Source organism: Salvelinus namaycush, unplaced genomic scaffold (assembly GCF_016432855.1).
Source record: "Salvelinus namaycush isolate Seneca unplaced genomic scaffold, SaNama_1.0 Scaffold60, whole genome shotgun sequence".
Classification (NCBI taxonomy): domain Eukaryota; kingdom Metazoa; phylum Chordata; class Actinopteri; order Salmoniformes; family Salmonidae; genus Salvelinus; species Salvelinus namaycush.
The window spans coordinates 111,604-246,111 of NW_024061309.1; the positions used below are offsets into that span (position 1 = coordinate 111,604).

The 134,508-nt window shown below is 44.9% G+C and overlaps 2 protein-coding genes across 2 annotated transcripts; one reads left to right on the forward strand and one right to left on the reverse strand.

Moving 5' to 3' along the window:
- The first annotated feature begins 11,341 nt into the window (after positions 1–11,341).
- LOC120042027 (pyroglutamylated RF-amide peptide receptor-like) lies at positions 11,342–17,277 on the forward strand. The gene is made up of 6 exons (XM_038986918.1): positions 11,342–11,681; positions 12,679–12,837; positions 14,034–14,095; positions 14,379–14,614; positions 15,409–15,506; positions 16,859–17,277. The coding sequence occupies exons 1-6, from the start codon at positions 11,342–11,344 to the stop codon at positions 17,275–17,277; spliced, it is 1,314 nt and encodes a 437-aa protein (XP_038842846.1).
- Positions 17,278–24,532: 7,255 nt separating this feature from the next.
- On the reverse strand, positions 24,533–112,677 carry LOC120042024 (DNA-directed RNA polymerase III subunit RPC1). The gene is made up of 31 exons (XM_038986915.1): positions 112,477–112,677; positions 111,787–111,922; positions 111,268–111,405; positions 109,037–109,208; positions 108,707–108,861; positions 107,359–107,598; positions 106,864–107,026; positions 106,409–106,545; positions 105,635–105,738; positions 104,427–104,568; positions 101,147–101,287; positions 98,535–98,604; positions 93,888–94,015; positions 89,482–89,620; positions 88,174–88,338; positions 86,338–86,510; positions 84,492–84,603; positions 79,816–79,934; positions 62,503–62,640; positions 60,683–60,853; positions 58,809–58,922; positions 50,776–50,862; positions 49,042–49,124; positions 48,465–48,635; positions 45,592–45,685; positions 38,497–38,589; positions 34,768–34,932; positions 33,824–33,988; positions 33,279–33,410; positions 27,755–27,887; positions 24,533–25,503 (listed from the first exon to the last, which is right to left on the reverse strand). Exons 1-31 carry the CDS (start codon positions 112,518–112,520, stop codon positions 25,355–25,357), a joined length of 4,173 nt encoding a protein of 1,390 aa, XP_038842843.1. The 5' UTR covers positions 112,521–112,677; the 3' UTR covers positions 24,533–25,354.
- Between the last annotated feature and the right edge of the window lie 21,831 nt (positions 112,678–134,508).

The window sequence follows — 134,508 nt, forward strand, 5'->3', positions numbered from 1 at the left end:
ATCCGCTCAATAACAAAATCGTCCCCACAGTCAACAGTATGTTTCTGCCCCCCGACCATCCGCTCAAGGACAAAATCGTCCCCACAGTCTACAGTATGTTTCTGCCCCCCGACCATCCGCTAAATAACAAAATCGTCCCCACAGTCTACAGTATGTTTCTGCCCCCCGACCATCCGCTCAATAACAAAATCATCCCCACAGTCTACAGTATGTTTCTGCCCCCCGACCATCCGCTCAAGGACAAAATCGTCCCCACAGTCTACAGTATGTTTCTGCCCCCCGACCATCCGCTCAAGGACAAAATCGTCCCCACAGTCTACAGTATGTTTCTGCCCCCCGACCATCCGCTCAAGGACAAAATCGTCCCCACAGTCTACAGTATGTTTCTGCCCCCCGACCATCCGCTCAAGGACAAAATCGTCCCCACAGTCTACAGTATGTTTCTGCCCCCCGACCATCCGCTCAAGAACAAAATCGTCCCCACAGTCTACAGTATGTTTCTGCCCCCCGACCATCCGCTCAAGAACAAAATCGTCCCCACAGTCTACAGTATGTTTCTGCCCCCCGACCATCCGCTCAAGAACAAAATCGTCCCCACAGTCTACAGTATGTTTCTGCCCCCCGACCATCCGCTCAATAACAAAATCGTCCCCACAGTCTACAGTATGTTTCTGCCCCCCGACCATCCGCTCAAGGACAAAATCGTCCCAACAGTCTACAGTATGTTTCTGCCCCCCGACCATCCGCTCAAGGACAAAATCGTCCCCACAGTCTACAGTATGTTTCTGCCCCCCGACCATCCGCTCAAGGACAAAATCGTCCCCACAGTCTACAGTATGTTTCTGCCCCCCGACCATCCGCTCAATAACAAAATCGTCCCCACAGTCTACAGTATGTTTCTGCCCCCCGACCATCCGCTCAAGGACAAAATCGTCCCCACAGTCTACAGTATGTTTCTGCCCCCCGACCATCCGCTCAAGGACAAAATCGTCCCCACAGTCTACAGTATGTTTCTGCCCCCCGACCATCCACTCAATAACAAAATCATCCCCACAGTCTACAGTATGTTTCTGCCCCCGACCATCCGCTCAATAACAAAATTATCCCCACAGTCTACAGTATGTTTCTGCCCCCCGACCATCCGCTCAAGGACAAAATCGTCCCCACAGTCTACAGTATGTTTCTGCCCCCCGACCATCCGCTCAATGACAAAATCGTCCCCACAGTCTACAGTATGTTTCTGCCCCCCGGCCATCCGCTCAAGAACAAAAATCGTCCCCACAGTCTACAGTATGTTTCTGCCCCCCGACCATCCGCTCAAGAACAAAATCGTCCCCACAGTCTACAGTATGTTTCTGCCCCCCGACCATCCGCTCAAGGACAAAATCGTCCCCACAGTCTACAGTATGTTTCTGCCCCCCGACCATCCGCTCAAGGACAAAATCGTCCCCACAGTCTACAGTATGTTTCTGCCCCCCGACCATCCGCTCAAGGACAAAATCGTCCCCACAGTCTACAGTATGTTTCTGCCCCCCGACCATCCGCTCAAGGACAAAATCGTCCCCACAGTCTACAGTATGTTTCTGCCCCCCGACCATCCGCTCAAGAACAAAATCATCCCCACAGTCTACAGTATGTTTCTGCCCCCCGACCATCCGCTCAAGGACAAAATCGTCCCTACAGTCTACAGTATGTTTCTGCCCCCCGACCATCCGCTCAAGGACAAAATCATCCCCACAGTCTACAGTATGTTTCTGCCCCCCGACCATCCGCTCAAGGACAAAATCGTCCCCACAGTCAACAGTATGTTTCTGCCCCCCGACCATCCGCTCAAGGACAAAATCGTCCCCACAGTCTACAGTATGTTTCTGCCCCCCGACCATCCGCTAAATAACAAAATCGTCCCCACAGTCTACAGTATGTTTCTGCCCCCCGACCATCCGCTCAAGGACAAAATCGTCCCCACAGTCTACAGTATGTTTCTGCCCCCCGACCATCCGCTCAAGGACAAAATCGTCCCCACAGTCTACAGTATGTTTCTGCCCCCCGACCATCCGCTCAAGGACAAAATCGTCCCCACAGTCTACAGTATGTTTCTGCCCCCCGACCATCCGCTAAATAACAAAATCGTCCCCACAGTCTACAGTATGTTTCTGCCCCCCGACCATCCGCTCAAGGACAAAATCGTCCCCACAGTCTACAGTATGTTTCTGCCCCCCGACCATCCGCTCAAGGACAAAATCGTCCCCACAGTCTACAGTATGTTTCTGCCCCCCGACCATCCGCTCAATAACAAAATCATCCCCACAGTCTACAGTATGTTTCTGCCCCCCGACCATCCGCTCAATAACAAAATCGTCCCCACAGTCTACAGTATGTTTCTGCCCCCCGACCATCCGCTCAAGGACAAAATCGTCCCCACAGTCTACAGTATGTTTCTGCCCCCCGACCATCCGCTCAAGGACAAAATCGTCCCCACAGTCTACAGTATGTTTCTGCCCCCCGACCATCCGCTAAATAACAAAATCGTCCCCACAGTCTACAGTATGTTTCTGCCCCCCGACCATCCGCTCAAGGACAAAATCGTCCCCACAGTCTACAGTATGTTTCTGCCCCCCGACCATCCGCTCAATAACAAAATCGTCCCCACAGTCTACAGTATGTTTCTGCCCCCCCGACCATCCGCTCAAGGACAAAATCGTCCCCACAGTCTACAGTATGTTTCTGCCCCCCGACCATCCGCTCAATAACAAAATCGTCCCCACAGTCTACAGTATGTTTCTGCCCCCCGACCATCCGCTCAAGGACAAAATCGTCCCCACAGTCTACAGTATGTTTCTGCCCCCCGACCATCCGCTCAAGGACAAAATCGTCCCCACAGTCTACAGTATGTTTCTGCCCCCCGACCATCCGCTCAAGGACAAAATCGTCCCCACAGTCTACAGTATGTTTCTGCCCCCAGACCATCCGCTAAATAACAAAATCGTCCCCACAGTCTACAGTATGTTTCTGCCCCCCGACCATCCGCTCAATAACAAAATCATCCCCACAGTCTACAGTATGTTTCTGCCCCCCGACCATCCGCTCAAGGACAAAATCGTCCCCACAGTCTACAGTATGTTTCTGCCCCCCGACCATCCGCTCAAGGACAAAATCGTCCCCACAGTCTACAGTATGTTTCTGCCCCCCGACCATCCGCTCAAGGACAAAATCGTCCCCACAGTCTACAGTATGTTTCTGCCCCCCGACCATCCGCTCAAGGACAAAATCGTCCCCACAGTCTACAGTATGTTTCTGCCCCCCGACCATCCGCTCAAGAACAAAATCGTCCCCACAGTCTACAGTATGTTTCTGCCCCCCGACCATCCGCTCAAGAACAAAATCGTCCCCACAGTCTACAGTATGTTTCTGCCCCCCGACCATCCGCTCAAGAACAAAATCGTCCCCACAGTCTACAGTATGTTTCTGCCCCCCGACCATCCGCTCAATAACAAAATCGTCCCCACAGTCTACAGTATGTTTCTGCCCCCCGACCATCCGCTCAAGGACAAAATCGTCCCAACAGTCTACAGTATGTTTCTGCCCCCCGACCATCCGCTCAAGGACAAAATCGTCCCCACAGTCTACAGTATGTTTCTGCCCCCCGACCATCCGCTCAAGGACAAAATCGTCCCCACAGTCTACAGTATGTTTCTGCCCCCCGACCATCCGCTCAATAACAAAATCGTCCCCACAGTCTACAGTATGTTTCTGCCCCCCGACCATCCGCTCAAGGACAAAATCGTCCCCACAGTCTACAGTATGTTTCTGCCCCCCGACCATCCGCTCAAGGACAAAATCGTCCCCACAGTCTACAGTATGTTTCTGCCCCCCGACCATCCACTCAATAACAAAATCATCCCCACAGTCTACAGTATGTTTCTGCCCCCGACCATCCGCTCAATAACAAAATTATCCCCACAGTCTACAGTATGTTTCTGCCCCCCGACCATCCGCTCAAGGACAAAATCGTCCCCACAGTCTACAGTATGTTTCTGCCCCCCGACCATCCGCTCAATGACAAAATCGTCCCCACAGTCTACAGTATGTTTCTGCCCCCCGGCCATCCGCTCAAGAACAAAAATCGTCCCCACAGTCTACAGTATGTTTCTGCCCCCCGACCATCCGCTCAAGAACAAAATCGTCCCCACAGTCTACAGTATGTTTCTGCCCCCGACCATCCGCTCAAGGACAAAATCGTCCCCACAGTCTACAGTATGTTTCTGCCCCCCGACCATCCGCTCAAGGACAAAATCGTCCCCACAGTCTACAGTATGTTTCTGCCCCCCGACCATCCGCTCAAGGACAAAATCGTCCCCACAGTCTACAGTATGTTTCTGCCCCCGACCATCCGCTCAAGGACAAAATCGTCCCCACAGTCTACAGTATGTTTCTGCCCCCCGACCATCCGCTCAAGAACAAAATCATCCCCACAGTCTACAGTATGTTTCTGCCCCCCGACCATCCGCTCAAGGACAAAATCGTCCCTACAGTCTACAGTATGTTTCTGCCCCCCGACCATCCGCTCAAGGACAAAATCATCCCCACAGTCTACAGTATGTTTCTGCCCCCCGACCATCCGCTCAAGGACAAAATCGTCCCCACAGTCAACAGTATGTTTCTGCCCCCCGACCATCCGCTCAAGGACAAAATCGTCCCCACAGTCTACAGTATGTTTCTGCCCCCCGACCATCCGCTAAATAACAAAATCGTCCCCACAGTCTACAGTATGTTTCTGCCCCCCGACCATCCGCTCAAGGACAAAATCGTCCCCACAGTCTACAGTATGTTTCTGCCCCCCGACCATCCGCTCAAGGACAAAATCGTCCCCACAGTCTACAGTATGTTTCTGCCCCCCGACCATCCGCTCAAGGACAAAATCGTCCCCACAGTCTACAGTATGTTTCTGCCCCCCGACCATCCGCTAAATAACAAAATCGTCCCCACAGTCTACAGTATGTTTCTGCCCCCCGACCATCCGCTCAAGGACAAAATCGTCCCCACAGTCTACAGTATGTTTCTGCCCCCCGACCATCCGCTCAAGGACAAAATCGTCCCCACAGTCTACAGTATGTTTCTGCCCCCCGACCATCCGCTCAAGGACAAAATCGTCCCCACAGTCTACAGTATGTTTCTGCCCCCCGACCATCCGCTCAAGGACAAAATCGTCCCCACAGTCTACAGTATGTTTCTGCCCCCCGACCATCCGCTCAATAACAAAATCGTCCCCACAGTCTACAGTATGTTTCTGCCCCCCCGACCATCCGCTCAAGGACAAAATCGTCCCCACAGTCTACAGTATGTTTCTGCCCCCCGACCATCCGCTCAAGAACAAAATCGTCCCCACAGTCTACAGTATGTTTCTGCACCCCGACCATCCGCTCAATAACAAAATCGTCCCCACAGTCTACAGTATGTTTCTGCCCCCCGACCATCCGCTCAATAACAAAATCGTCCCCACAGTCTACAGTATGTTTCTGCCCCCCGACCATCCGCTCAAGGACAAAATCGTCCCCACAGTCTACAGTATGTTTCTGCCCCCCGACCATCCGCTCAAGGACAAAATCGTCCCCACAGTCTACAGTATGTTTCTGCCCCCCGACCATCCGCTAAATAACAAAATCGTCCCCACAGTCTACAGTATGTTTCTGCCCCCCGACCATCCGCTCAAGGACAAAATCGTCCCCACAGTCTACAGTATGTTTCTGCCCCCCGACCATCCGCTCAATAACAAAATCGTCCCCACAGTCTACAGTATGTTTCTGCCCCCCCGACCATCCGCTCAAGGACAAAATCGTCCCCACAGTCTACAGTATGTTTCTGCCCCCCGACCATCCGCTCAATAACAAAATCGTCCCCACAGTCTACAGTATGTTTCTGCCCCCCGACCATCCGCTCAAGGACAAAATCGTCCCCACAGTCTACAGTATGTTTCTGCCCCCCGACCATCCGCTCAAGGACAAAATCGTCCCCACAGTCTACAGTATGTTTCTGCCCCCCGACCATCCGCTCAAGGACAAAATCGTCCCCACAGTCTACAGTATGTTTCTGCCCCCCGACCATCCGCTCAAGGACAAAATCGTCCCCACAGTCTACAGTATGTTTCTGCCCCCCGACCATCCGCTCAAGGACAAAATCGTCCCCACAGTCTACAGTATGTTTCTGCCCCCCGACCATCCGCTCAAGGACAAAATCGTCCCCACAGTCTACAGTATGTTTCTGCCCCCCGACCATCCGCTCAAGGACAAAATCGTCCCCACAGTCTACAGTATGTTTCTGCCCCCCGACCATCCGCTCAAGAACAAAATCGTCCCCACAGTCTACAGTATGTTTCTGCCCCCCGACCATCCGCTAAATAACAAAATCGTCCCCACAGTCTACAGTATGTTTCTGCCCCCCGACCATCCGCTCAATAACAAAATCATCCCCACAGTCTACAGTATGTTTCTGCCCCCCGACCATCCGCTCAAGGACAAAATCGTCCCCACAGTCTACAGTATGTTTCTGCCCCCCGACCATCCGCTCAAGGACAAAATCGTCCCCACAGTCTACAGTATGTTTCTGCCCCCCGACCATCCGCTCAAGGACAAAATCGTCCCCACAGTCTACAGTATGTTTCTGCCCCCCGACCATCCGCTCAAGGACAAAATCGTCCCCACAGTCTACAGTATGTTTCTGCCCCCCGACCATCCGCTCAAGGACAAAATCGTCCCCACAGTCTACAGTATGTTTCTGCCCCCCGACCATCCGCTCAAGGACAAAATCGTCCCCACAGTCTACAGTATGTTTCTGCCCCCCGACCATCCGCTCAAGGACAAAATCGTCCCCACAGTCTACAGTATGTTTCTGCCCCCCGACCATCCGCTCAAGGACAAAATCGTCCCCACAGTCTACAGTATGTTTCTGCCCCCCGACCATCCGCTCAAGGACAAAATCGTCCCCACAGTGTACAGTATGTTTCTGCCCCCCGACCATCCGCTCAATAACAAAATCGTCCCCACAGTCTACAGTATGTTTCTGCCCCCCGGCCATCCGCTCAAGAACAAAATCGTCCCCACAGTCTACAGTATGTTTCTGCCCCCCGACCATCCGCTCAAGAACAAAATCATCCCCACAGTCTACAGTATGTTTCTGCCCCCCGACCATCCGCTCAAGGACAAAATCATCCCCACAGTCTACAGTATGTTTCTGCCCCCCGACCATCCGCTAAATAACAAAATCGTCCCCACAGTCTACAGTATGTTTCTGCCCCCCGACCATCCGCTCAAGGACAAAATCGTCCCCACAGTCTACAGTATGTTTCTGCCCCCCGACCATCCGCTCAAGGACAAAATCATCCCCACAGTCTACAGTATGTTTCTGCCCCCCGACCATCCGCTCAAGGACAAAATCGTCCCCACAGTCTACAGTATGTTTCTGCCCCCCGACCATCCGCTAAATAACAAAATCGTCCCCACAGTCTACAGTATGTTTCTGCCCCCCGACCATCCGCTCAAGGACAAAATCGTCCCCACAGTCTACAGTATGTTTCTGCCCCCCGACCATCCGCTCAAGGACAAAATCGTCCCCACAGTCTACAGTATGTTTCTGCCCCCCGACCATCCGCTCAAGGACAAAATCGTCCCCACAGTCTACAGTATGTTTCTGCCCCCCCGACCATCCGCTCAAGGACAAAATCGTCCCCACAGTCTACAGTATGTTTCTGCCCCCGACCATCCGCTCAAGGACAAAATCGTCCCCACAGTCTACAGTATGTTTCTGCCCCCCGACCATCCGCTCAAGAACAAAATCGTCCCCACAGTCTACAGTATGTTTCTGCCCCCCGACCATCCGCTCAAGAACAAAATCGTCCCCACAGTCTACAGTATGTTTCTGCCCCCCGACCATCCGCTCAAGAACAAAATCGTCCCCACAGTCTACAGTATGTTTCTGCCCCCCGACCATCCGCTCAAGGACAAAATCGTCCCCACAGTCTACAGTATGTTTCTGCCCCCCAACCATCCGCTCAAGGACAAAATCGTCCCCACAGTCTACAGTATGTTTCTGCCCCCCGACCATCCGCTCAAGGACAAAATCATCCCCACAGTCTACAGTATGTTTCTGCCCCCCGACCATCCGCTCAAGGACAAAATCGTCCAGCAGCTGAATCTAGTTGATGATCACTGGTCTACAGCCTCTCAAGGGTCTTCAGCCTCCTACAGTCTACAGCCTCTCAAGAGTCTTCAGCTTCCCCGCAATCTACAGCCTCCCAACAATATTCAGCTTCCCCACAATCTATAGCCTCCCAACAATCTTCAGCTTCCCCACAATCTATAGCCTCCCAACAATCTACAGCCTCCCCACAGTCTACAGTCTCCCCACAGTCTTCAGCTTCCCCGCAATCTACAGCCTCCCCACAGTCTACAGCCTCTCGACTGTCTACAGCCTCTCGACTGTCTACAGCCTCTCCACAATCTACAGCCTCCCCACAGTCTACAGCCTCCCCACAATCTACAGCCTCCCCACAGTCTACAGTCTCCCTACATTCTACAGCCTCCCCACAATTTTCAGCTTCCCCACAGTCTACAGCCTCTCACTTAGGGTCCAATGTTTCCCATGTTGCTAGGAGACTCATCTCTCAACACAGCCTCTCACTTAGGGTCCAATGTTTCCCATGTTGCTAGGAGACTCAGCTCTCAACACAGCCTCTCACTTAGGGTCCAATGTTTTCCATGTTGCTAGGAGACTTAGCTCTCAACACAGCCTCTCACTTAGCGTCCAATGTTTCCCATGTTGCTAGGAGACTCAGCTCTCAACACAGCCTCTCACTTAGGGTCCAATGTTTTCCATGTTGCTAGGAGACTCATCTCTCAACACAGCCTCTCACTTAGGGTCCAATGTTTCCCATGTTGCTAGGAGACTCAGCTCTCAACACAGCCTCTCACTTAGCGTCCAATGTTTCCCATGTTGCTAGGAGACTCATCTCTCAACACAGCCTCTCACTTAGCGTCCAATGTTTCCCATGTTGCTAGGAGACTCATCTCTCAACACAGCCTCTCACTTAGGGTCCAATGTTTCCCATGTTGCTAGGAGACTCAGCTCTCAACACAGCCTCTCACTTAGGGTCCAATGTTTCCCATGTTGCTAGGAGACTCAGCTCTCAACACAGCCTCTCACTTAGGGTCCAATGTTTCCCATGTTGCTAGGAGACTCAGCTTGCAACACAGCCTCTCACTTAGGGTCCAATGTTTTCCATGTTGCTAGGTGACTCATCTCTCAACACAGCCTCTCACTTAGGGTCCAATGTTTCCCATGTTGCTAGGAGACTCAGCTCTCAACACAGCCTCTCACTTAGGGTCCAATGTTTCCCATGTTGCTAGGAGACTCATCTCTCAACACAGCCTCTCACTTAGGGTCCAATGTTTCCCATGTTGCTAGGAGACTCAGCTCTCAACACAGCCTCTCACTTAGGGTCCAATGTTTCCCATGTTGCTAGGAGACTCAGCTCTCAACACAGCCTTTCACTTAGCGTCCAATGTTTCCCATGTTGCTAGGAGACTCATCTCTCAACACAGCCTCTCACTTAGGGTCCAATGTTTCCCATGTTGCTAGGAGACTCAGCTCTCAACACAGCCTCTCACTTAGGGTCCAATGTTTCCCATGTTGCTAGGAGACTCATCTCTCAACACAGCCTCTCACTTAGGGTCCAATGTTTCCCATGTTGCTAGGAGACTCAGCTCTCAACACAGCCTCTCACTTAGGGTCCAATGTTTTCCATGTTGCTAGGAGACTCAGCTCTCAACACAGCCTCTCACTTAGGGTCCACTGTTTCCCATGTTGCTAGGAGACTCATCTCTCAACACAGCCTCTCACTTAGGGTCCAATGTTTTCCATGTTGCTAGGAGACTCATCTCTCAACACAGCCTCTCACTTAGGGTCCAATGTTTCCCATGTTGCTAGGAGACTCAGCTCTCAACACAGCCTCTCACGTAGGGTCCAATGTTTCCCATGTTGCTAGGAGACTCATCTCTCAACACAGCCTCTCACTTAGGGTCCAATGTTTCCCATGTTGCTAGGAGACTCAGCTCTCAACACAGCCTCTCACTTAGGGTCCAATGTTTCCCATGTTGCTAGGAGACTCATCTCTCAACACAGCCTCTCACTTAGGGTCCAATGTTTCCCATGTTGCTAGGAGACTCAGCTCTCAACACAGCCTCTCACTTAGGGTCCAATGTTTCCCATGTTGCTAGGAGACTCAGCTCTCAACACAGCCTCTCACTTAGGGTCCAATGTTTCCCATGTTGCTAGGAGACTCATCTCTCAACACAGCCTCTCACTTAGGGTCCAATGTTTCCCATGTTGCTAGGAGACTCATCTCTCAACACAGCCTCTCACTTAGGGTCCAATGTTTCCCATGTTGCTAGGAGACTCATCTCTCAACACAGCCTCTCACTTAGGGTCCAATGTTTCCCATGTTGCTAGGAGACTCAACACAATATAGAAAATCATCCTTAATAAACAATGGGTAACTTGCACCCAATACATAAATCCATATATATGTTGAGTCCAAGTATAATGTTCATGCAGGCTGTACTTGAAAAGTACTATATATACACAAAGCATTTGACTGAAAGACGGGACCCTTGTCAGAATCCACAGTTCTGAGAGAGGACTGTATAATAGAATCACAGACATCTGTTTGCAAAGGAAGTGTGTTGTTGTCGAACAGCACATATCTGAAGAGCACTGTGCACAAAAACAAATGACTACGTAACTAACTCGAGTAGACGCAATGATAGACACGTTGATTGACTCCTCCTCTGTATGAGTTCAGCAAATTGAACACACGGATCAAAACCAGACATGACCTTTTCATGAGACCTCAATCTTGTATAGGCTATGATGAAAAGCACAAAAGCACACAAACAAAAATATGAATCTGTTTCCATAAAGCTGTGTGTGTGTGTGCGTTCGTTCTGTCGTTTTGAGGACTGGAATGACAGCTAACTGGGTGTTCCACCCCTTGACGGACAGAGGTTATTAGCCCACAGCAATAACAGCAGACTAACAACGTGCGGTATAAGCTAGAAGTGTCACTCAGACACTTTCCTCTTGCCTCTGGACGCGGGAGAAATGCACTATCTAGCCGCAGCACAGTGGAAATATGTTTTCTGGAGGAGCGCACCAGCGCGCACAGCTTGGAAAAGCCTAATCAGCTACACGTGTACAAAACACCATTTTCGGGCGGGAAAATACATCTGTCTGTAGTGGCTGTACTACTGGAATTTAAATAAACTCCTAGGAAATGACAACGTCAACAGAAATGGGGTCCAGGAAAATAACACCCGAGGTTCTGCAAGAGATGCTACAACATTACAACTTAACGCGACAAGAGTTCATCGAGTCTTACAACATTCAGCCGCTTGTCTACGTCCCTGAGCTACCGTTGGGCGCTAAGACTACTTTCGTCATTATGTATGCTATCATTTTCGTCCTGGCTCTGGTTGGGAACAGTTTGGTTGTCTACATAGTGGTGCGTAAAAGAGCAATACAGACCTCCACTAATATCTTCATCTGTTCTCTGGCGGTGAGCGATCTTCTTATCACATTCTTCTGTATCCCGTTCACCTTGTTGCAGAACATCTCCTCGGAATGGCTCGGAGGTGAGTTCCTATGTTCCATGATTCCATCAACACCTGTCTGCTCTGCACCGAATGCCTACTGGTTGAATTAACATCGTTTCAGCGTCATTTCGATGAAATTACATTGAACTAAAGTGGAATTAGACGTTGAATTGATGTATGTGCCCAGCGGGGTGCCTACTGTCATTGATAGTTTGAATAAACTTTAGAAGCCTATATGTAACAGTTTTTTTTCCCCATCCGAAAATAATATGGATGCGCATTACATTTGGTAGTAGTTTTAAGAATATTATATAATCTGAGCCTTGACACGGGTTGTGTTTTCAGAGCGCTTTTTATAATTTCAAGAGAATCTCCGTGTATTACTGCCTTCTGGTGCCTTCTACAGTTTAATGACATTGATGGATGTGGGTCACTCAACCATCAGTCAAAATGTTGACGTTAAAAACCAACCAACATGGGAAGTAATAGGCTACAGAGCAGTGCCTTACAGAGTACATTTTATTTCCATAGTTGTAGTCTAAGTAAGCCGTTTTTAAACGATGTTCTGGTTTGCCGGACACCTCTTAATTTTAACATTAGGGTTTATAGGTGGCTTGAGAGTTATTTCACACAAGATTTAGAGCAAGCAATATCACATTTGTTTTGTGATATAGGTTATACTGTGAATTGTCACAAAATAGCCTATTTTGTTTGAATGGGTGAGGATCAGCCTTCTGGGGGACTATACATCGAAGCCAGGTGATTTAGGAGTGAAGGTTACCTACACACGAATTTCCTTCCCCATGCAGTTATATAACGAGGGCCATACCGGCTGCACTACACAGACAGCTCAATTATGATATATTGCCCACTTCTTGACAAAAGAGCTGATTTGATTGGTCAAAAGACCAATTAGTGAAAAAAGATCAGAATTGGTCTGTGTAAACGCAGCCAATGAGAGAACGTATGGAGAAACACTGATTGTTCGGTGTACAGTGTGTTTTTGAGTGACACGTCTAACCCCTTCTCTTCCTAGGTGTTCTCATCTGCAAGACGATTCCTTTTGTTCAGACTATGGCCATAGTGACAGGGATTCTCACAATGACCTGCATCGCCGTGGAGAGGTACCAGGGAATTGTCTACCCCTTGAAAATGAGGAGGCAGTACACTCCGAAAAGAGCATACAAGATGCTAGGTATGCTTTTAAAAATAAACACTCTTTCAGCTTTTGTGTTAATGGTGTATGGCAGTGAGAACAGAGAAGGAAGGGTGGGGAAGAGGAGAAATGAGAGAGGAGAGTGGGAGCAGAAGAGAGAGGAGAGGACTAAAGGTCACTAGGTACAGACATTGGGAGAGGATAGTAGCCTAAGAGTTCTTCAGTTATGGTTTAATTTCTTTCATAATATAAAAAAAAGTGGAGTATGGTGTGTAGATAAGTGAAAAAAAATGCATAAAGCTCCGAGGCACTGACAACAAAAAGAGAAGGAAAATCTTTATTTAAACACATTACGCTCTGAGGCACTGACAACAAAAATATAAAAAAATGGCTTAGGTGGCTTATGATAGAGAAATTAACATTAAATTCTCTGGCAACAGCTTTGGTGTACATTTCTGCAGTCAGCATGCCAATGGCACGCTCCTCGACTTGATACATCTGTGGCATTGTGTTGTGTGACAAAGCTCCACATTTTAGAGTGGCCTTTTATTATCCTCAGCACAAGGTGCACCTGTGTAGTGATCAAGCTGTTTAATCAGCTTCTTGATATGCCACACCTGTCAGGTGGATGGATTATCTTGGCAAAGGAGAAATGCTAACTAACAGGGATGTAAACAAATGTGTACACAATGAGAGAAATTCGCTTTTTGTGTGTATGGAACATTTCTGGGATCTTTGTTTGTATTTTTGTTCAGTGTATATAGGAGATAGGGTGCCATTTGGTACGAGACCTAACTCTAACCAAACACTATAGCATGATGCTAGACTTATGTGTTGAATTCATATGTTAAACATACAGGATAGGAACATTCTATTCCAGCTACCCAATAGATATACAGGATAGGAACATTCTATTCCAGCTACCCAATAGATATACAGGATAGGAACATTCCATTCCAGCTACCCAATAGATATACAGGATAGGAACATTCCATTCCAGCTACCCAACAGATATACAGTATAGCGTATTGCAACAAACTCATTGTAATACACAGCTAAAATCTTTGAATTAAAAATCTGAGAACATTAATATTTTACACACATGAAGGTACAAATGTGAAACATTGTGGATACAGCGTTTTGGAAAGAAACTCTTCATATGTGTACAGTATATGATGTTTTACTTGTGGTACTGTGAAGAAGTCATTGTATTGAGACATGTCTTCGTTGTGTAGGACTTGTATGGAGTGCATCAGTGGTTGTGGGATCCCCAATGCTGTTCGTACAGCAACTAGAGGTATGTCAATCCCCTCCCACCACAGCTACTGTAGCTTCAAATCAAATCCAAACGCTTACAGTCAACATCCTGGCACCAAAGAAGCTGACCTGACCTGACCTGACTTAACCTAACCAAACCTGACCTAATTTAACCTGACCTAATTTAACCTGACCTGACTTAACCTGACCTGACTTAACCTGACCTGACTTAACCTGACCAAATCGGTCGCTTTCAGAATCACTCCAGAAAACCAACAGCTGTGATTGAATGATTCATTGATGTGTTTCCCCTCCATTCCCAGGTGAAGTATGACTTCCTGTACGACCACCACCACGTGTGTTGTCAGGAGCGTTGGCGTTCCCTGACTCACAGACAAGTGTACACCACCTTCATCATGGTAGCTCTGTTCCTGATGCCCATGGCAGCCATGTTGTTTCTCTACACACGGATAGGGATAGAGCTGTGGATCAGGAAGAGGGTGGGGGACTCCTCTGTCCTGAACACCATGAACCACAGAGAGGTCAACAAAATATCCAGGTACTGTACATACACACAGACATCTTTCATTGTTTTTATTGTGATAGATATAGGGAAGAATGAGAGAGGGGAGAGATAAGTTAGGAGAGGACTGGCCACCCCTCAGAGCCTGGTTCCTCTAGAATGAGAGAGAGGAGAGATGAGCCAGGAGAGGACTGGCCACCCCTCAGAGCCTGGTTCCTCTCTACCCAGAACAGCCAGGAGAGGACTGGCCACCCCTCTGAGCCTAGTTCCTCTCTACCCAGTACAGCCAGGAGAGGACTGGCCACCCCTCAGAGCCTGGTCCCTCTCTACCCAGTACTGCCAGGAGAGACCTGGCCACCTCCCAGAGCCTGGTTCCTCTCCACCAGGTACAGCCAGGAAGGGACTGGCCACCCCTCAGAGCCTGGTTCCTCTCTAACAGGTACAGCCAGGAAGGGACTGGCCACCCCTCAGAGCCTGGTTCCTCTCTACCCAGTACAGACAGGAGAGGACTGGCCACCCTTCAGAGCCTGGTTCCTCTCTAGGTATCTGCTGATGTAAAAGGGCTTTATAAAATGCACTATATTTATTGATTGAGATGAACGGGATATGAAAAGTTGAAAGCACCTGGGTATTGAACCGCAGTCTGAGTTGACTGGAGTTGGCAGCACTACTGCTAGACCATTCAGGCACACAGAGAGCTCTTCTAAAATACCTGTTTATTGTGTTGAAATGCATTGTGCATGATGACACCTGCACGTCTCAGTATGGGAAGAATAAAAGAAAGGAAATCGGCGTGAGAACGTTCGAACATGTTTTATTGATTTTCACAGGAAGAAGAAGCGAGCTGTAAAAATGATGATTACCATCGTTCTGCTGTTCACAATCTGTTGGGCTCCGTTTCACACCGTTCACATGCTGTTTGAGTACAGTAAGTATATGATCTATCGCACAACAACAACGACAACAGGGCTAGGTCTAACAATTTGAAATGGGGTGTAGTACATATAGCATAAACAATCACTGTCACATAGGTTAACCTTGACATTCAGGTTTAACTGCAACTCAGAGGCAGGTGTAAATCTGACGGTTCAGCATGTGTTTTTTTAACTCTCACTAACCATGTTTCCATTAAACCATTTCATGCGGATGAATTACCTGATGCATGAAAAAAAAAGTCACGACCAGTCTGATGGAAACACGAAATGTCGGTCGGTACAAGACTGTGCTGACAAAACTATTTGTTCGTTCGACATGGTGGGATCTTTTTGTGTCGGTAAAATTCAATATGCGAGAAATCGCGGTGGAAACGCAGCGATGCGCAAATATTAATATAATAACCATCATATCTAAGTAAATTTGGAGTCACGTGATGATATGTTGTGTGGTCCTCTCACTACGACTCGGCAAAACATGCAGTTTATTAGGCTACAGATTAAATAAATTATGATCAACTTCACAGGGTGGTGAATGTGCAATAAGCTTGATGCTCCTTACCAATGAATGTCAGGGTCTTATTCTGGTGACGTGGTGATCGATGCTTGGCTGCCGTTTCACAAATACACATCATTTTGCTCTTATTCATAATTATCTCATAATGTAGGTAGCCTACCCGCTCTGTATCTGCAGAGCTGTTGGCTAGCGCGCATGTACCAAGACCAGAGTGAGCACATCGGCTTTATAATGCAACATTTGTTTATGATACAAGTATCAGTAGAGTTGGAAATGCGATGGAAACCCATTTAACTTGTATTTTTCCATTCGGTACATGAAAATGTAACAGTAAAAGTTATGTTTATATGCACTACATCACGCACAGCATCTCAGTGCAAAAGGTGTTACTATTGTACCTGGTTCGAATCCAAGCTGTATCACATCTGGTTGTTCTTGAGAGTCCCGTAGGGCGGCGCACAATTGGCCCAGCGTCGTCCAAGGTAGGTTGTCACTGTAAATAAGAATATGTTCTTAACTGACTTGCCTAGTTAACATTTAAAAACGTTTAAATCAGCAAACAGTATGTTTTTATTTAATGTTATTTAATGTTTCTTAAGAGAATAAAATATTGTAGTGATGTCCTATGTTTGTTACTGTATTGTAACTTCCCCAAAATTATAATGAAAAAATCAGTTTGATGGAAACATCTCTGGTGGGAAAATGCAATATTGTTATATGGAGATTTTAGAATATTCAAATGAAAATCTGTTGCAATTTGGATGGAAGCCTAGCTACAAATATTCTCTAAATGCAGCTAAACTAATCCCTAAAAACCTTCCTTTCATCTAGACAACCTGGAGAAGAACTCTGACGAGGTGACGGTGAACATGATCATCGCCATCGTCCAGGCCATCGGCTTCTCCAACTCCTTCAACAACCCGATCATCTACGCCTTCATGAACGAGAACTTCAAGAAGAGCTGTGTGGCTACCTTGTCGCGCTGCCTCAGGAAGCCCTTCGACCACCGGGGCGGCGCTGTGGAGACGCCCAACAACCCCACTGTACTGTTTATTAGACCACTGAAGAGGGAGGCCTTCTCAGAGACTGGAGGTGGGGCTAATGGGGGCTTGGCGCAGGGTGTGCTGGAGAACGGTCCGTCCGTCTCCTCTCAGACCTCCTCAGCCTTAGCAGGGGAGAAGATGACGGTGAACACTGAGCTACCCAGTGAGCAGCGGAGATCTGTTGAAATAGTCTCGTTACAGACTTAAAAAAGAAGCACTCCAGTCTCCTTTTCACCTCATTTATCCAAGTGTACATTAGGGGACAAATTAGTACAGGTTCAGAAGCGTACCTTTTGGAAAAGGTACACATTATCCTATTCAGGCTACCACCACAGTGACAAAGCAGTCTGTTCCTTTAAGTGGCAAAAATGTACCACTAAAACGTTTTTGGGGTGTTGTTTTAGAACTGTAGGGTGCCTTTCAACGTTATTTTCATATTTCCCAGGGTGCCTTTCAAGGGAAATTTAGAGTTACCAGTACCATCAATGACTGTGTTTGCTAGTGACACAGACATGGTTGTTACATTCAATTGCTTGGTCCTGTAGCCTTCATCAAGTGAGTGCCTAAGTTAATATTTGATCATTTAAATTAATCTCTTGATGACAATACATGACATATATCATATTTTAACAGTGTAGTTTTACCCCAACACAGTGGTCTGAAACTAGCCTGAGTATTAGTCTCTTTAGCTAATCCACTCCCTGAAGTCCATGTCATTGCTTCTTTGTCTAAAAACACTGGTACTCAGACGAGTCTGAAACAGCTGGTTTACAGGCCACATCAGGCAAGTCACATTATGCTGGCTTGCAAAGTGTTATGGAATTCTTATTGGAATACAGCCAGAGTTAGAATATCCCAAAATTGGAACTTTTAAAATCACCCTCAAATGGCATTTAAAATGACAGCCAAAGTAGGAAAGATTGATAAATGAGACTCCCTAAACCATCTAAATGGGAACAACCATCTCAGTAACGGGTGAAATAAGTCCAACTACTAACAGATTGGATGGGCTAAAAAAAATATGTTATTTATCTTTGTGCATTCGGAAACTATTCAGACCCCTTGACTTTTTCCACATTTTGATACATTACAGCCTTATTCTAAAATGGATTGAATTAAAAAAAATCCCTCAATCTACACACAATACCCCATAATGACATAGCAAAACCAGGTTTTTAGAAATGTTTGCAAATTTATTAAAAATAAAACAGAAATACCTTATTTACATAAGTATTCTGACCCTTTGCTATTAGACTCGAAATTGAGCTCAGGTGCATCCTGTTTCCATTGATCATCCTTGAGATGTTTCTACAACTTGATTGGAGTCCACCTGTGGTCAATTCAGATTTGGAAAGGCACACACAAGTCTATATAAGGTCCCACAGTTGACAGTGCATGTCAGAGCAAAAACCCAACCCATGAGGTCGAAGGAATTGTCCGTAGAGCTCCGAGACAGGATTGTGTCGAGGCACAGATCTGGGGAAGGGTATCAAAATATTTCTGCATCATTGAAGGTCCCCAAGAACACAGTGGCTTCCATCATTCTTAAATGGAATAAGTTTGGAACCACCAAGACTCTTCCTAGAGCTGACCGCCCGGCCAAACTGATCAATCGGGGGAGAAGGGCCTTGGTCAGGGAGGTGACTAAGAACCCGATGGTCACTCTGACAGAGCTCCAGAGTTCCTCTGTGGAGATGGGAGAACCTTCCAGAAGGACAACCATCTCTGCAGCACTCCACCAAATCAGGCCTTTATTGTAGAGTGGCCAGACGGAAGCCAACCTCAGTAAAAGGCACATGACAGCCCGCTTGGAGTTTGCCAAAAGGCACCCAAAGGAAACAAGAATCTCTGTTCTGATGAAACCAAGATTGAACACTTTGAACTCTTCGGCCTGAATGCCAAGCGCCACGTCTGGAGGAAACGTGGCACCATCCCTGTGGTGAAGCATGGTGGTGGCAGGATCTTGTCTGGAGGAAACGTGGCACCATCCCTGCGGTGAAGCATGGTGGTGGCAGCATCTTGTCTGGAGGGAATGTGGCACCATCCCTGCGGTGAAGCATAGTGGCGGCAGCATCTTGCTGTGGGGATGTTTTTCAGGGGAAAATAATAGATCTGCAGAAAAGAACGGGAGAAACTCCACAAACAGGTGTGCCAAGCTTGTCGCATCTTACCCATGAAGACTTGAGGCTGTAATCGCTGCCAAAGGTGCGTCGACAAAGTACTGAGTAAAGGGTCTGAATATTTCTAAAAAAAACTATTTTTGCTTTGTCGTTATGGAGTATTGTGTATAGATTGATGAGGGTGTGAAAAAAATATTTTAATCCATTCCAGAATAAGGCTGTAATGTAAAAAGATGTGGAAAAAGTCAAGGGGTCTGAATACTTTCGAAGGCACTGTACATACGCCAACTTCTGAATAACTATTCCGCAGGATGTAGGCTACAATCATCAGACTAAAACAGGTGAAACCAGCCACTACCCTGCCCAGCATGGGAGACAGTGCCTTCTCACATGTGACCCCCCTCAGCTCTGCAACACTCTACCTGTACTCGTCCAGGAGGCAGCTTTAATCTCTTCAAATCAAATCAAATGTATTTATATAGCCCTTCGTACATCAGCTGATATCTCAAAGTGCTGTACAGAAACCCAACCTAAAACCCCAAACAGCAAGCAATGCAGGTGTAGAAGCACGGTGGCTAGGAAAAACTCCCTAGAAAGGCCAGAACCTAGGAAGAAACCTAGAGAGGAACCAGGCTATGAGGGGTGGCCAGTCCTCTTCTGGCTGTGCCGGGTGGAGATCTCTTCACTTTAAAACACAACATCTATTCAAGCTTTTTTAAATGTTTAATGGCTTAATCTGCTTAAAGTCCATCTTCAACATTAGCAGGTAATGTGTTGATGTATTGTGACTGTCTTTTTGTTTTGCTTTCTAACTTTAATGTGCAATGAACGTGGGAAATGTGCTATGCAAATTATATATGTATTATTATTATTATTATTGACAGAAAGAGAGCACCACAGCAAGCAGCTGTCGTTTAGGAGACGGTAGACCAAAGTCCTGGTGGCAAAACCTCTTACTGCTCAACTGTACATACGGTAGTGAGAGCTAGTCCATTAACGTACATGATCACTTGTAAAAGCACATTTTGTACTTTCACAAAACGACTGTCATTTACAAGAAGGTAAGCACTGCAGGCATCTCAGAGAAGTACAGATTGTGAAGACAGGGTCACCTCGGAAAGATCAAAATGCTTTGAAATAGAAAGTAGAGAGGTTCATTGATTCAGTATTACCTGATTCAGCATGCTGAGAAAGGCAGGTTCATTGATTCAGTATTACCTGATTCAGCATGCTGAGAAAGGCAGGTTCATTGATTTACTACTACCTGATTCAGCATGCTGAGAAAGCCAGGCTCATTGATTTACTACTACCTGATTCAGCATGCTGAGAAAGCCAGGCTCATTGATTCACTACTACCTGATTCAGCATGCTGAGAAAGCCAGGCTCATTGATTCACTACTACCTGATTCAGCATGCTGAGAAAGCCAGGCTCATTGATTCACTACTACCTGATTCAGCATGCTGAGAAAGCCAGGCTCATTGATTCACTACAGATAATTCCACAATAGACAATACAATAGACTCAAGAGGTCTTGGAGGTGGAATACTCAGTAGCATGCAAATCACTACTGTCTGGAGATGGAGGCAACTAATTATAAAGAGGCTAATTACCAATCAATAAATGAATCAAAAGCATTTTATTTAACTGAAAGAGCTAAACGTTATTAACCTGGTCCCAGATCTGTGCTCTATGCAACTCCATGTTCAAGCCAAACAATGAGTGACAAGTAGGTTGACACGACAACACAAACAGACCAACACTCAGGCTAATACTTTAATAATTGTACAAACATGTTTCTATAGGATTTTGTTAAAGAGGTAAATACTTTTCATTACAAGCTTCTGTATATGTGCAATCAACACTATATTTCATTACTGGACCATAAGTTAAATGTTGAACTTGAGGTTTGTGTCATGAATTACAATTATGCTTCTACATCGGCATTGCTTTCTCTTTGTAGTTTTAGGCTGGATAAGCACATTGTGACAACTGCAGATGTAAAAAAGGGCTCATCGTGTGTCTATCGTTGTACGTGTCAGCAAGATTATGTTGATGTTTTCAAATTTGGATAAAAAAAAAAAATGGTTTGTTTTTCTTCATTTCTGTGTGTAATTACTTCCTTTAATGGATCCAAATCCACCACGAAGCAGTAACATCCAGCTTTACGGTTGACATCATAATGGTGAGAAAACATCAAACAGTGCCAAAACGTGCCAAATGGAACCCTGCAGAGCACTACTTTAGACCAGAGCCCTGTGGGCTATTGACTTCACTAGTCCCACTAATTACTAGCTTAAAAGCCTACCTGCTGTTGAAGCCATTCGCTTCTCTGTGAGGGTACTCCCATCCCAGTGGTTTAAACATGCTCTTATCTGCAAGAGACAGGCACTGTCAGTTCCCCCATTTCCATATTGGTTTGGTGGAACTCCCAAGCCTCAAGTCACGGTGACATTTCGGCAGTCATGTCATATTTGAAAACAGATTTCGTCATATCATCACTGTTAAAGAGATTGAACAGGATCTTAAGCATTTTCAAATTCTTAACATATACGAATTGCAGGATTTTGTAATAGATGTAAAAGTCCCCTGTTTAGGGGACCAGCGTGGTTCTGGTACTGGTTCCGACCGACATTTTAGTGTCTAAATCGGTCTGTGAACACCGTAGATGGAAATGGCTTGCATTGAGCGGTAGTCCTGATTCTCACGGACACAGGAGTATGTCTCCTCTGCCTGTGTGAAGCAGGAAATGAAATATGACACCACTTGATGCTGGGATGTCCCTCAGAGATCGATTTATAGCCAGTAATCAAAACACACTTATTTGTCGTAGAAGGACAAGATTAATATGAAAGGCAAGTTCCTACGAGTCCAGGAAGCCATGCTAGAACTCTGATAGACATTCACAGCGATGGGGGCAGACGTTTTGATCAAAATATGCAAATCTTCTCTAACACTAAATATTTAAATATGTATTTTACAGTTATAAGGAGGGTGAAATATTATAGTCAGTCCTTTTATAAAATGATTATACTATATTTAGAAAAAATATAAGTCATTTCAAGCCTGATTCATACAGTTTTGTTGATTTGGAAATACATCGTAAAATACTTTTATTGAGGACTTGTGTCCTCAAAAGTGACTACACCTCTGCAATTTATAACCATTTTTACCTGGAAGGTGAGATTATAACCTCGGAGTACGCAGGATTACTAGTTATTGTGTATGGCTCTCTTAGGATAAATCCTTACTTCTGGGGATTACGTAGATTACAATGATTTACAGTTAAGAGGGTTTAAATAACACATAAACCATGAAGACTCATCCATACACAGAGTAGAGGGATGTTTTAAACCATACAGACAGTAGAGGGATGTTTTAAACCATACAGACATCCATACATACAGTAGAGGGATGTTTTAAACCATACAGACATCCATACATACAGTAGAGGGATGTTTTAAACCATACAGACATCCATACATACAGTAGAGGGATGTTTTAAACCATACAGACAGTAGAGGGATGTTTTAAACCATACAGACATCCATAAAGACAGTAGAGGGATGTTTTAAACCATACAGACAGTAGAGGGATGTTTTAAACCATACAGACATCCATACATACAGTAGAGGGATGTTTTAAACCATACAGACATCCATACATACAGTAGAGGGATGTTTTAAACCATACAGACATCCATACAGACAGTAGAGGGATGTTTTAAACCATACAGACATCCATACATACAGTAGAGGGATGTTTTAATCCATACAGACATCCATACATACAGTAGAGGGATGTTTTAAACCATACAGACAGTAGAGGGATGTTTTAATCCATACAGACAGCCATACAGACAGTAGAGGGATGTTTTAAACCATACAGACAGTAGAGGGATGTTTTAAACCATACAGACATCCATACATACAGTAGAGGGATGTTTTAAACCATACAGACATCCATACATACAGTAGAGGGATGTTTTAAACCATACAGACAGTAGAGGGATGTTTTAATCCATACAGACAGCCATATATACAGTAGAGGGATGTTTTAAACCATACAGACATCCATACATACAGTAGAGGGATGTTTTAAACCATACAGACAGTAGAGGGATGTTTTAAACCATACAGACAGCCATACATACAGTAGAGGGATGTTTTAAACCATACAGACAGCCATACATACAGTAGAGGGATGTTTTAAACCATACAGACAGCCATACAGACAGTAGAGGGATGTTTTAAACCATACAGACAGTAGAAGGATGTTTTAATCCATACAGACATCCATACAGACAGTAGAGGGATGTTTTAAACCATACAGACATCCATACATACAGTAGAGGGATGTTTTAAACCATACAGACAGTAGAGGGATGTTTTAAACCATACAGACATCCATACATACAGTAGAGGGATGTTTTAAACCATACAGACAGTAGAGGGATGTTTTAATCCATACAGACAGTAGAGGGATGTTTTAAACCATACAGACATCCATACAGACAGTAGAGGGATGTTTTAAACCATACAGACATCCATACATACAGTAGAGGGATGTTTAAACCATACAGACAGTCATACATACAGTAGAGGGATGTTTAAACCATACAGACAGCCATACAGACAGTAGAGGGATGTTTAAACCATACAGACATCCATACATACAGTAGAGGGATGTTTTAAACCATACAGACATCCATACAGACAGTAGAGGGATGTTTTAAACCATACAGACAGTAGAGGGATGTTTTAAACCATACAGACAGTAGAGGGATGTTTAAACCATACAGACAGCCATACATACAGTAGAGGGACGTTTTAAACCATACAGACATCCATACAGACAGTAGAGGGACGTTTTAAACCATACAGACATCCATACAGACAGTAGAGGGATGTTTTAAACCATACAGACAGTAGAGGGATGTTTTAAACCATACAGACATCCATACATACAGTAGAGGGATGTTTTAAACCATACAGACAGTAGAGGGACGTTTTAAACCATACAGACATCCATACATACAGTAGAGGGATGTTTTAAACACTGAGAAAACCCCACAAGCCAGCAGTAAACACAAAAAGCCAATTTGTTGGAGGTTTTAGAGAACAGTCACCATACAGTAACCTCACCTTAAGAAACAACAGGAGTGAAGCCTGGGCATCAAAGACCATCATATAGTATCGACAGGGTTCATTGTAACCAGGCTCCAGATGGCTCTGTGCTTCAGCTCAAGCACACACTTTACAGACCTGTTGAACAGGCTCCTTTCAGCCAGTGAACAACATCAAACCATATTTCTAATCAAATTAGTGACTTCAACGCTTCCCTCTTTCCAGCGCCAAACACACTTTATTGTAAATTCAGAAAGGGCAAAGCATGGAACACAAACGGCCAACATAATACAGTGAGTCCACGACTAAACAAATAAAAACAAGTGAACGTCAGTTCTTCCATTGTGGAAGAAGCTGGAGACGTTTTGACAGACACTTCTCTCTCTGTAGTCCTGTGAATTAGAAGAAGTGGTATAAAATAACACAATAAACACAAAGCCAAAAGGAAGATGTTATATGAAGCTTCACTTTAAGGCACTCCTTGTGTATGTGCCCCATGCTCTCTTTACTCCATCACACACACACACACACACACACACACACACACACACACACACACACACACACACACACACACACACACACACACACACACACACACACACACACACACACACACACACACACACACACACACACACACACACACACACACACACACCTCACCACGTCAACTGTCAATCATTGATAGCAAAATAAGCATAAACAATGATCAGTACAGTAAGGCTTGTGGGGTTGATTCCCAAACGGGCCACATATACTGCAGATGTGCCACTATGTAACTGTAGGTGCCTTTGGATTAAAGCATCTACTAAATGACCATATTATTTTACATTATTAGATGTTGGGTGTGGGACAGACAGAGCCCAGGGTTCTACTGAGGCAGACAGAGCCTAGGGTTCTACTGAGACAGACAGAGCCTAGGGTTCTACTGGGACAGACAGAGCCCAGGGTTCTACTGGGACAGACACAGCCCAGGGTTCTACTGGGACAGACACAGCCCAGGGTTCTACTGGGATAGACACCAGCCCAGGGTTCTACTATGTAACCAAGGGGATGTGGAACTCGGCGCTGTCGAAGAGCAGGGGTCTCCTGGGTGGAGTGGGGTCCTTGTCAGCCTTGTGTAAGAGCTTGAACAGTCCTGTACCGATGTTCATGGGGATTCCCATGATGATGCATTCTGATACACCTGGAACAGAGGAGACAAAGACATTCAGATACACCTGGAACCAGAGGAGACAGAGAGACATTCAGATACACCTGGAACCAGAGGAGACAGAGACATTCAGATACACCTGGAACCAGAGGAGACAGAGACATTCTGATACACCTGGGAACAGAGGAGACAGAGAGACATTCTGATACACCTGGGAACAGAGGAGACAGAGAGACATTCAGATACACCTGGAACCAGAGGAGACAGAGACATTCAGATACACCTGGAACCAGAGGAGACAGAGACATTCTGATACACCTGGGAACAGAGGAGACAGAGAGACATTCTGATACACCTGGGAACAGAGGAGACAGAGAGACATTCAGATACACCTGGAACCAGAGGAGACACAGAGACATTCAGATACACCTGGAACCAGAGGAGACACAGAGACATTCAGATACACCTGGAACCAGAGGAGACAGAGACATTCTGATACACCTGGGAACAGAGGAGACAGAGAGACATTCAGATACACCTGGAACCAGAGGAGACAGAGACATTCAGATACACCTGGAACCAGAGGAGACAGAGACATTCTGATACACCTGGAACCAGAGGAGACAGAGACATTCAGATACACCTGGAACCAGAGGAGACAGAGACATTCAGATACACCTGGAACCAGAGGAGACAGAGACATTCAGATACACCTGGAACCAGAGGAGACAGAGACATTCAGATACACCTGGAACCAGAGGAGACAGAGACATTCTGATACACCTGGAACCAGAGGAGACAGAGACATTCAGATACACCTGGAACCAGAGGAGACAGAGACATTCAGATACACCTGGAACCAGAGGAGACAGAGAGACATTCAGATACACCTGGAACCAGAGAAGACCGAGACATTCAGATACACCTGGGAACAGAGGAGACAGAGACATTCTGATACACCTGGAACCAGAGGAGACATTCAGATACACCTGGAACCAGAGGATACAGAGACATTCAGATACACCTGGAACCAGAGGAGACAGAGACATTCAGATACACCTGGAACCAGAGGAGACAGAGACATTCAGATACACCTGGAACCAGAGGAGACAAAGACATTCAGATACACCTGGAACCAGAGAAGACCGAGACATTCAGATACACCTGGGAACAGAGGAGACAGAGACATTCTGATACACCTGGAACCAGAGGAGACATTCAGATACACCTGGAACCAGAGGATACAGAGACATTCAGATACACCTGGAACCAGAGGAGACAGAGACATTCAGATACACCTGGAACCAGAGGAGACAGAGAGACATTCAGATACACCTGGAACCAGAGGAGACAGAGACATTCAGATACACCTGGAACCAGAGGAGACAGAGACATTCAGATACACCTGGAACCAGAGGAGACAGAGACATTCAGATACACCTGGAACCAGAGGAGACAGAGAGACATTCAGATACACCTGGAACCAGAGGAGACAGAGACATTCAGATACACCTGGAACCAGAGGAGACAGCGAGACATTCAGATACACCTGGAACCAGAGGAGACAGAGACATTCAGATACACCTGGAACCAGAGGAGACAGAGAGACATTCAGATACACCTGGAACCAGAGGAGACAGAGACATTCTGATACACCTGGAACCAGAGGAGACAGAGACATTCTGATACACCTGGGAACAGAGGAGACAGAGACATTCAGATACACCTGGAACCAGAGGAGACAGAGAGACATTCAGATACACCTGGAACCAGAGGAGACAGAGACATTCAGATACACCTGGAACCAGAGGAGACAGAGAGACATTCAGATACACCTGGAACCAGAGGAGACAGAGACATTCAGATACACCTGGAACCAGAGGAGACAGCGAGACATTCAGATACACCTGGAACCAGAGGAGACAGAGACATTCAGATACACCTGGAACCAGAGGAGACAGAGAGACATTCAGATACACCTGGAACCAGAGGAGACAGAGACATTCAGATACACCTGGAACCAGAGAGATTGAGCTCAATCAGCCGTGTCTGGGATTTCTTTCTCAATGGCTGGAAATCCGACCTCTCTTCCGTCTCCTCCCCATTCATCTGTAGTGAAAACACTTGACAGGTCGCTCGTTAGTTATTTCAGATCAGTGCAGTGAATGAGAGAAGTCATGGAAAGGACAGATGTTTTTTTAGACAACAAAAAGCCATTGTAATTCTTTATCAAGTAGCTGTATTTCTGTAATTCTGCTATAGAAAGAGGAAGCCTGCAACTCACCACAGACCGAGTCCTTCTGACCAAAGTACGCAGCATCAAAGAGATGGTCGGCAGTTTTCTCAAAGGACGCCAGCATCAACACGCTCTCCTTCATCTTAGCCAGGCCAAACCTGGTGATACCTAGGATCTCACCCTATGGATGGCAAATACATTATCCTATTGCATAACCCTATACATTATCATATTACATTATCCTATTGCATAACCATGTCGCATTATGCTACCATGTTATCTTATTGCATTATCCCATTACATTATCCTGTTTCATATCACTATTACATTATCCTATCACATTATCCAATTGCATAACCCTACTCAATTATCATATCACACAATCTTATTACATTATCATATTGCAAAAACCCTACTACATGATCCTATTGCATATCCATATTACATTATCATATTGCATAACCCTATTACTTAAAACCCATTACATATTTTATTATACATACTGTATCCTATCATATACAGAGATTTTATTTTATTAAACAAAATATTTTTATTTTGAGCAATTGTATAAGTAAAAAATATATACTGAACAAAAATATAAACGCAACATGTAAAGTGTTGGTCCCATGTTTCATGAGCTGAAATAAAAGATCCCAGAAATGTTCCAGATGCACAAAAAGCTTATTTCTCTCAAGTTTTGTGCACAAATTTGTTTACATCCCTGTTAGTGAGCATTTCTCCTTTGCCAAGATAATCCATCCACCTGACAGGTGTGGCATATCAAGAAGCTGATTAAACAGCTTGATCATTACACAGGTGCACCTCGAGCTGGGGACAATAAAAGGCCACTCTAAAATGTGCAGTTTTGTTACACAATGCCACAGGTGTTTCAAGTTTTGAGGGAGCGTGCGATTGACATGCAGACTGCAGGAATGTCCACCAGAGCTGTTGCTAGAGAATTTAATGTTCAGTTACTTGAACTCCGAAGCCTTTATTTGGGCTGCAATTTCTGAGGCTGGTAACGCTAATGAACTTATCCTCTGCAGCAGACTCTGCTTCTTCCTTTCCTGTGGCGGTCCTCATGAGAGCCAGTTTCATCATAGCACTTGATGGTTACTGCGACTGCACTTGAAGAAACTTTGAAATTTTCCAGATTGACTGACCTGTCTTAAAGTATTGTGCTTATTTGAGCTGTTCTTGACATAATATGGACTTGGTCTTTTACAAAATAGGGCTATTTTCTGTATACCACCCCTATCTTGTCACAACACAACTGATTGGCTCAAACGCACTAAGGAAAAAATTCCACAAATTAACAAGGCACACCTGTTAATTGAAATGCATTCCAGGTGACTACCTCATGAAGCTGGTTGAGAGAATGCCAAGACTGTGCAAAGCTGTCATCAAGGCAAAGGGTGGCTACTTTGAAGAATCTCATATACAGTTGAAGTCGGAAGTTTACATACACTTAGGTTGGAGTCATTAAAACACATTTTAACATCAACCACTCCACATATTTCTTGTTAACAAACTATAGTTTTGGCAAGTCGGTTAGGACATCTACTTTGTGCATGACACAAGTCATTTTTCCAACAATTGTTTACAGACAGATTATTTCACTTATAACTCACTGTATCACAATTGTAGTGGGTCAGAAGTTTACATACACTAAGTAGACTGTGCCTTTAAACAGCTTGGAAAATTCCAGAAAATTATGTCATGGCTTTAGAAGCTTCTGATAGGCTAATTGACATAATTTGAGTCAATAGGAGGTGTACCTGTGGATTTATTTCAAGCCTACCTTCAAACTCAGTGCCTCTTTGCTTGACATTATGGGAAAATCAAACGAAATCAGCCAAGTTGTAGACCTCCACAACTCTGGTTCAACCTTGGGAGCATTTTCCAAATGCCTGAAGGTACCACGTTCATCTGTACAAACAATAGTATGCAAGTATAAACACCATGGGACCACGCAGCCGTCAAACCGCTCAGGAAGAAGACGCTTTCTGTCTCCTAGAGATGAACGGACTTTGGTGAGAAAGGTGGAAATCAATCCCAGAAAAACAGCAAAGGACCTTGTGAAGATGCTGGAGGAAACAGGTACAAAAGTATCTATATCCACAGTAAACGAGTCCTATATCGACATAACCTGAAAAGCCGCTCAGCAAGGAAGAAGCCACTGCTCCAAACCCACCATAAAAAAGCCAGACAACGGTTTGCAACTGCACATGGGGACAAAGATAGTACTTTTTGGAGAAATGTCCTCTGGTCTGATGAAACAAAAATAGAACAGTTTGGCCATAATGACCATCGTTATGTTTGGAGGAAAAAGGGGGAGGCTTGCAAGCTGAAGAACACCATCCCAACCGTGAAGCACGGTGGTGGCAGCCTCATGTTGTGGGGGTGCTTTGCTGCAGAAGGGACTGGTGCACTTCACAAAATAGATATCATCATGAGGAAGGAAAATTATGTGGATATATTGAAGCAACATCTCAAGACATCAGTCAGGAAGTTAAAGCTTGGTCACAAATGGGTCTTCCAAATGGACAATAACCCCAAGCATACTTCCAAAGTTGTGGCAAAATGGCTTAAGGACAACAAAGTCAAGGTATTGGAGTGGCCATCACAAAGCCCTGACTTCAATCCTATAGAAAATTGATGGGCAGAACTGAAAAAGCGTGTGCGAGCAAGGAGGCCTAAAAACCTGACTCAGTTACACCAGCTCTGTCAGGAGGAATGGGCCAAAATTCACCCAACTTATTGTGGGAAGCTTGTGGAAGGCTACCCGAAACGTTTGACCCAAGTTGAACAATTTAAAGGCAATGCTACCAAATACTAATTGGGTGTATGTAAACTTCTGACCCACTGGGAATGTGATGAAAGAAATAAAAGCTGAAAGAAATAATTCTCTACTATTATTCTGACATTTCACATTCTTAAAATAAAGTGGTGATCCTAACTGACCTAAGACAGGGAATTTTTACTAGGATTAAATGTCAGGAATTGTGAAAAACAATTTAAATGTATTTGGCTAACGTGTATGTAAACCTCCGACTTCAACTATAATATAGTTTGATTTGTTTAACACTTTTTTGGTTACTACATGATTCCATATGTGTTATTTAATAGTTTTGATGTCTTCACTATTATTCAATAATGCAGAAATATATACACTGCTCAAAAAAATAAAGGGAACACTTAAACAACACAATGTAACTCCAAGTCAATCACACTTCTGTGAAATCAAACTGTCCACTTAGGAAGCAACACTGATTGACAATAAATTTCACATGCTGTTGTGCAAATGGAATAGACAAAAGGTGGAAATTATAGGCAATTAGCAAGACACCCCCAATAAAGGAGTGATTCTGCAGGTGGTGACCACAGACCACTTCTCAGTTCCTATGGTTCCTGGCTGATGTTTTGGTCACTTTTGAATGCTGACGGTGCTCTCACTCTAGTGGTAGCATGAGACGGAGTCTACAACCCACACAAGTGGCTCAGGTAGTGCAGCTCATCCAGGATGGCACATCAATGCGAGCTGTGGCAAGAAGGTTTGGAGAAAAGATAAGCCATTCTAGTTAATTTTGTCTTTTGTTTCTGTTAGTCTTTAGTGACATGGATAGAAGTACAGTCTGCTGTCATTCTGATCTAAGAATATTACTCCTGCTTATTATGAAGAAAAAATACATCTGTTTAACTTTGTAAACTAAAGGTGTGTTTAGAATTATTTTTGTTGTATTAATGCTATTTAATTTCTCCTCAGACTAATATTATTCTGTTTGTCCTGTGGGTACCTTTGCCACTGTTCCACCCCTTGTGTATTGCGCTGTCATGGTGTATTTGTGGACAGTTTGATTTCACAGAAGTGTGATTGACTTGGAGTTACATTGTGTTGTTTAAGTGTTCCCTTTATTTTTTTGAGCAGTGTATATATATATATATATATTTTTTTTTGTCCCCAATTTTGTGGTATCCAATTGGTAGCTAGTCTTGTCCCATCCCCCCGAAACACGACCCCGCCAAGCCGCACTGCTTCTTGACACAATGCCCTCTTAACCCGGAAGCCAGCCGCACCAATGTGTCGGAGGAAACACCGTACACCTGGCGACCGCGTCAGCGTGCACTGCGCCCTGCTCGCCACAGGAGTCGTTAGAGAGCGATGGGACAAGGACATCCCTGCCAGCCAAACCCTCCCCTAACCCGGACGACGCTGGGCCAAACCCTCCCCTAACCCGGACGACGCTGGGACAAACCCTCCCCTAACCCGGACGACGCTGGGACAAACCCTCCCCTAACCCGGACGACGCTGGGACAAACCCTCCCCTATCCCGGACGACGCTGGGACAAACCCTCCCCTAACCCGGACGACGCTGGGACAAACCCTCCCCTAACCCGGACGACGCTGGGACAAACCCTCCCCTAACCCGGACGACGCTGGGCCAAACCCTCCCCTAACCCGGACGACGCTGGGCCAAACCCTCCCCTAACCCGGACGACGCTGGGACAAACCCTCCCCTAACCCGGACGACGCTGGGACAAACCCTCCCCTAACCCGGACGACGCTGGGACAAACCCTCCCCTAACCCGGACGACGCTGGGACAAACCCTCCCCTAACCCGGACGACGCTGGGACAAACCCTCCCCTAACCCGGACGACGCTGGGACAAACCCTCCCCTAACCCGGACGACGCTGGGACAAACCCTCCCCTAACCCGGACGACGCTGGACCAAACCCTCTCCTAACCCGGACGACGCTGGGACAAACCCTCCCCTAACCCGGACGACGCTGGGACAAACCCTCCCCTAACCCGGACGACGCTGGGACAAACCCTCCCATAACCCGGACGACGCTGGGCCAAACCCTCCCCTAACCCGGACGACGCTGGGACAAAACCCTCCCCTAACCCGGACGACGCTGGGACAAACCCTCCCCTAACCCGGACGACGCTGGGACAAACCCTCCCCTAACCCGGACGACGCTGGGACAAACCCTCCCCTAACCCGGACGACGCTGGGACAAACCCTCCCCTAACCCGGACGACGCTAGGACAAACCCTCCCCTAACCCGGACGACGCTGGGACAATTGTGCGCCGCCTCATGGGTCTCCCGGTCACGGCCGGCTGCGACACAGCCTGGAATCGAACCAGGATTTGTAATGACACAGCTAGCACTCCGTCGCAGTGCCTTAGACCGCTGTGCCGCTCAGGAGGCAGGTGTCCAAACTTTTGACTGGTACTGTATTTCAATGGAAAACATATGTAAAATATGACATTAGCTGAGAGTAGGCCTGCAGAGGTTAGCAAAATTCCGGGGAACTTTCAATAAATTCCCAATTTTTCCAGAAATCCTGGTTGCATGATTCCGGATTTCCTACTTATTACGGGAATCATCTAACCAGGATTTCGGGAAAACCAGGGAATTTATCGAAAGTTCCAGGAATTGTGCAACCCTGCTGCATCTAAACTGCAAACAGAGCACCTCATCTGTCATCACCAAACAAACTTTAAAAACAAACCTCACTCAATATTATTTGTCTTTGAATAAAACCTTCTCCATCTTTTCACCGACCTTATAGGACATGAGGTCTGCCAGGAGCATGACGTGTCGCCTGTCGATGCTCATACCGTGGTTCACCATGGTGTACTGTATCTCATTGATGATGGTGGACCTAGCGGCCTCGATGCCAAGTGTCTTCTCAACCTGCCAAACAGAGAGACAATCAGTTGCTTCTGTTTAGATATGTAAAAAAAAAGAAGGAGAATAGAATTCCAAACTGATGTTTGTAAGATTGATTAAATGGTAGGAAGAGCAGCTGGGAGACAGAGCAGAGGGAACAGAAATGCGCTCATGCTGGGATCAAACTAGGATCCACGCCGCGGGGACAGTAGATAGTTCTGGAGGAGAGAACAGTCCGTTGGTTCTCGGCACAGAGGCATTGAGGGATTCAATCCATTCATTTAATTAACAAAGTGTCCTCTTCTACAACAACAGTTGTCATTGAGAGAATTGGTTCAGGCCAATCAATGAGACGATCATTTGAAATTCGATCAATAAATGGGACGATAATATGTTGCTGTTTGTTTTTGGAGGAGGGGCTGCTACAGTCTAGTTACCTCATAGGTGTTGTTTGAGGTGGTCCTGTTGCCGTTGACACCGTGGGTTGCCATGACGCTGCGTAGGTTGTCTCCCTCAACCAGCAGCTTGTACTTGTTCTTGCCGGTCTGCTCGTCGATGTGAATGACAGCTCTGGACACCTCGGGGATACCCTGTACCACCACCTAGTAACACCACAGAGACAGGGAGAGAAGAGAGAGGGAGGAGAGAGGGAGGAGAGAGGGAGGAGAGAGGACAGAGACAGAAGAGAGAGACGGAGGAGAGAGGGAGGAGAGAGGACAGAGACAGAAGAGAGAGAGGGGACAGAGAGAGGACAGAGACAGAAGAGAGAGAGGGAGGAGAGAGGGGACAGAGAGGACAGAGACAGAAGAGAGAGAGGGGACAGAGACAGAAGAGGGGACAGAGAGAGGGAGGAGAGAGGGAACAGAGAGGGAGGAGAGAGGGAGGAGAGGAGAGAGGGGACAGAGAGGGAGGAGAGAGGGGACAGAGAGAGGGAGGAGAGCGGGGACAGAGAGAGGGAGGAGAGCGGGGACAGAGAGAGGGAGGAGAGAGGGGAGGGAGAGAGGGAGGAGAGAGGGGACAGAGAGGGAGGAGACAGGGAAGAGAGAGGGGGAGGAAAGGAGAGAGGAGACAGAGAGGGGGAGGAAAGGAAAGAGGGGACACACTATAATGAACTGTACAGAGGTCTTGGCAGCATTACCCGCCCGGTGAATTCTATGCATTTCTAATCATAAAGCCCCTGTTGATATCATGAAAGAAACAATTCACTAAAATAATCCATGGTGAGACCTGCCTGAAGACCAACACAAGATTAACATGTTTAGTTCAATACTTTAGACCAGAGCCCCAGTCAAAAGTGGTGCACTATATATAGGGAATATGGGCCCTGGTCAAAAGTAGTGCGCTGAATAGGGTGCCATTTGGGACGCAGCGTTACTCTTACCTTGGGCAGGTTATCCTTTAGAGACTGGAGGACGTAGTACATGGAGCTCTTGCTGTTTTCCCTGGGAGATACACAGACCACTGCCTCCCCGTGTACAGCTATGTCTCCAGGCTTCACTCTCAGCTTAGACATGCAGATAGAGTAGCGGACTGTCTCTGCATTTACCTGTGGAGAGAGAGACAGACATAAATAGATAGAGAGTCAGAGAAAGCAGAGAGCAGAGAGAGAAAGAGACAGAGACAGAGAGAGACATGCAGAGAGAGAGAGAAAGAGACAGAGAGAGACATGCAGAGAGAGAGCAGAGAGAGAAAGAGACAGAGAGAGAATGCAGAGAGAGAGCAGAGAGAGAGAGAGACAGAGAGAGACATGCAGAGAGAGAGCAGAGAGAGAAAGAGACAGAGAGAGACATGCAGAGAGAGAGCAGAGAGAGAAAGAGACAGAGAGAGACATGCAGAGAGAGAGCAGAGAGAGAAAGAGACAGAGAGAGACATGCAGAGAGAGAGCAGAGAGAGAAAGAGACAGAGAGAGACATGCAGAGAGAGAGCAGAGAGAGAAAGAGACAGAGAGACATGCAGAGAGAGAGCAGAGAGAGAAAGAGACAGAGAGAGACATGCAGAGAGAGAGCAGAGAGAGAAAGAGACAGAGAGAGACATGCAGAGAGAGAGCAGAGAGAGAAAGAGAGAGAGAGACATGCAGAGAGAGAGCAGAGAGAAAGAGACAGAGAGAGACATGCAGAGAGAGAGCAGAGAGAGAAAGAGACAGAGAGAGACATGCAGAGAGAGAGCAGAGAGAAAGAGACAGAGAGAGACATGCAGAGAGAGAGCAGAGAGAGAAAGAGACAGAGAGAGACATGCAGAGAGAGAGCAGAGAGAGAAAGAGACAGAGAGAGACATGCAGAGAGAGAGCAGAGAGAGAGAGCAGAGAGAGAGACAGAGAGAGACATGCAGAGAGAGAGAGAGCAGAGAGAGAAAGACATGCAGAGAGAGAGCAGAGAGAGAAAGAGAGAGAGAGACAGTTGAACAGTCAAACATCTCAGGCTTCTCTACAGTGAGTTGGGATGGATGGAACTACGGGACGACCTGCCTGATTACTAGTTTAGTCAGGCAGGTCACGCTACAGTATAAAACAGCCCTTTCATTTAAAACCCACCGTTTAAAGAACAATCCAATGCTCAATTAGTGTGAAGAAAAGCTCTGCTCTCTGTGGAGCTGCATCCTTCTACTCGTCAAACTGACAAAGAAACAACTGTCTGACTTCCTGTCTAAACTGACAAAGTCAGACTGTCTGTCTGACTTCCTGTCTAAACTGACAAAGTCAGACTTCCTGTCTAAACTGACAAAGTCAGACTGTCTGTCTGACTTCCTGTCTAAACTGTCTGTCTGACTTCCTGTCTAAACTGTCTGTCTGACTTCCTGTCTAAACTGTCTGTCTGACTTCCTGTCTAAACTGACAAAGTCAGACCTGGAACAAAACAGACTAAGAAACCTTTTCCTCTAAAATGTCACCTGATAAAGATCAAAGGCAGGTGTCCTGAAACCAAAACAGTTTATTTCCTCTCATCCCTCCCAGTAGTTCACACCAATACACATAGAATTGATAAAATAGGCATATAGAAATATAATGAATATAGTCACTAGAATGAATAATCACATAGAATTAGAATAAATATACACTACATGACCAAAAGTATGTGGACACCTGCTCGTCGAACATCTCATTCCTAAATCATGGGCCTTAATTTGGAGTTGGTCTCCCCTTTGCTGCTATAATAGCCTCCACTCTTCTGGGAAGGCTTTCCACTAGATGTTGGAACATTGCTGCAGGGACTTGCTTCCATTCAGCCACAACAGCATTAGTGAGGTCGGGCACTGATGTTGGGCGATTAGGACTGGCTCCCAGTCGGCATTCTAATTTATCCCAAAGGTTTTTGATGGGGTTGAGGTCAGGGCTCTGTGCAGGCCAGTCAAGTACTTCAACACAGATCGCGACAAACCATTTCTGTATGGACCTCGCTTTGTGCACGTGGACATTGTCATGCTGAAACAGGAAAGGGCCTTCCCCAAACTGTTGCCACAAAGTTGGAAGCACAGAATCGTCTAGAATGTCATTGTATGCTGTAGCGTTAAGATTTCCCTTCACTGGAACTAAGGGGCCTAGCCCGAACCATGAAATACAGCTCCAAACCATTATTCCTCCTCCACCAAACTTTACAGTTGGCACTATGCATTCAGGGAGGTAGCGTTCTCCTGGCATCCGCCAAACCCAGATTCTTCCGTCGGACTGCCAGATGGTGAAGCGTGATTCATCACTCCAGAGAACGCGTTTCCACTGCTCCAGAGTCCAATGGCGGCGAGCTTTACACCGCTCCAGAGTCCAATGGCGGCGAGCTTTACACCACTCCAGTCCAATGGCGGCGAGCTTTACACCACTCCAGTCCAATGGCGGCGAGCTTTACACCACTCCAGTCCAATGGCGGCGAGCTTTACACCACTCCAGTCCAATGGCGGCGGGCTTTACACCACTCCAGTCCAATGGCGGCGGGCTTTACACCACTCCAGTCCAATGGCGGCGAGCTTTACACCACTCCAGTCCAATGGCGGCGAGCTTTACACCACTCCAGCCGACGCTTGTTATTGCGCATGGTGATCTTAGGCTCGGAAACCCATTTCATGAAGCTCCCGACGAACAGTTATTGTGCTGACGTTTCTTCCAGTGGCAGTTTGGAACTCGGTAGTGATTGTTTATCAAAGAAATTTGATAAACTGACTTGTTGGAAAGGTGGCATCCTATGACGGTGCCACGTTGAAAGTCACTGAGCTCTTCAGTAAGCCAATGTTTGTCTATGGAGATTGCATGTGCTCGATTGTATACCCGTCAGCAACGGGTGTGGCTGAAATAGCCAAATCCAATCATTTGAAGGGGTGTCCACATACTTTTGTAATATAGTGTAGTCAATAGAATGACTAGAATAGTCATATAGAATTAGAATGACTAGAATAGTCATATAGAATTAGAATGACTAGAATAGTCATATAGAATTAGAATGACTAGAATAGTCATATAGAATTAGAATGACTAGAAAAGTCATATAGAATTAGAATGACTAGAAAAGTCATATAGAATTAGAATGACTAGAAAAGTCATATAGAATTAGAATGACTAGAAAAGTCATATAGAATTAGAATGACTAGAAAAGTCATATAGAATTAGAATGACTAGAAAAGTCATATAGAATTAGAATGACTAGAAAAGTCATATAGAATTAGAATGACTAGAAAAGTCATATAGAATTAGAATGACTAGAAAAGTCATATAGAATTAGAATGACTAGAAAAGTCATATAGAATTAGAATGACTAGAAAAGTCATATAGAATTAGAATGACTAGAAAAGTCATATAGAATTAGAATGACTAGAAAAGTCATATAGAATTAGAATGACTAGAAAAGTCATATAGAATTAGAATGACTAGAAAAGTCATATAGAATTAGAATGACTAGAATAGTTATATAGAAATAGAATGAATAAAAATAGTCATATAGAATTAGAATGACTAGAATAGTCATATAGAATTAGAATGACTAGAAAAGTCATATAGAATTAGAATGACTAGAATAGTTATATAGAAATAGAATGAATAAAAATAGTCATGAAAAATAAGGAATAGACTATCATAGAATAATATAACAATAGAATGACTAGAACAGTGTCTGTATTTCTATGTTGGTACCTCTAGTCGTAGCAGTCTGATCCTCTCCAGTGACAGCTTGACCAGAATGAAACAGTCGTCTGGCAGAAACACCTCTTCAATGTACTCTGAAATCTGTCAGGGAAAGAGTCCGATATGTATTCAATCACGGCAAACATAGATGTTCTGTTGTCATGGCAGAACGGTGTTATTTGATTTTCAAGTACACAGTAAGTACACAGTAAACAGTGTGTTTTGCAGTAGCCAGTATTTCAAACCGAGTGTTATGCGTTGTGTATTTGAAATGACAGGGTTGTTTTTGGTAACATCTCTGCTAGATTATTATAGTCTAAATGCCATCCTAATAGTTACATTAAACTTTGAAAAGGGAGGGGAAGTTTGTAACTATAAAAAGCAATCAAACTTTCAAACTTTCAATACTAATCCTTGAATGGTGAATAATGAATAGACATCCTGTGAGGTGAGAGATAGTGCTAAGTACTCAAGTCAGCTAGCGGAGCTCAGGCTAAAGGCCAGCTAGCGGAGCTCAGGCTAAAGGCCAGCTAGCGGAGCTGAGGCTAAAGGCCAGCTAGCGGAGCTCAGGCTAAAGGCCAGCTAGCGGAGCTCAGGCCAGCTAGCGGAGCTCAGGCCAGCTAGCGGAGCTCAGGCCAGCTAGCGGAGCTCGGGCTAAAGGCCAGCTAGCGGAGCTCAGGCTACAGGCCAGCTAGCGGAGCTCAGGCTAAAGGCCAGCTAGCGGAGCTGAGGCTAAAGGCCAGCTAGCGGAGCTCAGGCTAAAGGCCAGCTAGCGGAGCTCAGGCCAGCTAGCGGAGCTCAGGCCAGCTAGCGGAGCTCAGGCCAGCTAGCGGAGCTCAGGCCAGCTAGCGGAGCTCAGGCTAAAGGCCAGCTAGCGGAGCTCAGGCTACAGGCCAGCTAGCGGAGCTCAGGCTAAAGGCCAGCTAGCGGAGCTGAGGCTAAAGGCCAGCTAGCGGAGCTCAGGCTAAAGGCCAGCTAGCGGAGCTCAGGCCAGCTAGCGGAGCTCAGGCCAGCTAGCGGAGCTCAGGCCAGCTAGCGGAGCTCAGGCTACAGGCCAGCTAGCGGAGCTCAGGCTACAGGCCAGCTAGCGGAGCTCAGGCTAAAGGCCAGCTAGCGGAGCTGAGGCTACAGGCCAGCTAGCGGAGCTCAGGCTAAAGGCCAGCTAGCGGAGCTGAGGCTAAAGGCCAGCTAGCGGAGCTCAGGCTAAAGGCCAGCTCGATTGTCTGTCAGATAGTTACACCAATAACTGCAGAGTGAAATTCTCTTTAGAGCTCAACATCCTCCACTTCTACACAGAAGTGACAGTTGAAACACTGATCAATGCACTTAGTCCATATCAGCTAAGTTAGACTTGTTTTAGCCTTGGTTTCTCTGCTACCGCACGGCAAGCGGTACCGGAGCACCAAGTCTAGGTCCAAGAGGCTTCTAAACAGCTTCTACCCCCAAGCCATCAGACTCCTGAACATCTAATCAAATGGCTACCCAGACTATATGCATCCCCACACTCGTCTACGCTGCTGCTACTCTGTTATTATCTATGCATAGTCACTTTAATAACTCTACCTACATGTACATATTACCTCAATTACCTTGACACCGGTGCCCCCGCACATTGACTCTGTACCGGTACCCCCTATATATACCCCCGCTATTGTTATTTACTGCTGCTCTTTAATTATTTGCTATTCTTATCTCTTACTTTTTTTTTTTTAGGTATTTTCTTAAAACTGTATTGTTGGTTCAGGGCTCGTAAGTAAGCATTTCACTGTAAGGTCTACTACACCTGTTGTATTTGGCGCATGTGACAAATAGAATTTGATTTGAATGTGAGAGCCTGTCAGCATTCTATGGAACCATGGTGTGAATTATAGTGAACCATAAGCATTCTCACTTCTTCCACATCATTCACATCTATCACTCCAGTATTAATGCTAATTCACATCTATCACCCCAGTATTAATGCTAATTCACATCTATCACTCCAGTATTAATGCTAATTCACATCTATCACTCCAGTATTAATGCTAATTCACATCTATCACTCCAATAGTAATGCTAATTCACATCTATCACTCCAGTATTAATGCTAATTCACATCTATCACTCCAATAGTAATGCTAATTCACATCTATCACTCCAGTATTAATGCTAATTCACATCTATCACTCCAGTATTAATGCTAATTCACATCTATCACTCCAATAGTAATGCTAATTCACATCTATCACTCCAATAGTAATGCTAATTCACATCTATCACTCCAGTATTAATGCTAATTCACATCTATCACTCCAGTATTAATGCTAATTCACATCTATCACTCCAATAGTAATGCTAATTCACATCTATCACTCCAGTATTAATGCAAATTCACATCTATCACTCCAGTATTAATGCAAATTCACATCTATCAATCCAATAGTAATGCTAATTCACATCTATCACTCCAGTATTAATGCAAATTCACATCTATCACTCCAGTATTAATGCTAATTCACATCTATCAATCCAATAGTAATGCTAATTCACATCTATCACTCCAGTATTAATGCTAATTCACATCTATCAATCCAATAGTAATGCTAATTCACATCTATCACTCCAGTATTAATGCTAATTCACATCTATCACTCCAGTATTAATGCTAATTCACATCTATCACTCCAGTATTAATGCTAATTCACATCTATCACTCCAGTATTAATGCTAATTCACATCTATCACTCCAGTATTAATGCTAATTCACATCTATCACTCCAGTATTAATGCTAATTCACATCTATCACTCCAGTATTAATGCTAATTCACATCTATCACTCCAGTATTAATGCTAATCCACATCTATCACTCCAGTATTAATGCTAATCCACATCTATCACTCCAGTATTAATGCTAAGTTGTCATTATTTTCACCTCTATGGCCTATTTATTGCCTACCTCCCTACTCTTCTACATTTGCACACACTGTAGATAGATTTTTTAATATTTTTCTTTTCTTTTGTGTTATTGACTGTACGTTTGTTTGTGTAACTCTGTGTTGTTTGTGTCGCATTGCTTTGCTTTATCTTGGCCAGGTCGCAGTTGTAAATGAGAACATGTTCTCAACTGGCCTACCTGGTTAAACAAAGGTGAAATAAAATAAAATAAAAATGTAGTATTGAACTGTAGTGCTGAGCATGATGACAGAATCACACACGTATTCCAAACAGCACAACGCACAGCAACCTGCGGAGCGGGAATCATTCCACCGTGTGACTCATTATGTTGTGGAGAAAAGGGGACATTACAGTGTTGACAGATTGTACCTGTAGAGTAGTTATAAAACATGTTGAATAGCGAGCTACCTCTCCCAGAAGGGTCTTTTCATTACAGTGGTAACAGATTGTACCTGTAGAGTAGTTATAAAACATGTTGAATAGCGAGCTACCTCTCCCAGAAGGGTCTTTTCATTACAGTGGTGACCAGATTGTACCTGTAGAGTAGTTATAAGACATGTTGAATAGCGAGCTACCTCTCCCAGAAGGGTCTTTTCATTACAGTGGTGACCAGATTGTACCTGTAGAGTAGCTATAAGACATGTTGAATAGCGAGCTACCTCTCCCAGAAGGGTCTTTTCATTACAGTGGTGACCAGATTGTACCTGTAGAGTAGTTATAAGACATGTTGAATAGCGAGCTACCTCTCCCAGAAGGGTCTTTTCATTACAGTGGTGACCAGATTGTACCTGTAGAGTAGTTATAAGACATGTTGAATAGCGAGCTACCTCTCCCAGAAGGGTCTTTTCATTACAGTGGTAACAGATTGTACCTGTAGAGTAGCTATAAGACATGTTGAATAGCGAGCTACCTCTCCCAGAAGGGTCTTTTCATTACAGTGGTAACAGATTGTACCTGTAGAGTAGCTATAAGACATGTTGAATAGCGAGCTACCTCTCCCAGAAGGGTCTTTTCATTACAGTGGTGACCAGATTGTACCTGTAGAGTAGTTATAAGACATGTTGAATAGCGAGCTACCTCTCCCAGAAGGGTCTTTTCATTACAGTGGTGACCAGATTGTACCTGTAGAGTAGTTATAAGACATGTTGAATAGCGAGCTACCTCTCCCAGAAGGGTCTTTTCATTACAGTGGTGACAGATTGTACCTGTAGAGTAGTTATAAAACATGTTGAATAGCGAGCTACCTCTCCCAGAAGGGTCTTTTCATTACAGTGGTGACCAGATTGTACCTGTAGAGTAGTTATAAGACATGTTGAATAGCGAGCTACCTCTCCCAGAAGGGTCTTTTCATTACAGTGGTGACCAGATTGTACCTGTAGAGTAGCTATAAGACATGTTGAATAGCGAGCTACCTCTCCCAGAAGGGTCTTTTCATTACAGTGGTGACCAGATTGTACCTGTAGAGTAGTTATAAGACATGTTGAATAGCGAGCTACCTCTCCCAGAAGGGTCTTTTCATTACAGTGGTAACAGATTGTACCTGTAGAGTAGTTATAAAACATGTTGAATAGCGAGCTACCTCTCCCAGAAGGGTCTTTTCATTACAGTGGTGACCAGATTGTACCTGTAGAGTAGTTATAAGACATGTTGAATAGCGAGCTACCTCTCCCAGAAGGGTCTTTTCATTACAGTGGTGACCAGATTGTACCTGTAGAGTAGCTATAAGACATGTTGAATAGCGAGCTACCTCTCCCAGAAGGGTCTTTTCATTACAGTGGTGACCAGATTGTACCTGTAGAGTAGTTATAAGACATGTTGAATAGCGAGCTACCTCTCCCAGAAGGGTCTTTTCATTACAGTGGTGACAGATTGTACCTGTAGAGTAGTTATAAGACATGTTGAATAGCGAGCTACCTCTCCCAGAAGGGTCTTTTCATTACAGTGGTGACAGATTGTACCTGTAGAGTAGTTATAAGACATGTTGAATAGCGAGCTACCTCTCCCAGAAGGGTCTTTTCATTACAGTGGTGACCAGATTGTACCTGTAGAGTAGCTATAAGACATGTTGAATAGCGAGCTACCTCTCCCAGAAGGGTCTTTTCATTACAGTGGTGACCAGATTGTACCTGTAGAGTAGTTATAAGACATGTTGAATAGCGAGCTACCTCTCCCAGAAGGGTCTTTTCATTACAGTGGTAACAGATTGTACCTGTAGAGTAGCTATAAGACATGTTGAATAGCGAGCTACCTCTCCCAGAAGGGTCTTTTCATTACAGTGGTAACAGATTGTACCTGTAGAGTAGCTATAAGACATGTTGAATAGCGAGCTACCTCTCCCAGAAGGGTCTTTTCATTACAGTGGTGACCAGATTGTACCTGTAGAGTAGTTATAAGACATGTTGAATAGCGAGCTACCTCTCCCAGAAGGGTCTTTTCATTACAGTGGTGACCAGATTGTACCTGTAGAGTAGTTATAAGACATGTTGAATAGCGAGCTACCTCTCCCAGAAGGGTCTTTTCATTACAGTGGTGACAGATTGTACCTGTAGAGTAGTTATAAGACATGTTGAATAGCGAGCTACCTCTCCCAGAAGGGTCTTTTCATTACAGTGGTGACCAGATTGTACCTGTAGAGTAGTTATAAGACATGTTGAATAGCGAGCTACCTCTCCCAGAAGGGTCTTTTCATTACAGTGGTGACCAGATTGTACCTGTAGAGTAGTTATAAGACATGTTGAATAGCGAGCTACCTCTCCCAGAAGGGTCTTTTCATTACAGTGGTGACCAGATTGTACCTGTAGAGTAGTTATAAGACATGTTGAATAGCGAGCTACCTCTCCCAGAAGGGTCTTTTCATTACAGTGGTGACAGATTGTACCTGTAGAGTAGTTATAAGACATGTTGAATAGCGAGCTACCTCTCCCAGAAGGGTCTTTTCATTACAGTGGTGACCAGATTGTACCTGTAGAGTAGTTATAAGACATGTTGAATAGCGAGCTACCTCTCCCAGAAGGGTCTTTTCATTACAGTGGTGACAGATTGTACCTGTAGAGTAGCTATAAGACATGTTGAATAGCGAGCTACCTCTCCCAGAAGGGTCTTTTCATTACAGTGGTGACCAGATTGTACCTGTAGAGTAGTTATAAGACATGTTGAATAGCGAGCTACCTCTCCCAGAAGGGTCTTTTCATTACAGTGGTGACAGATTGTACCTGTAGAGTAGTTATAAGACATGTTGAATAGCGAGCTACCTCTCCCAGAAGGGTCTTTTCATTACAGTGGTAACAGATTGTACCTGTAGAGTAGCTATAAGACATGTTGAATAGCGAGCTACCTCTCCCAGAAGGGTCTTTTCATTACAGTGGTGACCAGATTGTACCTGTAGAGTAGTTATAAGACATGTTGAATAGCGAGCTACCTCTCCCAGAAGGGTCTTTTCATTACAGTGGTGACAGATTGTACCTGTAGAGTAGTTATAAGACATGTTGAATAGCGAGCTACCTCTCCCAGAAGGGTCTTTTCATTACAGTGGTGACAGATTGTACCTGTAGAGTAGCTATAAGACATGTTGAATAGCGAGCTACCTCTCCCAGAAGGGTCTTTTCATTACAGTGGTGACCAGATTGTACCTGTAGAGTAGTTATAAGACATGTTGAATAGCGAGCTACCTCTCCCAGAAGGGTCTTTTCATTACAGTGGTAACAGATTGTACCTGTAGAGTAGTTATAAGACATGTTGAATAGCGAGCTACCTCTCCCAGAAGGGTCTTTTCATTACAGTGGTGACCAGATTGTACCTGTAGAGTAGCTATAAGACATGTTGAATAGCGAGCTACCTCTCCCAGAAGGGTCTTTTCATTACAGTGGTGACCAGATTGTACCTGTAGAGTAGTTATAAGACATGTTGAATAGCGAGCTACCTCTCCCAGAAGGGTCTTTTCATTACAGTGGTAACAGATTGTACCTGTAGAGTAGTTATAAGACATGTTGAATAGCGAGCTACCTCTCCCAGAAGGGTCTTTTCATTACAGTGGTGACAGATTGTACCTGTAGAGTAGTTATAAGACATGTTGAATAGCGAGCTACCTCTCCCAGAAGGGTCTTTTCATTACAGTGGTGACAGATTGTACCTGTAGAGTAGTTATAAGACATGTTGAATAGCGAGCTACCTCTCCCAGAAGGGTCTTTTCAATCCTTCCTTTCACCAGTCGGCCAAAGTCTGCATCGTCGTCAACATCCAAGTGAGCGCTGATTATAGGTGTGCTGATGGGAACACAGAAGAAGCCTTTTAAAGGTTTGTGTCATTCTGAATAGAGTGGCATTTAAAATGGATGGGTACTGCTCATTGTTTGGCGAAGCCTCTCTTATCTCTGTATCTCTCCCCCTCCCTCTTCTGCATCTCTCTCCCTGCCTCTCTCTTCTGCTCCCTCTCCCTGCCTCTCTCTTCTGCTCCCTCTCCCTGCCTCTCTCTTCTGCTCCCTCTCCCTGCCTCTCTCTTCTGCTCCCTCTCCCTGCCTCTCTCTTCTGCTCCCTCTCCCTGCCTCTCTCTTCTGCTCCCTCTCCCTGCCTCTCTCTTCTGCTCCCTCTCCCTGCCTCTCTCTTCTGCTCCCTCTCCCTGCCTCTCTCTTCTGCTCCCTCTCCCTGCCTCTCTCTTCTGCTCCCTCTCCCTGCCTCTCTCTTCTGCTCCCTCTCCCTGCCTCTCTCTTCTGCTCCCTCTCCCTGCCTCTCTCTTCTGCTCCCTCTCCCTGCCTCTCTCTTCTGCTCCCTCTCCCTGCCTCTCTCTTCTGCTCCCTCTCCCTGCCTCTCTCTTCTGCTCCCTCTCCCTGCCTCTCTCTTCTGCTCCCTCTCCCTGCCTCTCTCTTCTGCTCCCTCTCCCTGCCTCTCTCTTCTGCTCCCTCTCCCTCCCTCGCTCTTCTGCTCCCTCTCCCTCCCTCGCTCTTCTGCTCCCTCTCCCTCCCTCGCTCTTCTGCTCCCTCTCCCTCCCTCGCTCTTCTGCTCCCTCTCTCTGTATCTCTCCCTCCCTCGCTCTTCTGCTCCCTCCCTTGCTTTGTATCTCCCTCCCTCTCTCTTCTGCTCCCTCTCAATCTCTCTCCCTCCCTCCCTCGCTCTTCTGCTCTCTCTCTGAATCTCTCTCCCTCCCTCTCTCTCTGAATCTCTCTCCCTCCCTCTGAATCTCTCTCTCTCTCTCTCTCTCTCTGAATCTCTCTCTCTCTCTGAATCTCTCTCTCTCTCTGAATCTCTCTCTCTCTCTCCCTCCCTCTCTCTCCCTCCCTCTCTCTCCCTCCCTCTCTCTCTCTCCCTCCCTCCCTCTCTCTCCCTCCCTCTGAATCTCTCTCCCTCCCTCTGAATCTCCTTCCCTCCCTCCCTCTGAATCTCCCTCCCTCCCTCCCTCTGAATCTCCCTCCCTCCCTCCCTCTGAATCTCCCTCCCTCCCTCCCTCTGAATCTCCCTCCCTCTGAATCTCCCTCTCTCCCTCTCTCCGAATCTCCCTCCCTCTCTCTCTCCGAATCTTCCTCCCTCTCTCTCTCCGAATCTTCCTCTCCCTCCCTCTCTCTCTCCGAATCTTCCTCTCCCTCCCTCTCTCTGAATCTCCCTCCCTCTCTCTCTCCGAATCTCCCTCCCTCCCTCTGAATCTCTCTCCCTCCCTCTCTCTGAATCTCCCTCCCTCTCTGAATCTCCCTCCCTCCCTCTCTCTGAATCTCTCTCCCTCCCTCTCTCTGAATCTCTCTCCCTCCCTCTCTCTGAATCTCTCTCCCTCCCTCTCTCTGAATCTCTCTCCCTCCCTCTCTCTGAATCTCTCTCCCTCCCACTCTCTGAATCTCTCTCCCTCCCTCTCTCTGAATCTCTCTCCCTCCCTCTCTCTGAATCTCTCTCCCTCCCTCTCTCTGAATCTCTCTGAATCTCCCTCCCTCCCTCCCTCTGAATCTCTCTCTCTCTCTCCCTCCCTCCCTCTGAATCTCTCTCCCTCCCTCCCTCTGAATCTCTCTCCCTCCCTCCCTCTCTCCCTCCCTCTCTCTGAATCTCTCTCTCTCTCTCCCTCCCTCCCTCCCTCTGAATCTCTCCCTCCCTCCCTCCCTCTGAATCTCTCTCCCTCCCTACCTCCCTCTGAATCTCTCTCCCTCCCTCCGAATCTCTCTCCCTCCCTCCCTCTGAATCTCTCTCTCTCCCTCCCTCCCTCCCTCTGAATCTCTCTCTCTCCCTCCCTCCCTCTGAATCTCTCTCCCTCCCTACCTCCCTCTGAATCTCTCTCCCTCCCTCCCTCTGAATCTCCCTCCCTCCCTCTCTCCCTAATGTGCATTCTTCTCCAGGATTCTCTCCGGGCCGTGTAATTAGGACACGGAGCAGAATAACTACCGGCTGACGGGAGAACATCACAGCTGGGCACTGTGATTGGAAGAACCTTCTTGGCTGTCTAGTCATGTAGAAGCAGACACCAATCAGAGCTAATGGAACACGGCGCCCGGCGGTCCGCTCTGAAGGACCCCGGCTGGGTCCAAACAGCACCCTATTCCCTATACAGGGCTCTGGTCAAAAGTAGTGCACTATGTAAGGAATAGGATACCATTTGGGATTCAGACGTATTCCCGTTCAGTCAGGGAGACAAGGAAGAATTTGGATGAGAACTATTTATCTTTCTGTTTTTAGGTTTTATGCTTCAGGGTGAAATTGATTGAATGTGAACTTCTCCTAGTAACTTGTAACAATGAGCAAGTCTTCATGATCCTTCTACTAGAATAGTCTGGAGAGAAAAGCGAGAGGATAAAGAGAGACTTCTCCAAGTCCAGCTCTGACTCACATCTGATGTTGACTGACCATCCTAAATCAGGTCCATCTGGACCGGGAAGCCAGTTCCACTGCTGATTTTCATTCTTCCTCTCTAATCAAATACTGATTTATACTTGGGACACCGGGCGGGTACAATTAATGATCCTTTAGAACAGCAAACCAGCAGTACTCTGGACCTCCAGGCTCGGATCTGAATCCTCCTGTCCTAAAGCCATTTAAAAAAGGAGCTTAATAAGGGCTTTGACCCCCGACCCACCTGATGTTCTTGGAGGCGTTGATGATCTCCTTGATGCGTGGGACCCCCAGGGTGATGTTCATGGAGGCTACCCCAGCAAAGTGGAAGGTTTTCAGGGTCATCTGGGTGCCAGGCTCCCCAATGCTCTGGGCACACAGGGCCCCTACGGCTGAGCCCGGCTCCATCTGAGCTCTGGGGATACAGACATGTAGGATGAATGGGTAAAGTGTTACCTACCGGGGGTTCAAACATGGGTTGACCCGCTGAGCTAAAGGACTAAGCATTAGCTTGGGGAGCTAACAAAAGTATTCAGACAGATAGGATTGAGACATAGGATCAAAGGGCATAGTGTGTCCTACGGGGGTGTTCAACACAAGGCCCCCAAGATTCTCCTAGGCATTAGCTTGGGGATAGAACACAAGTCTTCCAAGTCTCAAGCAAGGTTACTTATCCCTCCATTAACACAACCATCTGTGAGCAGTGACCACCACAGACACAACCATCTGTGAGCAGTGACCCCCACAGACACAACCATCTGTGAGCAGTGACCCCCACAGACACAACCATCTGTGAGCAGTGACCACCACAGATACAGTACCTCATGTACTTGTCCCTGCAGGTCTCCAGAAACTTCTCTAGCTGGCTGGGAGTGATGCGATCCAACTGATACAGGACTCTGGGCTGAAACAGAGAGCGAGAGAGAGAGAGAGACAGAGAGAGAGCGAGAGACAGAGAGAGCAACCGTGAGCAAGAGGATTTACACTGAGATTTACAGTTACAGGGCAAGTAGCGTTCTCCTGGCATCCGCCAAACCCAGATTCATCCGTCAGACTGCCAGATGGTGAAGCGTTATTCATCACTCCAGAGAACGTGTTTCCACTGCTCCAGAGTCCAATGGCGGTGAGCTTTACACCACTCGACACTTGGCATTGCGCATGGTGATCTTAGGCTCGGCCATGAACACCCATTTCACGAAGCTGCCCCATGACAATCATTTTTGAGATACGAAGACGTTATAATAAATTAAATAAAACTGTTCCACGAAAAACGTGCATATGAAAACCATAACTGGCACGCAGATCGGTAGACATTGTAAGAAATTTGCATTACACATGAGAAATGTTGCCGACTCCTCATGTACTGTAACCTATTACTTTCAACTTCGGGAGAGTGAAGGCAGAATCCTTAAAATCCAGGAAGAGCAGGAGGATGGTTGGGTCAGGTTAAGGATGTTTCCTTCTGGTTATCTTGATCTCTGGTTCCCTCTTGAGGCATTTGTGTCTTATTTCATCAAACAGTGCGATTAAAGCATAGGAAAAGCTTAATGCACATATAGTTGATTTTATTAAAAACACATAGGGTGTGTCTATATATGGAAAAATACATGTTTAAAAATGTTGACTAATTGATTGGTCGAAAGAAGAGGATTTTTTTTTTGTCGGGTCTATTGGACAGATACAGAGAAATAATTTACACAGTCAAGGCATTGGTGTTTTTTGGTCTAAATTGTCACAAAAAAAGCTTTGACGGGGAAAAGTTGGTTGATTTAATCATTTTATGTGGTAAAATTGCGGCGATCGGTTAAAATTGCGAGCCCTTATTTTGTAGTGATTAGACAGTTTAATATGGTAATATTGCACTGCTCTTACTGTTTTATGCAGTAATAGTGCAGTGATGAGTCAGATTTGCAAGTGCTCGTGTAACGGATGTGAAATGGCTAGCTAGTTAGCGGTGGTGCGCGCTAATAGCGTTTCAAATCGGTGACGTCACTCGCTTTGAGACCTTGAAGTAGTGGTTCCCCTTGCTCTGCAAGGGCCGCAGCTTTTGTGGAGCGATGGGTAACGACGCTTCGTGGGTGACTGTTGTTGATGTGTGCAGAGGGTCCCTGGTTCGCGCCCGGGTGTGGGCGAGCGGACGGACGTAAAGTTATACTGTTACATTGATGCTGTTGACCCGGATCACTGGTTGCTGCGGAAAAGGAGGAGGTTGAAAGGGGGGTGAGTGTAACGGATGTGAAATGGCTAGCTAGTTAGCGGTGGTGCGCACTAATAGCGTTTAAAATCGGTTACGTCACTCGCTTTGAGACCTTGAAGTAGTGGTTCCCCTTGCTCTGCAAGGGCCGCGGCTTTTGTGGAGCGATGGGTAACGATGCTTCGTGGGTGACTGTTGTTGATGTGTGCAGAGGGTCCCTCGTTCGCGCCCGGGTCGGGGTGCCATAAAGTTAAACTGTTACACTCGCATGATATAAAGGAAATAGCTAAATCCCGGATGGACTGCTTGAAAAAGAGATGTCATTGTGACTGTGTTAAATGTAAAGGATGAAAAGGTCTACCTCTGTGGTGCCATTGTCGTTGATGCCGTATTTGTCCCTGGTCTTCTTGATTTTCTCAGATGTAGCCTTGATGAACTTCTTGATCTCCTTTGGTTGGGAGAGAAGGAAAGAGAGAGAGAGAGACAGGGAGAGATAAAGGGAGAGAGAGAGACAGTGATAGATAAAGGGAGAGAGAGCGCCATGTCAATAACAGCCATAATAAGATGTCAATAATTCACTCCTGCTGAGACGTAAAAACACTTTAGAAACCCAGTGGAAAAATACAATTTATTAAATAAATAAAAAGAGTACTGTTAATTCTCATCAGGAAAAGCTGGTAGAAATGACGGTTAAAAAGTGGTTCTAAAGTGATGGTTGTAAAGTGATGCTCTAAAGTGGTTCTAAAGTGATGGTTGTAAAGTGATGCTCTAAAGTGGTTCTAAAGTGATGGTTGTAAAGTGATGCTCTAAAGTGGTTCTAAAGTGATGGTTGTAAAGTGATGCTCTAAAGTGGTTCTAAAGTGATGGTTGTAAAGTGATGCTCTAAAGTGATGGTTGTAAGGTGATTCCAAAGTGATGGTTGTAAAGTGATGTCTCTTCAACCACTTTTGCCCCTGGGTTAGTACATAATGTAGTGTATAGACCTTGGTAAATCAAGAGAACCGTTAGGAGATCATGCTTCCACACAACACACCAGCAGAGCTGCACAGTGTAAACTGGTCTTTCAACACAGCACTACGCACTAGGTCAGGCTGTGCAGGACAGACAGTAACATCACAGAACAGGAAACACTCATTCCATTTACAGTGGATGTCTTCTACAATCCATTTATCAAACCTGCCAAAAACATTCTGTTGATCAACACCCTACAACGATGCAACTCTTGCATGATTAGTCAAATACATTCAAATCAACTGTGGATGCATTCTACAATAAATGTATTTAAAATATGTACGACATTTATTTGATCAAATCAAACCCTTACTAGGATTCAACACTTGCCTGATTAGTACTTTAATCCAAACATGGGTAAAACACATTGAAAAAGCCAAACTTTAGAATTGACCAACTGACCAAATGCAGTGTTGAAATGGTGCTGTTGTCACGTGGTTAGTGTCACACCACTACCTAGACATGATGCACATTAGACACCGTACCTCCATATACTTCTCTGAGCCCGTGTCTGTCAAGGCCTTGACGAGGGGGACAAAGTAGAAACCACAGAGAGCAGACTGAATCAACCTTCCCACACGTTCATTAATCAACTCCGTGAGAGCGCACGGGCGCTCACATTACTCATCATTAAAATATGGTAATGACTAGAAACAAAAACAAAATAAACTAACAAATGAAAAAAAAAAGGTGATTATGCTGCCATCTTGAAATCAGTTAATTAACTGATAATGGACAGGCCTATTAATTTGAAACCAGAAGTTGTCGTAGAAGTCCTTGACTCCTGTACTGATCTGACTTTCAACGTTCCAATTAAAAGTTTATATACAAAAAGGGGGAACGTTCCAACAATAACGATGACAATACTTCAGGCTTCTGTCCTCATCAACCAGTATCAGAACTTCCAGTTCCTGAGTGTGTAGGATGGAACATTGTTAAAGTGGGAGGTAACCCATCTGCCTAGGGAGACTAATCACCAACAGACGTAATATATACCTTCAAATAACCCTCTGGACTACAGAGCATGTACTGATGAAGAAACAGTAACAATATACACAAAACCTGTCAGAACAACATACATTAGAAATGGTAATACATGTTTAGAGATGCTTTTAATGTTAAGAGAAGCTTTTTTTTATGTTAAAAGATGCATTTCTAGTCACAGTACTCATGGGACACGTCTTTATTAGGAGGAATTGTAGAGCACGGAGGTCTCATGGTGCAGGTCATTAAAGGAGGAATCCTAGAGCACGGAGGTCTCATGGGACACGTCTTTATTAGGAGGAGTCCTAGAGCACGGAGGTCTCATGGGACACGTCATTAAAGGAGGAGTCCTAGAGCACGGAGGTCTCATGGGACACGTCTTTATTAGGAGTCCTAGAGCACGGAGGTCTCATGGTACACGTCTTTAAAGGAGGAGTCCTAGAGCACGGAGGTCTCATGGGACACGTCTTTATTAGGAGGAATCCTAGAACACGGAGGTCTCATGGTGCAGGTCATTAAAGGAGGAATCTTAGAGCACGGAGGTCTCATGGTACACGTCATTAAAGGAGGAATCCTAGAGCACGGAGGTCTCATGGTACACATCATTATAGGAGGAATCTTAGAGCACGGAGGTCTCATGGTACACGTCATTAAAGGAGGAATCCTAGAGCACGGAGGTCTCATGGTACACATCATTAAAGGAGGAATCTTAGAGCACGGAGGTCTCATGGTACACGTCATTAAAGGAGGAATCCTAGAGCACGGAGGTCTCATGGTACACATCATTAAAGGAGGAATCTTAGAGCACGGAGGTCTCATGGTACACGTCATTAAAGGAGGAATCCTAGAGCACGGAGGTCTCATGGTACACATCATTAAAGGAGGAATCTTAGAGCACGGAGGTCTCATGGTACACGTCATTAAAGGAGGAATCCTAGAGCACGGAGGTCTCATGGTACACATCTTTAACACTAGAACTGCCTGGCCTTTCAGCCTATCAGTACCCGCTAGAGAACGTTGCTGGAAGTCCCCTTTAGCATATGCCTCAGATGCATATCAACCCGCAAGGAGCACAAACATGATTGATAAATAGTGCATAAACTATTGTAATGGATTAAATTGCATAAAGAAATACTTTATACATAAAAAATCAACAACAACAAAAAAACGGACTAGTTGTTTAGATGGATCATCAAGGACTAGTTGTTTAGATGGATCATCAAGGACTAGTTGTTTAGATGGATCATCAAGGACATGTTGTTTAGATGGATCATCAAGGACATGTTGTTTAGATGGATCATCAAGGACTAGTTGTTTAGATGGATCATCAAGGACTAGTTGTTTAGATGGATCATCAAGGACTAGTTGTTTAGATGGATCATCAAGGACTAGTTGTTTAGATGGATCATCAAGGACATGTTGTTTAGATGGATCATCAAGGACTAGTTGTTTAGATGGATCATCAAGGACTAGTTGTTTAGATGGATCATCAAGGACTAGTTGTTTAGATGGATCATCAAGGACTAGTTGTTTAGATGGATCATCAAGGACATGTTGTTTAGATGGATCATCAAGGACTAGTTGTTTAGATGGATCATCAAGGACTAGTTGTTTAGATGGATCATCAAGGACATGTTGTTTAGATGGATCATCAAGGACTAGTTGTTTAGATGGATCATCAAGGACTAGTTGTTTAGATGGATCATCAAGGACTAGTTGTTTAGATGGATCATCAAGGACTAGTTGTTTAGATGGATCATCAAGGACTAGTTGTTTAGATGGATCATCAAGGACTAGTTGTTTAGATGGATCATCAAGGACTAGTTGTTTAGATGGATCATCAAGGACTAGTTGTTTAGATGGATCATCAAGGACTAGTTGTTTAGATGGATCATCAAGGACTAGTTGTTTAGATGGATCATCAAGGACTAGTTGTTTAGATGGATCATCAAGGACTAGTTGTTTAGATGGATCATCAAGGACTAGTTGTTTAGATGGATCATCAAGGACTAGTTGTTTAGATGGATCATCAAGGACTAGTTGTTTAGATGGATCATCAAGGACTAGTTGTTTAGATGGATCATCAAGGACTAGTTGTTTAGATGGATCATCAAGGACTAGTTGTTTAGATGGATCATCAAGGACTAGTTGTTTAGATGGATCATCAAGGACATAGTTGTTTAGATGGATCATCAAGGACTAGTTGTTTAGATGGATCATCAAGGACTAGTTGTTTAGATGGATCATCAAGGACTAGTTGTTTAGATGGATCATCAAGGACTAGTTGTTTAGATGGATCATCAAGGACTAGTTGTTTAGATGGATCATCAAGGACTAGTTGTTTAGATGGATCATCAAGGACTAGTTGTTTAGATGGATCATCAAGGACTAGTTGTTTAGATGGATCATCAAGGACTAGTTGTTTAGATGGATCATCAAGGACTAGTTGTTTAGATGGATCATCAAGGACTAGTTGTTTAGATGGATCATCAAGGACATGTTGTTTAGATGGATCATCAAGGACTAGTTGTTTAGATGGATCATCAAGGACTAGTTGTTTAGATGGATCATCAAGGACTAGTTGTTTAGATGGATCATCAAGGACTAGTTGTTTAGATGGATCATCAAGGACTAGTTGTTTAGATGGATCATCAAGGACTAGTTGTTTAGATGGATCATCAAGGACATGTTGTTTAGATGGATCATCAAGGACATGTTGTTTTGTATAATTTTATTAAGTCCTAAGAGAAACAACGTAGTCCTGTAGTCTATTTTCATTCCCTTTACAATAAAACACTACAGTGTTTCCATTTGATCAACATGATTTGTAAGTTATATTAGTAGTAAGAGTTCTAGTAATTAATAGAGTCCAGTTACAGCTTCTTCTAAGTAGAAATGAAAAATATGATAATAATATAACCTGCCAGGTGCACAGCTGAAATGATTTGCTGTATTCCTAAACATGAAGAATTGTAAAGGATTAAATTGCATAAAATAAATATTAATGGAAATATATGAAATGACAAGATATAAAAAAAACAGTCATCTGTTGATAGTATCAGACACTATATTGGGCCCTTATACCGGTGCCTTTACACATGAACCAATCAAGTTCTCTTCATGCTTCAGGTTCCACAGTCAGCACACAGCTTCAGGGCTTTGTGTGAGGCAGCCGACTTCACATTGTGTCTTGTTTTTCCCCAGTGGGAGCTGTGGTGCTTGAGGAGAGAGAGCAGGACCTGCTGACTTGGCTGTTTGATTGTTTGATTGTAGTCTGTCGCCGTCTCCGGTTTCTTCTTGAGGTCACAGCGGGATGCATGGTGTTGAGGATGACACACTTTCATTGACATCCGCACGCCGTGAGTGTTGCTTTACCACTCTCCATCACTGATGTGGAGTACAGCTCCGCTGGTATGTTGTTTTGCACGGGGGGGGGGGGGGGGGGGGGCAAGCTCCCGCCTTTGTTCACTGTTTTCCAAACAGGCTAGTCTTCCTCGCAATCAACTTGTCTGCCAGGGAATTTGATGTTAAGAAGTTATCCATGGTCACAATTTCTGCCTTTGCCCGTGTAAGACTCCATGAGTCTCAAACCCACAGTCTCAGACAGTCGCTCACCTGCAGGCCTGGTTTCATCTTTACCCTGATATGGAAAGACATTGAGAAAGTACTTGGTTTGGACAATCGGCGGCTAACCAGAACGTAACTGAAGTCACACGCACCATTATCAGCTTCTATCTGGTTTCTATCGCCCATTCTTCCATTGACCACAGAACAGCATATTGTAATTTGAAGTGTATTATGTTAGTCGTTTTTGCCTAGTAGCCAGAGCAGTGGTGCCACGCTAGTGGTCACATGCTGAATGCATGGACAGCATGGATAGTCTTGGAACAAGTGACATTTGGAAATAGAGCTGCAACTCTTGAATTCTGAGAACTCTATTTGACAAAGGGAAGCGTCATGGAAACGGTAGAATACGCTCGTTCAGATTCTATATAGAAATCAACATGTTTCACCTACATGTGACTGAAGGATGATTTGACTAAATCTATAACTTGATAAATCTATAACTTGATAAATCTAATACTTGATAAATCTAATACTTGATAAATCTATAACATTTGAAGATCTGCTGTGGCTGTTGATAGACCATAATATAGGTCTGTGTCCTAAATGTCACCCCAGTCCCTATATAGAGCCCAAGGGGCCCAGGTCAACACTAGTCCCTATATAGAGCCCAATGGGCCCAGGTCAACACTAGTCCCTATATAGAGCCCAAGGGGCCCAGGTCAACACTAGTCCCTATATAGAGCCCAAGGGGCCCAGGTCAACACTAGTCCCTATATAGAGCCCAATGGGCCCAGGTCAACACTAGTCCCTATATAGAGCCCAATGGGCCCAGGTCAACAGTAGTCCCTATATAGAGCCCAATGGGTCCAGGTCAACACTAGTCCCTATATAGAGCCCAAGGGGTCCAGGTCAACAGTAGTCCCTATATAGGGGTCCAGGTCAACAGTAGTCCCTATATAGAGCCCAAGGGGTCCAGGTCAACAGTAGTCCCTATATAGAGCCCAAGGGGCCCAGGTCAACACTAGTCCCTATATAGAGCCCAAGGGGCCCAGGTCAACACTAGTCCCTATATAGAGCCCAATGGGCCCAGGTCAACACTAGTCCCTATATAGAGCCCAATGGGCCCAGGTCAACACTAGTCCCTATATAGAGCCCAAGGGGCCCAGGTCAACACTAGTCCCTATATAGAGCCCAAGGGGCCCAGGTCAACACTAGTCCCTATATAGAGCCCAAGGGGCCCAGGTCAACACTAGTCCCTATATAGAGCCCAAGGGGCCCAGGTAAACACTAGTCCCTATATAGAGCCCAATGGGCCCAGGTCAACACTAGTCCCTATATAGAGCCCAAGGGGTCCAGGTCAACACTAGTCCCTATACAGAGCCCAATGGGCCCAGGTCAACACTAGTCCCTATATAGAGCCCAATGGGCCCAGGTCAACACTAGTCCCTATATAGAGCCCAATGGGCCCAGGTCAACACTAGTCCCTATATAGAGCCCAATGGGCCCAGGTCAACACTAGTCCCTATATATAGAGCCCAATGGGCCCAGGTCAACACTAGTCCCTATATAGAGCCCAAGGGGCCCAGGTAAACACTATAGGCTGTAACATGACTGTTGATGATTGATATAGGTCTATAGGCTGTAACATGACTGTTGATGATTGATATAGGTCTATAGGCTGTAACATGACTGTTGATGATTGATATAGGTCTATAGGCTGTAACATGACTGTTGATGATTGATATAGGTCTATAGGCTGGAACATTACTGTTGATGATTGATATAGGTCTATAGGCTGTAACATGACTGTTGACGATTGATATAGGTCTATAGGCTGTAACATGACTGTTGACGATTGATATAGGTCTATAAGGCTGTAACATGACTGTTGATGACTGATATAGGTCTATAGGCTGTAACATTACTGTTGATTGATATAGGTCTATAGGCTGGAACATGACTGTTGATGATTGATATAGGTCTATAGGCTGGAACATTGCTGTTGATTGATATAGGTCTATAGGCTGTAACATTACTGTTGATGATTGATATAGGTCTATAGGCTGTAACATTACTGTTGATGATTGATATAGGTCTACAGGCTGGAACATTACTGTTGATGATTGATATAGGTCTATAGGCTGTAACATTACTGTTGATGATTGATATAGGTCTATAGGCTGTAACATGACTGTTGATGATTGATATAGGTCTATAGGCTGTAACATGACTGTTGACGATTGATATAGGTCTATAAGGCTGTAACATGACTGTTGATGACTGATATAGGTCTATAGGCTGTAACATTACTGTTGATTGATATAGGTCTATAGGCTGGAACATGACTGTTGATGATTGATATAGGTCTATAGGCTGGAACATTGCTGTTGATTGATATAGGTCTATAGGCTGTAACATTACTGTTGATGATTGATATAGGTCTATAAGGCTGGAACATGACTGTTGATGATTGATATAGGTCTATAGGCTGTAACATGACTGTTGATGATTGATATAGGTCTATAGGCTGGAACATTGCTGTTGATTGATATAGGTCTATAGGCTGTAACATTACTGTTGATGATTGATATAGGTCTATAGGCTGGAACATTACTGTTGATGATTGATATAGGTCTATAAGGCTGGAACATTACTGTTGATAAAATAACTAAAATCAATAATATAGTCTGGTCCCAAATGGCTCCCTATTCTCTACGGTATGCAGTGCACTACTTTAGACCAGGGCTCTGGTTAAGGTGCACTATGTAGGGAACAGGGTGCCATTTTGAACGCAGTTAGAAGCAGTCAAGTGGATACGTGATAGTTATTTACCTCGAGGAAGCTGTCTCGGCAGCACTTGAAGTCACTCCTCTTCATGATGGACTCTGCCGTCAGGACCAACTCATTCTTACTAAGGGCTGGCTGCTCTGAACACGTATGGACAGACTGGGGGATGGAAACAGGGAGGAGGGATAGAGGGATGGAGGGATGAGGGATAGAGAGGAGGGATAGAGGGATGGAGTGATAGAGGGATAGAGGGATGAGGGATAGAGGATTGGAGGGAGGAGGGATAGAGGGATGGAGAGAGGAGGGATAGAGGGATGAGAGGAGGGATAGAGGGATGGAGAGAGGAGGGATAGAGGGATGGAGAGGGGGGATAGAGGGAGAGGGATAGAGGGAGAGGGATGGAGGGAGGATAGAGGGATGAGGGATAGAGGGATGAGGGATAGAGGGATGGAGAGGAGGGATAGAGGGAGAGGGATGGAGGGATAGAGGGAGAGGGATGGAGGGATAGAGGGAGAGGGATGGAGGGAGGATAGAGGGATGAGGGATAGAGGGATGAGGGATAGAGGGATGGAGGGATGGAGAGGAGGGATAGAGATGGAGGGATAGAGGAGTGATGGAGGGATAGAGGGAGGAGGGATAGAGGGAGGAGGAATGGAGGAAAGAGGAGTGATGGAGGGATAGAGGGAGGAGGGATAAAGATGGAGGGAAGAGGAGTGATGGAGGGATAGAGGGAGGAGGAATGGAGGGAAGTGGAGTGATGGAGGGATGAGGAATGATGGAGGGATAGAGGGAGGAGGAATGGAGGGAAGAGGAGTGATGGAGGGATAGAGGGAGGAGGGATAGAGATGGAGGGATAGAGGGAGGAGGAATGGAGGGAAGTGGAGTGATGGAGTGATAGAGGGAGGAGGAATGGAGGGAAGTGGAGTGATGGAGGGATAGAGGGAGGAGAAATGGAGAGGAGGAGAGGAGTGATGGAGGGATAGAGGGAGGAGAAATGGAGAGGAGGAGAGGAGTGATGGAGGGATAGAGGGAGGAGGAATGGAGAGGAGGAGAGGAGTGATGGATGATAGAGGGAGGAGGAATGGAGAGGAGGAGAGGAGTGATGGAGGGATAGAGGGAGGAGGAATGGAGAGGAGGAGAGGAGTGATGGAGGGATAGAGGGAGGAGAAATGGAGAGGAGGAGAGGAGTGATGGAGGAATAGAGGGAGGAGGAATGGAGAGGAGGAGAGGAGTGATGGAGGGATAGAGGGAGGAGGGATGGAGGGATGGAGAGGAGGGATAGAGATGGAGGGTTAGAGGGAGGAGGGGAGGGATAGAGGGAGGAGTGCAGATGTGTTATTAGTCACTGTGGGTGGGTGAACAAACAGCTGACCTGCATCATCAACACATACATAGAGATGACAACATGCACGCTGGGTAAAACCTCACTTCACCGTATGCACATTCTGAAGTCTGGCACTTTGAAATGCAGGCTTGTTTATGTTATTGTTGCCAGACTGACGACAGGTGAGGTCTAAGAGAATAATGGGTGTGGGAGTGTGAGCGTCTGCGTGTGTCTCTGTGTGTGCGTGTCTCTCTCTCTGTATCTGTGTGTATGTCTCTGTGTGTCTGTGTGTGTGTCTCTCTCTGTATCTGTGTGTATGTCTCTGTGTGTCTGTGTGTGTGTGTCTCTCTCTCTGTATCTGTGTGTATGTCTCTGTGTGTCTGTGTGTGTGTCTCTCTCTGTATCTGTGTGTATGTCTCTGTGTGTATGTCTCTGTGTGTGTGTGTGTGTGTGTCTCTCTCTCTGTATCTGTGTGTATGTCTCTGTGTGTCTGTGTGTCTGTCTCTCTCTCTCTGTATCTGTGTGTATGTCTCTGTGTGTATGTGTGTCTGTGTGTGTGTGTGTGTGTGTGTGTGTGTGTGTGTGTGTGACTGACCCGGATGTTGTCCAGAACTCTGTTGAACTCTAACGGTTCATCTTTCCCCTCCATGGCGGCCGGGTCCAGGCCGTCCCCCCCATAGACGAACTGGATGATGTCACCCGTGGAGCTCCGTACCGTCAGATCATACTGGGAACACAGGTCCTCCAACGACTTCACCAGACGCCTCTGTTGACACACAACACATCCACCACAGAAGAACAGATCAGAGGATGACTCAACAACAGATAGGCCTATTTAATCCTGCTTGTTGTGTGTGTGTGTGTGTGTGTGTGTGACCACTCAACACCCTTCCTCTGCTATGTGTCATCAGTCAGATGGTGAGCTGTTCTGATCTGACCACATCAACAACACACCCCTAGGACCCTCAACTCTGGACCGCCAAGCCAGCGCCACTGCATGTTTCCATTGTTCCCCTCTAGTCAGGGCCTGATTTAGACCTGGGACACCAGGTGGGGTGATATTAATGATCAGGGCCTGATTTAGACCTGGGACACCAGGTGGGGTGATATTAATGATCAGGGCCTGATTTAGACCTGGGACACCAGGTGGGTGATATTAATGATCAGGGCCTGATTTAGACCTGGGACACCAGGTGGGTGATATTAATGATCAGGGCCTGATTTAGACCTGGGACACCAGGTGGGTGATATTAATGATCAGGGCCTGATTTAGACCTGGGACACCAGGTGGGGTGATATTAATGATCAGGGCCTGATTTAGACCTGGGACACCAGGTGGGTGATATTAATGATCAGGGCCTGATTTAGACCTGGGACACCAGGTGGGTGATATTAATGATCAGGGCCTGATTTAGACCTGGGACACCAGGTGGGTGATATTAATGATCAGGGCCTGATTTAGACCTGGGACACCAGGTGGGGTGATATTAATGATCAGGGCCTGATTTAGACCTGGGACACCAGGTGGGTGATATTAATGATCAGTGCCTGATTTAGACCTGGGACACCAGGTGGGTGATATTAATGATCAGGGCCTGATTTAGACCTGGGACACCAGGTGGGTGATATTAATGATCAGGGCCTGATTTAGACCTGGGACACCAGGTGGGTGATATTAATGACCAGGGCCTGATTTAGACCTGGGACACCAGGTGGGTGATATTAATGACCAGGGCCTGATTTAGACCTGGGACACCAGGTGGGTGATATTAATGATCAGGGCCTGATTTAGACCTGGGACACCAGGTGAGTGATATTAATGACCAGGTAGAACAGAAAAGCAGCAGGCTCCGGACCTCATAGGGTCAGAGTTGAATAGCCCTGCTCTAGGAGACAACCCTGATCGCTACAGAAAGGCAGCAGGCTCCGGACCTCATAGGGTCAGAGTTGAATAGCCCTGCTCTAGGAGACAACCCTGATCGCTACAGAAAAGCAGCAGGCTCCGGACCTCATAGGGTCAGAGTTGAATAGCCCTGCTCTAGGAGACAACCCTGATCGCTACAGAAAAGCAGCAGGCTCCGGACCTCATAGGGTCAGAGTTGAATAGCCCTGCTCTAGGAGACAACCCTGATCGCTACAGAAAGGCAGCAGGCTCCGGACCTCATAGGGTCAGAGTTGAATAGCCCTGCTCTAGGAGACAACCCTGATCGCTACAGAAAAGCAGCAGGCTCCGGACCTCATAGGGTCAGAGTTGAATAGCCCTGCTCTAGGAGATAACCCTGATCGCTACTCAAGAGGGAGCCTGATAAGATTTACATTTGTAGGGAGCACACGTTGTCCCTCTTTTCATGAATACAAGCAGAGAGCAGAGGGTGTTGGGTACGGTGCAGCAGGCAGCAGCCCAGCGTGTGTTACCTGCATGTATCCGGTCTCTGCTGTTTTAACGGCGGTGTCCACCAAGCCCTCTCGACCAGCCATAGTGTGGAAAAAGAACTCCGTGGGCGTCAGGCCTGAATAAAAGCTGTCAGCCACAAAGCCTTTAGCCGCAGGAAGCTGTGACACGACACACAGAGAGATAGAGAGAAAGGTGTTACATCATTAAAGGCCCTGGACGAGTCCCAAATGGCACCCTATTCACTATACTGTAGAGTGCACTACTTCTGACCAGGGCCCCACAGAGCCTTGGTCAGAAATAAGTAAGGAAAAGGGTTGCCATTTTGGGATTCATCATTCCCTGTTAGAGCAAAACAAATGAAAACAGGGCTCTGACTGAGCCAGCTGGAGATGTTGTTTACTGCTGGGAAGGTGAAACATCTATGAACGTTTGAACGTTTTTCAACCCTTTAGCCTACAATTTCTGCAGGTTGGCAGAAATCTAATTGACATAAATCCCCATCAAAATCCGTCTGTTTAAGCTAGAGGTTGTTAATGCATCAGGCTGTGTGTGTCTCAATCCACCGCATCCTGACTAGTCTCCCAGTCCCTGCCGTTGAATAATATCCCCTCAGCATGTTGCTGCCACCACCGTGCTTCACCGTAGGGATGGTGCCAGGTTTCCTCCAGATGTGACGCTTGGCATTCAGGGCAAAAGAGTTCAACCTTGGGTTTCATCAGGGCAGTGAATCTTGTTTCTCATTGTCTGAGTCCTTCAGGTGCCTTTTGGCAAACTTCAAAGGGGCTGTCATGTGCCTTTTACTGAGGAGTGGTTTCTGTCTGGCCACTCTACTATAAAGGCCTGATTGGTGGAGTGCTGCAGAGATGGTTGTCCTTCTGGTAGGTTCTCTCATCTCTACAGAGGTACTCTGACACTCTGTCAGAGTAACCATCGGTTCTTGGTCACCTCCCTGACCAAGGCCCTTCTCCCCCGATTGCTCAGTTTGGCCGGGCGGCCATCTCTAGGAAGAGTCTTGGTGGCTCCAAACTCCTTCCATTTAAGAATGATGGAAGCCGTTGCTGACGTATGACGTAAAGGTAACGTAAGGGTAATGGCGGACTGAAGGGATTTATGTAGAGCACCTCAAGATAAAACATAATATTCGAAATATCTGCTAAATTAGACTAAAATATTAGCACTACTTAATCTGGTGAGTGATAACCTTCAATCTGGACAATAACACAAAACAAATCCTAAAACTAGAGACATTTATCGACAAATATTACGAAAACAGGCAACAACCAAACATGACGGAGAGTAAGACAGGGGAACCGATTACAAAACGAAAACGTGACTCTTCTACAGACACTGATGATTTAATATTCTCACCACCGGGAATGGTAAAGGTCGAAACCGATCTGTTAAAATCAATAAATGACAAACTGGGTATACTTGAATTAGTTAGTAAGGATATAAAAGAGTTGAAGGCAAGCCTAGAGATGAGTGATGAAAAAGCTGCGACATTGGAGAAGCAAACACACGCGCTAAAAGGGACAGTCAATAAGATTGAAACCGAAATGAATGGAATTAAAAAGGAGAACACCGTTCTGAAGGAAACCTTACTGGACATACAAACTAGATCCATGAGAGAGAATTTGGTACTTACAGGTATCCAAGAAAAAGAAGGAGAAGTTCCTGAATCTATAGTTAGAGAGTTCCTCCTTACAGCGCTTCAGATTCCACGCGAAGTTATCGACAAAATCCAACTTGAACGCGTTCACCGCTTCGGACAGAGAGGGCAGAGGTACGAACGCCCAATCGTTGCCAAATTTGCTTCATTTAAAGATAAAATAATGGTTAAAAGCCTGGGTAAAAGACTTGCTGGGACCAAATTGGCATGAATGATCAGTTTCCGAAGGAAATTGCAGAACGGCGCAAAGTTCTGTATCCAATTTTCAAAGAAAATAGATTAAAAGCGAAACGAGTAGCTCTCGTCGTTGATAAACTATATATTGATAACCAGTTGTTCAGAGACACAAAGACTACTCCATGGTTATTTTAAAAATTACAAAGTTCTCATAGACGAGGGAAATAAACACAATTCAAGCCCGGTTACTGATTGTAACAATACAATAAAAAATATAGCTTTTCTATAAATCTTCACATATAACTAATTGAACACACAAGCACTAATTCAACATAGTGAAGATAAAAACTAAGTAAACAGAAGGCACAGTATGTGTGGATGGTATGGTTTGTGTTTATTTTTTATTTTATTTGTTATGTTTGGAAAGTTGAGTGAGTGAGTAATGAAATGGTTGCATATCCCAGAGCCAATGTATTGCTGTGAGCCGGGTATGAGAGGGCTTTCAATGTTGTTCAGATGATGGATATACTTTTATAATGAATTATACGTCTTATTTATTTATTGTCCTATCATGGAGAACTACATTTTTTATTTTTTTTTTTATAAATTATATCTAATTATTTATTATCCTATTTTAATGGTACGGTCCATGGCACTATACCCTAGACACCCACCCGAATGACCCAGATACTAAGGAGAAGTCCCTAACTGTTTTATGTGCCCGCTGTAAGCGGTCTGTATGCAGCTAAAATGAGGTCAGAGACCAAGAGCAGCACTGCCCCCTCAAGATTCTGAGCCTGCTTGGCAGGGTTGGTCCTGCAAAGCCAAAGCCCCATAAAGGGAGAGCATAATATACAAGGAAATTCTCAAAGCTGCTAATGAGAACCTTGACGACCTTGTACCTAGCCGGTGGGGATTCCGGTGGGGTGCCCCCACCCAGGCAGTGGCAGTGCTGGCAACACTAGCTGCAGTAACCCATGGGGAGGGGGTCACACTCGGACATTCAGAGAGGGGGTATATTATTGTGGCCCTGGCGGCACAAAATCAAAGTCGGACTGCATGGAGATGCGTGGGGACATGGTCATGACGGGTGGCCGTATTGTGGGTGTTTCAGGAATAAGGTGTACATTTGACCTCCATTATCTAGGATATGACAATGGTAAATAAATCTCTCAATTTTTGCTAATTTTTTGTGCGGTCTTGCAGGCCTTCTCATGCAGCTGCAACTGCAAGTGCATTTGTAAATCATGACCCATCTTGAGTTGGGCTCTGGGATGGTGCAATTGTTGAGAAAGTGAGCTTATGGTTGTGTGGGGGTAAGGGCTGAGTGTGTGTGGGTGTATGTGTGTATCCCACAACTGTTGCGAAGGAAGAAGTAAAAGATGTTAGGGACAATAGAGGATGATCCACAGATATATATAATACAAATCGAGGTGAGGGCAATGGAAATGCATATGGTAATTGATCTTCTTCAATTCGGTAAATGGCACTGTATGCTCTTTTCAAAGAATGGATCCCAGTCGGTTCAGGGCTATGGGATACAGGGGGTCGAGGGTGGTCTACCGGGCATTGGGATGACAAGCCATCTCGAGATGAGGCCTTTTAGCGGGTGGAATAGTAGGGACCAATTGGAGGTTTACTTAGTAGAAATGCAAATATCATGGTACAACTATATAGACACTCAATCATTATGTTACTTTTTAATAGTACGTTTACAAAAATATATTCTGATTAAAAGAATGAAAGGTGTGTCTCATTATGGTAAGTGGTGAAATAAGTATAGCCAGTTACAATTGTAATGGCTTAGCAGATAATAAGAAAAGACGATCAGTATTTACCTGGCTAAAAGAGAAGGATTATAATATCTATTGTTTACAGGAAACCCATTCAACAGTTTTAGATGAAGTTTTGTGGAAAAAGAACTGGGGGGGCAAAATATATTTCTCCCATGGGCAAAGAAATTCAAAAGGGGTGATGGTTTTAATTAACAATAATTTTGATCCAAATGTGCAAATTGTCCAAACAGATCCTCAAGGTAGATGGATTATTTTAAATATGTTATTGGACAATAAACAAATATGGCTTGTTAACCTATACGGTCCGAATAATGATGATCCAAGCTTCTTTGAAAATATATATAAGAATTTATCAACTCTACAAGCAACACTAGACTCTATTATTATAGTGGGAGATTTTAATACGGTCTTAAATACCTCTATAGACCGGAAAGGAAATCACACTACAAACTATCACCCTCAGGCACTTAAGGAAATCATGAATGTCATGGATATATTGGAATTAGTGGATATATGGAGACTTAAATACCCTGATTTAGTGAGATATACATGGCGGAGGCTGAATCAAGCTAGTCGTCTTGACTACTTTCTTATACCATTCTCTCTGGCACCAAAAGTTAAAAAAGTGTTGATAGGGGACAGAATGCGGTCGGATCATCACATAATTGGCATATATATTTCTCTTACAGAATTTCCACGTGGGCGAGGATATTGGAAATTTAATCAAAGTCTACTAGATGATAAATTGTTTAGAACTAGGACAGAAGATTTTATAACTGACTTTTTCAGACATAACATAGGTACAGCAGATCCCCTTATTGTATGGGACACTTTTAAGTGTGCCTTTAGAGGCCATGCAATTCAGTACTCATCTATAAAACAAAGGGAATTTAGATCAAAAGAGTCCATATTAACAAAGGAAATTGAAGGACTAACAGTACAGTTAGATAGCAATAAAAACGGTACCATAGAGGCACAGAATAAGTTAGAGGAAAAACAAAAAGAAATGGAGGAACTTATTCAAGAAAGATCCAGTGTAATATATTATAAAAATAAAGCGAACTGGATGGAATATGGGGAAAAATGCACCAAATTCTTTTTCAATCTTCAATATAGAAATGCTACCAAAAAAAATTTATTAAAACTTGTTACAAATGATGGAGTCACGCATGATTCACCAAATGATATTTTGAAAGAGGAAGTAAAGTACTTTAAGAATATGTTTTCGTTTCAGGCTCCTCCATCTCCACTAACTGAAACTAATTGTATGGATTTTTTTCCTATTAATAATGTAAAATTAACATCTGTACAGAAAGACTCATGTGAAGGCCAAATTACAGAGGAGGAACTGCTTGATGCAATTGGGGCCTTTAAGGATGGGAAAACTCCAGGGCTGGATGGCATACCAGTGGAAGTATACAAAACTTTTTTTGATATACTCAAAGGACCATTATTAGCTTGTTTTAACCACTCCTATATAAATGGTAGATTATCAGACACGCAACAAGAAGGTCTGATATCGTTATTACTGAAACAGGACCCAAGTGGTATATATAAAGATCCAGTCCAATTAAAAAATTGGAGACCTCTTACACTTCAGTGTTGTGATGCAAAAATCCTAGCAAAATGCTTGGCGCATAGAATAAAAAAAGTTTTGTCAGATATTATTCATCCTAATCAGACAGGTTTTTTACATGGACGATACATTGGAGATAATATAAGGCAAGTACTGGAAACAATAGAACACTATGAAATATCGGGGACACCAGGTCTGGTTTTCATAGCTGATTTTGAAAAGGCTTTTGATAAAGTACGACTGGAGTTTATATATAAATGCCTAGAATATTTCAATTTTGGGGAATCTCTTATAAAATGGGTTAAAATTATGTATAGTAACCCTAGGTGTAAAATAGTAAATAATGGCTACATCTCAGAAAGTTTTAAACTATCTAGAGGAGTAAAACAAGGTTGTCCACTATCGGCATATCTATTTATTATTGCCATCGAAATGTTAGCTGTTAAAATTAGATCAAACATTAATATTAATGGATTAGAAATCCGTGGCTTAAAAACTAAGGTGTCATTGTACGCTGATGATTCATGTTTTCTTTTAAAACCACAACTAGAGTCTCTCCACGGCCTCATAGAGGATCTAGATACCTTTGCTATCCTCTCTGGATTAAAACCAAATTATGATAAATGTACCATATTACGTATTGGATCACTAAAAAATACACATTTTATATTGCCATGTAGTTTACCAATTAAATGGTCTGACGGAGATGTGGACATACTCGGTATAAAAATCCCAAAAGAAAGAAATGATCTCACTCCAATAAATTTTTATAGAAAGTTAGCAAAAATAGATAAGATCTTGCTACCATGGAAAGGAAAATACTTGTCTATTTGTGGAAAAATCACCCTGATTAACTCTTTAGTCATATCACAGTTTACCTATTTGCTTATGGTTTTGCCTACACCTAGTGACCTGCTTTTTAAATTATATGAACAAAAAATATTCCATTTTATTTGGAACGGCAAGCCAGATAAAATTAAAAGGGCCTATTTATATAACGAATATGAATTCGGAGGGCAGAAATTATTAAATATTAAAGCATTAGACCTCTCACTAAAGGCATCAGTCATACAAAAGTTATACTTAAATCCAAACTGGTTCTCTAGTAAATTGGTACGAATGTCTCATCCTATGTTCAAGAAGGGCCTTTTTCCCTTTATTCAGATTACACCTGCTCACTTTCGGTTGTTTGAAAAGGAAATAATCTCCAAAATATCCTTATTTTTTAAACAAGCCTTAGAAAGTTGGTTGCAATTTCAGTTTAATCCACCTGAAAGGACGGAACAAATAGTACAACAAATATTGTGGTTAAATTCAAATATAGTAATTGATAAAAAAACTGTATTTATCGAAGAAATGTTTAAAAAAGGTATAATTTTTGTGAATGATATCATAAATAGGACTGGTGGAGTTATGTCACACATGCAGCTAACACAGACATATGGAAATGTCTGCTCTACCCAAAATTACAACCAATTAATTGCAGCATTACCACAAAAATGGAAGAGGCAAGTAGAAGGGGAAAAAAGTAAGGAACTTGTATGTCGGCCCTGTATTAAAGAACATAAATGGTTAAAGAAAAGTGTGATAAATAAAAACATATACCAATTTCATTTAAGGACCAAAAAACTGACAGCTGTGCCATATAAATTGCAAAATAGTTGGGAAGAGATTTTCGATGTACCCATTCCATGGCACATGGTTTATGAATTGATACGCAAAACAACGCCGGATTCAAAACTTCGAATTTTTCAATTTAAATTACTGTACAAAATTCTTGCAACTAATAGAATGTTATATATATGGGGTATACAATCTTCCCAGCTCTGCAGATTCTGTTGTGAGGAGGCAGAGTCATTAGATCATTTATTTTGGTATTGTCCATATGTAGCTCGTTTTTGGTCACAGGTCCAGGAATGGCTGAAGAATTGCAACATTTGCCTAGAACTAACGCTACAGATAGCAATACTGGGGGATTTGAAAAGCCATAGTCAATCAATCAATAATATAATAATTATTTTAGCAAAAATGTTTATTTTTAATTTACAATCTGTAGAAGCTATGAGAATAGGAAGGTTCAAATCTTTTGTGAAGCATCACAGCACAGTTGAAAAATATATGGCAAATAAAAATCCGAAATGGATGATGTTGGAAGATAGATGGGAAGGGTTGAGTGGAACTGAAGGGTGGGACTAATAACAAGATAAACAATGTAGGGCATACGGGATCTGTGAAATGTGTATAGGTGCGGAGCTTTTGTGAAATAGCACAGTTACAAGTGGAAATAAAATTGGATGGACAACAGAAATAGAGGAAGGACTAAGAACAAACAAGAGAGAACTATTATAAAGTAGTCTGTGTCTGTAAAATAGGTATAAGATGTATAAATTGAAGGTAAAAGCAGAAGTGTTTATTAGTTTACTCCAATTGGGGGAGCGGTGGTAGGGTTGCGGGGAATAATAATAAAGGTATATTCTTTAAAAAAGTATGTATGTCTATATAGGTATGTGTATGTATATATGTATATATGTATGCATGCGTGTATGGATATATATATTTACCCAAAAAAATATGGGGGATTGGAAATGATGCAGACAATTACATTGGAAGCAACATTCTTTCCGCAATATTAAGCTGATCCACCCCAAAAAAAAAAAAAAAAAAAAAAAAAAAGAATGATGGAAGCCACTGTGTTGTTGAGGACCTTCAATACTGCAAAAAAATTTTGGGTACCCTTCCCCAGATCTGTGCCTCGACACAATCCTGTCTCGGAGCTCTACGGATAATTCCTTCGACCCTATGGCTTGGTTTTTGCTCTGTCAACTGTGGTAACTTATATAGACAGGTGTGTGCCTTTCCAAATCATGTCCAATCAATTTAATTTACCACAAGTGGACTCTCAAGGATGATCAATGGAAACAGGATGCACCTGAGCTCAATTTCGAGTCTCATAGCAACGGGTCAGAATACTTATGTAAATAAGGTATTTCTGTTTATTTTGTATAAATTTGCAAACATTTCTAAAAACCTGTTTTCCCTTGGTCATTATGGAGTATTGTGTGTAGATTGATGAGGGGGGGGAAATTATTTCATCCATTTTTAGAATAAGACGTAACGTAACAAAATGTGGAAAAAGGTCAAGGGGTCTGAATACTTTCAGAATGAACTGTATATGATATAGGCTACTGCACATTACACATGACAGAAACACATGAAAGCCCGTAGATATTAGCTAGCTATATGCTCTCTTGGGTAAATAAATGAAACTAGCTCCAGTAGGCTAATCTGAGTGTGAACGGTATTAAATGTAGCCTACTGTATTAATATGTACATCGTTGAAACCATGATAACGCAAGGAGAGAACATGTGATTCTGGTGCTGCACATGCAGCCTATACAGTTACATGTAGAAGCTGGAGAATATTGAAATATAATAGGGCCTATTTGTATAATTAGTAGACTGACGCATATATACCTTTCATGATATTTCCCCTAATTATTATTAGTCTACCTCCTCTTTTCCTCTCTAGTGCTGCTTCATTCCTTCCTCGCGTTCAACAGCTAAATGAAATACACGTTTATTATCCCTTATCGTCATCATTCTAATGTCATCCTTGAATAATATAGGACTAGAATTAGATGCCGACGGCTTTCGCTTCTCTTCATGAAGATTGAATGGTTCTGGGTCTGAATTAATAACTGCTATAGTCTACCACCATCTGAATGGTTATGGGTCTGAATTAATAACTGCTATAGTCTACCACCATCTGAATGGGTCTGAATTAATAACTGTTATAGTCTACCACCATCTGAATGGTTATGGGTCTGAATTAATAACTGCTATAGTCTACCACCATCTGAATGGTTATGGGTCTGAATTAATAACTGTTATAGTCTACCACCATCTGAATGGTTATGGGTCTGAATTAATAACTGCTATAGTCTACCACCATCTGAATGGTTATGGGTCTGAATTAATAACTGTTATAGTCTACCACCATCTGAATGGGTCTGAATTAATAACTGCTATAGTCTACCACCATCTGAATGGTTATGGGTCTGAATTAATAACTGCTATAGTCTACCACCATCTGAATGGGTCTGAATTAATAACTGTTATAGTCTACCACCATCTGAATGGTTATGGGTCTGAATTAATAACTGCTATAGTCTACCACCATCTGAATGGTTATGGGTCTGAATTAATAACTGCTATAGTCTACCACCATCTGAATGGTTATGGGTCTGAATTAATAACTGTTATAGTCTACCACCATCTGAATGGGTCTGAATTAATAACTGCTATAGTCTACCACCATCTGAATGGTTATGGGTCTGAATTAATAACTGCTATAGTCTACCACCATCTGAATGGTTATGGGTCTGAATTAATAACTGCTATAGTCTACCACCATCTGAATGGGTCTGAATTAATAACTGCTATAGTCTACCACCATCTGAATGGTTATGGGTCTGAATTAATAACTGCTATAGTCTACCACCATCTGAATGGTTATGGGTCTGAATTAATAACTGTTATAGTCTACCACCATCTGAATGGTTATGGGTCTGAATTAATAACTGTTATAGTCTACCACCATCTGAATGGGTCTGAATTAATAACTGCTATAGTCTACCACCATCTGAATGGTTATGGGTCTGAATTAATAACTGTTATAGTCTACCACCATCTGAATGGTTATGGGTCTGAATTAATAACTGCTATAGCCTACCACCATCTGAATGGTTATGGGTCTGAATTAATAACTGTTATAGTCTACCACCATCTGAATGGTTATGGGTCTGAATTAATAACTGTTATAGTCTACCACCATCTGAATGGGTCTGAATTAATAACTGTTATAGTCTACCACCATCTGAATGGTTATGGGTCTGAATTAATAACTGTTATAGTCTACCACCATCTGAATGGTTATGGGTCTGAATTAATAACTGCTATAGTCTACCACCATCTGAATGGGTCTGAATTAATAACTGTTATAGTCTACCACCATCTGAATGGGTCTGAATTAATAACTGCTATAGTCTACCACCATCTGAATGGTTATGGGTCTGAATTAATAACTGCTATAGTCTACCACCATCTGAATGGGTCTGAATTAATAACTGTTATAGTCTACCACCATCTGAATGGTTATGAGTCTGAATTAATAACTGCTATAGTCTACCACCATCTGAATGGTTATGGGTCTGAATTAATAACTGTTATAGTCTACCACCATCTGAATGGGTCTGAATTAATAACTGTTATAGTCTACCACCATCTGAATGGTTATGGGTCTGAATTAATAACTGCTATAGTCTACCACCATCTGAATGGTTATGGGTCTGAATTAATAACTGCTATAGTCTACCGCCATCTGAATGGTTATGGGTCTGAATTAATAACTGCTATAGTCTACCACCATCTGAATGGTTATGGGTCTGAATTAATAACTGCTATAGTCTACCACCATCTGAATGGTTATGGGTCTGAATTAATAACTGTTATAGTCTACCACCATCTGAATGGTTATGGGTCTGAATTAATAACTGTTATAGTCTACCACCATCTGAATGGGTCTGAATTAATAACTGCTATAGTCTACCACCATCTGAATGGTTATGGGTCTGAATTAATAACTGTTATAGTCTACCACCATCTGAATGGTTATGGGTCTGAATTAATAACTGTTATAGTCTACCACCATCTGAATGGTTATGGGTCTGAATTAATAACTGTTATAGTCTACCACCATCTGAATGGTTATGGGTCTGAATTAATAACTGTTATAGTCTACCACCATCTGAATGGTTATGGGTCTGAATTAATAACTGTTATAGTCTACCACCATCTGAATGGTTATGGGTCTGAATTAATAACTGCTATAGTCTACCACCATCTGAATGGGTCTGAATTAATAACTGCTATAGTCTACCACCATCTGAATGGTTATGGGTCTGAATTAATAACTGCTATAGTCTACCACCATCTGAATGGGTCTGAATTAATAACTGCTATAGTCTACCACCATCTGAATGGTTATGGGTCTGAATTAATAACTGTTATAGTCTACCACCATCTGAATGGTTATGGGTCTGAATTAATAACTGTTATAGTCTACCACCATCTGAATGGGTCTGAATTAATAACTGCTATAGTCTACCACCATCTGAATGGTTATGGGTCTGAATTAATAACTGTTATAGTCTACCACCATCTGAATGGTTATGGGTCTGAATTAATAACTGCTATAGTCTACCACCATCTGAATGGTTATGGGTCTGAATTAATAACTGCTATAGTCTACCACCATCTGAATGGTTATGGGTCTGAATTAATAACTGCTATAGTCTACCACCATCTGAATGGTTATGGGTCTGAATTAATAACTGCTATAGTCTACCACCATCTGAATGGTTATGGGTCTGAATTAATAACTGCTATAGTCTACCACCATCTGAATGGTTATGGGTCTGAATTAATAACTGTTATAGTCTACCACCATCTGAATGGGTCTGAATTAATAACTGCTATAGTCTACCACCATCTGAATGGGTCTGAATTAATAACTGTTATAGTCTACCACCATCTGAATGGGTCTGAATTAATAACTGCTATAGTCTACCACCATCTGAATGGGTCTGAATTAATAACTGTTATAGTCTACCACCATCTGAATGGGTCTGAATTAATAACTGCTATAGTCTACCACCATCTGAATGGGTCTGAATTAATAACTGCTATAGTCTACCACCATCTGAATGGGTCTGAATTAATAACTGTTATAGTCTACCACCATCTGAATGGGTCTGAATTAATAACTGCTATAGTCTACCACCATCTGAATGGTTATGGGTCTGAATTAATAACTGCTATAGTCTACCACCATCTGAATGGGTCTGAATTAATAACTGCTATAGTCTACCACCATCTGAATGGTTATGGGTCTGAATTAATAACTGCTATAGCCTACCGCGCATCGCACATTCGCTCTTCTTTCAAACTACCCATCAGTTCTATTGGCTGCTGTATTTAACATTCAGCAAACAAGAACTTACGTCCCTCTTCCAACAGTCTATTGGTATAAGAAATCCTAAAAAAAGTGTCATAGCAAGCTATTCTAGTCTATCTTTTCCTGCTTCCTAGAAGTAAGGAGTGTTATTTAAGGAGAGACCAGCGGCCGACAGGTTCCTGCATATTGCGCAAGAGACCGAGGCTGTCAGTTAGAAGCTTATTATAACCCATTAAATATAAGGCTAATCCTGCATTGAATTTATTACCTGATAGAGGTAGGCTCAGACTTCTATAAAATGGGGCTATATATCAATCTAGAAGAGGATTATCTGTGTTGGATGCAATTTGAATGGACTTGATGGAGAGAGAGAGAGACTGAGAAAGCACTCCACTGATTCAAAGCAATGATATGCCTGTGATAGGCTGCTTTAAAACTGATTTAAAGCAACGATATGCCTGTGATAGGCTGCTTTAAAACTGATTTAAAGCAATGATATGCCTGTGATAGGCTGCTTTAAAACTGCTTTAAAACAACGATATGCCTGTGATAGGCTGTTTTAAAACTGATTTAAAGCAACGATATGCCTGTGATAGGCTGTTTTAAAACTGCTTTAAAACAACGATATGCCTGTGATAGGCTGCTTTAAAACTGCTTTAAAACAACGATATGCCTGTGATAGGCTGTTTTAAAACTGATTTAAAGCAACGATATGCCTGTGATAGGCTGCTTTAAAACTGCTTTAAAACAACGATATGCCTGTGATAGGCTGCTTTAAAACTGATTTAAAGCAACGATATGCCTGTGATAGGCTGTTTTAAAACCTCTGCAGCTGCAATTAAAAAATATCTTTACAATAACAAAAAATAAGGTGATCCCTAAAGGCAGATGGGTAAATTAGACGTGCATTCGGTCTTTATATTACTATTACTATGCTGCAGCAAATACAGGCCTACATGTCACAAGAAAAGAAAGTTACCATAATGAGATGATAGGTCTAAATGCATTGTGAACTGCTGCTCCACCCTGAGACGGGCCGTCTGTCCCCGCCCTGAGACGGGCCGTCTGTCCCCGCCCTGAGACGGGCCGCCTGTCCCCGCCCTGAGACGGGCCGCCTGTCCCCGCCCTGATACGGGCCGTCTGTCCCCGCCCTGAGACGGGCCGTCTGTCCCCGCCCTGAGACGGGCCGTCTGTCCCCGCCCTGAGACGGGCCGTCTGTCCCCGCCCTGAGACGGGCCGTCTGTCCCCGCCCTGAGCGTTGATTCATCATGCAGAGGCCTTGAGAAGCCAGATTTAGACATGGCATATAATTTAACAGTTCCATTTCATGCAGTGCTGTTCATATAAATAATTTATTATAATTTACCGGTTTCTCGCAGTTATTTATCCCCCCCAAAATGTTGAGGTTTTGGGCGGTAAACTCCAGTAAATCTTTGTAACGGGGTTCCTGCCATTAAACCCTAATGCTGACTGCAGGAATGTCCACCAGAGCTGTTGCCAGAGAATTTAATGTTAATTTCTCTACCTTAAGCCAACGTCGTTTTAGAGAATTTGGCAGTACTTCCAACCGGCCTCACAATTGCATACCACGTGTAACCACGCCAGCCGAGGATCTCCACACCTGGTTTCGTCACCTACGGGATCGTTGGAGACCAGGCACCTAGACAGCTGATGAAACTGTGGGTCCATCATTGTGTTTACTTGATAGCTACCTGGGATTCTCTGCCTCTAACCCTATTACAGGGGCTGAGTCACTGGCTTACTGGTGCTCTTTCATGCCGTCCCTAGGAGGGGTGCGTCACTTGAGTGGGTTGAGTTACTGACGTGATCTTCCTGTCTGGGTTGGCGCCCCCCCTTGGTTTGTGCTGTGGTGGAGATCTTTGTGGGCTATACTCGGCCTTGTCTCAGGATTGTAAGTTGGTGGTTGAAGATATCCCCCCAGTGGTGCGGGGGCTGTGCTTTGGCAAAGTGGGTGGGGTTATATCCTTCCTGTTTGGCCCTGTCCGGGGGTATCTTCGGATGGGGCCACAGTGTCTCCTGACCGCTCCTGTCTCAGCCTCCAGTATTTATGCTGCAGTAGTTTATGTGTCGGGGGGCTAGGGTCAGTTGGCTATACCTGGAGTACTTCTCCTGTCTTATCCAGTGTCCTGTGTGAATTTAAGTATGCTCTCTCTAATTCTCTCGTTCTCTCTTTCTTTCTCTCTCTCTGAGAACCTGAGCCCTAGGACCATACGTCACGGCAAACCGGGCATGATGACTCCTTGCTGTCCCCAGTCCACCTGGCCTTGCTGCTGTTCCAGTTTCAACTGCTCTGCCTGCGGTTATGGAACCCCTACCTGTCCCAGACCTGCTGCTTTCAACTCTTAATGATCGGCTATGAAAAGCCAACTGACTTTTATTCCTGATTATTATTTGACCATGCTTGTCATTTATGAACATTTTGAAAATCTTGGCTCTCTCTAATTCTCTCCATCTCTCTTTCTTTCTCTCTCTCGGAGGACCTGAGCCCTAGGACCATACGTCAGGACTACCGGGCATGATGACTCCTTGCTGTCCCCAGTCCACCTGGCCTTGCTGCTATTCCAGTTTCAACTGTTCTGCCTGCGGTTATGGAACCGCCACCTGTCCCAGACCTGCTGTTTTCAACTCTTAATGATCGGCTATGAAAAGCCAACTGAAAATTATTCATGATTATTATTTGACCATGCTTGTCACTTATGAACATTTTGAACATCTTGGCATAGTTCTGTTATAATCTCCACCCGGCACAGCCAGAAGAGGACTGGCCACCCCTCATAGCCTGGTTCCTCTCTAGGTTTCTTCCTAGGTTTTGGCCTTTCTAGGGAGTTTTTCCTAGCCACCGTGCTTCTACACCTGCATTGCTTGCTGTTTGGGGTTTTAGGCTGGGTTTCTGTACAGCACTTCGAGATATTAGCTGATGTACGAAGGGCTATATAAAATAAACTTGATTGATTGATTGGTTTGCACAACCAAAAAATGTCTGCACAAACGGTCAGAAACCATCTCAAGAAAGCTCATCTGCGTGCTCGTCTTCCTCACCAGGGTCTTGACCTGACTGCAATTGACTGCATCATAAATCGACTTCAAATGCTCACAGACGGCCACTGGCACGCTGGAGAAGTGTGCTCGTCACGGATGAATTCCGGTTTCAACTGTACCGGGCAGATGGTAGACAGCGTGTATGGCGTTGTGTGGGCGAGCGGTTTGCTGATGTCAGCGTTGTGAACAGAGTGCCCCACGGTGGCGATGGGGTTATGGTGTGGGCGAGCGGTTTGCTGATGTCAACGTTGTGAACAGAGTGCCCCACAGTGGCGATGGGGTTATGGTGTGGGCGAGCGGTTTGCTGATGTCAATGTTGTGAACAGAGTGCCCCACGGTGGCGATGGGGTTATGCAAATTGCATTTTATCGATGGTAATTTGAATGCACAGAGATAACGTGACGAGATCCTGAGGTCCATTGTCGTGCCTTTCATCCACCACCATCACCTCATGTTTCAGCATGATAAAGCACAGCCTCATGTTGCAAGGATCTGGTCACAATTCCTGGAAGCTGAAAATGTGCCAGTTCTTCAGAACCCCATCAGTGCCCTGGTCAAAAGGAGTTCACTATAAAATAGGGTGTCATTTGGGAGATAGCCCACCCTAATATCTTCATGTTATGAATGAATGAAACCATGCCCTGAGACTGTGGACAGGTCTAATGGTGATTTCAGCTGGTTAATAACGGCCTCAGACTGTGGACAGGTCTAATGGTGATTTCAGCTGGTTAATAACGGCCTCAGACTGTGGACAGGTCTAATGGTGATTTCAGCTGGTTAATAACGGCCTCAGACTGTGGACAGGTCTAATGGTGATTTCAGCTGGTTAATACCGGCCTCAGACTGTGGACAGGTCTAATGGTGATTTCAGCTGGTTAATAACGGCCTCAGACTGTGGACAGATCTAATGGTGATTTCAGCTGGTTAATAACGGCCTCAGACTCTGGACAGATCTAATGGTGATTTCAGCTGGTTAATAACGGCCTCAGACTGTGGACAGGTCTAATGGTGATTTCAGCTGGTTAATAACGGCCTCAGACTGTGGACAGGTCTAATGGTGATTTCAGCTGGTTAATAACGGCCTCAGACTGTGGACAGGTCTAATGGTGATTTCAGCTGGTTAATAACGGCCTCAGACTGTGGACAGGTCTAATGGTGATTTCAGCTGGTTAATACCGGCCTCAGACTGTGGACAGGTCTAATGGTGATTTCAGCTGGTTAATAACGGCCTCAGACTGTGGACAGGTCTAATGGTGATTTCAGCTGGTTAATAACAGCCTCAGACTGTGGACAGGTCTAACGGTGATTTCAGCTGGTTAATAACGGCCTCAGACTGTGGACAGATCTAATGGTGATTTCAGCTGGTTAATAACGGCCTCAGACTGTGGACAGGTCTAATGGTGATTTCAGCTGGTTAATAACAGCCTCAGACTGTGGACAGGTCTAATGGTGATTTCAGCTGGTTAATAACGGCCTCAGACTGTGGACAGGTCTAATGGTGATTTCAGCTGGTTAATAACGGCCTCAGACTGTGGACAGATCTAATGGTGATTTCAGCTGGTTAATAACGGCCTCAGACTGTGGACAGATCTAATGGTGATTTCAGCTGGTTAATAACGGCCTGAGACTGTGGACAGGTCTAATGGTGATTTCAGCTGGTTAATACCGGCCTCAGACTGTGGACAGGTCTAATGGTGATTTCAGCTGGTTAATAACGGCCTCAGACTGTGGACAGGTCTAATGGTGATTTCAGCTGGTTAATAACGGCCTCAGACTGTGGACAGGTCTAATGGTGATTTCAGCTGGTTAATAACGGCCCTGAGACTGTGGACAGATCTAATGGTGATTTCAGCTGGTTAATAACGGCCTCAGACTGTGGACAGGTCTAACGGTGATTTCAGCTGGTTAATAACGGCCTCAGACTGTGGACAGGTCTAACGGTGATTTCAGCTGGTTAATAACGGCCTCAGACTGTGGACAGGTCTAACGGTGATTTCAGCTGGTTAATAACGGCCTTAAGAGGTTCTTACAGAATCTTACTTTAGAGTGTTTCTCAAAGTGTGGCAGCGAGCGGTTCTCAAAGCCGTCGGGCACTCGAGAGCCGCTTATAGCCTGCTGGCCCACACAGGCAATCATCTGGGAGATGTTGATGAAGGATCCTAGGAGGGGAAAGAGAAAGGGATGAATAAATAAGACCATTAGCATTACTGAATCATCACCTTAAACAAAGGAAATCCTAAGCTTTCTACCATATACAGGTAAGCAAGCAGCCAGAACGGCTCATAGGAGTAGAATCTCCTGTTTCTGTAGCGTGATGTACCAGTACACCCCCTGGACAGGACACTAGTCTATCTCCTCAGTACACCCCCTGGACAGGACACTAGTCTATCTCCTCAGTACACCCCCTGGACAGGACACTAGTCTATCTTCTCAGTACACCCCCTGGACAGGACACTAGTCTATCTTCTCAGTACACCCCCTGGACAGGACACTAGTCTATCTCCTCAGTACACCCCCTGGACAGGACACTAGTCTATCTTCTCAGTACACCCCCTGGACAGGACACTAGTCTATCTTCTCAGTACACCCCCTGGACAGGACACTAGTCTATCTTCTCAGTACACCCCCTGGACAGGACACTAGTCTATCTTCTCAGGACACCCCCTGGACAGGACACTAGTCTATCTTCTCAGTACACCCCCTGGACAGGACACTAGTCCATCTCCTCAGTACACCCCCTGGACAGGACACTAGTCTATCTCCTCAGTACACCCCCTGGACAGGACACTAGTCTATCTCCTCAGTACACCCCCTGGACAGGACACTAGTCTATCACAGGGCCCCAATCTATCTCCTTAATGCTGAGTGACAAGCAGAGATGCACCAGGTCCCATTTTTCATTGCTATGACTCGGCCGGGGATCACACTCTCAATCACAACACCACTGAGTTGGACCATGTACAAGTACTGCCCATAATCAATGAATACATGAGAAATGTAGCAGGGAGAAGAGACATGATGATGGAGAGATGTTGATGAAAGAGTCTACAGCAGGGAGAAGAGACATAATGATGGAGAGATGTTGATGAGAGTCTACAGCAGGGAGAAGAGACATAATGATGGAGAGATGTTGATGAGAGTCTACAGCAGGGAGAAGAGACAAAATGAAGAGATGTTGATGAGAGTCTACAGCAGGGAGAAGAGACGTAATGAAGAGATGTTGATGAGAGTCTACAGCAGGGAGAAGAGACGTAATGAATAGATGTTGATGAGAGTCTACAGCAGGGAGAAGAGACATAATGATGGAGAGATGTTGATGAGAGTCTACAACAGGGAGAAGAGACATAATGATAGAGAGATGTTGATGATGAGAGTCTACAGCAGGGAGAAGAGACATAATGATGGAGAGATGTTGATGAGAGTCTACAGCAGGGAGAAGAGACATAATGATGGAGAGATGTTGATGAAAGAGTCTACAGCAGGGAGAAGAGATGGAATGATGGAGAGATGTTGATGATGAGAGTCTACAGCAGGGAGAAGAGACGTAATGAAGAGATGATGATGAGAGTCTACAGCAGGGAGAAGAGACATAATGATGGAGAGATGTTGATGAGAGTCTACAGCAGGGAGAAGAGACGTAATGATGGAGAGATGTTGATGAGAGTCTAGAGCAGGGAGAAGAGACAATGATGGAGAGATGTTGATGAGAGTCTAGAGCAGGGAGAAGAGACATAATGATGGAGAGATGTTGATGAGAGTCTAGAGCAGGGAGAAGAGACATAATGATGGAGAGATGTTCATGATGAGAGTCTACAGCAGGGAGAAGAGACATGATGGAGAGATGATGAGAGTCTACAGCAGGGAGAAGAGACAATGATGGAGAGATGTTGATGAGAGTCTACAGCAGGGAGAAGAGACGTGATGGAGAGATGTTGATGAGAGTCTACAGCAGGGAGAAGAGACATAATGATGGAGAGATGTTGAGAGAGTCTACAACAGGGAGAAGAGACATAATGATGGAGAGATGTTGAGAGAGTCTACAACAGGGAGAAGAGACATAATGGAGAGATGTTGATGAAAGAGTCTACAGCAGGGAGAAGAGACGTAATGATGGAGATATGTTGATGAGAGTCTACAGCAGGGAGAAGAGACATGATGATGGAGAGATGTTGATGAGAGTCTACAGCAGGGAGAAGAGACATAATGATGGAGAGATGTTGATGAAAGAGTCTACAACAGGGAGAAGAGACATAATGATGGAGAGATGTTGATGAGAGTCTACAGCAGGGAAAAGAGACATAATAATGAAGAGATGTTGATGAGACTCTACAGCAGGGAGAAGAGACATAATGATGGAGAGATGTTGATGAAAGAGTCTACAACAGGGAGAAGAGACATAATGGAGAGATGTTGATGAAAGAACCTACAGCAGGGAGAAGAAACATAATGATGGAGAGATGTTGATGATGAGAGTCTACAGCAGGTAGAAGAGACATAATAATGAAGAGATGTTGATGAGAGTCTACAGCAGGGAGAAGAGACATAATGATGGAGAGATGTTGATGAGAGAGTCTACAACAGGGAGAAGAGACATAATGATGGATAGATGTTGATGAGAGTCTACAACAGGGAGAAGAGACATAATGATGGAGAGATGTTGATGAGAGAGTCTACAACAGGGAGAAGAGACATAATGGAGAGATGTTGATGAAAGAGTCTACAGCAGGGAGAAGAGACATAATGATGGAGAGATGTTGATGATGAGAGTCTACAACAGGGAGAAGAGACATAATGGAGAGATGTTGATGATGAGAGTCTACAGCAGGGAGAAGAGACATAATGATGGAGAGATGTTGATGAGAGAGTCTACAGCAGGGAGAAGAGACATAATGATGGAGAGATGTTGATGAGAGAGTCTACAACAGGGAGAAGAGACATAATGGAGAGATGTTGATGAAAGAGTCTACAGCAGGGAGAAGAGACATAATGATGGAGAGATGTTGATGATGAGAGTCTACAACAGGGAGAAGAGACATAATGGAGAGATGTTGATGAAAGAGTCTACAGCAGGGAGAAGAGACATAATGGAGCGATGTTGATGAGAGTCTACAACAGGGAGAAGAGACATAATGATGGAGAGATGTTGATGATGAGAGTCTACAGCAGGGAGAAGAGACATAATGAATAGATGTTGATGAGAGTCTACAGCAGGGAGAAGAGACATAATGATGGAGAGATGTTGATGAGAGTCTACAACAGGGAGAAGAGATGTGATGGGAAAAGGATTTAAGGGCATTACCATTACACCAACTTGTTTACCTTAAACCAGGGGTAGGGAGACTAGAACCAGGGAGACTAGAACCAGGGAGACTAGAACCAGGGAGACTAGAACCAGGGAGACTAGAACCAGGGGTAGGGAGACTAGAACCAGGGAGACTAGAACCAGGGGGAGGGAGACTAGAACCAGGGGGAGGGAGACTAGAACCAGGGAGACTAGAACCGGGGGGAGGGAGACTAGAACCAGGGGGAGGGAGACTAGAACCAGGGAGACTAGAACCGGGGGGAGGGAGACTAGAACCAGGGAGACTAGACCCAGGGGAAGGGAGACTAGAACCAGGGAGACTAGAACCAGGGGGAGGGAGACTAGAACCAGGGAGACTAGAACCAGGGGGAGGGAGACTAGAACCAGGGAGACTAGACCCAGGGGAAGGGAGACTAGAACCAGGGAGACTAGAACCAGGGGGAGGGAGACTAGAACCAGGGAGACTAGAACCAGGGGGAGGGAGACTAGAACCAGGGAGACTAGAACCAGGGAGACTAGAACCAGGGAGACTAGAACCAGGGAGACTAGAACCAGGGGGAGGGAGACTAGAACCAGGCAGACTAGAACCAGGGGGAGGGAGACTAGAACCAGGGGGAGGGAGACTAGAACCAGGGGGAGGGAGACTAGAACCAGGGGTAGGGAGACTAGATTCAGCCCCGGGGACTGATTTTTGGCGGAGTGAATGGTCGGGAGGGCCTGAACATAACTATAATCATTTTGATCACTGCAAATTGACAACTAAGACCCAAAATAATGTCACACCTTGATCACTTCTCTTTTTTCTTTCTTCGTTGGAATACTTGAGAACAGATTTCCTAAATTAAACTCATTTTTTAGCTAAATTCCTGGTGATTTCACAGTCATTTTTTACACACAAAAAAAGTTGCAGGCCGGTTTTGGCCCGTGGGCTGCCTGTCGCCGACCACAGCCTTAAACCCATGGGCTGGTTTCCCGGACACAGACTAAGCTTTTGAAATCTGTGGAGAATCTCCATTGAGCATAGTTTTTAGTCCTGGTCTATAAACTATACTGTACATCCTACCATAAACAGATAATTAAAGAGCCTAAAGCAGGGAAAAAATGAAATAAGGCAATTATAATGGCTATATTAGCATACAGGTCAGCTACAGGTCAGTACTAGCCCCTAATAATCCATAAAACAAACTTTAGAGTATAGCCTAGCTGTTCCCATGACAACAGCACTCTAATGGCCAATAAAATCAGAGCGAATCAGGAAGTCTTAGTTGAAGTGAATAAGAACCACTTAGTCCTTATTATTAGAAGTGTGTAGAGGCAGAGCTCCTGACATGTGATTAGTGTATGTGTGTGTGACTGTGTGTGTGTGTGTGGTTAAGGCAGCATTTAAACCTCCACGGCTGGTTAGTTGACCTACCTTTGGAGCCACACAGAGCCATAATCAGAGGACTGTTGGTCTTGTCCAGTTCTCTGAGGCAGGCGCTGCCGGCATGGTCTCTGATAACAGACAGCTCCTTCAGGATGAGGGCCTGTTGAGACACATCATTATCACTCTAATCCACAGGTAATAGATACACCTCCAAAATAGACCCACCATTACAAAAGAAAGTGCTCTCTCTCCTCCTCACATCAGTCTGAAGCAGAGATGATGACCTACCTGCTTTCAAAAGGCCACCACACTAAAGTAGCTGCTCTAGAAGGAGCACCAGACAATAGATACAGTAGCTGCTCTAGAAGGAGCACCAGACAATAGATACAGTAGCTGGTCTAGAAGGAGCACCAGACAATAGATACAGTAGCTGCTCTAGAAGGAGCACCAGACAATAGATACAGTAGCTGGTCTAGAAGGAGCACCAGACAATAGATACAGTAGCTGGTCTAGAAGGAACACCAGACAATAGATACAGTAGCTGGTCTAGAAGGAACACCAGACAATAGATACAGTAGCTGGTCTAGAAGGAACACCAGACAATAGATACAGTAGCTGGTCTAGAAGGAGCACCAGACATCAGCTATAGACAATAGATACAGTAGCTGGTCTAGAAGGAGCACCAGACAATAGATACAGTAGCTGCTCTAGAAGGAGCACCAGACAATAGATACAGTAGCTGCTCTAGAAGGAGCACCAGACAATAGATACAGTAGCTGCTCTAGAAGGAGCACCAGACAATAGATACAGTAGCTGCTCTAGAAGGAGCATCAGACAATAGATACAGTAGCTGCTCTAGAAGGAGCATCAGACAATAGATACAGTAGCTGCTCTAGAAGGAGCATCAGACAATAGATACAGTAGCTGCTCTAGAAGGAGCACCAGACAATAGATACAGTAGCTGCTCTAGAAGGAGCACCAGACAATAGATACAGTAGCTGGTCTAGAAGGAGCACCAGACAATAGATACAGTAGCTGGTCTAGAAGGAGCACCAGACAATAGATACAGTAGCTGGTCTAGAAGGAGCACCAGACAATAGATACAGTAGCTGCTCTAGAAGGAGCACCAGACAATAGATACAGTAGCTGGTCTAGAAGGAGCACCAGACAATAGATACAGTAGCTGGTCTAGAAGGAGCACCAGACAATAGATACAGTAGCTGGTCTAGAAGGAGCACCAGACAATAGATACAGTAGCTGGTCTAGAAGGAGCACCAGACAATAGATACAGTAGCTGGTCTAGAAGGAGCACCAGACAATAGATACAGTAGCTGCTCTAGAAGGAGCACCAGACAATAGATACAGTAGCTGGTCTAGAAGGAGCACCAGACAATAGATACAGTAGCTGGTCTAGAAGGAGCACCAGACAATAGACAAAGCTCATGGTGGCTGTTTGATTTGGGGATACCAGAAATGTCAGCTAGTTTAAGGGGGTGTTTGATTTGGGGATACCAGAAATATCAGCTAGTTTAAGGGGGGTGGGGGATTGATTCAGTTTGGACCAAGCTTGAGGTAAAGACAGGCTTCAGGTGAAGGGAGACGTCATCATTGTGCTTAACTATATCCTTAAAAAAAAACACCACTGAAAAGCATCAGTTGACTCCAGGAAATGTAAAAGGATACTAATCTGATTGGTTATCTTGTGTTTATAGTAACTCCACGGTCTCCTCAGCAGTGAATCCTGACTTGAATAATCACATCCTCTTGCAAAAGTACATCAAATGACGGCTGCTAAAAAGGCAACGTTTTTGCAGCATCAAATTGAGAGAAGTGACTAAGCTAAGAGTTATCTAGTCTAGGGGGTACCTGATTGGTTATCTTGTGTTTATAGTACCTCCAGCGTCTCCTCAGCCGTGCAGCCTGGCTGTTGCTGCAGTTTGCCCGTCTTCAGGGCCTCGATGTACTCGTCACACTTGGCATAGCCTCCGTCCAGCAGGTCCTGTTTGGCCTTCAGCAGACCCTGGCCTGGGGTCACGTCACCAATACCGATGGAGAAACCCCGATTGGCTGCAAGGGTTTATAACGGTCATGTTCAGTAGGGCACACTGTAGCCAAATGTTGGGCAACGGGAAAACTAAAATGAGCAAACTAAAACAAGCATTGTAAAGTACGAGAACGCATTTAGTATTGAGCATGTTCAAAGCATTATCAGAAAGGGATGTAAACCTACAGTATACAGTGGGGCAAAAAAGTATTTAGTCAGCCACCAATTGTGCAAGTTCTCCCACTTAAAAAGATGCGAGGCCTGTAATTTTCATCATAGGTACACTTCAACTATGACAGACAAAATGAGAAAGAAAATTCCAGAAAATCACATTGTAGGATTTTTAATGAATTTATTTGCAAATTATGGTGGAAAATAAGTATTTGGTCACCTACAAACAAGCAAGATTTCTGGCTCTCACAGACCTGTAACTTCTTCTTTAAGAGGCTCCTCTGTCCTCCACTCGTTATCTGTATTAATGGCACCTGTTTGAACTTGTTATCAGTATAAAAGACACCTGTCCACAACCTCAAACAGTCACACTCCAAACTCCACTATGGCCAAGACCAAAGAGCTGTCAAAGGACACCAGAAACAAAATTGTAGACCTGCACCAGGCTGGGAAGACTGAATCTGCAATAGGTAAGCAGCTTGGCTTGAAGAAATCAACTGTGGGAGCAATTATTAGGAAATGGAAGACATACAAGACCACTGATAATCTCCCTCGATCTGGGGCTCCACGCAAGATCTCACCCCGTGGGGTCAAAATGATCACAAGAACGGTGAGCAAAAATCCCAGAACCACACGGGGGGACCTAGTGAATGACCTGCAGAGAGCTGGGACCAAAGTAACAAAGCCTACCATCAGCAAGGGCATTGAAGATGAAACGTGGCTGGGTCTTTCAGCATGACAATGATCCCAAACACACCGCCCGGGCAACGAAGGAGTGGCTTCGTAAGAAGCATTTCAAGGTCCTGGAGTGGCCTAGCCAGTCTCCAGATTTCAACCCCATAGAACATCTTTGGAGGGAGTTGAAAGTCCGTGTTGCCCAGCAACAGCCCCAAAACATCACTGCTCTAGAGGAGATCTGCATGGAGGAATGGGCCAAAATACCAGCAACAGTGTGTGAAAACCTTGTGAAGACTTACAGAAAACGTTTGACCTCTGTCATTGCCAACAAAGGGTATATAACAAAGTATTGAGATAAACTTTTGTTATTGACCAAATACTTATTTTCCACCATAATTTGCAAATAAATTCATTAAAAATCCTACAATGTGATTTTCTGGATTTTTTTCCCTCATTTTGTCTGTCATAGTTAAAGTGCACCTATGATGAAAATTACAGGCCTCTCTCATCTTTTTAAGTGGGAGAACTTGCACAATTGGTGGCTGACTAAATACTTTTTTGCCCCACTGTATTACCATTATATAGCATTAGATCACAGTACAGCATGTTCAAAGCATTAACCATAAAGGGACGTAAACCTACAGTATATTACTATTATATAGCATTAGATCACACTACAGCATGTTCAAAGCATTAACCATAAAGGGACGTAAACCTACAGTATATTACTATTATATAATTAGATCACACTACATCATCAGTAAACTGCAGGTCAGTATAGCATCTTTGAAGTATTGACAGAAGAGAACATGTCAGTACGGGCGGCGGTGGACGTACAGAGGTATGTAGGCGCGATGCGGGCCAGGCGAGACATGGCGTTGGCTGCCTCCAGCTGCCCCCAGTCTCTCAGCAGGATGTAGAATATGTTCTTCTTGGAGCCAGAGCCCAACGTGCCCTTATCCATGGTACCACACATCAACTCACTGTTCTGGATCACCACGACTGACAGAGAGAGAGAGAGACGCAGAGAGAGAGAGAGACACAGAGCGAGAGAGAGAGAGACACAGAGAGAGAGAGAGAGACACAGAGAGAGAGAGAGAGACAGACAGAGAGACACAGAGAGACACACAGAGAGACAGACAGACAGACAGAGAGACACAGAGAGACACACAGAGAGACACAGAGAGACACAGAGAGACAGACAGAGAGACAGAGAGACACAGAGAGAGACAGACAGAGAGACACAGAGAGAGACACAGAGACACAGAGAGAGAGACAGAGACACAGAGAGAGAGACATAGAGAGACACAGAGAGAGAGACACAGATAGAGAGAGAGAGAGCGAGAGAGAGAGAGAGAGAGAGAGAGAGAGAGAGAGACAGACAGACAGACAGAGACAGAGAGACACACAGAGAGACAGACAGAGAGACACAGAGAGACACACAGAGAGACAGACAGACACAGAGACACAGAGAGAGACACAGAGAGAGAGACAGAGACACAGATAGAGAGAGAGAGAGAGAGAGAGAGAGAGAGAGAGAGAGAGAGAGAGAGAGAGAGAGAGAGAGAGAGAGAGAGAGAGAGAGAGAGAGAGAGAGACAGACAGACAGACAGACAGAGACAGAGAGACACACAGAGAGACAGAGAGAGAGAGAGAGAGAGAGACACAGAGAGAGACACAGAGACAGAGACACAGAGAGAGACACAGAGAGAGACACAGAGAGAGACACAGAGAGAGACACAGAGAGAGAGAGAGAGACACAGAGAGAGGCACAGATAGAGAGAGAGGCACAGATAGAGAGAGAGGCACAGATAGAGAGAGAGGCACAGATAGAGAGAGAGGCACAGATAGAGAGAGAGAGAGAGAGAGAGAGAGAGAGAGAGAGAGAGAGAGAGAGAGAGAGACAGAGACAGAGACAGAGACAGAGACAGAGAGAGAGACAGAGAGAGAGACAGAGAGAGAGACAGAGAGAGAGACAGAGAGAGAGACAGAGAGAGAGACAGAGAGAATCATAGTTTTGGAATAATGAATCAGAATAGTTGAATCTGATTATAGTAATAGAATTATATTTAAATGTGAATAATTGAATCAGATGATATGTCTTTTATGGATGAAGACACTAGAGAGGCATGAGGAGGAACTCACATGAGTCGTTGCTACAGAGGTCCTCTCCTTTGCCGCTGTACTGTTTTCCCTTGGTCCTCAGGTTGGCCTTGACTGGACAGTCCTTACTGGGCTTCAGGATCAGACCAAAGAGCTGCTTCCCTGTCCACAGTGTCACGGGCTAACAACAGACAACAGTGTCACGGGCTAACAACAGACAACAGAGTCATGGGCTAACAACAGACAACAGTGTCACGGGCTAACAACAGAGTCACGGGCTAACAACAGACAACAGTGTCACGGGCTAACAACAGACAACAGTGTCACGGGCTAATAACAGACAACAGTGTCATGGGCTAACAACAGTGTCATGGGCTAACAACAGACAACAGTGTCATGGGCTAACAACAGACAACAGTGTCACGGGCTAACAACAGACAACAGTGTCACGGGCTAACAACAGTGTCATGGGCTAACAACAGACAACAGTGTCACGGGCTAACAACAGACAACAGTGTCACAGGCTAACAACAGACACCAGAGTCATGGGCTAACAACAGTGTCATGGGCTAACAACAGACAACAGTGTCATGGGCTGACAACAGACAACAGTGTCACGGGCTAACAACAGTGTCACGTGCTAACAACAGACAACAGAGTCATGGGCTAACAACAGACAACAGTGTCACGGGCTAACAACAGTGTCATGGGCTAACAACAGACAACAGTGTCATGGGCTAACAACAGACAACAGAGTCATGGGCTAACAACAGTGTCACGGGCTAACAACAGACAACAGTGTCATGGGCTAACAACAGACAACAGTGTCACGGGCTAATAACAGACAACAGTGTCACGGGCTAATAACAGACAACAGAGTCATGGGCTAATAACAGACAACAGAGTCACGGGCTAACAACAGACAACAGAGTCATGGGCTAACAACAGACAACAGAGTCACGGGCTAACAACAGACAACAGAGTCACGGGCTAACAACAGACAACAGTGTCATGGGCTAACAACAGACAACAGTGTCATGGGCTAACAACAGTGTCATGGGCTAACAACAGAGTCATGGGCTAACAACAGACAACAGAGTCATGGGCTAACAACAGTGTCACGGGCTAACAACAGACAACAGAGTCATGGGCTAACAACAGACAACAGTGTCATGGGCTAACAACAGACAACAGAGTCACAGGCTAATAACAGACAACAGAGTCACAGGCTAATAACAGACAACAGAGTCACGGGCTAATAACAGACAACAGTGTCACGGGCTAACAACAGACAACAGAGTCAGGGGCTAACAACAGACAACAGAGTCATGGGCTAACAACAGTGTCACGGGCTAACAACAGACAACAGTGTCATGGGCTAACAACAGACAACAGAGTCACGGGCTAACAACAGACAACAGAGTCATGGGCTAACAACAGTGTCACGGGCTGACAACAGACAACAGAGTCACGGGCTAACAACAGACAACAGAGTCATGGGCTAACAACAGACAACAGAGTCATGGGCTAACAACAGTGTCATGGGCTAACAACAGACAACAGAGTCATGGGCTAACAACAGACAACAGTGTCATGGGCTAACAACAGACAACAGTATCATGGGCTAACAACAGACAACAGAGTCATGGGCTAACAACAGACAACAGAGTCATGGGCTAACAACAGACAACAGTGTCATGGGCTAACAACAGACAACAGAGTCATGGGCTAACAACAGACAACAGAGTCATGGGCTAACAACAGACAACAGAGTCATGATGGACTGACAGCAGAGTCATGGCGGACTGACAACAGAGTCATGGTGGACTGACAACAGAGTCATGGCGGACTGACAACAGAGTCATGATGGACTGACAACAGAGTCATGGCGGACTGACAACAGAGTCATGATGGACTGACAACAGAGTCATGATGGACTGACAACAGAGTCATGATGGACTGACAACAGAGTCATGATGGACTGACAACAGAGTCATGATGGACTGACAACAGAGTCATGGGCTAACAACAGACAACAGTGTCATGGGCTAACAACAGACAACAGAGTCATGATGGACTGACAGCAGAGTCATGGTGGACTGACAACAGAGTCATGATGGACTGACAACAGAGTCATGATGGACTGACAACAGAGTCATAATGGACTGACAACAGAGTCATGATGGACTGACAACAGAGTCATGATGGACTGACAACAGAGTCATGATGGACTGACAACAGAGTCATGGGCTAACAACAGACAACAGTGTCATGGGCTAACAACAGACAACAGTGTCATGGGCTAACAACAGACAACAGTGTCATGGGCTAACAACAGACAACAGAGTCATGGTGGACTGACAACAGACAACAGAGTCATGGTGGACTGACAACAGAGTCATGGCGGACAGACAACAGAGTCATGGTGGACTGACAACAGACAACAGTGTCATGGGCTAACAACAGACAACAGAGTCATGGTGGACTGACAACAGACAACAGAGTCATGGTGGACTGACAACAGACAACAGAGTCATGGTGGACTGACAACAGAGTCATGGTGGACTGACAACAGAGTCATGGCGGACTGACAACAGAGTCATGGCGGACTGACAACAGAGTCATGATGGACTGACAACAGAGTCATGATGGACTGACAACAGAGTCATGATGGACTGACAACAGAGTCATGATGGACTGACAACAGAGTCATGGTGGACTGACAACAGAGTCATGATGGACTGACAACAGAGTCATGATGGACTGACAACAGAGTCATGGGCTGACAACAGACAACAGTGTCATGGGCTAACAACAGACAACAGAGTCATGGGCTAACAACAGACAACAGAGTCATGGTGGACTGACAACAGACAACAGAGTCATGGTGGACTGACAACAGAGTCATGGTGGACTGACAACAGAGTCATGGTGGACTGACAACAGAGTCATGGCGGACTGACAACAGAGTCATGATGGACTGACAACAGAGTCATGATGGACTGACAACAGAGTCATGATGGACTGACAACAGAGTCATGGTGGACTGACAACAGAGTCATGATGGACTGACAACAGAGTCATGATGGACTGACAACAGAGTCATGGGCTGACAACAGACAACAGTGTCATGGGCTAACAACAGACAACAGAGTCATGGGCTAACAACAGACAACAGAGTCATGGTGGACTGACAACAGACAACAGAGTCATGGTGGACTGACAACAGAGTCATGGCGGACTGACAACAGAGTCATGATGGACTGACAACAGAGTCATGATGGACTGACAACAGAGTCATGGTGGACTGACAACAGAGTCATGGCGGACAGACAACAGAGTCATGGTGGACTGACAACAGAGTCATGGCGGACTGACAACAGAGTCATGATGGACTGACAACAGAGTCATGGTGGACTGACAACAGAGTCATGGTGGACTGACAACAGAGTCATGGTGGACTGACAACAGAGTCATGGTGGACTGACAACAGAGTCATGGTGGACTGACAACAGAGTCATGGCGGACTGACAACAGAGTCATGGGCTAACAACAGACAACAGAGTCATGATGGACTGACAACAGAGTCATGATGGACTGACAACAGAGTCATGATGGACTGACAACAGAGTCATGGTGGACTGACAACAGAGTCATGGCGGACTGACAACAGAGTCATGATGGACTGACAACAGAGTCATGGTGGACTGACAACAGAGTCATGGTGGACTGACAACAGAGTCATGGTGGACTGACAACAGAGTCATGGTGGACTGACAACAGAGTCATGATGGACTGACAACAGAGTCATGGCGGACTGACAACAGAGTCATGGGCTAACAACAGACAACAGAGTCATGATGGACTGACAACAGAGTCATGATGGACTGACAACAGAGTCATGATGGACTGACAACAGAGTCATGGTGGACTGACAACAGAGTCATGGTGGACTGACAACAGAGTCATGGTGGACTGACAACAGAGTCATGATGGACTGACAACAGAGTCATGATGGACTGACAACAGAGTCATGATGGACTGACAACAGAGTCATGATGGACTGACAACAAAAAGACCAACACCCAAATGATTGACGAGTTGCAGACCACTGATATTTAACTACTAAAGTCACTCTGACTCCCAGTGACTTTCAGACCAACTGATATTTAACTACTAAAGAAAGTCACTCTGACTCCCAGTGACTTTCAGACCAACTGATATTTAACTACTAAAGTCACTCTGACTCCCAGTGACTTTCAGACCAACTGATATTTAACTACTAAAGTTACTGACTCCCAGTGACTCTCAGACCAACTGATATTTAACTACTAAAGAAAGTCACTCTATATGACTCCCAGTGACTTTCTAGATTTTTTCCCCTCACGACAGAGAACAACAGCTGTCGGCCCAGTCCCATCATTCAGTTGAACCAAGGAGAGCCGTACCTTGAGTATGGCAGGGTGTGGGAGAGCTATCTTGATCTTCTCATCCACCCCCACCAGGATAGAGGCCACTATCTGGCAGGCTTTAGACCTATCGAAGAAAGTGTCCTTCAGGGTCAACAGGTAGGCTCCTGTGAAGAAAGGCGAGAGAGGAGAAGAGTAGGGTGTTGAAATGTGGAGTGTGAAACATACAGCTATTGTCTTCCTAAGAAATATTAGGCCACACTTTCTCCAAATATGATAAATACAAAGATGGCATTTTGACATTGATGTGTCCGGATTCAGGATCGTAGGCATTCGACTCTGTTTCCTACTTCACAGCACAGACGGAAAACTAAAAAACTAAATATATTACATTTTTTTCATTGCAGAAAAGCCTTCTTGAACATGTGAACTTTCATATGACTTAATTACAAACTTGTCTGGAATCCGTAAATATGAATAAAAATGTGAAATTAAGAGCCTAGTTTAGCCAAGGAGTAAAGCACTGAGCTCTATAGGGAGAAAGACAGGCTCCATGATTGGCTGATAATGGAGGGGGGGATCATCGAGAGCAGGGGAGCCTCAAATAGTGAATATTTTTAGATTAAACTATACTAAATATATTCACGTCACCAAATAATTGATTAAAATACACTGTTTTGCGATGAAGGTCTACAGTAACCTCAACAGCACTCTGTAGGGTAGCACCATGGTGTAGCCGGAGGACAGCTAGTTTCTGTCCTCCTCTGGGTACATTGACTTCAATAGAACACCTAGGAGTCTCATGGTTCTCACCCCCTTCCATAGACTTACACAGTAATCATGACAACTTCCGGAGGATGTCCTTTAACCTATTAGAAATTATTCAGTATGAACTGAAAATGTTGTTCACCCAATCAAAGGATCAGAGAATGAATCTAGTACTGAAAGGATAAGCTACAGCTAGCTAGCACTGCAGTGTATAAAATGTGGTAGTTGACTCAAAGAGAGAGAAAGAAACGTTGAACAGTTTTGAACAAATGTATTTATTTCATGAAGGAGAAGCAACAGAGAGAGAGAGAGAGAGCAAGACAGCTATATTTAGTTCTCTCTTTTTCACTTTCAATTAGCTAGCGAATGCAGCTAGCTAGTTTAGCCTACTCAAACACCCGCTCAAACAGATAGGGATGCTATGTTAGCTAGCTGGCTATGACAGTTCAACACTGGAACTCTTTCAAGTCAAGGTGAGCTTTTGCTTTATTAAATTTATTGCCACCGGGGCCCGCCGGTGTAACTGCTAAACTGTACTGCATGATTTTAGCGGGATTACTAACGCGTTAGTTCTAGTAGCAATGTTGACTATGACGTTACTAACATCGTTAGCTAATATGTTGACAACGATGTAGGCTGCGTGTAGCGGTTAGCGGCTACAATATGAAGGTTTGGCTTGGAAAGTTTTTTTTCGCCTGGTCACAGACAGCTGATGTGTTGTGCACTGAATCCACAAGCGAAGGGAAAAGATGAGGATAAGAGCGCATAGATGCAAGAAGGAATTATACAACGAGCAAAATGTTCATGCTGTTTGTATGTGGCGGCTATGAAAGTGAACTGTGTTTGCGTGTGATCAGGGGTGTATTCATTCCATTGATTCTGTTGAAAACCAATTATTAAAACGGAAGAAAGCTGAACGAAAATGATAAACATAATAGAATAACATGGATTTCTAAATGTATTTTGTGACGCTTGCTAACGCGACGTGTCCGGTCTGGTCAGAATGTAATGATTACACCCTAGGTCAGCTAGATGCAGGCAAGAGTGTGCAAGGCGTTATTGAATGTGCCAATGTCGGTCACTTTGATTACTCAAATTTCTCTCAACCTGTTGTAAACTTTCATTCATAGGCTAGTTTGTAGCAACCTCATGAAGGGTACAGGGAAAATGTGAGTATCATGTAGTAGCCTAAACCTATTGCTGTTACATTGAACTGGGTGAATGGAATATGAATGACAGTAACCTAAACCTATCACTGTTACATTGAACTGGGTGAATGGAATATGAATGACAGTAACCTAAATCTATCACTGTTACATTGAACTGGGTGAATGGAATATGAATGACAGTAACCTAAACCTATCACTGTTACATTGAGCTGGGTGAATGGAATATGAATGACAGTAACCTAAACCTATCACTGTTACATTGAACTGGGTGAATGGAATATGAATGACAGTAACCTAAACCTATCACTGTTACATTGAACTGGGTGAATATGAATGACAGTAACCTAAACCTATCACTGTTACATTGAACTGGGTGAATATGAATGACAGTAACCTAAACCTATCACTGTTACATTGAACTGGGTGAATATGAATGACAGTCATCCAATATGCTGTAATAGAAATAAGGCCGTGCTCATTAAAAATAATTACAGTAACCTAAACGGCAAAGAAGCATAACTTTCCCATGTTTCATAACAGACCAAAGCTCTGGGACTGTACTTTCATAACATGTATATTTTTTAATATTTGACATAAGCTCATCTTCCTGAATTCAGTTTCAAAATGTCAAACCCTAGTGGATAATAAAGTCAGTATGAAGAAGCCCCATCAAGGTGTTGACTATCCAGATTGGGACCTCTTGTTAAAACACAAGCAAAGCAGCTGTATAACGAAGATGACATCGTTATGATGAGACGAGCTGTGACACATCTATCTAATGTAGTGAACAGATGACATCGTTACGATGAGACGAGCTGTGACACATCTATCTAATGTAGTGAACAGATGACATCGTTACGATGAGACGAGCTGTGACACATCTATCTAATGTAGTGAACAGATGACATCGTTACGATGAGACGAGCTGTGACACATCTATCTAATGTAGTGAACAGATGACATCGTTATGATGAGAGGAGCTGTGACACATCTATCTAATGTAGTGAACAGATGACATCGTTACGATGAGACGAGCTGTGACACATCTATCTAATGTAGTGAACAGATGGGAGTTACGATGAGACGAGCTGTGACACATCTATCTAATGTAGTGAACAGATGACATCGTTATGATGAGACGAGCTGTGACACATCTATCTAATGTAGTGAACAGATGACATCGTTATGATGAGACGAGCTGTGACACATCTATCTAATGTAGTGAACAGATGACATCGTTACGATGAGACGAGCTGTGACACATCTATCTAATGTAGTGAACAGATGACATCGTTATGATGAGACGAGCTGTGACACATCTATCTAATGTAGTGAACAGATGACATCGTTATGATGAGACGAGCTGTGACACATCTATCTAATGTAGTGAACAGATGACATCGTTATGATGAGACGAGCGGTGACACATCTATCTAATGTAGTGAACAGATGACATCGTTATGATGAGACGAGCTGTGACACATCTATCTAATGAACAGATGACATCGTTATGATGAGACGAGCTGTGACACATCTATCAAATGTAGTGAACAGATGACATCGTTATGATGAGACGAGCTGTGACATCTATCTAATGTAGTGAACAGATGACATCGTTACGATGAGACGAGCTATGACACATCTATCTAATGTAGTGAACAGATGACATCGTTATGATGAGACGAGCTGTGACACATCTATCTAATGTAGTGAACAGATGACATCGTTATGATGAGAGGAGCTGTGACACATCTATCTAATGTAGTGAACAGATGACATCGTTATGATGAGACGAGCTGTGACACATCTATCAAATGTAGTGAACAGATGACATCGTTATGATGAGAGGAGCTGTGACACATCTATCTAATGTAGTGAACAGATGACATCGTTATGATGAGACGAGCTGTGACACATCTATCTAATGTAGTGAACAGATGACATCGTTATGATGAGACGAGCTGTGACATCTATCTAATGTAGTGAACAGATGACATCGTTATGATGAGACGAGCTGTGACACATCTATCAAATGTAGTGAACAGATGACATCGTTATGATGAGACGAGCTGTGACACATCTATCTAATGTAGTGAACAGATGACATCGTTATGATGAGACGAGCTGTGACACATCTATCTAATGTAGTGAACAGATGACATCGTTATGATGAGACGAGCTATGACACATCTATCTAATGTAGTGAACAGATGACATCGTTATGATGAGACGAGCTGTGACACATCTATCTAATGTAGTGAACAGATGACATCGTTATGATGAGACGAGCTGTGACACATCTATCTAATGTAGTGAACAGATGACATCGTTATGATGAGACGAGCTGTGACACATCTATCTAATGTAGTGAACAGATGACATCGTTATGATGAGACGAGCTGTGACACATCTATCTAATGTAGTGAACAGATGACATCGTTATGATGAGACGAGCTGTGACACATCTATCTAATGTAGTGAACAGATGACATCGTTATGATGAGACGAGCGGTGACACATCTATCTAATGCAGTGAACAGATGGGAGAGCGTCAGGGAGACATCTTCCATCAGGTTGATCACATGATCACCATGTCAAAACCTTTCTCCACCTAACAACGAGCAGTTTGAGACACTCACTAATACAGACGTCAAAGGCCTCAATCATCTGACAAAATAGCCATTTGATTGGCTGTCAGGCCCTGCTGCGACAAACAATGATTGGCTATTGCTGTAACACAATGGCTGACCTGTCAGAAAGTCTTGAATAGCAGCAATCAGAGGCTCTCCGTTTCTGGGAGTCACCAGGTTGGCTTTGGTCTGGAGGGAAAGAGACAAAGAGAAATGAGAAAAGTATCAGTCAGTGGGAAAGTAGAACCTCGGCTGTACAGGTTTTAGTTTAAACCTGGGCTTTCAAAGACTGAGTGACAGAGAGGAGAAGTGTAAGGGTGGACTCTGGGGGCGCTGCAGGGGTGGACTCTGGGGCGTTGTAGGTGTAGGTGGGGCTGCACAGCGTGTAGGGGGGGGCTGCACAGCGTGTAGGGGGGGGCTGCACAGCGTGTAGGGGGGGCTGCACAGCGTGTAGGGGGGGGGCTGCACAGCGTGTAGGGGGGGGCTGCACAGCGTGTAGGGGGGGCTGCACAGCGTGTAGGGGGGGGCTGCACAGCGTGTAGGGGGGGGCTGCACAGCGTGTAGGGGGGGGCTGCACAGCGTGTAGGGGGGGGGGGCTGCACAGCGTGTAGGGGGGGGGCTGCACAGCGTGTAGGGGGGGGCTGCACAGCGTGTGGGGGGGGGGGCTGCACAGCGTGTGGGGGGGGGGGCTGCACAGCGTGTAGGGGGGGGCTGCACAGCGTGTAGGGGGGGCTGCACAGCGTGTAGGGGGAGGCTGCACAGCGTGTAGGGGGGCTGCACAGCGTGTAGGGGGGGGCTGCACAGCGTGTAGGGGGGGGCTGCACAGCGTGTAGGGGGGGGCTGCACAGCGTGTAGGGGGGGGCTGCACAGCGTGTAGGGGGGGCTGCACAGCGTGTAGGGGGGGCTGCACAGCGTGTAGGGGGGGCTGCACAGCGTGTAGGGGGGGGGCTGCACAGCGTGTAGGGGGGGCTGTACAGCGTGTAGGGGGGGCTGTACAGCGTGTAGGGGGGGCTGTACAGCGTGTAGGGGGGGCTGTACAGCGTGTAGGGGGGGCTGCACAGCGTGTAGGGGGGGCTGCACAGCGTGTAGGGGGGGCTGCACAGCGTGTAGGGGGGGGCTGCACAGCGTGTAGGGGGGGGCTGTACAGCGTGTAGGGGGGGGCTGTACAGCGTGTAGGGGGGGGCTGTACAGCGTGTAGGGGGGGCTGCACAGCGTGTAGGGGTGTGAGGTGTGAGGTGTGTGGGAGTGTGAGGTATGTAGGGGTGTGAGGTGTGTGGGGGTGTGAGGTAGGTAGGGGTGTGTGGGGGTGTGAGGTATGTGGGGTGTGAGGTGTGTGGGGGTGTGAGGTGTGTGAGGGGGTGTGAGGTGTGAGGGGGTGTGAGGTGTGAGGTGTGTAGGGGTGTGAGGTGTGTGGGGGTGTCAGGTGTGTGGGGGTGTCAGGTGTGTGGGGGTGTGAGGTGTGTGGGGGTGTGAGGTGTGTAGGGGTGTGAGGTGTGTAGGGGTGTGAGGTGTGTAGGGGTGTGAGGTGTGTAGGGGTGTGAGGTGTGTAGGGGTGTGAGGTGTGTAGGGGTGTGAGGTGTGTAGGGGTGTGAGGTGTGTAGGGGTGTGAGGTGTGTAGGGGTGTGAGGGTGTAGGGGTGTGAGGTGTGTAGGGGTGTGAGGTGTGTGGGGGTGTGAGGTGTGAGGTGTGTGGGGGTGTGAGGTGTGAGGTGTGTGGGGGTGTGAGGGTGTAGGGGTGTGAGGTGTGTGGGGGTGTGAGGTGTGTAGGGGTGTGTAGGGGTGTGAGGTGTGTAGGGGTGTGGGGTGTGTAGGGGTGTGAGGTGTGTAGGGGTGAGAGGTGTGTAGGGGTGTGAGGTGTGAGGTGTGTAGGGGTGTGAGGGTGTGAGGTGTGTGGGGGTGTGAGGTGTGTGAGGGGGTGTGAGGTGTGTGAGGTGTGTGAGGGGGTGTGAGGTGTGAGGGGGTGTGAGGTGTGTAGGGGTGTGAGGTGTGTGGGGGTGTCAGGTGTGTGGGGGTGTCAGGTGTGTGGGGGTGTCAGGTGTGTGGGGGTGTCAGGTGTGTGGGGGTGTCAGGTGTGTGGGGGTGTCAGGTGTGTGGGGGTGTCAGGTGTGTGGGGGTGTCAGGTGTGTGGGGGTGTCAGGTGTGTGGGGGTGTGAGGTGTGTAGGGGTGTGAGGTGTGTAGGGGTGTGAGGTGTGTAGGGGTGTGAGGTGTGTAGGGGTGTGAGGTGTGTAGGGGTGTGAGGGTGTAGGGGTGTGAGGGTGTAGGGGTGTGAGGGTGTAGGGGTGTGAGGTGTGTAGGGGTGTGTAGGGGTGTGAGGTGTGTGGGGGTGTGAGGTGTGAGGTGTGTAGGGGTGTGAGGTGTGTGGGGGTGTGAGGTGTGTGGGGGTGTGAGGGTGTAGGGGTGTGAGGTGTGTAGGGGTGTGTAGGGGTGTGAGGTGTGTAGGGGTGTGGGGTGTGTAGGGGTGTGAGGTGTGTAGGGGTGTGAGGTGTGTAGGGGTGTGAGGTGTGTAGGGGTGTGAGGTGTGTGGGGGTGTGAGGTGTGTAGGGGTGTGAGGGTGTAGGGGTGTGAGGGTGTAGGGGTGTGAGGTGTGTGGGGGTGTGAGGTGTGTGGGTGTGTGGGGGTGTGAGGTGTGTGGGGGTGTGAGGTGTGTGGGGGTGTGTGGGGGTGTGTAGTGTGTGGGGGTGTGAGGTGTGCTGCAGGAGTCTAAAGGTGAAGCAGGGCAGGTGACACTAACCCCCATCAGCACCAGGGCTTCAGCCTTGGCCTCCTCTGTCTGGGGAAGGTGAAGGTTCATCTCGTCCCCGTCAAAGTCAGCGTTGTACGGCGTGCACACACACTCGTTGAACCGGAACGTTCTGTGAGGCTTCACTTTGGCCTTTAGGACAGATAAAGATGAATACAATAATGATTTCATTGAGATCTGCCTGAAATAAACTTATCTTGATACACCCAAAACAGTAACAGCTACACGACAAGGCAGCTATAAAACAGTAACAGCTACACGACAAGGCAGCTATAAAACAGTAACAGCGACACGACAAGGCAGCTATAAAACAGTAACAGCGACACGACAAGGCAGCTCTAAAACAGTAACAACGACACGACAGCTCTAAAACAGTAACAGCTACATGACAAGGCAGCTCTAAAACAGTAACAGCGACACGACAAGGCAGCTCTAAAACAGTAACAGCGACACGACAGCTATAAAACAGTAACAGCGACACGACAAGGCAGCTCTAAAACAGTAACAGCTACACGACAAGGCAGCTCTAAAACAGTAACAACTACACGACAAGGCAGCTCTAAAACAGTAACAGCTACACGACAAGGCAGCTCTAAAACAGTAACAGCGACACGACAAGGCAGCTCTAAAACAGTAACAACTACACGACAAGGCAGCTCTAAAACAGTAACAGCGACACGACAAGGCAGCTCTAAAACAGTAACAACTACACGACAAGGCAGCTCTAAAACAGTAACAGCTACACGACAAGGCAGCTCTAAAACAGTAACAGCGACACGACAAGGCAGCTCTAAAACAGTAACAGCTACACGACAAGGCAGCTCTAAAACAGTAACAGCGACACGACAAGGCAGCTCTAAAACAGTAACAGCTACACGACAAGGCAGCTCTAAAACAGTAACAGCTACACGACAAGGCAGCTCTAAAACAGTAACAGCTACACGACAAGGCAGCTCTAAAACAGTAACAGCTACACGACAAGGCAGCTCTAAAACAGCAACAACGACACGACAGCTCTAAAACAGTAACAGCTACACGACAAGGCAGCTCTAAAACAGTAACAACGACACGACAAGGCAGCTATAAAACAGTAACAACTACACGACAAGGCAGCTCTAAAACAGTAACAGCTACACGACAAGGCAGCTCTAAAACAGCAACAACGACACGACAGCTCTAAAACAGTAACAACTACACGACAAGGCAGCTCTAAAACAGCAACAACGACACGACAAGGCAGCTCTAAAACAGCAACAACGACACGACAAGGCAGCTCTAAAACAGTAACAGCTACACGACAAGGCAGCTCTAAAACAGTAACAGCTACACGACAAGGCAGCTCTAAAACAGTAACAACGACACGACAAGGCAGCTCTAAAACAGTAACAGCTACACGACAAGGCAGCTCTAAAACAGTAACAACGACACGACAGCTCTAAAACAGTAACAACTACACGACAAGGCAGCTCTAAAACAGTAACAACGACACGACAAGGCAGCTCTAAAACAGTAACAACGACACGACAGCTCTAAAACAGTAACAACGACACGACAAGGCAGCTCTAAAACAGTAACAGCTACACGACAAGGCAGCTCTAAAACAGTAACAGCTACACGACAAGGCAGCTCTAAAACAGTAACAGCTACACGACAAGGCAGCTCTAAAACAGTAACAGCTACACGACAAGGCAGCTCTAAAACAATAACAGCTACACGACAAGGCAGCTATAAAACAGTAACAGCTACACGACAAGGCAGCTCTAAAACAGTAACAGCTACACGACAAGGCAGCTCTAAAACAGTAACAACTACACGACAAGGCAGCTCTAAAACAATAACAACTACACGACAAGGCAGCTCTAAAACAGTAACAACGACACGACAAGGCAGCTCTAAAACAGTAACAACGACACGACAAGGCAGCTCTAAAACAGTAACAACTACACGACAAGGCAGCTCTAAAACAGTAACAGCTACACGACAAGGCAGCTCTAAAACAGCAACAACGACACGACAGCTCTAAAACAGTAACAACTACACGACAAGGCAGCTCTAAAACAATAACAACTACACGACAAGGCAGCTCTAAAACAGTAACAGCTACACGACAAGGCAGCTCTAAAACAGTAACAACTACACGACAAGGCAGCTCTAAAACAGTAACAGCTACACGACAAGGCAGCTCTAAAACAGTAACAGCTACACGACAAGGCAGCTCTAAAACAGCAACAACTACACGACAAGGCAGCTCTAAAACAGTAACAGCTACACGACAAGGCAGCTCTAAAACAGTAACAACGACACGACAAGGCAGCTCTAAAACAGTAACAACGACACGACAGCTCTAAAACAGTAACAACGACACGACAAGGCAGCTCTAAAACAGTAACAGCTACACGACAAGGCAGCTCTAAAACAGTAACAGCTACACGACAAGGCAGCTCTAAAACAGTAACAGCTACACGACAAGGCAGCTCTAAAACAATAACAGCTACACGACAAGGCAGCTCTAAAACAGTAACAGCTACACGACAAGGCAGCTCTAAAACAGTAACAACTACACGACAAGGCAGCTCTAAAACAGTAACAACGACAGGACAAGGCAGCTCTAAAACAGTAACAACGACAGGACAAGGCAGCTATAAAACAGTAACAACTACACGACAAGGCAGCTCTAAAACAGTAACAACTACACGACAAGGCAGCTCTAAAACAGTAACAACGACACGACAGCTCTAAAACAGTAACAACGACACGACAAGGCAGCTCTAAAACAGTAACAACTACACGACAAGGCAGCTCTAAAACAGTAACAACTACACGACAAGGCAGCTCTAAAACAGTAACAACGACACGACAGCTCTAAAACAGTAACAACGACACGACAAGGCAGCTCTAAAACAGTAACAACTACACGACAAGGCAGCTCTAAAACAGTAACAACTACACGACAAGGCAGCTCTAAAACAATAACAGCTACACGACAAGGCAGCTCTAAAACAGTAACAACGACACGACAAGGCAGCTCTAAAACAGTAACAACTACACGACAAGGCAGCTCTAAAACAGTAACAACTACACGACAAGGCAGCTATAAACAGACAACCCCCAACATACATCCCACAAAATCCCCAACTTCTAACAGGGAGGTTCTCTTTCTGCCTACACGTTGCCATGGAGTCAGCATGGTGAATAACACGACAGTTTCCAGACTGAGAGCCGACGTGAAGGACGGGTGTACGATGCAGAGAGAGAGAGAGAGAACACTCACAATATGAGCCATGATGCTGAGTTTGTGTAGAGAGGGCTGTCGGTTGAAGAGGACGATGTCTCCATCGATCATGTGTCTCTCCACCACGTCTCCAAACCTCAGCTCCTGGGCCATCTTCTCTCGGTTCCCGTACTTCAGAAACCTGAAGAGACACACACACACACACACACACACAACACACACACGGAATACTCTTAGAACATACACCTAAACATGTGGTTTCATACAAAGTTTCAGTTTAGCGGTAGGCCTGTAACCACAGTTTCAGTTTAGTGGTAGGCCCGTAACCACAGTTTCAGTTTAGCGGTAGACCTGTAACCACAGTTTCAGTTTAGTGGTAGGCCTGTAACCACAGTTTCAGTTTAGTGGTAGGCCTATAACCACAGTTTCAGTTTAGTGGTAGGCCTATAACCACAGTTTCAGTTTAGTGGTAGGCCTGTAACCACAGTTTCAGTTTAGTGGTAGGCCCGTAACCACAGTTTCAGTTTAGTGGTAGGCCTATAACCACAGTTTCAGTTTAGTGGTAGGCCTATAACCACAGTTTCAGTTTAGTGGTAGGCCTATAACCACAGTTTCAGTTTAGTGGTAGGCCTATAACCACAGTTTCAGTTTAGTGGTAGGCCTATAACCACAGTTTCAGTTTAGTGGTAGGCCCGTAACCACAGTTTCAGTTTAGCGGTAGACCTGTAACCACAGTTTCAGTTTAGTGGTAGGCCTGTAACCACAGTTTCAGTTTAGTGGTAGGCCTATAACCACAGTTTCAGTTTAGTGGTAGGCCTATAACCAAAAGGATGGCGGACCCAACCAACAACCAAATGATTGTGATAATGTGGTTGTTTTAGCTAATTTAGTTGACACTGGATAAGAGCATCTATTAAAAAAGGGGATACTTCGGGACAATGAGGCCCTTTTATCTACTTCCCCAGAGTCAGATGAACTGGTGTCCCAGTAAACAGAGACATTAAACTGGTACCAACGAGTTCATCTGACTGAGGAAGTAGCTAAAGGGCCTCAAGACAAAAAAAGTATCCCTTTAAAACAACTAAAATGTATAAAAACAAAGATACTCTATATATGCTTCTAATAACTGAATGGGTAAACCTCACCAACGTTTTGGCACGTAGTGCCTTCTTCAACATTTTAAGGGGTGTGGGTCAGCCCATGCTTTTTAACTGACTAATAAACATGTCCAATAGAACTGTCCTGACCTCTTCATCTGCGTGTGACGTTGCTGGATGAAGTTGGCTCCAGGGTGGTCCTCGGGACCGCTACGCACCAGCTTCCTCAGCATCTCTAAGTTGGCCTTGTTCACCTTGGGGCGCACAACAAGTTAAGAGGTCACAGGTCATACAACAGGGCAGTGAAGACACTGTGCAGGTTACTTCTCAATGTTCTTCATCATGAACTAGTCACAAGCTGCTGCTACTAGAACTGGGATCATTAAGTCTTTTGACCTGAGAACTACAACAGAAACAGGAGTTACATGGAATGGATGTCCCGTTCTGATATAAATCACGGTGGGAAGTTAGTTGAATCAAGAGGCATTCAGCCATGGCATTGTAAACAATGTTTTGGCTAGCTAGCTAACGTTAGCATAACCAGTTCGCTACTTCGGTACAAATGAATGTTTTTTTGCTGTCACCTGAAGAAATGCCTGGGAATGTGTTTATGGTAGAAGTATCTGTACGGTTTCCTTCAAAGCTGTTTCTCAAAGCTGTGCGCATTGCACACCACAATAGAGACAGACAGCGCTACTGAGACCGAGTGCACACTGACAGTACACAGCATAGAGCGTGTTGCGCTTATAAGGGTCCTTGCTAAAACACGTGCGCTTAAAAAGGGTCCGCGCGGGGTAAAGAAATGGAGAAGTGATTAAAAGCGCCAAAGAAATTAACAGCATTAAAAAGTGTTATCGCGGACAGCCCTAATTCTTATAAAGCCTTTATAAGTTGTAGTTAAAGTGTGACCAATAAGAATCTTACCTTCTCTGGGTAGGTCAGGATTTTGGCCACGTGCACAGGGACGGCCACCTCATCAATCCGCAGGTTGGGGTCCGGAGAGATGACAGTTCTCCCAGAGAAATCCACTCTCTTCCCCGAGAGGTTTCCACGGAATCGCCCTGAGAGAGACACCACGGACCATCAATTACTGAGTGTCTCCAAATACTTATCAATCCAAAGGCAGCAGCAGAGAATAACATTCCACTCTATAATTTGTGATTAAATGGCTCTACAATCAACTAGGATACTTTCTGTTTCTGAGTCAGCTGTGTAAATAAACTAAATTGTTTATGACAAAACACATGACATTGACATGAATTCAGTGTCAACTATTAATAAATACGATGGTGAGAATGACCACAGAACTAGAAATCAGAATAGACAACAGGTAACTATTAAATGATTAGAATAAAAATCACTATTTATATGAGCGAGACCTTGTTTGCCCTTGAGTCTCTGAACGAAGCCTCTGGTCCACTTCTTAGGGGCCATGTTGAGGGGGATGCCAGAGAGCTCACTGTTGATGTAGAGAGCACATTGCAGCTGGAGGAAGTCCCAGTCCTCCATGATCATCTGGGTCTTGGCCCCTGACATACGGTGCTGTGGGACGGCATGGGAGGCGGGCAGAACAACTCAACATTCATTAGACAACAACAACAATAACAACAACTGGAAATTGTAACTTTTTTTCTTGTCTTGTGTAATTGCTTTCATAAAAAGGCCCAGAGGTTTTCCTCAGCTGACCAACTAGTTAGTAACAGCCTACTGGGGCCCAGAGGTTTTCCTGGTCAGTTCGTGGAAAAACTCCCAGGCCGATTAATAAAACAATTAACCACAAATTCATTGAAACTTCCTGCTACTGTCCCAATCCCATGATGCCCACCTTCTCTATGACATCATACATGACTAAAATGTAAATGTAATGTACCCACCTTCTTGATGACGTCATTGAGGAAGATGATCTCTGTGAGCTTCATGGTGAGGTCATCCTCATTAGTACCTGACTTGAGGTCTGAGATGACAGAGGGGCGGATGCAGAGTGGGGGTACCAGCAGACGGGTGAGGATGAGGTCTGCAGGCTTACCTGCCTCAGGGTTCATCAGGAGCAGAGGAATGTCCTCCGCTGGAATCCTCCTGAACAGGTTCAACACCACCAGAGGACTCAGGTTCTCCTGGAAACCACAGGACATGAAGGTCAGTCAGCATTTAAAACCTTAAGGGCCAGTTTCCCAGATTCAGACAGACACATTTTGAACAGGTTCAGCACCACTAGAGGACTCAGGTTCTCCGTCGGGGTGAAAGACATGATCGGTCAGCATTTAAATCCTGCGTGACCCAGTTGGTAAGAAAAGTGTTGCTCTAGTAATACCAGGGTTGTGGGTTCAATTCCGACAAGTATCCCATATACTAACCCTGTATGAACTCTTATCCCATATACTAACCCTGTATGAACTCTTATCCCATATACTAACCCTGTATGAACTCTTATCCCATATACTAACCCTGTATGAACGCTTATCCCATATACTAACCCTGTAAGTCACCGCTGAGTGAAAAACATACAAAACAAACCATTAACCTCATATGACCTCTACAGAGTAGACAGGTAAACTGTTAAAAGTTGCCATAGTTGCCTTCAACGTGACTCACCTGAGCCCTGTTAAGCAAGCCCTAGTTGCCTTCAACGTGACTCACCTGAGCCCTGTTAAGCAAGCCCTAGTTGCCTTCAATGTGACTCACCTGAGCCCTGTTAAGCAAGCCCTAGTTGCCTTCAATGTGACTCACCTGAGCCCTGTTAAGCAAGCCCTAGTTGCCTTCAATGTGACTCACCTGAGCCCTGTTAAGCAAGCCCTAGTTGCCTTCAACGTGACTCACCTGAGCCCTGTTAAGCAAGCCCTAGTTGCCTTCAACGTGACTCACCTGAGCCCTGTTAAGCAAGCCCTAGTTGCCTTCAATGTGACTCACCTGAGCCCTGTTAAGCAAGCCCTAGTTGCCTTCAACGTGACACACCTGAGCCCTGTTAAGCAAGCCCTAGTTGCCTTCAACGTGACTCACCTGAGCCCTGTTAAGCAAGCCCTAGTTGCCTTCAACGTGACTCACCTGAGCCCTGTTAAGCAAGCCCTAGTTGCCTTCAACGTGACTCACCTGAGCCCTGTTAAGCAAGCCCTAGTTGCCTTCAACGTGACTCACCTGAGCCCTGTTAAGCAAGCCCTAGTTGCCTTCAATGTGACTCACCTGAGCCCTGTTAAGCAAGCCCTAGTTGCGTTCAACGTGACTCACCTGAGCCCTGTTAAGCAAGCCCTCCACTTCTTTGTTGTGTTCTATTGCGATATCGAATGAGTTGAGAAAGTCTGATACTACAGTGTCCACCACTTTCTTGGTTGTCTTGTATTTCTCGTGGAGGATCTTTAGCAAGCCACACTTCTTCACTGGTCCTGTTAAATGGCAAAAACAAAGACATTATCAGTCACACCAACCACCACTTGGGCTATGCTTTCAACTCAACTAAATTCAACTCAATTCAAATAGAACTTAATAATATGTATTTTGGCCCAAATGTCAAAATGGAACCGTAAACAGTCAAAGAGTAAGCAATTGGTGATACCCTACCATTTAACGTGGAGCAATTGAGACACATTGTCCTTTTGCGGCATTTGTCGGATATCTTCTTCTTCATTCCTCGTTTCTGGAGGTATGCTAGGCCTGGCCTCTTCAACACATCCATAAACTGTAGTTTCTCCTCTTTGGTCAACATGATGTGAGAACACGTCTTACAGATCATCTGGAGGGATACAACAATCACATGATGTCATAATGGAACAATTTGAACAACAATAACATGATGTCATAATGGAACAATTTGAACAACAATCACATGATGTCATAATGGGCCAATTTGAACAACAATAACATGATGTCATAATGGGCCAATTTGAACAACAATAACATAGTGATAATGGAACAACAATCACATTGGGTGTTTCTCAATATGCCTACTACCGTGCTCCACACTCTCATGCACCTAGGACGTTCTCTTGAGAACGTTCTTGTGAGGACTAGAGTGTGGAGAACACATAAAACATTCCATTTGAGCAGCACTCCCCCTACTGTATTACCTCACGCTGAGCAGCACTCCCTCTACTGTATTACCTCACGCTGAGCAGCACTCCCTCTACTGTATTACCTCACGCTGAGCAGCACTCCCCCTACTGTATTACCTCACGCTGAGCAGCACTCCCTCTACTGTATTACCTCACGCTGCACCTCCCCATTCACTGAACCTTCTTCCAGCCAGGACAATGACAACAATAGAGACCAAACAAGATATATACAAAGCAAACATTTTACTTCATAACTACCAGCTAGATATATGTGAATCGTTGTAATCTAGCTAGCCAGCTAGTTAGTTAGTTAAACAGGCAAAACTGACATAAAACCAATGTTATCCAAGGTAGATGTCAATTCTTTGTGGCTATCTGGCTAGCTAACAGTAGTAGCTAGCCAGTTAGCTCTATTGAGTTACTACTGGCTTGCTAGTATAGTGCGTATGTTATCATGTGTTTTTATGCATGTGTCTGTGCCTATGTTTGTGTTGCATTTTGATTACGGTAACACCCATTATGTTCTAACGGGCCAGCTTGAACAACAATCACATGATGTTCTAACGGGCCAGCTTGAACAACAATCACACGATGTTCTAATGGGCCAGCTTGAACAACAATCACACGATGTTCTAACGGGCCAGCTTGAACAACAATCACACGATGTTCTAACGGGCCAGCTTGAACAACCACCACATGATGTTCTAACGGGCCAGCTTGAACAACCACCACATGATGTTCTAACGGGCCAGCTTGAACAACAATCACACGATGTTCTAACGGGCCAGCTTGAACAACCACCACATGATGTTCTAACGGGCCAGCTTGAACAACAATCACACGATGTTCTAACGGGCCAGCTTGAACAACAATCACACGATGTTCTAACGGGCCAGCTTGAACAACCACCACATGATGTTCTAACGGGCCAGCTTGAACAACAATCACACGATGTTCTAACGGGCCAGCTTGAACAACAATCACACGATGTTCTAACGGGCCAGCTTGAACAACAATCACACGATGTTCTAATGGGCCAGCTTGAACAACAATCACACGATGTTCTAACGGGCCAGCTTGAACAGCAATCACATAGCAAGAGTCAAAGAAGTAACTATGATAATTGAATCAGGATGATCAAGGTTGTGATGTAGGCTACTCAGTGTGCAGTACAGTAATGTCATATTTAGTTTGCCACGTTGAAGAGAGAGAATGAGAAGATGAATATGTACAGATAACTACCATAAATAAAGGAAACAACAAAGTGGGCGTTGGGCGACCACGAGCCGCCAGAACAGCCTCCCCCTTGGCATAGATTCTACAAGTGTCTGGAAGTCTATTAGAGGGATGCGACACCCTTCTTCCAGGAGAAATTCCACCAGTTGGTGTTTTGTTGGCGGTGGTGTAAAACGCTGTCTCAGGTGCCGCTCCAGAATCTCCCATAAGTGTTCAATTGGGTTGAGATCTGGTGACTGAGACACCCCTTTAAACCCTCTATGTTCCTTTGAGACCCCTCTTTCAAAGTCACTGAGATCTCTTCTTCTAGCCATGGGAGCCAAGATAATGGGCAACTGAGCATTTTTAATACATGATCCTAAGCACGATGGGATGGTAATTCCTTAATTAACTCAGGAACCACACCTGTGTTGGAAGCACCTGCTCTCTATACATCCTACTTTGTCCTCCTCATTTACTCAAGTGTTTCCTTTATTTTGGCAGTTACTGTTATAGTGAACTTGCCTGTAGGATTCCAATGATGGCTTTGAAATAGCCCACATGAAAACAGGGCATCTCCAGGTCCAGATATCCATAGTGTCCCAGACAGTCTGCCAGGTTCTTCCCACACGTCTCACATGGACGATCCTTCTCACTGGTGCCCTGGAATATAACATGACAGTTGGGTCACAACCACTAATAGAGAATGCCAAGGAGTTTGCAAAGCTGTCATAAAGGCAAAGGGTGGCTATTTGAAGAATCTCAAATATAACATATATTTTGATTTGTTTAACACTGTTTTGGTTACTACATGATTCCATATGTGTTATTTAAAAGTTGATGTCTTCACTATTATTCTACAATGTAGAAAAGTAAAGTAAAAATAAAGTAGTAGTAAAAATAAAGAAAAACCCTGTAATGAGTAGGTGTTCAAAAACTTTTGACCGGTAGTGTACCATGTGATGGTCCAGTACTCCATAGGGTGGTGTGTGTGTGTGTGTGTGTGTGTGTGTGTGTGTGTGTGTGTACACGTGTCAGCCCTACCATGCGGTGATCCAGTACTCCGTATGGTAGAGGAGTATGACTGGTGTCCTGGCTGTACAGGTTCTTACTGACCACTTGGATATGAGCCTGCTGTCTCATCTGCTCAGCCGACTTCATCCCAAAACAGATGTGGCTTCTGTTGACATAAATGGAATAGATAGTCAACTCAGCATAGGGGTTAAATTAGACACCGTCTAGTAGGTCAACTAGCAAATAGGTCCTACCCAAGCAAGGACTGCCTATGATAACAAGCTATAGTTTAGGGGTCAATTGAGAGTCATTTGTAAAGCATGGTCAGCATTGCCTTGCTGGATGTCTACTTGAGGCTACTTCGTAGTTGATTGGAATGCAGATTCCTCGCTACACGTCATGCTTTACCATGTTATTAGCAAGAGTGTCAGTGGTCATGGCAAGACGAGTTCGATATCCTGCCACATTAGCCAGGTGGGGATGTGATGTGGTATGATTGTTTGTTTAGCTAGCTAGCTTTCTAAAACGTGTTACCGGCATTGCTGACCCTGTTCAATCAATGATGCAATTGCAAAAAGCTAACTAGCTATGAAAAGCAAGCTCATGTGACAAATTGCAAGCTGCTTTAGGCAATTATTTACGAACAATACTCATAGCTAGAGGGCTTGAGGAAATATTAATGGCTAATAGCAAGCTAGCTAGCTAACTGGACATACTTACATTTTTTTGGCCACATCGGTCTCTCTAAACTGCTCTTTCACCATCGTGACTTCTGTTTGCCCCCGCCAACCTCCGGCAGAAATACCGATCTAGGATAAGATCCGGCACATAAACTGTTATTTTCTACACTGTTGTTTACGCTAAACTTGATATACAGTCATCACACTGTCACTTGTCGTTCCCAATTCCCATGTTGTAGCTAGAAATGGTTCCACTGCAATGTGATACAACGTGAACCATGAATTCATATGACAACGACATGCACACATCCGGTTCAAGAGCGCCCCATGAACGATAGTGAGGTTATTCATCAGCAACTGCCCTCTAGTGGGCTAAATAATTATTACATAAACATTGAGGAAACGGGTGCAGAATTACATTTCCACTAGATGTCACTCGTAGCTACATGGATTAACAGATAGGCTACTACTACATGTTCCTAGCCTAAATCTGTCTCAAAAATCAGTATGGACTTTTTTTAACCTCCTCTAGTGCGGGAGAGGGGACACATGGGAGTTGTAGTTTTAAGTGGGAAGAAACATTTAAAACGGTAAACAATAATATAAGCCATTTAGCAAACCCTTTTATCCAAAGCCACTTAGTCCTGTGTGGCTCAGTCCATAGAACATAGCGCTTGCGAACGCCAAAAGTCCCGCGGGAACCACCCATATGTAAGTGTACAATGCAACATGTCATTTACATGACATAACAATAAGCCCTTTGTTCCAGTGTAATTACCAATAAAGTAAGTTCACTACTATGTACTGTTATTACATGCAGTAAATCTACCACTTTAGTTTCCACCTTTCCCAAACATAGGCCTCTCCCATTATTTAATTGAAGAACAGCTCCCGAGTGGCGCAGTGGTCTAAGTCACTGAATCTCAGTGCAAGTGGCATCACTATTGTACCTGGTTTGAATCAAGGCTGTATCACATCCGGCCGTGATTGGGAGTCCCACAGGGCAGCGCACAATTGGCCCAGCGTCGTCCGGATTTGACTTGCCTAGTTAAATAAAGGTTATATTAAAAAAAAAAAAAAAAAAAAAAAACAGAACTAGCAATGGTAAGAGCTGTAATAAATGATTTCACAATTGTCAACCTCTTTATTCATTTTGTCCCTGTAGGGGAACACTTTTTGGCTGTGGATAACCTTTTTATAATGGTTATTTTTATAACCATCTGACGGTCGACCAGGAAACAGAGGGTTCTTCATTACACTGTCAAAAGTGAAAATACAGTATACAAGTTAATGTATATTTAGAGCTGAATTAAGGTTGTTGTGGAAAACTCGATCCAAAGATTTAGACAGAGACTAATTTAAGGTATAATAGTGAATCTTTAATACACGCAGCTGCAAGGTAGACGTGTCTCTGATCAGAGTCAGGGAAGGAGCTCCCTGGGAAGATAGTTTCAGGTCCCTCATATAGAGGAGGGGTGATAATGCAATCATAATGTTTACACAACAGTTCTTTATCCAAGCAACAGTTCCAGAACACAATGGCCTTGTGTTAGGATGCAGACATAACAGGAGTCTAGGAAATGCATAACATCCCAGTTCAACACAGAACAGGGCATAAACCTTGTGAAGTTACAACAGCTCACCCCAATTCTGCCACCACAAGGTGTTATTGCTGTAAAGGACAGCATGCTGCTGAATTTTGATTACCTGGGAGGTAACCTCACTTAGGGATTTGAACTTGCAACCTCTTGGTTGCTAGCGACCTGCATTTGCTGCTACACCAGCAGGTCTGTGGGTAAAACAGAGATTACTGCTACACCAGCAGGTCTGTGAGTAAGACAGAGATTACTGCTACACCAGCAGGTCTGTGGGTAAGACAGAGATTGCTGCCACACCAGCAGGTCTGTGGGTAAGACAGAGATTACTGCTACACCAGCAGGTCTGTGGGTAAGACAGAGATTACTGCTACACCAGCAGGTCTGTGGGTAAGACAGATATTTGCTGCTACACCAGCAGGTCTGTGGGTAAGACAGAGATTGCTGCTACACCAGCAGGTCTGTGGGTAATACAGAGATTGCTGCTACACCAGCAGGTCTGTGGGTAATACAGAGATTGCTGCTACACCAGCAGGTCTGTGGGTAAGACAGAGATTGCTGCTACACCAGCAGGTCTGTGGGTAATACAGAGATTGCTGCCACACCAGCAGGTCTGTGGGTAAGACAGAGATTGCTGCTACACCAGCAGGTCTGTGGGTAAGACAGAGATTGCTGCTACACCAGCAGGTCTGTGGGTAATACAGAGATTGCTGCTACACCAGCAGGTCTGTGGGTAATACAGAGATTGCTGCTACACCAGCAGGTCTGTGGGTAAGACAGAGATTGCTGCTACACCAGCAGGTCTGTGGGTAATACAGAGATTGCTGCTACACCAGCAGGTCTGTGGGTAAGACAGAGATTGCTGCTACACCAGCAGGTCTGTGGGTAATACAGAGATTGCTGCCACACCAGCAGGTCTGTGGGTAAGACAGAGATTGCTGCTACACCAGCAGGTCTGTGGGTAAGACAGAGATTGCTGCTACACCAGCAGGTCTGTGGGTAAGACAGAGATTGCTGCTACACCAGCAGGTCTGTGGGTAATACAGAGATTGCTGCTACACCAGCAGGTCTGTGGGTAAGACAGAGATTACTGCTACACCAGCAGGTCTGTGGGTAAGACAGAGATTGCTGCTACACCAGCAGGTCTGTGGGTAAGACAGAGATTACTGCTACACCAGCAGGTCTGTGGGTAAGACAGAGATTACTGCTACACCAGCAGGTCTGTGGGTAAGACAGAGATTACTGCTACACCAGCAGGTCTGTGGGTAAGACAGAGATTACTGCTACACCAGCAGGTCTGTGGGTAAGACAGAGATTACTGCTACACCAGCAGGTCTGTGGGTAAGACAGAGATTACTGCTACACCAGCAGGTCTGTGGGTAAGACAGAGATTGCTGCTACACCAGCAGGTCTGTGGGTAAGACAGAGATTACTGCTACACCAGCAGGTCTGTGGGTAATACAGAGATTGCTGCTACACCAGCAGGTCTGTGGGTAAGACAGAGATTGCTGCTACACCAGCAGGTCTGTGGGTAATACAGAGATTGCTGCTACACCAGCAGGTCTGTGGGTAAGACAGAGATTGCTGCTACACCAGCAGGTCTGTGGGTAAGACAGAGATTGCTGCTACACCAGCAGGTCTGTGGGTAATACAGAGATTGCTGCTACACCAGCAGGTCTGTGGGTAAGACAGAGATTGCTGCTACACCAGCAGGTCTGTGGGTAATACAGAGATTGCTGCTACACCAGCAGGTCTGTGGGTAAGACAGATATTGTTAAAAGATTAGACTAAAACATTGTTTAGCAGGTAGTGACGTTGAAAGTCAACTGCAAAGAACTCTGGGGGAGAAACTATTCTGCTATTTAGAACTTATTCAAGAAGAACCAATAGAAGATTCTTATAAATTGTTCATATGGGGAATATCACGTTTTAGGTATGACCCAGATGCAGACAGTGTCTAAGAAACAAACATTTATTTCAAAAACAGGGGCAGGCAAATGACAGGTCAAAGGCAGGCAGGGGTCAATAATCCAGAGAGGGTGCAAAGAGTCCAGAACGGCAGGCAGTCTAAGGGTCAGGGCAGGCAGTCTCAGGGTCAGGGCAGGCAGGGGTCAATTATCCAGTATGATGGGGTAAGGTATAGAACAGCAGTCTCAGGTTCAGGATCAGGGCAGGCAGGGGTCAATAATCCAGTATGATGGGGTAAGGTATAGAACAGCAGTCTCAGCGTCAGGGCAGGCAGGGGTCAATTATCCAGTATGATGGGGTAAGGTATAGAACAGCAGCCTCAGGTTCAGGGTCAGGGCAGGCAGGGGTCAATAATCCAGTATGATGGGGTAAGGTATAGAACAGCAGTCTCAGTGTCAGGGCAGGCAGGGGTCAATTATCCAGTATGATGGGGTAAGGTATAGAACAGCAGTCTCAGGTTCAGGATCAGGGCAGGCAGGGGTCAATAATCCAGTATGATGGGGTAAGGTATAGAACAGCAGTCTCAGCGTCAGGGCAGGCAGGGGTCAATTATCCAGTATGATGGGGTAAGGTATAGAACAGCAGCCTCAGGTTCAGGGTCAGGGCAGGCAAAACTGTCAAAACCGTGAAGGTCTAGAAAACAGGAGCAAGAAACAGGCAGGAGCAGGGGAACAAACGCTGGTAGGTTTTACGAAACAAAACGAACTGGCAACAGACAAACAGAGAACACAGGTTTAAAACTTCTTGTCAATAGGGGGGCGCTATTTCCACTTTGGAAAAATTCGTGCCCAAATTAAACTGCCTCGTACTCTATTCTAGATTGTACAATATGCATATTATTATTACTATTGGATAGAAAACACTCTCAAGTTTCTAAAACCGTTTGAATTATATCTGTGAGTAAAACAGAACTCATTTTGCAGCAAACTTCCTGACAGGAAGTGAAAGATCTGAAATCGAGGCTCTGTTCCAGGGCCTTCCTATTCAATTGCCTGAAATCTATGGATATACATGCACTTCATACGCCTTCCACTAGATGTCAACAGGCAGTGGGAGGTGGAATGGGGTGTCTAGCTTGATCTGAGGTCGAATAAGAGCCTTTGGAGTGACAGGTCAGGAAATGTCATTGTCTTCGAAGGCGCGAGAAGGAACCCCAGATTGCCTTCTGAAAAGCGTTCGGTATAGATGGCTAATATCTCCGGCTTTGATTTTATTTGATACATGTGATAATATCATCGTAAAGTATGTTTTTTCAATATAGTTTTATCAGATTATTCAACGTTTATCGGGAGTTTTGGAGTTTTCCGTTCTCTGCGTTAGGTGAAGATGGACTTGGCTAGCTAAGGTTGCTAATTCGACAGGAGAAGAGGACATTCTAAAACCAAACAACGATTTATTCTGGACAAAGGACTCCTTGTACAAGATTCTGATGGAAGCTCAGCAAAAAGTAAGAACAATTTATGATGTTATTTCGTATTTTTGTGTGAAATGTTTAGTCCTATTCTCCGCCCTTATAGCGGGCGCTGTCTCGCAATAACGCAAGCTGTATGTCGTACTAAAGTTATTTTTTTAAATCTAACACAGCGGTTGCATTAAGAACCAGTGTATCTTTCATTTGCTGTACAACATGTATTTTTTAGTAAAGTTTATGATGAGTTCTTTGATTAGATTAGGTGACTGTCCAAAATATCTCCGGACAATTTTGTGCATTTTGGCTACGTATTCACAATGTAAAACCAAGATTTGTACCTCTAAATATGTACATTTTCGAACAAAACATATATGTATTGTGTAACATGATGTTATAGGACTGTCATCTGATGAAGTTGGTCAAGGTTAGTGATTAATTTTATATCTTTTGCTGTTTTTTTGCGATCGCTACCTTTTGTTGCTGATAAATGCGGTTGTGTGTTTGGCTATTGTGGTAAGCTAATATAATGCTATATTGTGTTTTCGCTGTAAAACACTTAAAAAATCGGAAATATTGGCTGGATTCACAAGATGTTTATCTTTCATTTTCTGTACACCATGTATTTTTCATAAATGTTTTATGATGAGTATTTAGGTATTTCACGTTGCTCTCTGTAATTATTCTGGCTGCTTTGGTGATATTTTTGATGGTAGCTGCAATGTAAAACTATGATTTATACCTCAAATATGCACATTTTCAAACAAAACATAGATTTATTGTATAACATGTTATAAGACTGTCATCTGATGAAGTTGTTTCTTGGTTAGTGACTAATTATATCTCTATTTGGTCGGTTTTGTGATAGCTACCTATGCGGTAGAAAAATTGTGAAAATATGCGGTTGAGTCTTTTGCTATTGTGGTTAGCTAATAGAAATACATATTATGTTTTCGCTGTAAAACATTTTAAAAAATCGGAAATGATGGCTGGATTCACAAGATGTTTATCTTTCATTTGCTGTATTGGACTTGTGATTTCATGAAAATTATGTTATATGATATCCCTGTGGAGTTAGGCTAGGCTATGCTAGTCAGCTTTTTTGATGGGGGGGAACCCGGATCCGGGTTTGTGACTCGTTAGAGGATAAATGCACAGGGGATAAATGGGGAAGACGGCCGACACTTGGAAGGGAGTGAAAGACAAGCACAAAGTCAGGTGATACAGATCAGGGTGTGACAGGGAAACCCTTTTGGGTGCCACGAAGAACCCTTTGATTTATCCCTGTAGTAGGGGAACCCTTTTGAGTTCCATTTAGAACCCTTTGATTTATCCCTGTAGTAGGGGAACCCCTTTGAGTTCCATTTAGAACCCTTTGATTTATCCCTGTAGTAGGGGAACCCTTTTGAGTTCCATTTAGAACCCTCTCATGAGTGGGACCATACTTTTTGGACACTTTTAGAGGCATTTCGCTTTTACCAGTATTTCCAGTGTTATCCACAAGGGTTGCTGCAGGTAGAAAATCCTAGGAAATGTTATTTAATCCTTTAACTGTCTTTTCTTGAAAAACACCTTAAAATCCTACTACTTACAACTCAAATACGAACTTCCAATTTATTTTTATTTTTTTCAACTTGATGTTTATTTTGGAAATTGCAGAGCTCGACCAGGCTGTTGAGAAGTCAAAAGCATTTTTACTCATCTCGACAATATTACATAAATTACTTTAGATATTCTTCAATGACTTTTATAGGAAGCTAAGCATTGTAAAATGAGGACAGATGTCAAATTTGAACAGATAATGGTAATTTTGTGTGTCCTAAAATTACATTGAAATTACTACAATTTGTGGATAACCTTTTATATATTTAACTAGGCAAGTCAGTTAAGAACAAATTCTTATTTACAATGACGGCCTACCCCGGCCAAACCCGGACGACACTGGGCCAAATGTGCGCCGCCCTATGGGACTCCCAATCACGGCCGGGATGTAATACAGCCTGGATACGAAGCAGGGACTGTAGTGACACCTCTTGCACTGAGATGCAGTGCTTCAGAGCACTGTGCCCCTCGTGAACCCGAAGGTGCTGTATAGTGTAGTGTCCCCTAAAACGGTTCTCTTACACTGGAAATAATCCAGTTTTTACCACCATGTTTCACACATGTTCAGATGTTCAGACTACCTGTTGGGATAATTGACAAAGTGCAGCTGTTTCTATCTACCCCATCCCCATATTGTTTTTAATTACTTTTTTTGCTCTTTTGCACACCAATATTTCTACTTGCACATCATCATCTGCACATCTATCACTCCAGTATTAATTTGCTAAATTGTAATTACTTCCCTACTATAGCCTATTTATTGGCTTACCTCCTTACTCCATTTGCGCACACTCTATATTGATTTTTCTATTGTTATTGACTGTACTGCTGTTTATCCCACGTGTAACTCTGTGTTGTTGTTTATTGTCGCACTGCTTTGCTTTATCTTGGCCAGGTCGCAGTTGTAAATGAAAACATGTTCTCAACTGGCCTACCTGGTTAAATAAAGTACAAAAAAAGTATGAATGTATGTACTTGTAAGTCGCTCTGGATAAGAGCGTCTGCTAAATGACTTAAATGTAAAAATGTAATAAATGTAACAAAAAATTCAGTTTAACCAATTTATGTTGCACAATATAGTGTGCTGTCAACAATTCAATCATATTATCCACCAATAAACGTTTTTCTATTCAAACATTATTATACTTTTTCAAACTTTACATACTTTCTGAAGGCACTGTAGTGCCTTCAGAAAGTATTCACACCTTTTGACTTTAAAAAAAATGTTGTTGTTGTCACGCCCTGGCCTTAGTATTCTTTGTTTTCTTTATGTTTTTTAGTTAGGTCAGGGTGTGACATGGGGAATGTATGTGTTTTTGTAGTGTCTAGTGTAGTTGTCTAGTTATGTCTATGGCTGCCTAGATTGGTTCTCAATTAGAGGCAGCTGTGGTTCATTGTCTCTGATTGAGAGCCATATTTAAGGCAGTCATAGGCATTGGGGTTTTGTGGGTAATTGTCTGTGTCTATGTTCTATGTTGCATGTGTGCACTTAGTTCATTTATATAGCGTCACGTTCGTCTATTTGTTGTTTTGTTTCGTTTTTCTTATTATTAATAAAGAGAAGATGTATTTTTCACACGCTGCGCCTTGGTCCTCTCTTTCTCAAGAAGACGATCGTGACAGAATTACCCACCTAAATCGGACCAAGCGGCGTGTCAAGCGGCAACAGGACCCACCTACACAGGATTTCTGGACATGGGAGGACGAATTGGATGGTAAGGGACCTTGGGCTCAACCAGGAGAATATCGTCGTCCCAAAGCTGAGCTGGAGGCAGCGAAAGCCGAGAGGAGGCGATATGAGGAGGCAGCACGGAGGCAAGGCTGGAAGCCCGTGAGTACTACCCAAAAATTTCTTGGGGGGGGGGGCTTAAAGGGAGTGTGGCGAAGTCAGGTAGGAGACCTGCGCATACTCCCTGTACTTACCGTGGAGAGCGAGAGTACGGGCAGACACCGTGTTACGCAGTAGAGCGCATGGTGTCTCCTGTACGCGTGCATAGCCCGGTTCGGTACATTCCAGCTCCACGTATCGGCCGGGCTAGATTGAGCGTTGAGCCGGATGTCATGAAGCCGGCCCAACGCATCTGGCCACCAGTGCGTCTCCTCGGGCCGGCTTACATGGCACCAGCCTTACGCATGGTGTCCCCGGTTCGCCTACATAGCCCGGTGCGGGTTATTCCACCTCCCAGCACTGGTCAGGCGACGGGGAGCATACAACCAGGTAAGGTTGGGCATGCTCAGTGCTCAAGGGAGTCAGTACGCCTGCACGGTCTGGTATTTCCGGCGCCACCTCCCCGCCCCAGCCCAGTACCACCAGTGCCTACACCACGCACCAAGCCTCCTGTGTGTCCCCAGAGTCCTGTGCGTCCTGTTGTTCCCCGCACTAGCCTGAAGGTGCGTGTCCTTAACCCGGTACCTCCAGTTCCGGCACCACGCACCAGGCCTACAGTGCGTCTCAGCCGGCCAGAGTCTGCCGTCTGCCCAACGGCGCCTGAACTGCCCGTCTGCCCAACGGCGCCTGAACTGCCCGTCTGCCCAACGGCGCCTGAACTGCCCGTCTGCCCAACGCCGTCTGAACTGTCCGTCTGCCAAGCGCCGCATGAACTGCCCGTCTGGACTGAGCCTTCAAAGCCGCCCGTCTGCCATGAGCCTGCAAAGCCGCCCGTCTGCCATGAGCCTTCAGAGCCTTCCGCCAGACAGGAGCCGCTAGAGCCTTCCGCCAGACAGGAGCCGCTAGAGCCTTCCGCCAGACAGGAGCCGCTAGAGCCTTCCGCCAGACAGGAGCAGCCAGAGCCGTCCGTCAGCCATGACCAGCCAGAGCCGTCCGTCAGCCATGACCAGCCAGAGCCGTCCGTCAGCCATGACCAGCCAGAGCCGTCCGTCAGCCATGACCAGCCAGAGCCGTCCGTCAGCCATGACCAGCCAGAGCCGTCAGCCAGCCATGACCAGCCAGAGCCGTCAGCCAGCCATGACCAGCCAGAGCCGTCAGCCAGCCATGACCAGCCAGAGCCGTCAGCCAGCCATGACCAGCCAGAGCCGTCAGCCAGCCATGACCAGCCAGAGCCGTCAGCCAGCCATGACCAGCCAGAGCCGTCAGCCAGTCCGGAGCTGCCGTCAGCCAGTCCGGAGCTGCCGCCCCTCAGTCCGGAGCTGCCGCCCCTCAGTCCGGAGCTGCCGCCCCTCAGTCCGGAGCTGCCCCTCATTCCGGTGTTGCCCCTCAGTCCGGTGCTGCCCCCTAATCCAGTGGGGTTAATTTGGAGGGTGGCCATTTGGAGGAGGCTACCAAAGCGGGTATTGACAATGGTGGAGTGGGGGCCACGTCCCGCACCCGAGCCGCCGCCATGATGGGGCCCACCCCGGACCCTCCCCTTTCTATGCCAGTTTGTGCGGTCGGAGTCCGCACCTTTGGGGGGGGGGGGTACTGTCACGCCCTGGCCTTAGTATTCTTTGTTTTCTTTATGTTTTTTAGTTAGGTCAGGGTGTGACATGGGGAATGTATGTGTTTTTGTAGTGTCTAGTGTAGTTGTCTAGTTATGTCTATGGCTGCCTAGATTGGTTCTCAATTAGAGGCAGCTGTGGTTCATTGTCTCTGATTGAGAGCCATATTTAAGGCAGTCATAGGCATTGGGGTTTTGTGGGTAATTGTCTGTGTCTATGTTCTATGTTGCATGTGTGCACTTAGTTCATTTATATAGCTTCACGTTCGTCTATTTGTTTCGTTTTTCTTATTATTAATAAAGAGAAGATGTATTTTTCACACGCTGCGCCTTGGTCCTCTCTTTCTCAAGAAGACGATCGTGACAGTTGTGTTACAGCCTGAATTTAAAATTGATTAAATTAAATATTTTTTTTTGTCACTAGCCTACACACAATACCCTATAATGTCAAAGTGGAATTATCCTTTTTGAAATTTTTACAAATTCATTAAAAATTAAAAGCAGAAACATCTTGAGTAAATAAGTTTTCAACCTCTTTGTTATGGCATGCATAAATACGTTCAGGAGTAAAAATTAGCTGAACAGGTCACATAATAAATTGCAATAATAGTGTTTGAAAGACTACCTCATCTCTACACCCCACACATATGTAAGGTCCATCAGTCAAGCAGTGAATTTCAGCCACAGATTCAATCACAAAGACCAGGGAGGTTTTCCAATGCCTCGCAAAGAAGGGCACCTATTGGAAGATGGGTAAAAATAAAAAAAACAGACATTGAATATCCCTTTGAGCATGGTGAAGTTATTTTTTACACTTTGGATGGTGTATCAATACACCTAGTCACTACAAATATATATATTTTAAATTTAACTAGGCAAGTCAGTTTAGAACAAATTTTTATTTACAATGATAGAACAAATTTTTATTTACAATGATAGCATACCCCGGCCAAACCTATACGACGCTGGGCCAATTGTGCACCGCCCTATGGGACTCCCAATCACAGCCAGATGTGATACAGCCTGGATTTGAACCATGCTCACTGAGATGTAGTGCAATAGACCACTGCACCACTTGAGAGGCCAAGAAACAGGTGTCCTTCCAAACTCAGTTGCCGGAGAGGAAGGAAACCGCTCAGGGATTTCACAATGCGCCCAATGGTGACTTTAAAACAGTTACAGAGTTTAATGGCTGTGGTAGGAGAAAACTGAGGATCAATCAACATCATTGTAGTTACTCCACAATACTAACCTAATCGACAGAGTGAAAAGAAGGAGGCCTGTACAGAATAAAAATGTTCCAAAACATGCATCCTGTTTGCAACAAGGCACTAAAGTAATACTGCAACAAAAGTTGTCAAAGCAATTCACTTTTTGTCCTGAATACAAAATGTTATGTTTGGTGCAAATCCAATACAACACATCACTGAGTACCACTCTCCATATTGTCAAGCATAGTGGTGCCTGCATCATGTTATGGTTATGCTTGTAATCGTTAAGGACTGGGGAGTTTTTGAGGATATAACATACATGAATGGAATACTTATGTAAATGAAATATTCCTGTATTTTCTTTTCAATAAATGAGCAAAAATGTCTAAGAACATGTTTTCACTTTGTCATTATGGGATATTGTTTGTAGATGGGTGGCAAAAAAAATTATTCAGGCTGTAACAAAACAAAACGTGAAATAAGTCAAGGGGTATGAATACTTTCTGAAGGCACGTATTAAGTAACCACACCATTACTCCATTTGTAATGTAACGGAACATATCATACATAGTGGAGGGGCACAAATTTACATTCCATACCTTACGTCTGTTTAATGTGAATGGGCTGACATTGACACACAGTCAAATTCTGGCACCAATGCCGCTGGTATTAGACAGAAGATATTTACTTGGAGTGTTTTTGGGTGAGAGAACATTCACACCATGCAGACTTTGTGACATTCAAGGCGCTGGAGGCAGGGGGGGTTATAAAAGTTAGAAAATTATCATTGTACATATTTGAGGTATTTTGGCTGGGCCTTGGGAGGATCAGACAGTAACTGTTGATCCAATACATTCTAAAGGTGCTGTAAACGACTCGGTCTGTGCTCGCCAAGCAGTTTTATCAGCACAGACAGGAGTTTGGCTGAGGCACTCTAGCGCCTTGGCTCACGTCAGCATTTTTCCAATATTTCTGTAAGCGCTCTCCAATTCCGGTGTACGGTGGGATCCTCTTACTGCTCAGACCTAATGAGAGAGAATCACAGAACTGGTGAAGCTTGAAAGACCTAGACGATGTAGCCGACTGGCCTCTTCCAGTTTCACTGCTGCTGTTTAATTATTTGTTACTTATATTTTAAGTTGTTTACTTATCTGTTTTTTTACTTAACACTTATTTTTCTTAAAACTGCATTGTTGGTTAAGGGCTTGTAAGTAAGCATTTCACTGTACCTGTTGGATTCAGCGCTTGTGACAAATACAATGTGATTTGATTTGATTATGGGATATTGTGTGTAGATGGGTGACAAACAAATGATTCAGGCTGTAAAACGTGTAACAAGTCAAGGGGTATGAATACTTTCTGAAGGCGGTTATTAACCCCCTGGTTGAGAAAAGTTACTACAAATTTGTTTTGCCTTTTAGCCTATTTACATTTTAACTATTTATTTACATCATTCCTAATCGTCAAGGTCTCTACTAACATAAATGGTGCAATATTTATTCCTGTTGTTTATCCTGTATCTTTATCCTATATCACCACCTCTGTCCAGAGACCCATCTAGCTATCCCATCACCACCTCTGTCCAGAGACCCATCTAGCTATGTCATCACTACCTCTGTCCAGAGACCCATCTAGCTATGTCATCACTACCTCTGTCCAGAGACCCATCTAGCTATGTCATCACCACCTCTGTCCAGAGACCCATTTAGCTATCCCATCACCACCTCTGTCCAGAGACCCATCTAGCTATCCCATCACTACCTCTGTCCAGAGACCCAACTAGCTATCCCATCACCACCTCTGTCCAGAGACCCATCTAGCTATCCCATCACTACCTCTGTCCAGAGACCCAACTAGCTATCCCATCACTACCTCTGTCCAGAGACCCATCTAGCTATCCCATCACCACCTCTGTCCAGAGACCCAACTAGCTATCCCATCACTACCTCTGTCCAGAGACCCAACTAGCTATCCCATCACTACCTCTGTCCAGAGACCCATCTAGCTATCCCATCACTACCTCTGTCCAGAGACCCATCTAGCTAACCCATCACTACCTCTGTCCAGAGACCCATCTAGCTATCCCATCACTACCTCTGTCCAGAGACCCATCTAGCTATCCCATCACTACCTCTGTCCAGAGACCCATCTAGCTATGTCATCACTACCTCTGTCCAGAGACCCATCTAGCTATCCCATCACTACCTCTGTCCAGAGACCCATCTAGCTATGTCATCACCACCTCTGTCCAGAGACCCATCTAGCTATGTCATCACCACCTCTGTCCAGAGACCCATCTAGCTATGTCATCACTACCTCTGTCCAGAGACCCATCTAGCTATCCCATCACTACCTCTGTCCAGAGACCCATCTAGCTATGTCATCACCACCTCTGTCCAGAGACCCATCTAGCTATGTCATCACCACCTCTGTCGAGACCCATCTAGCTATGTCATCACTACCTCTGTCCAGAGACCCATCTAGCTATGTCATCACCACCTCTGTCCAGAGACCCATCTAGCTATCCCCTCACTACCTCTGTCCAGAGACCCATCTAGCTATCCCCTCACCACCTCTGTCCAGAGACCCATCTAGCTATGTCATCACCACCTCTGTCCAGAGACCCATCTAGCTATGTCATCAACACCTCTGTCCAGAGACCCATCTAGCTATGTCATCACCGCCTCTGTCCAGAGACCCATCTAGCTATGTCATCACCACCTCTGTCCAGAGACCCATCTAGCTATGTCATCACCACCTCTGTCCAGAGACCCATCTAGCTATCCCATCACCACCTCTGTCCAGAGACCCATCTAGCTATGTCATCACCACCTCTGTCGAGACCCATCTAGCTATGTCATCACTACCTCTGTCCAGAGACCCATCTAGCTATGTCATCACCACCTCTGTCGAGACCCATCTAGCTATGTCATCACTACCTCTGTCCAGAGACCCATCTAGCTATGTCATCACTACCTCTGTCCAGAGACCCATCTAGCTATGTCATCACCACCTCTGTCCAGAGACCCATCTAGCTATCCCATCACCACCTCTGTCCAGAGACCCATCTAGCTATCCCATCACCACCTCTGTCCAGAGACCCATCTAGCTATCCCATCACTATCTCTGTCCAGAGACCCATCTAGCTATGTCATCACCACCTCTGTCCAGAGACCCATCTAGCTATCCCATCACCACCTCTGTCCAGAGACCCATCTAGCTATCCCATCACCACCTCTGTCCAGAGACACATCTAGCTATCCCATCACCACCTCTGTCCAGAGACCCATCTAGCTATGTCATCACCACCTCTGTCCAGAGACCCATCTAGCTATCCCATCACCACCTCTGTCCAGAGACCCATCTAGCTATCCCATCACCACCTCTGTCCAGAGACCCATCTAGCTATCCCATCACCACCTCTGTCCAGAGACCCATCTAGCTATCCCATCACTATCTCTGTCCAGAGACCCATCTAGCTATGTCATCACCACCTCTGTCCAGAGACCCATCTAGCTATCCCATCACCACCTCTGTCCAGAGACCCATCTAGCTATCCCATCACCACCTCTGTCCAGAGACCCATCTAGCTATGTCATCACCACCTCTGTCCAGAGACCCATCTAGCTATCCCATCACTATCTCTGTCCAGAGACCCATCTAGCTATCCCATCACCACCTCTGTCCAGAGACCCATCTAGCTATCCCATCACTACCTCTGTCCAGAGACCCATCTAGCTATCCCATCACTACCTCTGTCCAGAGACCCATCTAGCTATGTCATCACCACCTCTGTCCAGAGACCCATCTAGCTATCCCATCACCACCTCTGTCCAGAGACCCATCTAGCTATCCCATCACCACCTCTGTCCAGAGACCCATCTAGCTATCCCATCACCACCTCTGTCCAGAGACCCATCTAGCTATCCCATCACTACCTCTGTCCAGAGACCCAAATAGCTATCCCATCACCACCTCTGTCCAGAGACCCAACTAGCTATCCCCTCACTACCTCTGTCCAGAGACCCAAATAGCTATCCCATCACCACCTCTGTCCAGAGACCCAACTAGCTATCCCCTCACTACCTCTGTCCAGACATTCTAGCCCATCAATGTCTCTGTCCAGACATTCTATCCCATCACTGTCTCTGTCCAGGCAAATAAATGATTTGCAAAATATTTGAAGATGTTTTTTGTTACATGCCTTAATGAACATGACCCAGCTCGTGGGTTTTGCTATTTATTGCAAATCTCCAGATTTGTAAAGGACGTCACACTGCTTGCTTAGCGAGTACCAGTCCTCCCAATTCAGCCCAAACATGGCACAAACTCAGGACCTTTGCTTTGCTAGCAGACTTGACCGCCCTCCTGAAGTGTCTTACCAGTCGGTGCCACGTGAAAAGCTATCTATTCCCTGGTGCAGGTGGGGACACTTCAGGCCGAGGAGGAAGTGTCGCACATCCCCATGTGCAAAGCAAACAACATGTAGTATAACTATTCTCCAACAGAGGGCACTAAACGCAAAGGTTACTGGAGGTGCCTGAAACACAAAGGTTACTGGAGGTGCCTGAAAGAGATCCTGGAGGGAAATGGGAGGAGCCTAAAGCTTGTCCTAAACAAAAAGTTACATAACCACAGTTAACCTCTCCACCCTGACCTCTGTGAGTCAACAGGGAATGCTTCCTCTGACAGGTGGTTGGCTAGTCTATTTATAGACGACAAGTGCTAGTGTTTTAGGAATCAGTGCAAGGTCTTCCCCTGGTCTGGGTGGCAGTAAATATTTATGGACTACCGTGGTGTGTGTGTGCTCTGTTTAGGAAACAGGCAGGTGATCACTGCAGGAGGTGTAGAAGGAAACACAATGAAAAATATTTCAAAATGTTAATACAGTAAATGTGACTCCAAAACAAACAGCAAAATAATCTGAAACATAAACAAAACAAACAGCAAAATAATCTAAAACACAACCAAAACATACAGCAAGATATTCTGAAACATAACCAAAACAAACAGCAAAATATTCTGAAACATAACCAAAACAAACAGCAAAATAATCTGAAACATTACCAAAACAAGCAGTAAATGCAGCCAACAAGTTTGTAGAGTCATTGCGTACTATGAATATGGGACCAAATACTTAACTTTTTACTACTTTAATATACATAAGTGAATTTGTCCCAATACTTTAAATTCCCCCTAAAATGGGGGGACTATGTACCTTTCAACATGATTTCAACATGATTTCAACATGATTCCAACATGATTCCAACATGATTCCAACATGATTTTGACTGTTCGGGGCCTTACAACATGATTTCAACGTGATTTTGACTGTTCAGGGCCTTTCAACATGATTCCAACATGATTTTGACTGTTCGGGGCCTTTAAACATGATTCCAACATGATTTTGACTGTTCTGGCCCTTTCAACATGATTCCTACATGATTTTGACTGTTCGGGGCCTTTAAACATGATTTCAACATGATTTTGACTGTTCGGGGCATTTCCACATGATTCCAACATGATTTTGACTGTTCAGGGACTTTCAACATGATCCTGACTGTTCTGGACCTTTAAACATGATTTCAACATGATTTTGACTGTTCGGGGCCTTTCAACATGATCCCTACATGATTTTGACTGTTCAGGGACTTTCAACATGATTTTGACTGTTCAGGGACTTTCAACATGATTCCAACATGATTTCAACATGATTTTAAATGTTCAGGGCCTTCCAACAAGATTTTGACTGTTCTGGCCCTTTCAACATGATTTCAACATGATTTTGACTGTTCTGGCCCTTTCAACATGATTTCAACATGATTTTGACTGTTCTGGCCCTTTCACCATGATTTCAACATGATTTTGACTGTTCAGGGCCTTTCACCATGATTTCAACATGATTTTGACTGTTCTGGGCCTTTCAACATGATTTCAACATGATTTTGACTGTTCAGGGCCTTTCACCATGATTTCAACATGATTTTGACTGTTCAGGGCCTTTCAACATGATTTCAACATGATTTTGACTGGGCAGGGCCTTTCAAAATGATTTTAACATGATTTTGGCTGTTCAGGGCCTTCACGTATATGTTTATTGCCTTTTAACTGTATCCTATGCCTGCCAGAAATGATTGTCCCTCAGGGATGAATGAAGTTCATTAAACTTTATTGTTAATGGTAATGCTAATGTTTCTATTTGGCAGCGCAAGTGGAGACACGTCAGGCTGAGGAGTGAGTTTCACAGAACCCCATCTGATACACAAGCAATAACAAGTCTATACCCATTTAGGAAAAAAGCATTTCATGTATTCAGTAACTTAGACTTATCCACATTTACCAGAGGGTTCAAATTGCAACGAGTTAGAGGCTAGATAGCTTTGTCAGCATATCAGACACATAGCGGAGCCCTCAGACTTTTATGAGAGGGCTATAAATATATCCACAGTGGTTCTGAAAGGTTGGAATGACAGCCAAACAGTCAGCCGAAATCAGGGGAGAACGACTGCCCCCCTCTCATTGAAGCCATTGAAGCCCCTCTCATTGAGGCCGACCTGGGTACTGCAGGCTGTCGTTTCCAGAAATAGTCCATGGGCCAGACCCCCACATTTGGGCCGTAGGGTACACTTGGGGTGACGATGTCTCACAGTGATTTTGTTGAAGGTCTATGTCCCTGGAGTTGTAACATGTGTGATAGCAGTACAGAAATGGTAGCTTTCTCTGTGTTATCACTCTTTAATTCATCCCTCCATCCTATTCATTTTCCCCATAGGACAGGGTAGAGATCTTAACCTATCACAAACAATGTCCGTATACAACAAGTTATTGCTGACATATACCCAACACTCATACAGTATATAATTGAAAAGCTTAGATTCACAGCTATCCACTAGACACATTTTCGGGAATGTTCAGGTCAACAGAACTTTGACCTTTGACATCTAGGGTACATATCAGAAGTACCTGTATGAATTGGTTTAAAAAATGGAAACCCTGATACATTTTAAACTTTGTTTGACAAGTGGTTCTGACAGGTCATGACATCACCTTTCAAATGTATATAATATATAAATTAGCCCATATTGTGCAATTGACATGAGCATGTTGGAAGTTATGTTCTTGGATTGTAACTTTACGTGATAGAAGCACCAAATTACATACACACAGCAAGAACAGGTTTTTTAAAAAGATTTGTAGATTACAAGGCAATCACAGAAGCCTTTTTCTAATATGGCCGCCAAACAACTCAATGGGGTCTTATTCACATGATCATACCTGCATGAAATATCATTGTAGACATAGACACAGACACAGACACAGGTACAGACGCACGCACGCACACACGCACGCACGCACGCACGCACGCACGCACGCACACACACACACACACACACACACGCACACACGCACACACGCACACACGCACACACGCACACACACGCACACACACACACACACCTTGCTCCCCCAGACGCTTATGTTCCAACAGCTGCAGCTGAAGGGGAGTCTGGGATTCCCAGTTTTATTGATGTTCTCTGTTATGGACTTTACTTTTCTTGTCTTTGACTGTGTTTGTCTACAATCTGTGTTGTCCTTACATTTGAAAGTCTACAAATAAAGCTGCCCAAAAATAAGCAGATATTTGACTGGTCCGTTTAATAGCCACATCAGGTATAAGTCTCTTTCCAATACGTTAATGTCCTCTGGTGCACGGCTCAAATAGCAGTAGATCTGCCAACAAAGCAATGAAGCAATGCTAAATTACCTTAGAGATTGCTGTGGAAGCTGGGTGTATTTCTGACACTGAACATGGCCATATTGGGCTCCTAACTCATCTGTTGCTTTGGTATACTTCCTGTAACTCTGCCATCGACTGTATGGGATGAAATTGGAGTGTCAAGAACAGCTCAGTAGTTGTGGTTTGTAACTTTGACATCTCTATGACAGATGGTCATAAAGCAATCCCAAACAACTTTAGGCTGCATGTTATTCTGACACCCGGTTTCGGGAATAGGGCAATTGACAGGAGAAGGCCGCTGACAGGGGGGTAATCATTTTGACTACTTGTTTGTCCAAAGATCTGTAAAGCTTCATGGAAAACACAACCGTTCCCCATGTGTTTATCCTTGAACATTTCTGAGATTAATATTACATTGACTTCACACTGCATGCTGAAAAGTGAAGACCTCATAACCTGTAATGTGGACCACAGAGAGATCCGCTACAGAACAGCACATTATGTAGACCTTATTAGTGGACCACGAGGTCCTCACATTGCTGACATTGGCCCCACCATACTAAATTTACAGCGAGATATGTGACCTGGAAATAAGATCTGAATGAACCTAGCTCGGTTGTTTTGTGGATCCATGCCACAGACATTTCATATCCAGATATAGAGTTTTAGTGCTGTGACATTTTAATGGATTGAACCATGTGAAAAAAAATGCTGATGTGAGCCAAGGCGCTAGGGTGTCTCAGGGTAACTCCAGAGCCGGCCCTAGCCTTTTGGGGACCCTAAGCTAAATGCTGGTGCCCCCCCCCAATTTTATAACACATTTTCTGCAATTCTATACATTTTTTTACGTGACTTATGGAACGTTAATATGATATATGAGTGAGAGGGACAAACAAAATCAATGGGGGCCCCCTGGAGGTCAAGGTCCCTGAACTCATGCCCTGCGAGCCCGGTTGATTTATATTTAACTAGGCAAGTCAGTTAAGAACAAACTCTTTAGGAACAAACGACAGATTTTTACCTTGTCAGCTGAGGGATTCAATCTTGCAACCTTTTGATTACTAGTCCAACGCTCTAACCACTAGGCTACCTGGCCCCCCAATTCAACCATGGTTACTACAAATGTATATAGCTGGCTAGACTATCTCAGCAAGCTACAAAATCTTAGCTGACATGGGCTAATTAAGAGACTGTCAGTGATAGAGGTTTTCTTGGGTCCTGAAAATGAGACCCGCACCGAATTGGAACCACAAAATTCCAACCCGACCTCGACAGGACCAGGTCATTTTTTTGAAGATTAATACCCAATCCGATTTGGATAAGAGGTTGCCCAGATCAGACCTGAAACATGTCCAAGATTTGTCCGAAATGGTTTCATACATCCATTTTCTGTTGCATCTAAAAAAAAAATGGCCACCAAACAGGACCCGACCTAGATCCGAGGGTCAACTACGGATTTTCGGACCGGTTCGGGTCCCGGGTAATCGGGTGAATCCGTGAAGATCTCTATTCAGTGACTGACGTAACAAGAGGAAACCTGCTAATGCACAAACACATTTTTAAATTGCACCTTGGGTATTCTACTAGTCTAACTCCTAATAGTAACTTGATAACCTGACAGATTTCCTAATTACTATTATTTTTTACTTCTTTTTTGGGGGGTGGGGGGTCGGGGGCCCCCTATGCCAGTTATGCCACTTAGTGGCTAGAGCCGGCTCTGCCCGAGGAATTAAAGCACCCTTAAAATGTATTGGATGAAGTGTTACTGTCTGATCCTCTGAAGGGCCTGCCACAATACGTCAAATACGTACAATGACAGTTTTATAATGACAGTTTACTCAACTGTTTAGTGCCATCTGGCAGTTAAGAGTATGTCAGAGGCCTGCAAACTCCTGTTCTGGACAGTCCATCAACATCGTGTGCAGGCTCGTGTTCCACCCCAGCGCTAACATAGCGGGTTTAGCTAAATCAACGGATCATAATCTTCAATTTAGCCCTTAATTACCTCAAATCAGGTTCAGTGTGTTAACGAAGAAATACAACTCAGTTCATTCAGGAAGTGAACTGATATTCCAATATTTCACGAGGCTTTTAATGAGAAATTATTGCAGGTCAATTCCTAAATTGACTGGAAATGACCCCGGCCCTGATCTCGATACAGTGCATTGTGAGAAGACCCAAGGCTGTAAAGTCAGTTGAGGTCTTTGTGGCCAAATTCACAGTTGTCTATTCCTCTGACATTCCCACCCCACTGATTTGCAGATGGTAACAAGTTTGGAGCTTAGAGAAAACATGTCCCTCAGATACAAAAACACCGGTCATATGTCATGCCAGATCTTTGCACATTAAAATAACTTGAATGTCATAAAGTCTTAGTCTGCATGGTGTTGATGTTCTCTCCACCCACAAACACGCCAAGTAAATATATTCTGTCTAATAACAGTGGCATCGGTGCCAGATTTAGGCTGTGTGGAAATGTTGGCAGATATAATAAAAACAATAAACCTTGGATGCAGTGAAGACTAGAGCACAGTCCAAGAAATGAAAAGGCCTTGATGGTCCTCCCAGATGGTCAGCCCCCTGCTCAACTTGTGTATCCAGCAGAGATAGAATGGTAGAGCACACAAGGTGCAATTTGTCACGTTCTGACCTTAGTTCTTTTGTTATTTCTTTGTTTTAGTATGGTCAGGGCGTGAGTTGGGTGGGTTATCTATGTTCGTTTTTTTCTATGTTGTTTTTTTCGTTTGGCCTGGTATGATTCTCAATCAGAGGCAGGTGTCGTTAGTTGTCTCTGATTGAGAATCATACTTAGGTAGCCTTTTTCCACCTGTGTTTCGTGGGTGTTTATTTTCTGTGTCTGTGTGTTCCACACGGAACTGTTTCGGTTAGTTATTTCACGTGTCGTTTATTGTTTTGTTTCTGTGTTCGATTGTTTTATTAAAGAGCATGAACACGTACCACGCTGCGCATTGGTCCTCCGATCCTTACTACTCCTCCTCGTCAGAGGAGGAGGAGGACAGCCGTTACACAATTTGGTTGTGCATCAGCACTTTCCTGTTCTTATATCAGTCACTGACAGTCACTGAATTAGCCATGTCAGCTAATTTTTAGATTGG

Coding starts and splice junctions, on each gene's coding strand:
- LOC120042024 (XM_038986915.1), bottom strand. CDS start 112,520: ATGGTGAAAGAGCAGTTTAGAGAGACCGATGTGGCCAAAAAAAT. Junction 111,923..112,476: donor ACCGATGTGGCCAAAAAAAT/GTAAGTATGTCC, acceptor TTATGTCAACAG/AAGCCACATCTGTTTTGGGA. Junction 89,621..93,887: donor CACACCCTGCCATACTCAAG/GTACGGCTCTCC, acceptor GTCTGTTGTTAG/CCCGTGACACTGTGGACAGG.
- LOC120042027 (XM_038986918.1), top strand. CDS start 11,342: ATGGGGTCCAGGAAAATAACACCCGAGGTTCTGCAAGAGATGCTACAA. Junction 11,682..12,678: donor CTCCTCGGAATGGCTCGGAG/GTGAGTTCCTAT, acceptor TTCTCTTCCTAG/GTGTTCTCATCTGCAAGACG. Junction 15,507..16,858: donor TCACATGCTGTTTGAGTACA/GTAAGTATATGA, acceptor CCTTTCATCTAG/ACAACCTGGAGAAGAACTCT.